We start from the raw sequence: 130,684 nt of genomic DNA, 5'->3' as shown, positions 1-130,684 counted from the left end.
TTGTCGACTGCGTTGCTATATTTGTTGCTTCAAGTATTGTATATTAAGTTTATGTTCTGAATGACTAGCTTCTCTTTAGGTCTTTAAAATACAGTTATAAAAAGTTACACTATACATATTAAATACATAATTTAATACAGTTTAAATAAAATTACATTATCAGACAACCTTGAAATGGTTTTCTTTAGCAGTGGTATTTAATACAGAAACTAATGTAATATCCAGTTTTATGTCATAACTGTTTGCGTAAAATATTTGGTTCATTTACAAGTCAGAATGTTGTAAGTGTTTGGAGTTTTTTTGTGGATTCCTTTAATTTCAAGTGATAAACGTACACAATATCTCTGTTCATAGAGCATTCTTAGAAAGGTTTATAAAGAGCATATTGCTCATTCTTCCTTCCATATGGATATGGAAGGTCCTTCAGAGGAAAAAAAAAAGCATAGGTCTGCTTTGTTCAAAGGAGCAGGAAAAGTGGCAGGATTGAGTCTGAATGTTGAATTTCTCTATTGCAGGAGTTGCATTTGACATCCATCTCCTTAGATTTGAAACTGGTTCCAGTGAATACTCAGGCCTGTGTCTAATATGGTGGCCACTTGCCTTCCTCCATCCACAGGAGGAGCTGGCTTCCCAAGTGGCAGGTATGGAGTGGACTTGTTCCAACGGCCTGGGGGGAAGATCAGTGTTTGTGAAGAGCTAATTTGTGTGCAGTCTGTCTTCTTGGTTGTAGAAACACAGGTAATGGGAATTTTGATGTGCTTTACTTCTGCTTTGCTCTCCCTCAGATTAAATTGATGCCAATTAATTAGTTTTCAAATAATTTATTGCATTTTGAAAGAGATCCACTGGGAGTACATGAGCCTTTTAAAATGCCCTTGAAGGCAGATCCTGCTGTAGATATGCTGGTGCATCTTAGTAAACTTTTACTTGTATGTAAAGTATGATGTTTGTGGTCTGCTATTTTAGATTTTTACAATAAAAGCTTGTCAGTTTAGGAACTGTGGGAGAGCCATTTGCATATGATCAAAAGGCTACAATGGCTATAATTTACAGATTTGTCATTGGTAATTTTGGAAAAAATTCAGTGTACCATGGGCCTGCTTTTTATAGATAAGAGCTAGGGAATTGTGTTGTGCATTCCTAAAGTGAAAGAAATGTTTTACTCTAGGACTTTGTACAGTATTGAGAATGAAGGAAAATGACAGAATTACAGATGAAGGAAATACACAAAATATAAAAACCTAAATATCCAAGTTACAAATATTGCAATTTTTGGTTTGAATTTTACATCTTAGGTTTCATTCAGTAATTTCATATAACATCTGTCAAAATTTTATATATTTTTTCTGGACAGTGTAGAAGTTATATATTTTAATAAAAGTACTGTATGTAAATTGATTGACATGAAAAAATACCTAGAGCACACAGTTAACTCATATTGCACCATTATTTTTTCCAGTTTTTAATTGTAACCATTTTTTTAATCCATTAAAAATTATTTCCAACCAATGGCAAGTGTTTAAGAGGATTAAGAGATTGATCTATACTATTCTATGCAAAGCAGAAATCCACTGGGGCTCATTGAAGTTCTTTCTAGATGTCTTTTCTTGTAGCAGGAACAGTGTCTGAGACACAGAATTACAAAACTACACATGTTTTGGATTTTCCTTCTTCACCACCACCTCCACCACCTGCAGCAGCACTTTCTGTTAAAAAACAAGGAAGGAAAGTAAAATGAGTATTTTCTGTTAATTTTAGCTGCTCTAATTCCTTACTATGGTGTGCTGCTTTTATTTTATGCATATCATGTATGTTTGGCTGTCTGAAATTTCACTTCTTGTCTGGGATATTGGAATAAGAAACAATGACACGTTATATATACATATGTGTATATAGTGTAGGAGTTGATACCAACATCTGTCAAGGGACCAAACACACACTGAACCACTCTTACTGGAAAGTTTCAGTATTTAAATATATGACTGTCCCACACATACAAAACTGAGGTATGCAAGCCATGCAAAAGAAAGAAACTCTTGAATTAATATAATCTGTGAATCTATTTTTGAAGCAGATGATACAAAAACTTTAATTTGACCTAACTGCATAAACCTTTTTCCAACCCTGCATGAATCCCTTTGTAAATACTAATTAAGAGAGAGAGAAAGACACTTCTCATGTTTTTATTTATAGCTACTGATTCTGTTACTCTCTCTCAAATGATGCCACAGATGTTCATTGGTCATAGTTAAGATTCTTTCAATGTAATAAACTGCATTTCCAGATTCACTTAAGGTAAGATACCAATATTAGAATTAAAACTTACATTTGAAAGCTGTGGATCACCATGTTACTAGGTCATTTTCGACCCTTTCCACCTGCATTGAAACATGTCACATGATCAGTGTCCTACTCTCTGTAATTTGTGGATATAATCAACACTAACTATGTAATTGATTTTCTCAGTTTAATACTGTATTTTGCTTTACTTCAGTTCTGAACTTTCCACTGTAGTGGTTCAGCAAACATGTTTATTTTGTGTCTACTGAATGGCTAAGAATAGCCAGGTCAGTGTGTTCTAGAGAAACCACCATGGTTCAGCATGTATCAAATCTTTGTTTGTATGAACTGACTTAACAAACCCATATATTTACATGGCCTTGGTTTGACAGTGTCAGGTCTGTTCTTCACAAATGTCCATGGCCTCATTCCAGTGCATATTTTTAGAGGATGCAGAATAATTCGCTTTTGTTTTGTGTATGATATGCAAAGGCCAGATCTTTAGCTTCTGTAAACCAGTCTGTCCATGCTTGCCTCTGTATGGTTTCCTATTTTCCTATAAGGAAAAAACATTTCTTAATTCAATGACTTAAGTCATTGAATACCAATGATGTAGAATGGTCCTAACTTACAAGCGAGAGTAGAAATAACTGACTCTTCCTAAATTGATAATTTAATTTCTATTTAAGAAGTTTATACTTAGGAGCATTGGATCTGACTTTGGTAACTTTTTTTGGTAGTATTCTTTGCTGAGAAAGCAAGTGTAAGGAGGTCCCAGGTTTTGTTTTGTTTTGCTTTGCTGGTATTTCTGTAAAGTTCAGATGGTTATGTTCCAGTGTAAGGAAAAATTACTTTTTTCATACTGACAACCAGTTAGTTCTCAGCAATAAATGAATCTTAAATAAAATTATATGATTTCAAAGAAATGAAAGTGTAATTGAAAATAAATTTGGGAGCAAGTAGGAGGGTGGAATTTCTGTGAAAATGTGTGTAAGCAGTATCACAGTGTGAACAGACCAAAATATTTGACTCATTCTATTAAATTCTATTAAACCCTTTCAAAAATCTGCATTGATTAAATCATGTAACTCACAGTAGTTCTTAAACCATTTTGCAACAACTTTTTTTTTACATTTACTTTTATTGTAACCTAGTATCAATTTTGTAGGCGCCTATACTATTTCACGCACTGACAGTAACTTGATGGGTGGCCTTGAATAGCTTCTTTTGTGTAAAATGTGAAGAATACTCACCTATTTCCCACAGACACTGATTAACAAATAAATTATTCAGTACTGTTTTATATTTTAAAGATGTGTGAAACACAAAGTAAACTAACTTTTCTTCTTCCAACTAGCTGACCATATATCACTGTTTTAATCACACATAGATTTTTTTCATCTTTGAACCTTTTCAGTCATCTCAATGGACTGGCAGAGCTGTAGACCTGCTGTTCCACAGGTAATAAAAGAATAAAAGTAACTGACTAATTTCACTCCTAAACTTGAGTGACAATTTTCAAGTTTCTATAAAATCAGATTCTCTTCTAGGTTATGCTATGCAGAACCGTGCTTCCAGTTTTAGGACTTGGTCTGTCTTTGGAAGATCAATGTTGAATTTGTTACACGAGAGAGTAACAAGAAACTTCTTTCAGCCAAGAAACTGGTGGTGGGGAACTAGAGCCAAAAGCTTTATCTTAAACTTGGAAGAGAAGTGGGGATTGTCACTGGTTTTTTATGTTCAGAATGCATACTCTGCTTCCTTATGTTTTTCATTTTTAACTGCAAACAAACATTTGGGGCTGATGCCACACAGAATTTTGATACATGTCTTGTATTTCAGATAAGCAAGGGTTTAATTACATTCAGTTTTAAGTTTAGATAGAAGAAATGTAACTTTTGTGGTGGTCGTGTTACTTAATTCCACAGTTCAGAAAATGAGGTCACTGTACTGGATTTGTGTAGTCTTTAAAGGTTACTTCTCTTTCAAGCAAAGATAAACCTAACTTGGCTAATTTAGAACTTGCATACAATTAGCATAAAGTTTAATATTGCACAACTGTACTGCATGTGTGAATTTGAGAGAGAGAGAGTGATTATGTTAGCTGCCATAAAAATATATGTAAATGAAAACCTAAGAAGTTACTTAACCTTTTTGGGCAGCTGCTTCTTCTTCCTTTTTCTTTTGTTCCTCAATAGCTTTCATCTTCTCTTCATATTCATCAGCTCGTGTTTTCCATTCAACCCTATTATTTTGAAGACCATCAAACATAGGTGTAATTTCCTTGTGAAACCTCGAGAATTCCTGTACAATCAAATGAAATTAGTAAATTAGAAATTTGTAAGCACTGATTAATTGTTAAATCTGAAATTGGGGAAGTACTGTTGAGAAAACATTTAATTTTTCTATTACATCTAATTCCAAGGCATATTGTTGGAAATACTGTGCTGGGATAATAATGCCCTATTGTGCACATAGTCTGTTAGGAAAATATTGTAATTATATGCTGCACATTTTAATATCTTCCCTAATCCCACATATGACAGCATGACTCATATAATACAACTGTGATACATTATATTTTATCATATGATTATCAGTATCAGTATACAATTAAAAATCTGGTATCCTGTAATATATTCCAAACAGATGAGGATATTTCTGAAGCTGTTAAAAAATCACCTCACTTTTTTGCCTGGCATTTTTGGATAATATTAAAATCTAGACATGGATTAAGAATGTAGGCATTTCAGTACCTTACAAAAGAAACAGCATATTTACATGCACCAAAAATTGCATATTCATATTCCCTTTGCTGTGTTATTAATTGCTTTCTGTAACTATCCACATTGCTTGCGTATATTAAATGGGACTAGGAAGAATCAAGCTGGACTTTGTAACTCAGTCTTTCCAGGCAATAACAAATCCTCAGCACTCTGAAGTTTCACTGGGGTATTCCTCTTTAATGAATTTGTTTTACATCTCTTGAATTTATTCTATGGGAACAATTCTTTGATGTAACAAAATACTGAAAAATTATGGCGGTTGTGATAGTGGCTCACCCTATGACCAAGAGTACTGCTGCTGTCTAGAATTCTTTACTGCAATGTCTTATCACTAATTGTGCCATCAGAACTGCTGGAACAGGAAAACAAAACCAGTTATTCTTACCTTGTACACAAATGTACACACAAAGTCTATGAAACCAACTTGGAGCTTAGGTAGTTCATCTCCTTTGTTTCTGTCCATCATAGGCTAGAACAAAACAGCAGTAATTTAGAATATGTAGGTATTATGTTTTTTGGTACAGTGATTTCATAAGCATCATTGTTCATTATTTATTCAATGTTTTAATAACAGTTAATATTGCTTAACACAGTGAAATTATTTAATTTTAATTATTGCTCATTATTTAATTTAACCCTAACACTGTGAAATTATTTAGTACTTACAATAGGTTGTTGCTGCAGCACAGTTCGTTCCAGGTCGCCTTGCTCCCAGAATTCATTTGCAACCATGAGGGCAACCTGAAGAGGTACAATTCAGTGGAATTGTCAGCAGAAAATAGTACATTTAAATAAATAAAACAAGGCTTTCCAGAAAACATGAAAAAACATACAGACACTGTCTGCTGTACTTAAGGCTTTTCCCAGCAAATTATCACTAGCAATATTTTGATGCATGCTGGGTAAATAACAGATTATTGCCAACGGAAACAAGGCAGTATTAGCAATATAAGGGTCTTTTAGTACTGGTAAAGTGTATAACTTAGAAGAACAAGTATTTGCAGTTGTATTTTCATTATGCTTTGCTAAAACATATTCCTGTAAGGCTAAGTGATGAGCTTCAGCAGGATGTTCAGTAAATACTGGAGTACTTGAAGTACTTATGTACAACTCTGTATTACAGAATTTTAGTGTGTTTAAGCTGCTTTGCAGTGGCACCAAGATCTTCAGAATAGACACAATTCAAACCATTAACTGTTGTTAAATCTGTGCCTTAAAAATAGCTGGAAAGTAGCAAAAGTTGTCTAGCAAAGAAAAAATTGAGTGATATTTAAGGGTAGCTAGTTTTAGTGGAAGGACAAGTAGAGAAGGGTTGACAACGGTAGAGTGATTGAGACATCATTGACCACCTACACTCACAGTGACAGAAAGGTAGAGGTTCTTTTCTGGAAGCAACAGGTACTTAAATATGCATCAAGTAATAATAAGATTTTTTGGTTTTTTCTTTTTTTTTTTTAATTGATCATGCACCAAATGGGCAATGAAACAGAGAGTAAAGCAGTAGTGTCTACTTCAAAAATACCTACCTTACTCTGTACTTCCCAGGGCTTGGTTATTGCAGACAGGTCACATCCAGTCATCATCATAGCCCTTTGAAAACAAAAACCAAAACAAGAGTATAGTTTTGGGTGTCAGGAAGATGGCACCAGACTCTTTCCAGTGCTGCCCAACAACAAGGTGAGGAGCAATGGCAATAAACTAAACCACAAGAATTTCCACCTCCATGTGAGGAAGAACAAATATCCATTAAGGGTAGAAGAGCACTGGAACAGACTACCCAGGGATGTTGTGGCATCTGTCTGGAGACATTCAAAACTTGCCTGGATCAGTTCCTGTGTAATCTGCTCTAGGTCACCCTGCCTTGAGAGAGCAGTTGGACAGGATGATCTCCAGAGACCCCTACCAACCCTATCAAATAAAAGGTCTATGTTTTAAGGAATTTAAGATGCCAAATTAATTAATATTTTGCACATTTTAAGAAGATTATAGGCATCAGTTTCTAAATTAAAATCATGGTTGTTCTCATCATTGGACAATAGCACTAAGTCCAAATTTGCATGTTAAGGGGCCCAAATTCTTTTAAAATCTAGTCCTAGATAATCGATTGAATAAGGAGTAAAATATTAACCACCTACATGATGACTTCTTTTTTCGTTGGGTCAATAGATATATACTTAATTGCCTGCTCTTCTGTTTCCATTTTTTCAATTGCATCCACAATCTTTTGAAACATAGTTCTTTTCCTGTTAAAACAAACCAATAAAGCACATATTACCGAATGTGAGTTCCTGCATTAAAAATAAAATATAAAATCATATTTATTATATTTGTGCTTTTCTCAAGTGCCATCCTAGTCATAGTAGTATCAAAGTAATACTTTGCTGTTGCATGCAAACTTTTTAGGTAACCTAGACACTTCAGTTTTACTGCATACCACTGGCATGTGAAATAATATGTCAGAGTTCCTGACAAAGAAACAACCAATTTCCTACCTCTTCAGGTTAAACTCTTTGGGGTGACATTCTCATTTTTTAGCATTATATGTTCATTACTTTCTGTAACATACTGAATTGGGAAAAGTGAAGCAAACACTAATAGATGCCCTGCCACTCCCTCCCATCAAGAATCCCAAGAGTTACTAAGACCTGACTGAAAAGAACTATCAAAAACATAAGCCTGTCTTGCTATTGCTTCATAAATCTTCTAGTTTGTGCTTTGAATGAATGAAATAATGGAATTACTCTTCTCTAAATCTTAATAACTGCTATTAGACAATTTCATGAATTTTTACCTGTCTCTGACTTTAAATTGTCTCCATCATAAAACAAAAGTCTCCACATATCTTTAAGGAAAATACCCATTATTAAAACACACTAATTCACTAACTTAAGAACAGAATTGATAGTTTGAAATTTGGAGTCTTTGACATATTTAGCACTGGGATCAGTGGATGTCTGCCAGTTTTTTTTTTTTCATTTTCAGCATGCTCCTGCTTATGCTGAGTATCTGTTGTATGGTATGTTAAATGTCACACATGCATACAACCTTACTTTTAGGCTACTGAATCCACACTTCTGGTATACAGTACTTGCTGTAACTAAAAGTATATTGGAATGACCTACTAAATGTATTGCCCACTAAGTATTATGTACATTCATGCATTCTCTAATTTGTAAGCTTATAGTCAAACTAAGAATGTCTTGGTTTTTTCAAGAATTAGATTCAACAACAATGTTAAATAGAGCTCTGTTGTCTGCATATAAACATCTTGGTATGCTGCAAATAAACAACTAAAAACTACAGTTCTACATTTGATAGGATTGATTTTTTTCAGTAGGAAGTTATACAGAATTTAGTACTTACTTGAAATACAAAGCCAAGTCAGTTGCTATTATTGCAACTTCAAATAAGTGTAGAACGGTTTCATACTGGCGCTTATTTAGGTTCTGGAAGATGTTTAAACTCTGCAAGGTGGAAAGTTTAGGATTTCAATTCCTTTTATAACACTGTCTTTGGTTTGTACTATACAGATTGTCTCACAGAATAGGGTAACAAAATTGGCCAACTACAGTCCTTAAATTAAAATAATGATAAAAATAAAAAATTCACATTCCATTAACCTAATTTTCCTGACTTTTAAGGCTTCCCACTTCCCCTTTTCTTCCTGTTAAACTGGGTTGGCACAACTGCCTGCAGCAGTGTGTGGGACCTGCCATGGTATGTGCAGTGTCCTTTTCCTCAGGCAAAGGGAATGGGACCATCATACAGCCTTTTTTCTAAGTGTCTTGGTTTTATTTCCTTCTTTAACAGAGATACAAGGTCTGCGTGTCATGGCACGGTGGTGCTGCTGGTGAGAGCCTCCAGAGGTCCTGCCAACTGCTGTGCCTGAGAGCAGGAGTCAGTCCCTGGCATCTCACATTTGAAAAAGTACATCACCATCAATAGAAAAAAAGGTTTGTTTGTTTTCATATCATAAACCTTCTAGGTTTTTTATTAACATAGTGCTGCTGCTTAGCGTAAGGATTTATTTCATGGCCTCATGAGGTCAGGCAACAGCATCACCACAGGGATTAGAAGTGGAAAATGAGGGTGAAATGGGTGCCTGCCCTTCTGCTGCAAACAAGGGGTGGAAGGGGTGCATATGTGCACGCCCTGCTGTTAAACCATCCTCCAAACTACACGGCAGAGAGTGTAAATAGTGTGTTTTGCACTAGCCGGGCCAGAGCCTGATGCCGCTGAGGGCAGGGTGGCCGGTGCCCAGGGGAGGAGCAGGGCCCTGAGGGGCAGCTGAGCCTGGGCAAGCGGCGGGAGCTGCTGGGAAGGGCAGCTGGGGACGGCTGCCCCATGCAGGAGCACCCTGTGAACCAGGCAGGGTGTGGGCCGGGTCTTGGCCTCAGGGCGAGGGGCCTTTCCATGTACATCTTCTGTTCCTCAGCTGCCAGAGCCTGCAGCTGAATTCACACCTCATAAACCAGGCACAGCTGCTTAATGACAAGATTTTGTGTGTGTATATATATAACATTTTCTGCTCTGGTTTCAATATCAGCTGTTTAGTGCAAACAGAAAAAACCTGAAGAGTGTGAGCGAGGCCCAGAGGAGAAGCTTTTCTATCTGAGGTGACTCTGTTCCAGACAGAATCACTAATGTTTCTATAAAAGTGGAAAATGCATAAGAATTTGTCTTAAACTTCTGAATTTTAGCATTTCTTATGTGGACCTAGAGATATGCATGAGACCCAGTGACATTTGGAACATTGTAACTTAATTGGATCTTCAGTGTTTATTTGTGTGAGCAGAAGGTCCATGACATACCTCATCTTGCAGCAGGGTTTTACTGTACTCTAGGTGATGCCTTTCCAAAATGGAAGAGCCATGAAGTTTTGCCAGGGGAGCAGCTGATCTGTGGAAAAATAAGCAATTATTTATATATATATATATATATATATATATATATATATATATATATATATATATATATATATGTATAATTTGAAGGCAATAGTTTTTATTCAGCTTTCATATTATTGGTATGATAGCATAATCTGTGTAAATTAGCTATTGATATGATGCAGAGAAAAAAACCCAACTTTTTTCCCTTTGTTTTTGTGACTGACTAATGACGGAACTTGGAGATGCCTCAAAACTCAAAAACTTTGGTATTTAAAATATGGCTTAATTTTGTCCTGCATGTTCAGTTTTGCTGTTTGTTTAATCTATGCTCCTTTTATGTACCTTAAAAGTAGTCTTTATCCATCTTTTAGTGTTTATTCTGTGGCATGGCTTTTGAACTCTTGTACATCTGTAATGACTGGGCTGTGTGCCCTGAGATTCTAGTTAACTGTAACTTAAATCTGAAGTAACAGAATGTGCTGGTTTTGCACCACACAGTATAATGGAATTTAATTCCTCTAATGCTCTTGAGCTACTTCACTCACTCAAAATTACATTTTTATGGACAGCAAAAGTCCTGATAGCTCAGGTTTGTTCTGTTTTACCACAGGTCTTAAAGTGTTCCCCTGACATTGGACTAAGCGTCAAGAAGAGGAAATTCTGTATCAGATTAGGGTTGTGAGATGAAGGGAGAAGCATCCTGCTTACATGGGCTCAAGGTAGTTCTACATGTTTGGAAGTGTATTTTCCTCCTTTTTCCCTTGGTTTACAGCTCTGTTTTGCAGACAGCCCAAGGTGGATTGCTACATGGCACCCGTATTTTCTGATGTGATTAGGACTGTCGTGCTAAAGCCTGAGGAGTTCTATAAATAGCTTTACTGCATATGACCTCATGTAGAGGGCTTTCATCTAGAGAAGACCGCAGTGGGAAGATTTAAACCCAACCCGCTACAACCCTGCTTAAACTTGTTTGGATGAGAGGCAGTCCATTGAATAAGAATCAGCATCTGTCATTCTCTTTCCTACGTCACCTGGAGAATCCCTGGCAATAATCAGAAAATCCCTTTGCGTCACTGCTCTAGCACACAGGCTGAAAAGGCTGAAATGTGAGCAGTGGATTCAGGGTCAGAGGGGTAGGATCAATCACTCTGGAGATATAGCTGGTGGAAACTAGACAGAAAATTGTAATCTTCTGATACACTTGACATTCTGAGAAATGTGTTCTCTGGCTAGCACATGGAAACAAGCCCACACCAATCACATAAAACACTAAATGGCAGGATGTTCACTCCTTAGGGGAAAAGTGGGTCTCACCATGATACATAATGTTTTAATACAAGGGAAAATCTAAATGAATTAATATTGTTTCATAACAAACAAGGTAAAAATCTCAAAGAAATCCTTTAAACTATTTTCTCAGAACATATTACAGCATGAATTGCCAATCATGTACCTCATGATGTGTAACTTCTGGGCCTGTGGACCCAGCAGTGGAATTCAAGCTTATTGACTCAGACTTTTGTATAGCATAGAAGATTACACCTCAGGAAAGGATCTATATCAGGAAACTGAGTGTGGAGAAGAACAACTGAACTAGTCAAATTAGGTAGTGGAAAACAGAGCAAAAAATTCTGTCTCCCTCTAAACTGGCCCTTGTCTACAGCACATCTTGAATCACTTTCCAGAAAAGTGCTTGTGCCCTGACTTAAAAAAGTAATCCAATTATGGATTTTATTTTACTTTACTAATTATTTTGTGTCCTCATGCACATGAGGCTCTGTCGCCTACAATCCAAGCATTGCTAGAGTTTTAAAAAGCTAGAGTCTTAAAAAGGGATTGCAGCTTCAGGAGATCCTTCTAAGAGTCTGCCTTTGCATTCTGTCTTTGTGTTTCAGCTGCCTGAAGTCCTCTGGGGCAGAAATCTTCTGTAGCATAATTATTTATTCATGCCAGATGAGTATGGAATAGATACCTTATGTTCTTACAAGTTTTTTTCTTTTTTCTATTTATTTTCCACTAAAAGGAGTACATTTCCATATATTTGATCACTTATACTTACTTCATTTGATACAAGTTATTGGTCCCTCTGTGATCAATGTCATGGCAGAAAGCAGCAGCAACCATGGCAAAGGCTTCTAAGTCAGTGTAGTATTTCTTTATTTTTCCTGTCTGTAAAAGAAAACAGGTAATTCTGAGCATATGTCTTCCTGAATTTTCCATCTGGAGTTGAAAGAATACTAGTTACTGAATTTGGGGTTAATATTAGCAACATTACCATCAGCAGAGTAAACATTGTTTGTCCCACATTGAATCCATGTCTCCAGTTATGGTAAGTGATATCCCGATAACCTTTCCTGACTGTGTACATCCATCTTGTCAGGACCTATTGGGAACAAAAGGGAACAGACAGCTGTTAATTGAAGCAGAACAAAGGAATTACCATTAAATAACTAGAATAGACTATGAAATTACTTAATTTTGCAAGTTCTTTGAAAACAAACGCTTTTCATTGAATTAAACATGAAAACAGCATTTTTTTTCTTACGTAGATTCATGTGAATTTAATTCCTTACCTATCTTACACAATTGAGGATTGTGTAAGATTAATTTGATGTTTTTCTGACAATTGTGTAAACGTTTCCTTGAGAATGGAAGATTGTTAACCATACCATTAATATTTCAGTATTGTCTACTTCTAGATTAAAGCATGTAAAACCAGCTATTTTTCTTCTATTTAAAAATAAATATAAAGAAGAAAAATAAACCAGACCTCAGCTGGGACTTTGAATTTTTCAACAACATTTATCTCAAAGAACAGTCGTATTCCACAAGTTATCAGGCCATGCTCTGTAACAGGGAAGTCACTGAAGCGGAATTCATACAGTTCTAAATCTTTTGGATCAGGTAATTCTTCTTTCTGTTAGGAAATATCAAAAACAAGGGATTTTCTGTCAAGAACAAAATTGGAAAAGCTTTTTAAATTTTCTTCAGTAGAAATACTGCTCAAGGACAGTATGCTTTCTATGTCTTCAAAGGTGTCAGGTGTCAGTATGAAATAATGTGTATTAAATTATGAAATACAATCATGACACTGCTGTCTTTCTTCTCAAAATTAGTAGATAAAAGCCTTGGGCAATTCCTACTCTGAATTCCAACAAAATGCGTTGTAACCATTTCAACATTTCCTTAGTTTAGAAATATTGGTCCTAGGAAATTCTCTTCCCTGGTATAAAAGCCCATGATTCTTCCACTTTTAGCCTGATCTCAAGGCTACATTCATCTTTTTCTCAACCAAATTAAATTGCCTATTTTGTGTATATAGATCCAGATACAGATTCACACTGAATAGCCTAACTGGTATTAGTGCTATTGGTGAACTGTTGTCTAACACTCTTCATCTCTCTCAAAGCCTAGGGAGAACAGCATCTTATATTAAAGAATGTGTGCCAATCCAAACAAAAATTCTTCAAGGAAGTCTGATGCAACACAATAAATAGCTTCTATTATCACAATTACTCTCTTCCTCCTCAGAAGTTAAAAAGGATCTTCACTTTATAGAGAAAGAAAAAAGAAAACTGAATGTATACATATATTTCAACAAAGAAGGCTGACCATCCCTTTCCTTCTCCCTGGGTTTTTCCTTTATATCTATGCAGATCTGAGATCAAGGACAAAGAAACCTAGACCAGTGTTGTTTTAAGACCCATTACTTGGTGAATCATCAGATCTAGGAACACTTGCTTTATCCTCTTAGTTATCTGGGATTCCAGGTCTTATAATAGGATAAAGCATTTGCATGTAGCCTTGGCAGTGCAGAAGATATTAGACCTTTGAATTTGTGACTCCACAATCTTGAAAGAACAAATTGGTTTTTGTAGATTTAAAAATTCATACCAGTATTATGTTTTTAAATTTAGAGCCTGTATCAGAATAATCAGATTTTGCTCTACCCATGGAGAAATTTTATAATGTCTATTATTTTTTTAAGATTTTCATGCTGCTAAATTAAATTTCCTTTAAAAGGCACGTGAAGCTACACACTGTCTGTTATGTTTTTTTATTTCATCACTTGCAAGCTGTGTGAGCATCTGTTGTTTGGAAGCCAGTAAAACATTAACACCAATGCATTCCAGCATGCACATATACTTAACTAAAAAGAGTTTAATGAGATCTTTTCCCTATGGCTACGTGTACATTGGCAAATGTGGTGTAATAGGAGGAGATATGTGAAGTGGTTAGTACTGGAAGTCAACAGATTTCTGTATATTTTGACCTTTTTTTCTTTAGCCTAGCTCTGTTTTGATCCATTAACAGTGGAAGTTCATCCAGTGTTTTCATTCAGAGCATGTCTTTGCTCTGAATTTGAGGTTTTTTTCAGATAAAGTAGGCCAATTCATGTTCTCCAGGGCTGTTGAAATGCACTAAATGGGCAAAAATAGGAGCTTTCTTCCAAAGACAATGCCTTTCTAGACTGAAATACTAAGGCAGCCAGAGGACTGCAGTACAAACTCATTTTTGTTTTAGTAGTAGCAGAGTAGTAGAGCAGAGAATTCATTAGGTCAAATCTGTTTTGCCACTGTGGAGTCACAGGTCACTTTCTTTAGACTTCTCTGCCTACAGAAATGCAGGAAAAAATAATCTCAAAGTTTTTTCCACTGGACATTCCTACATGTGTTCTCTTACCTACAATGAAAGTGGCCTCACCACAATATCCCTTTCTTTTATATTCAGAATTAAATAAATTAAATTCCATTATAGATATAGCATTTTCCCTATGAATATTGTAAGAAATGTAACACTAAATGTTAATTGATATAAAAATGTCTATGTAACTCTGACTGTCCAAGTGTCTTGATGTACATTTGGGAATGTGGGTAGCAGTGGGGTCTGCATAAAGGAGAGAAGAGGTTGAGGATGTGTTACTAAATCAACTCCACTAGCCTGTGGAACTGATAGCTAACATTGATTGTATTTAATCTGGACTTCACCATACACAACCTTTTCTATGATGAGGACACATTACTCTCTGATATAAATACACCACCTGAATTTTCAGTTTAATGACTTACCAAAATCCTGATGAGATCCTTTTGATCACATTCATCTAAACTTTTTGCATTCAATTTCTCCTTGTATTTCTAAAAATTAAAAAGAGTAAGAAAATTCAGGTTTTGTGTAGTAAGTTTCCTATTTTAATTTTGTGGCTGTGGACAGAAACTTACCAGGATAGATTCAACTTCAGCAGGGGTGGCCTTTGTCTGGTACATGAGCATTTCTTGAGCAATGTCTTTCCTGTTTTCAAGTTTGTTCATTTTGTCATAAGTGTCAGTATTTAAAACAGACCACCCCAGGAACTGTGTGAGAGTCTGCAACAAAATCAAGTAAAGCAGAGATTGTGCCATGACAAGAGAATGAACCTGAAATTTTGAACTTAAAGTTTTCTTAAAGTCCCATTTCTGTTAGTGCCCCTTGAAAAGCAAGGTGCCAGTCTATTGTTAGATGCATTTATCTTCCTTCAGCCAGTTCTGTTAGCACTCACAGCTTCTAAGGACATTTGGCTCATTAAGTAATTAATATTCCCATTTTATATACAGGACTTTGAGGCTTATGAAGTTTAAGTCAGGTGGGTGGACTTGGGTACACTGTGTAGCATCTTATCTTGCCTGAGTGCATATGATTATGAATGCTCTGTGAACTCCCATGGGCACAGGCTTGGCATCTGTTGGCAAACAGCACACCATACCTGCTTACCCACTGCTACTTAGGAGATGCTGACCATCATTAAAAAGTCAAAGGATTAAAAGTAAAATTATAAGCAACTTTTGTTTATCACTGGAATGTAAATGATCACTCAAAAAATTTCAGTTTTATAAAGCGAGATAAAATCTCAGATTCTTAAGAAACTGCGTTGTGAAGAAGATAGACACTTGGCTAGATGTTAATATGGCCTATTTGAAAAATTTTTGACATATAAAAATGACTTTTTACTGCACTATATTTTTTAACATCATGTAGCTCTTCAAACCGTCTAATCCCATTAAGCTTACTTCAGTGATCTGTTCATCGTACTCGTCAAAAGGTTTTCCATCTTTCCTATTGTAAAACGTTGCAACTCCCACAATTTCTTCTTTTTTGTTGACAATAGGCAATGACAAGACATTTTTGATAACCCATCCAGATTCATCCACTGGTCCTTTCTGTAGGGAAACCAAAAACCAGGAACTGTATTTCTTTGGAAGTAATAATACAGCTGTGGACATAAGCAGTGTAACAAATTTTTTTTTGTGCATCACAATCAAATGCAAAATTATTTATACAATCAACTGTATAACCAATTAATGGCAAGAACTAGAATATTCTTCTACAAAATTTATAATTATTAACATTACTGAATTTACCTGAAATGTGAAGTATTCATCTGCTGGTGCATTCATCATGTTACAAATCTGCAGCATAAAGAAAATGACACATTGTTGAAATGGAATATAATGTGCATCAAAACTTAGTCTAATATTTTTAAAGGAATATTTATTTTCTAAGCTAATAATAGTGAGCATCCTAGCTAGCTACAGAAACTAAAACTTTCTCTTAAATTAGATGTGGTTATTCTAACAGACATCATTTTGGAATGTTTGTAGCAAAGTCCCTCAGTGTCTCCCAGTGCAAAAGCATAATGCTTAAGAAAATCACTTCCAGTTCAAAATGGCATGGGGGTTTCCAGAAAGAAATAATTGAGTACTAAGGTGTCTACTAAAAATTCTACAAGGTTACTCATAGCTGTCATGCATGACTTTGAATTATGTATGTCTATGCAAGAAGATATAGGAAATTAAGAAAAATTTAAAACCTTGCATGTGATAATTTTCTTACTTTGACATTTTTGTGACATTTAGCACACCTGGAAAGTGACATCAGGCACACATGTTATTCCTTTGATATCACCACAATCTGAGGGAAATTATCCTGCTGTTTTCATCGTTTGTGCTGAGGCCATCCAAATACTGATTCAAATTATTTCACTGGGAACCAAAGGCACTGGAAGCATCATGGTATTTTTGTAGAGGATTTAGATCATGGGGAGGTTTGGGAGTTTTTTTGTTCAATCAGAACAGCTGCATGATTTAAAATGCTAGTTTTTAGTTTTGCTATGTACTTACAAGACCATTTTCAGCCACATATGTTGGCAATCCACTGACAAGACACCAGTGATCTGCTGGAGGTGACCTTTTGAGAGACAATGAAATTAATTTATTTCTACAATGTAGACATGCTATTCTATCCCAGCAATGTCTAATTACTACACTTTCACCATCTGCTACTGAATACTCACGGAATGACTTTGATTTCTTCTTGTCCATGTAACAGATAGTCAATAATCTTATAAAAGTTGACTTCCTAAATAAAAACATAAAAACATCTAGGTGACTTGTAGAACTTCAATGTCAAACTTAAAATTCTTTAAAAGGAAAATGAATATCCTCACTCGTCCATCAGGTGTCTTGGGGCCTTTGTAAGGCTCTGCCTCCCCCAGCCGGATTGGCCACTCATCATAGAACTCCTGAGAAAATGATACACAGGGAAAAAGGAAAAAACAAATCAGTTCTGTGTTCATAGATAATATTACATCTGTGAATTACAGTTTGATTTTTATTTCTACTTAGTTCACTATGGTCATATTTCAGATAGTATTGAGAAAACATTGGTAATTATATTCCAGACAAGAAATGTTTTCCAGGAAATTGCAGGCTAATCTTATCCCTAAATAGTTGTAGAGCTTAATTGTTCTTTTAGCAGGTAGATATTTCTAAAGCAATAATCAGACCTGCACCTCTACCCTTTCTTACATGGAATTATGAATATGAAAAATTATTTCAAAATTAGCCCTTATGTTTATTTTGGTTGTATCCTTTGCCACATTTACATTTTGCATGTAATTATTGTAACATTGTTAGATTTTAAATAAATTATCCCAAAGAGTTAGAAAGCATGGCAACTTTGTGCCTTGGAGACTTCACATTAGGAGTTTCTAGCAAGTAGGAAAAATAGTTTTTACCTTCTCTTTAGTCATGTCCAGCAGACCAACAGAGTATCTTTCACAATTCAAATACATTCGAATAGTATACAGTGCTTTATGAAACTGTCGTTCTATATCTGTTAGCTCTTCAAATACTTTGTTGGCAGACCACAAAAGCATCTATTTACAACAAAAGAGAAAGAGGATAATGTTCAGAACAATAAGAAAACATAAACATATGAATCCTAGGCATTCCAGAATGAAATCATAAGGTGCATCACTGTTAACAAATTAAAAAATGAATAAATAGATAGTATCCTTACTTCAATAAGATTGCAAAAAATTTAAAATAGTGGGAATGATAATTGTTTGTACATAGAGAGAAAAATTAAGTCTTTTTATTAAAAAATGCTTCTATACCTGGCTTTTTCGTGATTCGATACTGTGGAGATACGACGTATGATTATTTCTTATCATCAAAGATATAAAGTTGAGGTATTTTTTAAATACCTAAAAATGACAAAGATCAAAAATAAAACAAAAGTATTAAATTGATATATAGAGTCAAACTCAAACTACTTGTTGAACTAAAAGCTGTATTATTGTGTGACATTTTACCTCTTCATCCTCTTTTGAGAACTCAGGGGCATTTAATTTGTTGAGTGCCATCACAACGGCAAGCACCTCTTTACCCTGTGTAATTGCAGTTGCCAACATATTGACTGTTTTATAACCAGTTTTTTTGTCCATGAAGTCAGAAAAATGGTTGTTCTGAAAGAAAAGAGGAAAAAATTGTAAGTTAAATGCACAATTACCATGCCAAGAGCAAATGATCATTTTATTTGGTAACTGATGTTTGCAATGCTGTGAGCACTATTTCACAGTGCAGTAGGTTTTATACTTGAAAAAAACCCACTCCCACTACTTAAGTCAATCTTGCAGAGTTATATGTACAAGCTTAACCGAGGTGTTGGTTATGAAGATAGCTTCTGAAACCAAGTTTTGTGCAGGTCTTTATTATAATGTTGAGGAATTAAAAATATGGGAAATATATGATCTTGTGATCATATACCTGGGAATCTAATATATATGGTTTACATTTTAGAGAATTACTTCATAGCTATGTTAATATTTATTATTATTTAATTATTTCAGTAAATTCATTATGCATTTCCCTCATACAATATTTAAAAGTACTTCCTGTCCTGTATAAAATACTTATGGCAGAGAAGCATCCTCAGCAAGTATTCACCTAGCTGACCTGTTTCTCATTCCTTCCCATCTGACACACTCCCATCCCTGTTGGTCCCAGCTCTACAGGCTCTTCTGGTGAAAGGAGAGGTTATAGGTATAGGATATAGGACCAGAGCTGCTTTTGTTGAGTGTGTGATCCTGTAGGAATAAGGCCATGTGACTAATGAATTAGCCACAACTCAATACTCCATATTTACATTTTTACCCTCAAAACCAAATGCTGAGGAGGGTTTAGGAAAAGCTATTATTTTAATTTTTTAATGTAAAAATATTGTGAAGCTAGTTCATGTTTCAAGAATAACTGTTTTATTTCCTCATATCCAAGAAGTTCTTGGTGTTTCCTTCAAAGGCTTTAGTGTTCTCTTTAATTTAATAAAAAAGGGATTTAAACATTTTCAGGGAAATCTGTTTGTCAAGGGTTGTTATGTTATTAAGAAAATACATCTGAATGAGGTGAGTTATGAGTTGGAGATTTGAAATCTGTTGATGCATGCATACTGAGAAGTGCCATGGTTCTACTAAGCAGCTAAAACACCCAGACATCGTCTTCAGAGAGCCTTTTCCATCCCCTCACATTTCACTGCTAACATGTCAGTACTCAAAATTCTTCAGAGATGAGCACTCAGCTCACTTATACTGCCTGTCTATCCCCAGAGGTGGCAGACACTGCTGCTATTCATTACTGCCTTAGCTTAGGCGTCTGACATCTGCATGGTGCATCCCAAGGTGCCTTCCTTGCTGATAGGCTGAAGAATGTTGCCACATAATGGAACTTCAGCTTTCATAGATTATGCATAAAGCTGCTTAAAGAAAACCCCAAACAAATAAGCATTTTCTAGGTTATAAAATCAAGCATGACAATGCTTGGAAATGGCAGAACTAAAATTGTTTGTCTATTTTTTAGATTTTTCCTCTTAATTTCCTTTTGCCCCTCTTCCCTCTAGCAATTGTTTCTAGTATAGGTTGAATTTATAGTGTATACAACTCTGACAAGAAAGACCAAATTTTATTATGTCATCTATTAGAGTGTGGGCTTTTCCCTTGTTTTTCATAGCCTTTAGGCAGTCCATCTTTTATGTTTGCATTTTACATTTCCTTCTAGGGCTGTATTTCAGTGAAACAAGTTAAATGTCTGGAAGTAACTCTTAAATATTGTATTTATGCCCTGGGCTCTCTTGCAGAGAATTGATTCCCTTAAGGACTGTGTCATCCCCATGAATCTCATTCAACGTATCAGGCTCTATTTAGGTCCCTGGAAAATGTAGCCACTTTTGAATGTATTGTCCATGTGAAAATGGGATGCTTTCTCTGTTTCCAACAAACTCCCTGAGTTTTTATTTTCTGTTTTTCTCAGAAAAAGGCACAGGAGCATCTCCTGTAATAGACAGCCAGAGAAAATACCAGGCAATCTATTTCTTCTGTGTGAGAATCAAATACAGTTCTGTAGCCTGCTAAACAAGTATGCTATGACATGGAAATACTCGGTTTTCTGTGGGATGTATTATCTACGGACACAACCATTGTGGACTTGGGTGTGGTTTTGAGCTTCGGGTTTTGCACTTCTGATTGTTTAGCCATTGAAACCCAGTAAATTAAACAGGTAACTTGACCCTGTTTTGTAGTCCCTCTGTGTCACTAAGAGCATCTAGCGTTCCTGGTGAGGCCCAGGTTCCTGGGTTTAGGGTACTGTATTCTGCTGTGAAGGAATAAATAAACATTTCACACACACCTGGATTTCTGAACACTTAAAAGGGTTCTGTAGACACCAAATGAGCTGAATCAGCAGGATTCAGCTGCTGTGTCTTACTTTGTTTAATAACACCAGAATGAAGGTACAAGCAGCGGTGATCAGAAGTGTTCAGAAGAAGCACTTTGGTCATGCAATTTTTGCAAAGGATAAAACATTTTAATACAAGTCTCTGTTAAGAAACAGGAAGTTTAGTAACCACAAGCCATCCTGTGCCTAGATAGTGTGAAGCAGAAAGATAAAAATACTTTCTAATGAATTGGCAGCATTCCTACAGCACATACAAAGACTCCTGTCTCCCATGATTTGCATATACAAGCAAAATATTGTGCTTAGATTTAGACTTTTCATTATTGGATATTTTATAAATTCCTAGGAGTTTTGAACATTTCCAAAAGAGTTGTAAAAACTCTTGGGAGTTTAAGCTCTCTCTTGGGAGCTTAAGCTCCCAAGCTCTCTCTTGGGAGCTTAAGCGCTTTCTTTTTTCCAAAGAAAATCACTTTTCACAATATCTAAGAAATCATGTTCATAGACAAATAAGCAAGAAATGTGGTCTGCAGTACCAGAGCCAGAAGAACATCTTGGTGCTTCCATGACTACATGAATGTGGACATAGTCTACTTGAGCCTGATCTTTTGAATCAAACTATCTTTTAGAACAATGTTTTGAACTTCCAGCTCTCAGTTAAATCACAAAATAGGCTTTAAAAGAGAAATTATGGAAAAGAAATCTGCTGCTAATTCCCAAAACTATAGTACAAGTGCAGACATTTCCTACTAGCTCCATTTAATGTTGAGATTCCAAGCTATTTACTATACAATGATCATTTCTTTAAACAGGCCCTGAGATATGCAACATATCCTGGATTTGCAGGAAGCCAGCACCAGAGCCTAGCTAGCACGACCAGCTAGCACAACCTTTTTGAATGGAGGAATGTTTCCTAATATCCAATCTGAACATCTCCTGGCACAACTTGAGGCCACTTCCTGTTATCCTATTATTTGTTAGTTGGGAGAAGAGGCTGACCCCCACCTTTCAGGGATTTGTAGACATTGGTAAGGCCCCTCTAAGCCTTCTTTTCTCCAGGCTCAACACCCCCAGCTATTTCAGCCACTCCTCATAGGGCTTGTGTTTCAGATTCTTCTTCAGCTTTGTCACCCTGCTCTGGAGATGCTCAATATGTTTCTTATAGTGAGGGGCCCACAACTGGGCACAAGATTTGACATGTAGCCTCACCAGTGCTTGGTAGAGGGCAGCAATCTCTGCCCCAGCCCTGCTGGCCACACCGTTTCTGATCCAAGCCAGGATGCCCTTGGCCTTCTTGCCTACCTGGGCACTGCTGGCTCATGTTTAGCTGCTGTTGGTCAGCACTCCCAGGTCCTTTTCTGCCAGGCAGCTTTCCAGCCACTCCTCCCTGCATTGCTGCCTGCGGTTCAAGTGACCCAACACACAAGGGGTAAGAATTAATCCTGCAGGTGAGGTGATAGGGCCAAGAGAGCAGATGCCTGTTTTCCTCCACCTCTTTCCCCTTGTAAAGCACAGAGGAAGAAGGGGTTACTGTGACCCCTTGCAGTTATGACTATTTTGCTCCTGTTGGAGCAAACAGTTCACGGTTTGGTTCTGTGGAGGTTCTGTGTTGGATAGATGAGCTCAGACTGCACATATTTTTTTACATAATCTCCACATGGTTTCTGGTTTTCTTTCTAGTAGTTCTACAGGATTTTCTTCTCTTCCCGATCCTTTCTTCTTCCACTGATTGTCTTGCATTGGCTCAAGTTTCTCAAAATTTTAACCACTTGATAGATGTTATTAAAGTGCTATAATGCTTCATCTCTTACTTTTACTTAGCCTAATTTCAACTCACATTTTTTTTTTCTTTCATAATGATATAATTAAGTGTGAATAGAAAATAAAAAGCACATACTAACCATCTACCTGCCCCTTTCTTAGGCCACACTCCAAAAATTACATATTGTCAGGGATGTAAATTTCTTTTTAAGATGTAACTTACTAGCATTACAGAACAAATTGACTTTGTTATTGTCAACATGACTAGGGTTCTGAAACTGAATCAAGGAGACGTTAATATATATTTAACAGCACTTGGGGGTTGAATTTTCAATTATGTCACTGAAATGCGTGTTGGCATTTGCCATATATAATGACTATTTTGCAACTTCTTGAAATTTGATTTGTATATTAAGTGTGTTTTCACATGAAAAAAGAAAATTAGATAAAAGGGAGCTTTTAATTTTAATTTTTAATGTACTTTTTTCTTCAGTTTTGGAAACTTTCCTGTTAGAATAGTAAGAAAAAGAAATAATTGGTTGGGGTTTTCTTCTGGAAGGCACAATGAATAGAAATTTGTTCCTGTATTAAAATATTTTCTGGTAAATTGATTAAATCTTTGCCATTATGGAAGATTGGAATGTGTTTCCATTTTTCCAGCTAATATTTGTTGAGTATGAGTTTCTGACAATCTGGTGTTCAATATCAAGATAAGATAAAATGGAGGAGCAGGCATTAACATTTACACTGCATATTTTCCCATGCTAAAAGCTACCTCAGACAGCCTGGAGTCTGGAGACCAGAACATCCACATTAATCTGAAACTCCTGTCAGTTTAGACAGGCCTGGAATTAAAGTCTCTCCCACCCCTAGGTTAAAGTGTAGAGCTGCTGTTCTGAAGCTGGATCAGCTTACAAAGGGATGATACCAATGCTTGCAACTTGAAGCTGTGTTTAAGTTGATTTGTACCATAGGTTTCCAGTGGTTAAATTAGGTGCCACAACAATCACTCTTCTGGCTGCTTAATCTGACTTGGAATCTCCCGTGGTCTCTTGTTTCTTCATTTTACTGGAGGTTGTGAATTCCAGTGCAAGACCTCTAAAAATGAGGGCTAGTTATTTCAGCATCAAAATATTTCAGCCCCTTTATAGATCTAATCCAAAAGCCTTCACTTCTTTTGAAGCATTTTCCCACCATTTTTATAATTTTATATTCTACTAAAACAAATAATATTATTTCTTGAGTTTCCAGTCCTTAATGAAATCCTTGTTTTCAAATACCTTTGAATTGAAAGGACCAGTGCTTTAATTTAAATAGGTTATGGATTAAAGCAATATATAAAGTCTGTATTATTGATTCTTACAAGCTGATAATGTGATATTTTGATTCCCCAAAAAAGACATACGCCTTATAGAAGTATTTTTTAGTTCTTAGTTTTATTTGGAAATAATGCCTTGGGGAAAAATGTAAGGTAATTGTACTCTCCTGTATAATATTGTCTGTGTTATCAGTTACTGTTAAAAGAATATTAATGGACATATCAATTTTTTGTAGCCTATTATTTTACTTTGTCATATTTGAGGCACATAATCTGCTATACCCTGTGAATAATTTGAGACAAATTATTAGGATAATGGTCCTGCCTGGCCTCCTGGTTCTCACAACTATTAAATCCTGGATTAAATACTATTAGCTCTCACAGTCAACAGGTCCATAATCTTGTGGGGAGGAGACTGACTACTAAGTTAATTATCAAAGGTCTGTATCTTTTCCTCGCTTTTCTTTTCTGGAGCATTAGTCAGGATGAGGAGCTTCCTCACGTTTATTGGTACCTTTCCAGTTAGGAGATAATCCCTAAAGAACTGGTTACCAGACACTAAAAATGGAGTAATTTATTTTTCAATTATTTATTGCTGTTGTGATTTTTTATTGCATTTACTTTTGTTATGAAGGGATAATGATTGAAGCATGAAAATGTCACACCATGCGTTTGTCTTAAAAAACACTATGCTGTTTGGATATGGACTGTGTCAACAGTAAAAAGTGGATAGAAATAACATTTTTAAAGTACTATAGCCAACTAGAAATAATCATTGTGCATTTTGTATTCTGACAAGGCACTAGGGGAAAAATTTTTCTCTGACTTAACTCTTCCTGTCATTTTTTGTTCATAATTTGGGTGGCAGACAATCTTGTTTGACTGAAGCGTATATGTCGTGAACTGAAAAATAATTATCCTTTCTAAAATGTGATAAAGACTTCAGTGGCAGCGTATTTCTGCTGCCATGGACTAATTATATGCTTTAAACATTAGTGACTCAAGCTGCAGTTCTGGGTTTGCTATGGAGATAAAGATTCTGGTGACATAATTGAGAGCTCTGCTTGTGTGAAGAATGTGAACTTGGATATCAACTTTTTGTACACAAAGAATGAAAATTCTGACGTTTTTGAGATCTTTAGGGTTGTTTTTAAATATCAAACTTTGATTCCAGAGAAGTCTCTGTGAGTTTTGCAATTATGTAATAAACATCAATATTCCAATGATATTTAATTACCAAATTTAGATTATTGGAATCCTAGTTGAATTGCATTTTTAATGTGCACCTAATGGCATAGACCTCAGTAATCCTAAGAGAGTAAATGGGTTCCTAAGTAAAGATTACCTTAGAATGATTGACGAATAACAGATACTCAGTTGACATAAATCAATTTATGAGCACAAAACCCCTAGCAGGATCAGATGGACAGAAAAGTTCTCTTACTTAAGCATATATAAATAAGGCTTGTCACAAAATTTTGAACAAATCCTATTGCAAACACAGAAATATTTGGTTAGCCCTGCTCTGGGCACCTCTAGCATAATGATATTAAGAAGCAGTGCAGTGTCTGATAGGAGGCACATCTTTCCTGATCCTCCTGATCTTTTCTCATGTAATCAGTCTTATGAACTTGGACAGATTATCCTCCAATCTCCCCATGTGGTGGTAAGAGGCAATAAATCAGACACTTCTTGTCAGAACAGCAGCCACTGAAGAAAGGATATTAGTGGTCAGTTGAAAATGAACTGATGATTTTCTCAAATCAGTCAGTCTTCTGTTTGCCCCTTTGATTCCTGCTTATATCTGAGGCAGTTTACTGTATATTGGAATGTTATTTTCCTATATATAAATATTAATTTGTTTCTGAGCTTTTAAAGTAGTCCTTTATAACTTTTAGCGGGATAAAAGATATTAATTTTTGTTTACCTCCTGCAAAACATAGTTAATTGCTGTGTAAATATTTTGATTATTTACATGGGGCATAGGACACTGTAGTGGTTTCTATCTCTAAAATATGCTGGAAGTTTAAATTGACTGTATAGGAAATACTGAGAATCCAGACTGTCATCTTGATAATTATCTTAGCACCATTTGATTATATTCAGATTTTCAACAGAGGACTAAAAAGAAATGAAGATGCCAGCATTTGCATGATGCAAGGTTAGTTATTTTTCAGGAAATCTTAAAATTCAAAGCATGTTTACATTTCCCCATGTATTTCAGAGCCGTTTCTAAAGCAGACCTCACACATGCGTGTTTCAGTATTGTTAGGTCACTCACCATTTTAATTGTTCGTAATAAATAATAATAAATATTTAAAGAAAATTAATAAATAATATAATAAATAAACTCTTATCACACCTTAAAGAAAGAAGGTGATTCAGCACAGATTCAATAGGAACTTCAAAAATGTCAGAACAGCTCTGACTCAATAATTTTCTTCTACAGATCGTTTTGAACAAAAGCTCTGGATCCAGATATACTCAAAATCAAACCCATTTTAAATCAAACACTGACATAAAGCTGAACATGTATGTTGACATCATCGTCCTCTGTCCTCATTCACTTACTAATAAGGATACATCTTCATTACAAAAGCTGCAAATTTAATGATTCAGAGATGCATTCATGGCAGCATGAAATGATATCAGAGAACACTTGCAAGCCCATACTGGCAAACAGGATACAAGCCTCTCTTGTTCAGCAGAAACTCAGGTATTTAATGGTCTCTATTAATCTAATATTCTCCTCCATTATTATAGTCATTGACATTACAACTACTGCAAGGACACTGAAAACACCTAACTGATGTGGTTCTATTGGATTTTAAGCCATCTCTGCTGATGCTTTTCTCATGTTGTTGGTCTGGATTTCTGTCTCTGACAGTTTTCTGAAGAACAATTTTTACCTCAAACCCTGGGCAGGAAGAAGTGAATGCACAGAACCCCATTCCCCAAGAGAAGTCACTTACCTTTGTCACATCAGGTATATTAAAAAACTTCTTGGTATGAGCAACCCATCCCACTATCCCGATGTCCAGAGGAAAAACAGTCTCATTTTCTGGTTTCACCAAATTCTGCTCATAGTTGGAAGTTGGAGTGATATCAAGAATCCTGGAGGCTACCTCTGGAGTACCATTTCGGGAACGACAAACAAACAGACTACACCGATCAGCTGCCAGCAGCTGTGCCAGCCTCTGCAGGGCCTTGTGCACCATCTTTTCCATAACACATGCCTCATCCTGAATTTCTGTTACCAACTCAAAAATTATGTTACATTCCTCCAGACGGGACATGTCTTTGAAGCTGACTCCTTCCTTCACATCTCCAGGGTTCACGTTAAAGATACTTCCCACCACTTCAGGTCTCATTTTTCGGTCGAAATACTCCTTGGCAAATTGAGGATTGTTCTCCAAGTATTTTTCAACAGCATCTTTATTTACCTCACCCATTTTTGCTGGATTTTTCTTAGGATTTCTTTTAGAGCTGCATCACCATCAAAGCAGGAATGGTAGCAAGAAGTCCTAACCTGTTACTAGTAAGAAAAATGTACTTTGTACATACTGTATAGCTCACAGACATAATACATTCATCTTCCTCTGTGGCTTCCAAGCCTTCTGATTCTCTTGAGATATGACAGAAGGCACTGGCTTAGCATCTTCTTAGTGTGAGATCTTGGAGACCGCTAATTAAAGAGATGTCAGGACACTAAACCCCTGAGCATTCTTAGCTCATAAATCCTCAGGGAGTCATTTTAGCATTTTAAACTAACAAATTAATTTTTATAAAGCTGTCTGATGTGTAGATATGTGTACCTGTATGTTATCTCCTTCATTCACCATATATATACTGTACTGTGCACACAGAAGTTCCTATTAAAACTTCATATGAGAAATTCCACCCAGATCCTCACCCCACATTATACACGTGCACAGATGTACACACGTGTATTTGAGAGAGGCACTTAAGGGCAGGAAAACAGAATGTTATGGAGAAATCTTTCAAATGGTAGAACTTAGCTTTCCTTGAAATAGTCAGGAGATTATAGAAATTGGATTACTAAAAGTAAATAATTTTGAAGCTATACATGAATAAAATGGGTGAAAACCTTAAGACCCTACAGAAGTCTGAGCGTGCTCAAGTGCTCAAGCTTCATAGGTGAAGATGGAATAAAAGAATTAGAATGTGACTTAGCACAGCCAGATATGGCTTACTCTTTTTTTTCCTTCAAAAAGAGAGCCAAAATAAAGAATAAAATCGAAAAATTGATTAAATTCAAACTGAGGAAAGAGTAAAATTTTTATTCTATAAGCATAAATATTCAGTCAGTGTCTACACTTTCTTCAGAAAAAGTTGGAGATATCTGTTCTATTAAATAGCAAAAAAAGGATAATAACTGACAAACATTAGGCAAAGAGGGAATCTTGAGTCTGGTCACAGACATACCATAGATAACCACATATCTGTATAGATACAGATATATGGTTATGCATGTTTAAAGTTTCCTGCCATTAGAAGTTCAACATTACATGCATGAATGGAAAAGGAATGGTGGAAAATGTGTTGAATTTGAGGAGCAAACATTCCAAAGCTACGCAAGTGAGAAGGTTGAATTTAAGTGCCAACTATGACAGTAATGATCTGTGTTCATTGAAAAAAGTCTGAATTCCAGCACAGTAGGAGTAGGTCTGAATTCCAGTAATTAATCTTATTTCTGTTTATGTCATTCACATAGGTCAAAAGCAATGAGAGATTCTTGATGTAACAAAATAAAACATATACCCTTTGGCCATTCTTAATTTGAAAAGAGTATTGCCAAAGTACACCCGTCTGTCAGAAGCCACAGTGTGTCAACATTAGTTTTTATCAACAGATCTTAAAGAATCAACATGGGCAACTTACACAGATACTCTCAAGCACAAGGAACAGGTCACTGATAGATGCTCAATGACACCTAACATTACTTTTCCCTCTGATCATGATATGAAACACTATGTATGACACTAATTTTTTGCCAGACTTAAGATGCTCTACAGATTTTAAAAGGTATATGAAAATCAGCACATTACAAACACAATTTGGCCTGGCTCCTTTTCTCTGACTGAGTTGCTGCCCCCAGCAGCCTGGGGTACAGGCCCCTCCCTGGTGGGTGTGTGAGTTTGCAGCATCTTCTTGACAGGTGATCCAGTGATAGGAACTTGTGGCAACACAGCAGAGTGTTCTCACCATTGTACACACACAGAGTTTACAAGAAAACAGAAGAAAGGCACGTTTATTCTTACTCAAATTCAATATTTGTAGTTTCAATATTTGATCAATACATATAAAAGCAGTAGAGACTTGAAAAGAATTTTATTTGTAACTATATAGAGTTAAATAATTGCTTGTCATCTTCCTAATTTCTAGCTCATTACTTTTCATTCTGTGCTTTAAAAGAAGAGGATGTTGAAGAGCCTCAGTGAAGGAATAGTAACATTTTTTTGCATTATATGTTCAGTCATATTTTTTTTACTGACTTTGGAACATTCCACATAGTAGTTTCTTTGAAGTAGAAGGCACCTATTGAGGATCTGTCTCATGCCCAGCAAAAACATTCTAAAAAATTAACTTCTATGTAAGACTTACACATTCATCTTTATGAAATCATTCATATTTATAAATATTCATATTTATAAATCACATTCATATTTATAAATCAGCACATGTGAGGGGTGATGCAGTGATTTAAACATCAATTCTTTATATTGTGATCACATTAATTCAGAGAAATAGAGTGGCATGTCACTCTCTGGAGGGAGAATAATTGAATACAGGCAAACTGACCAAGTGATATCATTTTCTTTGGGGCCTGGGAGGTTGGGGGTTTACATTTTTGTAAACGAACAAATTTACTATCATTTGATTGTCATTTTTTTCTATGTGCAAGATCACCTAAAATGCTCATCGTGCTTTCACTAAATCTCCCTCATGCTCCTCTCTTTTTACAAAGGATAAAAACTATTTGACACTATTTGTATGTCAAGATAACAAATAAAGATAATTTTTTAATTAGGTACTACTGTAAGGTGATACATTTTCTTTATAATAAAATATTTCAGATGTAGCTGGGCAGTCCCATAATCATTCTTATGTCATAAAGAATTCTTATTTTACTTTCTTTAATTTAGATACACTCTTAAAATTGCACTCTTGTGCTGTCAAGTGTGAAATGAAATGGAAAGAAATATCAGAAACCAACAGAGGTTCTTTTTGAAATGTCATTAATTTTAAATTTTCTCTGCTGGAATATGACATTTTTTTTCTGTTCTCTTTTACTCTCCTTTCTTTTTTCCACAGTACTGAACATTTTCTCTTTATTAAAGCTAATTCACATTTGTATTTAAACTTAATTTAATTTCAGAGACTCTCAGAAGTATCTGTGCTTTGTGATTTTAATACATATGATGTCATTTGCCTTTGACGTTCATAGTACCTACAGAAATCGAACTATTTCTGGAGGAGTTCTTAGTAGTAGACCATTCCTGAGCCCTTGTGATACATGGAAACTCCTAAGAAGGATAACTGACAGACATGGTTATTTAAATAGATTCAAGCAGCACGTAAATGTCAAAGGCATTTATAAGGTTTCCCAGTTCAGCTCAGTGTTTGTATCTGAATGTCTCTGCCCATCCTATAGCAGATAATGTGGTTTATTCAGTTAAGATTTTGTGAAAAAACAGAGATCAAACATGCTTATTTCAATTGCACGACTTTTGATGTGGTTAGTATCTTGGTTGCTGTCTGGACATTGGAGATTCATATGCATAATCCAAGAAATTAATATTCAGAGTTGTTTGGGTTTTTTTCTAGATGGATAGGTTGTGAGAATGGATTCTGTAGGTTTTTACAACACGTACTGTGTGAACCTAACACAGCCAGGTTTTGGCACTAAAATATTTTGGTGTCACTGATTTGGTATTTTCTGGGAACCCTCATAAACATCCATAATTTCATGTTTCTTTTAAAATTATTCACTATCCCTTTTCTTACAAAAATAATCTTAAAAACATAAACACTGAAGATAGTAAGTTAACTGCTTTTTCCGTAGAGATGCAAATGTTTATGTTCTCTTAAAACTACCAATTATTAGCTCTGGGAGATCATGAAATTAGTAATCAACAGAGATTATAGACTCTGGGGGAGATTTCCTGAAGTAAATGGCTGGTCTAGTGTGAAGGGGTGCCAGATGCACTGCAACTTTGACCAAAAGTATGGATTTCTTCATAGCTTGGTATGAATTTTAGTATACAGACTAAAGCAAAATGGCAGCAAATATCAGCCATTCTCCCATTTACTCCCTGGAGATCTCAGGTTACTTGACAAGTTTTTACTATTGAGACTGTTATTCAGCACTGCTGAGAAGGGTCTGACTCTCTTCTTCATGCCCTCCTGTCAGATATGTATGTTGCTAAGATCCCCTCAAACCTTTTTGGGCTGAAGAGCCTCAGCTCGCTCAGCTCTCTCAGCCTCGCAGATTCTCCTATTGCTTTGTGATCTTTGTGGTCCATTGCTGGACTCAGTACATCAGGTCTGTGTCTTCCATCATTTATAATTTAGAGATCTTCTCACCTGGCTGGCCAGCCTGTTGGTGAACTTTAGATCATTGTTTCAAATTGTTTCCATTTTACTACTATGCCCAGAAAAAGTTCCAATTCAGAATCACAGTCCTCAAAAAAACTTGCTAAAGAAAATAGAGGTACCATTTTAAACTAGTTCTGTTAGTAAATACTGTTTGTAAAGAGTTCAGTGTAAATTTACTCCCTAAACAAAATGTTACGTCATTAAATTACAAAAACAGGTAGTACACAGGCTGGCATGGAGCAAAGGGCAATCTCTTCTATTCTGTTCTGTCCTTGACCTCTGTACTCAGACTGCCACCAAGAGGAGCAGTTGTGATGGTGACAGTGTACACTGGTGTCCCTTACAAAGTACACCGAGCTCCTTGGCGCAGCTCGTGCCATTTGTTATTGATATGAGTCTGGTTTCACAGGGCAGTGGCCACACTTGCATCCCCTGCTCTGTGCACACAGTGGTCATTCATTTGTCTGCAAATCTGCCTCTGAGACTTCAGTGGATACCCATGTTTATGAATGGCATTCTATAAATAAACAATGAAGAGAACACAGCAAAAAGTCTTTCCATCTGTGTATAGTCTGGCAGAAATGGATGATCCATTTCCTACTAGCAGTTTTTGAGTCAACTTTCTCCTAAGAGCTTGACTAATTCTTCTGAACAAAAATAAAATTTTAGTTATTTTAATATGTAGAGCTTGAAAGTTGCAGTGTTGAAAACAGTTAAATAGTAATTTGACTAGTTTCTTCTTTTTTTTTTTAAGTCATAAAGATAAAATAATTCTTACAATGAAAGTTTTTTTCCAGCCATTTCCTTCCATATTTTTTCCTTGCTATACCTAATTGAGAATATTGCAGAATTTTACATGCTATTAATGTAGAAAATAATCCAGTCACAGAATCACTGCCAGAAATTAGCCCCTTTTCTGTCCTCTTGGCAAAATGCAAAGGTAGAAGACCTTCTTTACCTTTCGTTAAATATAGTTCCAAAAAATATATAGTGACTTAAGAAAAATTTCTGTAATATTCATAATATGTTGCCAGCTTCATGTATCAGAAATCATGTATGAAATGTATCAATATTTAAATCATTTGTCAAATTTTAATAATTCTCTTAAATATAATTGTCTGAGCTTTACCATAACCTAGAAATCCTTGGATATCAGTGACTTGATCTATGTCCTCTCAGATTCAAAATCCTGGCCCAAGTTCCTTTCCGTTTGCATGAGAAGTATAAATCTGTGAGGTGAATATCTAGGTCTGCATGAGGATCACTTGCTGACATCATTTCTCAAGCACACTCAGAGCCCAATCAATCCAAATGATGTTTAACTGAGGCAAAGTTTACACTGTTTATAAGTTTACACTGTTCTGCTGGCATCTCTTAGGACTGAGGAGGAATTCACCCTTGAATTGCCATAGCGATGCTCGTCTGCCAGAAACCTTCCATTCCTCGCCCAGCACACCCTGACCTAGACTTAACCAACAACGGAGCAACCTTTTTGCCTAAAAACCCTGTCCCACTGAACCAAGGGAGTTCTTCATCTGTAACCCTGAAAGGACTTCATCAATGTAAGCTGTGTCTCTGGTAGGCAGTATTGGAGTAGAGCTAAAGCAGAGGAGGCTGAGAGCCCAACTCCCTGTGCAACCTCCATGTCACTCTGACTTGCCCAGCTTCTCTTCTGCACTTGTCGAAATCTGACTGGGAAATACTGGTGTGATTTCACTGGAGCTGCACTGCCTTCAATTCACAATGATAACACATCAAAAGAAGATTTTCCTTGGACATTGTCTAGAGTTTGTAGAGATCCCAAACTTGAGGACATGAATGAGTGGAAGTTATAATTATTAAATGTGTCAGGCACTTCCACCAGATATAAGTTGCCAAATACTGCAGAGATCAGTAGAGGTACACAATTAAAGAAGTGCTGTGCCATGGCTTATACAAAATTACATGTTTCTGATTCAGATTTATTACATCAGATTAATTTAGGAGACTGTAATATCACTTGCACACATTTAGAACTGATTTTATTAAAACTTATTAACAGAAGTAAATTTTTGTTTCATTGACACCTGGTTTCATTTCCTGTCTGTAAATCTTCTGACAACAGCAGTATGTATAACAGGAACACTGACCTAGATTTTCAGAGGTGGTCAAATCTCAGCATGTTTTGACATATGTTGATGAGTGACTGTGGGCTCCTTTGAAAACTTCATAGACAATTATGTACAGGAATAGATTTGATCCTGCAAGAACCTCTCTGGTTATATAAAGTGATATGCAGATTTTTGAACAGGACAGACTTAGGAGAAATGATAACATTTCACAAATTGGCAGAGACTAAAGAAATAATTGTTTTCTTTGGTATTAAATATATTTGTTCAAAACTTATGAATTAAGCTGTAATCCATCTTATTGCTATCAGTCATGTGAGACACTGAACAAAGAAAATCCATGTTGATTTTGGTCTTGTTTCTATGATGAATTCATATATTAATACCAGTGAGTGTTTTGTAAACGTTTTATAAAAATGTATATGTATCACTGGTATCACCATTGCCAGACTAGAGCAAGATTCTGAAAGTCATCAGAAGAAGAGAGTTTACTTTTTCTTGTCAGTCTTTGTAGAAATAAGCAAATTTGAAAATCTCAGCTTAAAAATGGAAATGCTGACTTATTGCAAAGCTACCATTGAAAGTTTCAGGATAATTAATATTCATAGACCCTTCTAATTTCCTGTGTTAAATATTTTCTTTACTATGAATATAAGCTTAATATTAAATATAGTGGAAGTTTTTTGTGGCTGATGTTATCCAGGAAATCAAAGGCAGACATGGAACAGCTCTTAGCAATAGATGCTTAAGAAAGTGAAAAAACCATATTCACTGCGCAAAAAGCCTCCAACATAAAGCAAAAAAGGAAGATAAAGCAATCAGATTATTTGCATTGTATATGAGAAGAGATTGTAAAGGACAGCAACAGTAAGAAGTCCAAAATTTTTATGAATGTATGAAAAGAATATTAAGTAAACTTCTGTGAAAGGCCATGCTGAATAAATTGGTTAAAGCTGTACATCAGCTACTATTGAGGTATTTTTATACTACATTGGTATCTCCATATTTAAGCTATATTTTACTTGATTTTTAAGTAATGAATACCAGCCTTTCAAATAACAGGTTTCTGCCTTTATTCTTTAAAAAATGGGAGGTGAAAAAAGTAGGTGAATTAGTTCTCTTGGTAACAATCATTCCTATCCTGCTCTGGTTACATGCCTAGAAAATAATTAACAGATTTTCTCTAATGCTTCCTAAAGATGTTGAAACTAGAGAACAAATATTGACTGAGAGGCAGCAAAACTTGCCTGGACAGGAGAAAATACTGGTTTATATAAATGAAAACAGTTTGCCAAAAACAGAACAGAAATTATGGAATATCTGATTTAAAATTAATCAGACGTCTAAATGGCTAGATGTGATGTGTACATGCACTTGGATATTTGCAGGCCACACTTAAGTTCTGCTACCACATAAAAGAGCTCTTTCACCATCCTGAGGATCTGCAGGACCCCCGTTCCTGTTGCTGGGAGCTGCTCAGGAGATGATTAAGTGAAGAGAGCCTTTTCTAAGCAAGAAGGAGCCAGTCATGAGGACCTGAAGAGGTTTTGGCATGATCAGGCTTTCAGAAACATGAGCAGAAACTTACAAGTATTATGTTTGCCACTGTTTATCAGGGTAAAAGAGGAAAGGACTTTGGGGAGGAGGTGGAGGAAACAAGTCTGCACCTTGTAACTGTGTCGAGCATATTGGGTAAGATGGATTTTGGACTGCAGTGTGTGAAATCACAGAGGAGTTGGAGGCAGTTCACTCTCCCCCATGCAAAGGTGGGATGCCTCTCATTGCATTTGTTCTCCCCGCACATGTGCACACCCCTTCCCCCAGGTGTGAGCTCTGCTTTCAGGTTGGGAAAAGCAAAGAGAGGCATTTGTTCCTAGCTCCTGCTTGGCTGCAGATCAGGGTCAAAGACCACCTGAGCCCATGGGTGTTATGCAAGAGGCTGTTATGAAGGGGCCCCAGCGTGCAGCATCCACCAACCCGCCTCCCGCCGCCCTCTCCAATGCTGGCCCTGTGGCTCAGCGGGTTGCGAAAGCCCCAGGAGTACATAAAGCATTCCCTGCCTGGGCACTGCCACCACCATCAACACTTGGGCTCTCAAGAGGCTCCAGGGACCGGCACTGTCTGTAAGGGACCCTGCTGTTGTGGGCTGGGGACAGCCTGGGGCTTTGCCTGCACATGCATCAGGGGAAGCTGCATGACACCCTGGCAACCTATCAGGGCAGCCACTTGTGTGACAGAGCCTGTTTCTGATGCTATTCTCTGTTTGCTGCAGGGACAGGATGGCCCACACAGAGAGAGCTCTGCCCTGGCTGCTGCTGCTGTCACTGGCCTTGATGGGCAGCAGCACTGCAGAGCGGGACTGCCGAGTAAGCAGCTTCAAAGTCAAGGAGAACTTCGACAAGACCAGGGTAAATCTTCTTTACTCTCCTGGATCTGGGATGTCTTGCATAGCTCTTTCCAGGCTACAAAATTTGGCATTCAGTAGCACCGGTGTGGTCACACTTCAAAGTCACAGACTGTGATACTGAGAAACAGCTAAAGTGTGTGATATCCACACCTCCACAGATGCTGGATCCTGATGCACCTGCTAGAGGAATACTGCAGAAACTGAGTTTTAACAGACTGGTCTCAAACTGTAGGGTATAAGCAGAAGGAGTGTATTGACTTGGTTGTTTCTATGAAAAATAAATACTCTGGTGTTTTCAGACATCATTGCAAGAAAAAAATGTACATCGATCTGGCAAGATCTGCCAGTTGTTATTCCTTTTTCTACTAAATTTTGTATCATTGTACTAGACAGCTGCATATATAGGTAAGATTACAAAAAAAAGTCAGTATTTCCACAAATTATGACTGCACTAGGATGTATTGATCGTTTATGCTGTTGAAATAGCTAGATTTGTTTCTTAGGTACACCTTTGAGGCATGCTCTTCCCTCTGTCACCTCCTCTATTCTGTACTGTCTGGCTGTAATGTTTCCATTGTTCTAGGTCTAACTGCAGCCTGTCTTATTTCCTTGCAGTACAGTGGCACCTGGTATGCTATGGCAAAAAAAGATCCCGAGGGGCTGTTTCTGCAGGACAATGTGGTAGCCCAGTTCACCGTAGATGAGAATGGACAAATGACTGCCACTGCAAAGGGCAGAGTCAGACTCTTCAAGTAAGCTGTTTGCCATTCTCCTCGTCTTAGCTTTCACTAAGCTAGTGCTCCAATCCTACCTGCTATCCCTGTGCTAGTCACACCGAACCTGTGCTCTTACACTGGAATGTGGTATTTTCTTTGGCTACAGTAACTGGGATGTCTGTGCTGACATGATTGGCTCTTTCACTGACACAGAGGACCCTGCCAAGTTCAAGATGAAGTACTGGGGTGTCGCCTCTTTTCTGCAGAAAGGAAGTGAGTACTTAACTATAGAAGATGCAGAACTACTTGGAAGACTAGATATGTTTTATGTCCATGCTGGGGAAGGAAAAAGTACTGTTGAATTTCTTAAACACACTTAAAAGACTTAATAGCTATCATACTGCAAAGCTTAATATGAACAAGGTAATCACTACTTTTTATATGGGACAGCTGGTTGGCTTTCTTTAAACAAGTGAAGACCTGGCCTTTGTATATCTTTGTATTTTTTTTGTTTGTTACTCAACAATATAATTGAAGGCCGCTGTTTGGAAAGAAATGAAAGGCAGGTGAAATATTTTAAGACCTGTTTTAGTTCAGAAGTCAGTTACCAGATGCTAGTGTTCTCTCTGAAGCCTGATGTCAGAGTTGGCCAAGCAGGGAAGAGGATTTATAAAATGTTATTTTGTTTGGTCTTGTGTCTGCAAATGTAGAGATTTATCTGTTTTTAGAGACAAATATGATCATATCTATATATTGATATATTTGTAATTTTATGTCATCTCTCACACCCTATGCAAAATCTGTTCCTTGAGTCAAGTAGAGATTTGGACACTTTGTAGCTCAAGACATTTCCTTGGATTGTTTCCAAGAGAAGCAGATAGAGTATGGGATTTATAGGAGCTCCATTCCATCCCAAGACAGTTACAAAGCATGTTTTGGATGCCAATTTGTCTTAAACAGTTCACAGGTCTCCTCACAATATGCTGCTGAATCATGGGTTCTTCAGATTGCTGTCTGACCCCAAACTCTGCCCTTCTGAAAAGTCTGGTGTCCCCACACAGGAGAGAAGGGGAAGACAACAGAGTGTTGCCTTCATCAGTGCAGATGTATTGCAAGGGAGAATTTTTTACTCCAGGAGAGGAAGGTGCAGATATGTCAGGTTTTACTGCAAACACTGAAACAGCCTCACTTCTGTTAGCATAGAGTGTCTGCGTGACCAGGTTTTTGTCAGGTTACAAAACGAAATAGTTTACAATTCTCTGAAGAATTGCGTAACTGTGTTTTAAGGAGAGGGTTTATGGCAGAACTTGTAGCAAATACTTCTAATACACAAGCAAACTGCATTATTATCTTTTTCCTTAAAAATGCAGTCTAAGTAACATCCCTGGTAGGAAAATATACATAGGTTTGAGTCACCTTGAGCAGGCCTAGCATGTCCATCTTTATTTTCTTTTTAAAAATAAACATGGAATTAAATACTGGACACAGGAATAAATGAAAACCCGATCTGCTATAACTTGTACCGATTTTCATCTTAATATTTTCGTTGCAGAGTTATGGCAGCAATCCTTTCTGATTTCCTAGATTTCACTGGTGTCTCTAACACTTTTTCTTCTTTGCTGTGGTTTCTTCCAGATGATGATCACTGGGTAGTGGACACAGATTACGATACATATGCTCTTCATTACTCCTGCCGCCAGCTAAATGCAGATGGCACTTGTGCTGATAGCTACTCCTTTGTGTTCTCCCGCGACCCCAAGGGATTGCCTCCAGATGCACTGAAAATTGTCAGACAAAGGCAGATAGACCTCTGTTTGGACAGAAAATACAGAGTTATCGCTCATAATGGTGAGAACATTTTTTTCTGAAGAATTTTATTTCGGGGTTTAATGACTAAAGTACTGGGATTCTTTTGCTCGTTAGATATCAAATGCATAAAACCTTTTTACTTAGTGGCTGTAACATTGTCTTTTGAAAACTGGAGCTTGTAGTAAGTTATTTCCAACTTTTACTTCCCTTATCTGAAGGAGAGCTGAGGTGCATAGTTTTTCATGCAGTATATCAGGTCAGCTGAAACAGTAATTAGAGGAAGTTGTAAAACAATTAAATCAATGTAGTGTGAGTAAACATAGTAAGGATAAACTTCATAGCTCTGGTAAAAAGTAATTGGGCAGCTTTTATCAGATCGCTTTGCCTTTGTTCAAATACTTTTTTGAGAGATTCTTCAGAAAGGCTTTTAAGAAAAATAGAAGCCTTGCAAAGGATACCTTATAGAAGACCCTTTCTCACAAGTCCTCATGCTAACTGTTTCACAAAGAGCTCTGGAAGAGGGACATAGCCCTCATACTGGGAGCATGACACTATCTTGAGTCATTTAGTCAGGCTGAGCTTACAACACAGGGAATTAGCTCACTTATGCTCAAGTATATTACAAAAGGCCAAATGGTAATAATCTAGAAGAAACCATAATGTTTCTTATGATAAGAATTACACGCAGAGTGGGGAAAGCGTGAAAGAGAAAAATCAAAATATTTAGAACAAGTAAAATAGTAGTACCTCTCCCTACTCCCTCCCCACCCCTCACATCCTGGAAGACATGCTATTTATGAAAGACTTGACTAGTGAATCAGCTGAATGGGAATTTCCCATGTAATGATGTGAGCAAAAGAATTAATATGATTCTTGGATGTGTAAACCAAGACTCACATGAGATTGTTGTGCTTGGCATAGGTCTTATTGCTATGTCACATTTGGTGACAAGCATAACTGGAAAAAGTACTGAGGATGAGTTAGAAGTTTCAAAGAAAAGCAGAGATAATGATTGAAAGTTTGTAAAATGTGTCCTCTCGTGAGTGCTTTAAAGATCATCATCTTTTCCTATTAGAAAGAGGTTAAAGGCTGACCTGAGCAAAGTCTGTCCTTGTCCACACAAGCAATAGGAATTGGATAGAAAAGGACTTGTAAACACAGAAATAATGAATTTAAATGGATGGAACTTTAAACTGGACACATTCAGAGCAGAAATAAACAGCCATTTGTTTAACTCCAAAGGTCATTAACCTTTGGAACAGTTTACCAAGTGCTGTTGTATGTTCTTCATCACTGAAATCTGTAAATCAAGATTAAAGGCTTTTCTCAATGACATGCTAGAACAAACTGGGATTGACTGAAGGAACTTTCGTGTCTTATAAGGAAAGTCAGAACAGATGAGCAAAGTCAGCTGTTGTGGCTCTATTATCTGTTCATCTGATCCATAAACACAGAGTAATACATTGCTGCGTTGTAAAGTAGTATGCTGATAACAGGGTGCCTTGAAGAACAGGGTGTCACCTACTCTGCTGAAGTAGGTGGTGTTTACAGTATTGATCAGTGACCTGGGAAAAGTGCCGGACAACAATGAAAAAAAAATTATCTTGAATGAGAATTTGGAGACAACATAAGTCAGTTGAAACTTAGAACAGTCAAGAATAAGAAACATCATAAATGCAAATAGAATTAACTTCTGTGAATGATTTGTATGAGTGCATAAGTGGTAGGATAGAAAAGAAACAATGTCATTATATAAATTTATGATACTTTTCTGTTTTGAATCCTGCATTCCCTGCTTTTCAAGTAAAGTCCAACAAGAATAAAAATTTCTGAAAATGAGAAAGCCAAATAATCAGATGTTTAGGGCTATTCTATTAAATCTAAGATAATTTAAAAGTTGATCATGCTTCTTCTTGTTTGTTATGGATATCAAATATCTAATCTACCAAGTCACAGTGTTCTTTCTTTGCTACCCTAATTTATACTCAGATGTTAGATGTTGAGTGCAGTATCTGACATGACTGTCTGAGTTCCATAGTTTGCAAATGAAAAATAGGAGCCTGGGTACCTTTTTATTAAGGATTATGCCAGAGTTTATAAGCCCAGCACCAAAGTATAAATTAAACTTAAAGCTAGCAATTTGCATTTTCCCCATTATTGATTGGGACCCTATTATTAGTTGATTCTGAATTCTCCAGTATCATCAAGCCAAAATTCCTGCAAAGCAAGCACATTTGGAACTGAGGGAATGATTGTGAGGTAAACTGAAAAAAAAAAAAATCTTGGAAGCTTCAGATCAGAAATTCTTACAAAATTTGCTTAATTCCTTATGTGTGGATTGGAAGCCTTACTGCTTTCATTTTAACTCTGCTATTAAGAGCTACAGAATTATTACCAAAACAAGCCAACTTCAATCGTCTGCACTGACCTGCATTCCATTGTTACTGTGATAAAATTCTGACTGATGTTTGTAAAGCTGCAAGAATAGGCTGGTATCTGTTGCTAATTGTGCACACTCTGCCTATGTCTTGAAGCTAATCAAGAGGGTGTGTGTGTGTGCATGTGTGTGTGCCTGCTCAACTAATAGACATACAAAACTTACTTGATTAAAAAAAATAATAAAATATCTGTACTGGCTGTTCAAGGCAAAAGAGAAGCCTAAGTTTTTTGTTCTATCTTACACTGCATTCATGATGGGAGCTCCTTCTCAAATATAGTTCAAGCTATGATACACTTAGTCTCTTAGAGTAATAGCTCAAGTAACTTTAAGCTGTGTAATGTCAGTGTCAATATTAAGTGAGAGTACTTGTATATACAGTGTCATGTCAGTAAAGTTGAAAGCTGCATCTGCTGTTAGCATTTGCTAGAAGCAGCAATTGTGAAATAAAGAGTGGTATATTCCTTCTGCTAATTTACTATCGCCATTAAAAGTTTTGGGGATCAGGAGATTCTTACTTTGTTGAAAGACATTCCTAAATTAATTCTTTTTAGGTAAATAACTCGAAGCTTGTTAAAGTATAGACTCTTTAAAATCCAGTATTACTGAAAGATACTCTATCATTGATCTGCCCAGTACGTTTTCTGCAAAAGTGTTAAAATTCTCAGGAGAAGTGTAATGGATTGGATGACTTCCTGTTTTGTTCCAAGTTGAAAATTCCATAGAATTATAAACTGCAGAGTAAGGTAATGGCATTATTATTACAAGTAGCAGACTGCTGGACTCAAGAGCATTTTAAAGAAATTAGATATGTATGGATTTTAAATTTGGTGAAAGTTTGTGTAATTGAATTTTGTCTGGAGTGTTTGACAAACACAACTGTGGTTTTTGTGTGTTTCAGGATTTTGCTCTTAAGGAGATCCAGCCCTATGGAAAGAAACCATGTAACAGCACCACCGACGTAAAGTTAACACATTGATCATGTGTTCTCTGGAAAATGCTTTAAATGGGTCCATTTAGATTTTCAATATATTTATCTGAGCTGTGTAGCTCACCTTGTTAATAAACCAATGAAACATTTTAATAAACTTGGATTACAAGGGATGCAAATTGTATGCAAATCTGTACATATGTACACATTGGTTTCATTACTAGCCTGTTATCTTGGTGCATTGTTTTGAACTAATGACTGGTGATAATTAAGATTTTAATCTTGCTTTTTTTAGTGGTATCAATTTCTGACTAAAAGAGTATTTAACATAAACCTCCAAGTATATGCATTTTCTTTTCAACTAGAACATTATATTTTCCCTACAAAATACTAGAAATCATTTAGAAAAGAGAAAGGAATTTCAGTGACCCTATATATCACTAATGAACTTTATTATATGACTAGTGAAGACATAAAAAATATGCATCTTTTTAAAAGAACTGTTTTACACATGACAATTTATTAACCATTTATTTATTTATTCTTTACTTGTTAATTCACATGTATTAAGTCCGTATTTTTAATTTCAGACAGAACCAAACTGGTCATTTACTTGATGATAACACATGTTCATTACCTGGTTTCAGTTAGTCTGCTCAAACTTAAATTCAGGGAGACAGTTATTGAAGTGTTTAATCAAGTTCCCTTTAAATCCTGGATTAAAAAAAAGCAGATACTTTCTGAGGATGAACATTTTCACTAGAAACTTTAAAGTACTTAATTCAGCGATTTTACATTCACCAAGTTCACTGCCATATTTCTATTTATTTGAGCGTAAGAGGAGACTTCAATCCCTTAAATTAAATTGTCCAAATCTTACTGAGGCAAAGCAATGAAGAGAATTTTACCTGCAGGAATTAAAAATACATATTTAGCTTTTTTCCCCTCCTCCTCTGGCATGCAATTCTATAACATAATGACTTATATGACCTGGGAAAGCACAGACAAAATCCAAGGTGTGGCACAGCTCAGACTTTAAATATTATCTGGTAATGAAGGATAAATGTGGCTGTTCGTGGTTACTTCTTCTTGCAGTGGTGTCTGTACCTGGTCCATGCCTTTCAGGGTTCCCTGTACAACAGAGAAGAATTTCCTGACATTTACGTCTGAAATGGGCAACATTATACAGAATTGGATTGACAGCAGAGTTGGCAAAAGTGAATAATGCTATCCAGAAGAAAACTGATGGCAAAATATTTAAATCTTTTTTGAAGTTCTGAACTAAAATTAAAAAAATAATTACTATTATTGGAGTCCACATAATGAAGAAAGAGATCATCAACAGAAAAAGGGCTCGGAATAGTTTGTAGTCTTGCTGGGAAACACGAATCTGATGATATTCTGGGTAGGCTAAACCAGCATTTAAACTTCTTCTTGAAGCTTTTGTAATCTGCAGTAAAAGAGAAGAAAACAACTTGCACTGAAACACATTTCTACAAGTGAAAACGTAAATCTTGGTACATGATTTTTTCTTTTGAAAAGTGACTACAAAAAAGCACATTTGAGAATTCATTTGTACTTTTTGTCCATGGTTCCATTTCAAATGTTCTCACTTCACTAGCAATTCTCTTTCCTCTCAGCTGTGAATTCATCTCAATATCAGGCAAAGTGGTTGTTCTTTTCATGGCTCTCTACCAGTCATAAATGCTTTTCAGCATAAAACAGTCTTAATTACTCATGAAATCCCATTAAATTCAAATTACGACCTCATTTGTTCTATCTAAAGAAACCCATTGATTTTTTTCACAAATGCAAACTGGAACATAGTTAACAACCCTGTTGATGTGCAAGAAGGAAGGCGATCCAATTCTCTTACAGCCATGCTAATATTATAAGGTAGGTATTAGAAGGAGCATGAATTTATTATAAATTATTTTAATAATTTAATAATTATTTATATAATAAATTATTTTAAATGTGAATGACATTGTGCATTGTTTTGTGTCACACTTAGCTTTTTAGACAGTAATCACAATTGCTTTCTATGAAATCTTACAGATCCTTACAGTCACTATAAAAATCTGTGTCTTGTAAAAGTACTCTCTGATGTAATGAACTAGACTATGGGTAGCTTGGAAACCTACCTTGGATCAAAAAGTGGATGGGTTTTTTCCTAGTCCTGCCTTTCTCTGCTTTCTTACAAATCCCTTATGATGACTTTAGGCTCAAGGAAAGCAAAATCTAGTTTTTAGTTATTTCAAATGCTTGACTCTTTCAGCATTTAGGAGATTGACAGTCTTTAAATATGAACAGCATATAAATGAAGAAGTGTATTTAATACTACACATAAGAAGACAAACCATGTGTTGGGCCTCTGGTAATGTGCTGTTGAACCATGTTCTTAATTGAAATATATAGGCTGTTAAGTGTAGGTTGAAATGCTCCATTTCATATCACATACTTATAATTTATTGAACAAATGTTTGTTCCCTTTACATGTATTTGTATTCAGTGACAATATGCTGATGCCTAGTGTGTTACTGTTTACTTCCCTCTGTTTTACAACAAAATTTAAAGGGAAAACATACCTGTAAGATTTTGGAGTAACTGATGACAATGATGAATCCTGGTATCAGAAAGAAAACAATGGCAAAGGTTGTATCCCAGACTGTTTCTCCTGCAGTGCTGGGCCAATCCAGGGTGCAAATCTGAATGTCCTATTTACAAAAAAATGAAGAGGAAGAGTAATATTGTACCATTATTTTCAGTACAGCATTGTTCTTATCTCCCTCTATGCTTACGGGAAAAAATGGCTAAACCAAGACTAAACCAAGACTGTGAAAACTTAGACAAAGTGGTCAAGTAATATATTACTTGATGGTTTTAAAAGCCCATACAATCACAAATAGATATGTCCACAACTGGAATACTTCCATTAATTTCTTATCAAATGGTAATGGCAACTTTAAAATTGAAACTTACAGACCCTAAACTTAAAAATTTATTCAAGTGTCATGTGGGGTGCACTTTTGTATGCATTTCAAAATATTAGGCAGGAAAATCTGTGTTTGGCCATTTTGTACAGAGGGGGCTGCGGGTGCAGGGCAACTCTCCCAGGATGCTGATCCCTCGGTAAGGGGAAGTGAGCTGAAAAGGAGGTCTCTGAGCCGCACTGAGGAACGCAAAAAGAATCTCAGCCGATGCGCGTTTCCCACCTAACGGGACTGTCCGCCGGGAGAGCGGGCCGGTGGGGGCGGCCGGGAGGAGCTCCGGCCGCTCCTCCGGGCACAGCCTCGCACTGCCCGGCACACAGAGCGCCGCCCGCCCTGCAGGCGAGCTCCTCGCTGGCCGCTGTCCCGCCGTGGCAGAGGCGGACGAGCCTCCACCGCCGTCGGTCCCGGCGCCCCCCGGCCCGGCCCGGCCCGGCTGCCGCGGACGCTTCCGGCGCTCGCCCTCACCTGGCCGGCGGGGTCGGGCAGCCGCACCACGGTGAAGAAGCAGCAGAGCGGGAGGGTGGCGAGGGCGGCGAAGCCCCAGATGAGGAGCAAGGCGGCGGCCAGCACCTTGCGGCGGCGGAAGGTGGCGTGGCGCAGCCGGGCGATGCTGACGACGCGCTCCAGGCTGACGGCCGACAGGGAGAGGAGGATGACGGTGCCGCTCAGGCTCACCACGTAGAAGAGCAGGTGGCAAATGAAGTTGCCCAGCACCCAGGACTCGGTCCAGCGCACGACGGCGATGAAGGGCATGGCGGTGATGAAGAGCAGGTCGGCGCAGAAGAGGTTGAGGACGAGGCAGTTGGCGGCGCAGAGCCGGCGGTGCCGCCTCACCAGCAGGCAGATGCCCCAGATGTTTCCCGCCAACGACAGCAGGAAGATGAAGGCCAGGGCGGATGACTCGCCGATGCGCAGGGCCGTCACATTGCAGCCCCTGAAGTCCGAGAAGAAGGGGAAATAGGTCTTGTTCCCTCCTGGTGTGCCCCTGGACACGGGCATGAGGGTGGCTAGTGGGCATGAGAGACCCACCGTGGATGGCGGCACCAGCCCTAGGGGAAGGGCTGCGCTCCCAACCACCACGGCGGCACCTGGGGTGCCCTCCCAGCACAAAGCCAGGGGATGACCGCCATCCCCCTCCCTCCTCTTCCTCCTGCCCCTGCTACCAAGGGCTCAGCCGTGCCAGCTGGGCGGTTTATGGCCCTCGCACTGGAGTGGAACACGGAAGTGGGAGAGTAAACACGGTGGAGCTCACACAAAGGTGAGGCCGCAGTGCGTGGGGCGGCAGTGAGGGGCTGCCCGACACCTCCCTGGGCAGGGGGTGGGTCAGCACGCTGCCATCTCCATGCCCAGGTGCCCAGACCCAGCCACCTCATCGAGTGCCAGCCCTGGTCTGCTTGGCTCTCCAGGCAGGCCCCTGGGGTGCCAGTGACCCTGGGAGGCCACTCAACCTGCTCCCATCCAATGGGGTATGCATGGCTTAGAAACATGGATGGTTGCCACGCCACTCTGAGAGCCCTCCTCAGGAGCCTAGGATGACCAGAATAATCTAGGGTAGAAAAAAAAAAAAGAGGAATTTACCTACCGCTTCCTGTATTGACAGTGGCATTTGGAAACAGCAGACCTGTGCACTGCTTGTCCCAGCTGTGGAGAAGTGTCACTGATGTAATTTTGAGGATCTCTTTACGAAATTCATCTAGAATCTCGCCTGTGTTATGAGCTCGTGCTGGAGAAGCCTGTTAAAGTAAGACAAACCTAGAAAATACCTTATTTTCTCTGAACTTCAATTACTAGAAGCAGTTGCTCAGATTGTAAATGAAAGTAGGGCTTCCCACTTAGGCTCTTCACTTCAGATGATTTAGAAATGGGCTGGGAACGAAGCACGTAAATTGTCACAGACAGGCGGATAATGTATCATAAAAGAAGATAAAATGCTTTCATAAAGTACGTAAACAGTTGTATAACTTTAGGCTGGGTGAATTCATTTGGCTGAGTGCCAGTGCAGGCACTCAGGGGTTCACTTACAGGCTCAGCGTGTGGACCTACACCATTTGCTGAGGTGAGAGTTATTCCACGTGTGTGGAATACAAAACTGGTGTGCCACGGGGAGCAGGTGATGGGCAGCACTTCTGCAGTACCCTGGGTGTGACCCTGCCATCAACCATTTACGCAACAGCATTAGTGGGGATTCCAGATTAGTGGGGATTCCAGAAACTTGGTCCTTTGAAGGGGCAATCTCCTAATGAGGGATGACAAGAGTGATTTCTTTCCTGGACTGCTTCCCACGTCTTTGCCTGTGCAGAATTTGCATTTATTTCAATTAGCAATTATTTCAATTAGTGGTTCTAACCATCTATGCCATCTCATCAAACAAGGAGTTTGCCTAACAAGGGCAGCCTAAACAGGTGTAAGAAATGCTCCTGCTGGCTCCTGCTGATGGATGACTGTATGAAATGTGGGCACAATTGCTGTTAAGGGGATGGGCTATGAACTCAAGTGAAGACAATAAGAAAACTTGCAAAGATTGGGTCTTTTTTTTCAGCAAGCAACACAAGTGACTGGCAAGTGTCTCAATATTGATACTTTATTCTACATCATTTGACGGGAGAAAAAATCTGCATCCATATTACAAAAAAAATTCAGTAAATTTAATAGATCTACTGATTTTTTTATTAGCATTTATGATCAATGCTTGGCATATCTAGCCACAATTTATGTTGGCTCTGCTATGAACTGATTCTTTAAAATGATTAGTGAATCTCGAAATACAGCAACACCTTCTAGTTGCCACAACCTTACAGGCCTGGGACTTTTTACAAGCTGACAGACTAGCTCCAAAGTTCTGGGCAGCTGGCAGTAGCAGTGGTGTGGTCAGCTTTAAATAATGGCAGGGATTTGGGAAAGAGCTATTGTTAATAGCCTTGTTGTACCTGTGTGAAAACTTGGGAGGCATTAACAGGACAGGGGGAGTGGAGGTGAGGCAGCTGGAAATGGTAGCACAGATAAATGCAAATTTTATTATGAATAAAATCTTTAGCCCCTTTGACACTAGTGGAAAGTTAAATTAGAAACTGGCCCTGTCAGTTTCAGAGTAAAAGTAAACATATTTGAAACAATATAGGGGAAAGGAAACAGGGAGTGAAACATACAAAGCTGCATTACTGAAGAAGTTAAGATACTTTTAGTCAGGGAGGAAAGGAATGCCAGAAGGGAAGGTTTGAAAATGAGATGACATGAGGAAGTGTCTGGGTAGATCTTTGATCTTCTTTAGAAAGGACCACCTTTAGCTTTGGTTCTTAGGTGTGAGTGAGAGCCTTACTTGGCATAAGCCTGTTGTTTGCTCAGGAGAACCAAAGTAAAGTGCTGCTTTTAGTATGCTGTTAGTGAGTGAACTTCACACTGACCTGTGTACAAAATCTGCTGGGGACAGCAGAGCTGTGAAGAAACATGCTGGTTTCCATCAGATTTGATCAAATGAGTGGGGGCTCCTTGCAGGAGCAAAACCAATCTGATTATTCATGGGTCTAATGGATCCATTATCTGAAAGAGTAACTTTCTTTTCCCTCCAATGAGGTACAAAAGTTGTATTTGCTGTTGGATAGGTCTAATCATAGCAACCATCACAATGTGAAATGTGAGGAAGAGAGGAGTCGTCACCCCACAGAGCTACTCTGGCTTTACTGTGATAGGTGGATGCTGCGTGTGGTATGCACACCACGTGCTTATGACAAGGAAGTGATTACCAGAATGCCTGGAAACCTGTTATGATTGCTTAACCTATATAATTTTTTTAACCTATGTTTGCTTTTATGCTCAAACATGGAGTCAGCTCAGATTTCATTGCTCTAAGTTAAATGAAAGCTGCAGAGACCTTTGTGGAGGTGGTTTGCCTAGCCTAACAGGGAAAAATCTTGTTTCTTTTTTTGTGGGTGTTTTCTTCATCCCTAATGAAAGCCCAAGGTTTGGCCTTCTCTGTTTCAGATAAGGGCTGTGTTACCTGATACCATTAGTCAAGCTCTGCTTTTCAGATTGTTCCCCTGGCAACCATGAACTGTCGTGACAGATGGGGATCGATCAGCTTATTTATATCTTGAGCATTAAGAAATATTTCCAGAGAAAGGGACCACTTAGTCGGTGACTCTGGGAGATGGGAGTTCTTGTTCCATTTGGGCATGGTTTAGTAAAAGTTTTTGCCTTATTTATGCATCTTCTTGCATGTAGATTGGTGTTTTAAGCCTTTGGGTGTATTTTTGTGCACCTGTATCACACTAGGTAAATAGCACTGACTTCTGTAACAGTTGTATTGCACATTTAATGTTTGCTAAGTGATGTAAATTCATTTCATTACAAAGGTTGTCTCTTTGTCTTCACAAGAGAGGTTGCAAGCTTGTAGATGACTCATGTGTCTGCACAATAAGATTTTATCATAAATTTCAACCAAGGTTAGCTTTCTATTTTCATTTTTGCTCTTACATATCACACTGCAGCTGTTCTGCTTCTAGATACTATGAATCCTGTGCTTAGAAGATGTTATACCATTGTAAGGTACGTTTCAAATACAAGTCTGTTTTGATTTATTTTGTTTTTGAGGAAGTTTTCTAGCTGCTCACCCATTTTATACTTCCATCAGTGAGCCGAAGCACTAACACCAATGTGTGAGGGACAATTTTAAACTTTTAGTGCAAATATAAATGCATCTGTTTGTTTACATATAGTAGCAAGCTCACACATTCCTGTGTCCACTGAAAATAAATAGATACTTCACTTATCATGTCAAAAACTAATCCCTGTTTCTTCTGGGACATGAGCAAATCACTTTTTCTTCTGGGAAGTCTCATTTTGCTGTGGTCAGTACCCATTAGAAGCTGGCATGCTTCCTGGGGTAAGTGCCAGTGGCGCTGTAGTTTCAAGCTGTAGCAGCAGCATTACTGACCAAGGCCTCAGCCAAAAGCAGAGCTGCCAATACTACTGTCAGATGTGCTTTCTAATAGAAGCTGTGTCAGCTTCTAGTCTTCCAGACCACCAGAAGTTTTGCCAACATCAGCATTGTGGCTTGCAGTGAGGAAGGGATTTCTCTCTGAACAAGTGCAAATTAAGAACATAATCCATGTAACAGACTTCCCTCAAGATGATCATGTTTTCTGTTTTGCTGCATACTAACCAAGCTTCACCAGAGTGACTCAGCTCCAGCTAAACTCTTGTAACTAAATGAGGTTGTTTCTTAACAGTTTTAGAAACTCTATTACACTTACACATCTAGCCCATGGATTTAGGGAGTTTATCAGTGAATACAGAGTATCAGACTGGTTTGTTTGGACCTTACAGGATCCGGTAGAACACTCTTACCAAGGAACTGAGATCCTGCGTGAGTTTTTTGCAGAGTTGGATGTTAAAGTGCCACTGGATCTTTGCTTAACTTTCAGGTGTGCATAAAGTTACTTACATTCCTGCTAATGAGCTTTGATGCAAAGACATCAAAACAAAAGCTGTGGTGAACGTCTGAAGGATTTACAAACTAAACTTGGCACCAGCCTTTCATGCTCAGGAGATGTACTCAGACATTCCCTGAACACATTGGTCTGCTGGGTTGCACACTGCGCAGAGATCACAGACACCATTGTTTCCTCTCATTGTCAAGAACTCAGTGATTAGAGAATGTTCTTATTTGTGAAGTTTAAGGAGAATCGGCCCTTTTCTTTCCCTGATGTCTCATCTTAGAGGAGTAACATGTTGGGAGCAACAGGGGTTCTTCAGCTCCACATTGGGATAGCCACTTTACTTTTAAAAGCCACATATTTCTGAAGGAAGGTCTACAGTGCCTGTCTGCTGCAAAGATTGTCTATATTGTCAGACAATATTGTCTATAGCTTAATGCTAGCTTCTCCTTAGCTAGCATTAAGTTAGGGCTGGAGAAACAGAAAAATCAATCTTGCAAAAGCAATGAAAGTTCAAGTAATGCTTTAAATTCTGCTGTAAACCCTTCTGCCTTCCCTAATGTAATGGTAATCATGGTTATTTCCCACACTGTTTATGGTTTTCATTATCAGTGGCCATTGAGATGACTGATAAGATGTGACTTGGAGCTTCCCATAAACTGAGTCTGGAAAGCATGTATGCCTTAATTAGGCTGTAGAGTTTTCTGTCTAGCTGCATGAGATAACACCGACCCTATCAAGCTTGTTACATGAATAAAACTATCACTTTCACTGGCACAGTGTGCACATTCACCAGTTTTGAATTTATGAGGGAAATTAAACCTGGTTGCACTTCCATCAAGAAGCCAGCTGGATATCATCATTATAAGGTCCCAGGATTCTTTCTTACAGAATATTTTGAAGCACCTTATCTTGGTCTATCTTTTTGGAGCTATTAATTTAGTATAAAATACTGAAAATTTTGGTTGGTCATAGAGACCACCAAATGAGTATCTGTCCCTAAATGCTGGTGGGGAGCTCTGTGCCAGGTCTGAAGGGGGTCTGGGTGTGAGGGGAATCTCACTTCGTGGATACACATCCTATTTGAAGTCTGCTTTTTTTTGCAAGAGACACATTTGACATTGACAATGTTAGAAGAGAATTGTAAATTCTCTTCTAACAGAATTGTAAATTCTGCGACTCTAGAGCAGTTTCTCACTGGCTGGCTTGGCCAGCTCCCATTCAGAACACCAGCTTTCTGAATCTTCTACCTGGATCACATTATGGAGGGGGGCCTAAACACCCCAAATACCAAAGAACCAGACACCATGGTGCACTTTCTTAAAACAATGTGGGAATGATGCACTTCTCAATAATCAGGAATTAAGTGACATCAAGTTGTACCTGTGACATTTGTCTTGTTTTTCAGCAGAATAGTGCTGCATGAGTGCAAGTATTGTTTTGAAGTAGTATTTTATAATCTATGTCTGCTTAGACTAGAAGTTCATATAGACATATTACTGGAATACCAGTAATTTTCCAGTTGAGAAACATGAGATTAAACTGTTTTAATGACTTCTGGTACAGTAGCTACTAATTTAGCATGTAGTGAAATAACACTACATGCTAAAGAAGATGAAGAATCAGTGCAGAACCATTGTGGCTTTTTAACTAAAATCTTATCGTGTCTTTTTTTCTTGCAGGTCTTTATGTGCCATTAAAAACGGGGCTTCAAGGCCCTGTGAGAAATCAGCGGCTGATGTCCCTGAGCCAAGGCAGCCTCACCTGTCAGGGAGGGTTTAGGTAGTTACATAAGTGTCCCCATAAATCTCCAGTGGTGGAGACTTTACAGCCTCTGTAAGCAATATGTTTCACTGCTCATCTACTCCAACGACCAGAAAGATTCTCCTTATCTGTTGCAATTTTGAACATGTTAGTCTTTTCATTGAGCACTGGAAGACTTATTTTTCTTTCCTCTGTATGAAATTGTAATTTTTCATGTTTTTTTCTAGACTGGATAAGCCTGGATCTTCCATGAATTTGATCAGAAATCTGAAAGACTTCTACTACATAGATATTAGTCTGAATTGTTCTTGAAGTACAATACTCAAAATCAACATAAACTTGTGAAAGATTGTTATCAAAACTGAGACTAAAAGCTACACAAGCAAGTAGAGTATTAGAAGTTGATTCATGGATCTAAGTAAAATAACAGAGCCATCTTTCAGTTTTTATTTCACAAGCAGCTCTTCTTACGGAAAAAAAATTGTGGAGTTTTAGCTGTCTTTCCAGCCACCCAACATTGCATCAAAACCATTTAATTTGCTTAAAAAGAACAGTGTGAAAGCTAGACTTTAAAATATGCTACTACTGGTAAACCATTTTATTAGCCCCCAAGCTTCCCTAGATCAACAGCTTCAAATAACGCAGTCTTTCTGGTAGGTGAAATTCAATTACTTGAAAGAGACATAACAGAAAAAGGCTCCTGAAATTGTAAACCCAAAGTGCTTGAAGTAATGAAAACACTGCTGTTGCTTCCTGCCTTACCAAGAACTATACTTACAGCTAATTAATTCTTACCTGTAAGATGAGCATGTTAGGCACAAACTTCTCTTCCCCACATATAACTAAAGAGAGGAGCAGCAGATCGCCTTTGTTAACTTTGAGGGAAAAAAATAATTCTGAAATTTCTTAGCTTCTAAGAAATGGAAAAAAAAGTAGTGATATGATTTGTATAGCTTATGAGGTTGGAGTTTTATAGTTGGTTTTAATTACAGGTTAGTGGTGACCATGGTGTTTGTGGGTCTGCTTTCAAAATAAGCATTTTACTTCACTGAAATGTCATTTTGGCATTTTGCAACATATACCACAATAATAATCTGTAAAAATTTATCAGCAAGGGCTTTTTTTGTGCTTAGGCATAAAATTTATCAGGTAGGACTAAACCCATTGTTAAAGCTCAGAAAAGGTGGAATGAACAAAACTTTTTAAACATTATGAACTTTCTGGGGCTCCCTCTACAGTACCAGTTTCTAATGCAGAAGTGTTTTATGCTAATTTAAGAAAGCCTCAGAACTACTGAAGAATTCTGACCTGTAGTAGGCAGACCTATTTCATTTATAATACATAAAAGATAAGGATTTCCTTTTGCAGAAACTATGCTGAGTATGCAGCTGAGAATAGAATGCTAGCTGATTAAGGTGTTGTTCAAAGACAGACTTAAATTTTTTAAAGTAGTTTAATTAGAGATTAAAATTATTAGGCTGTAATGAAAAGCATAGTTATCATCCTGAACGAAAAGATTTTTAAAAATATATGAAATTAAGATAATTTCCCTCATGGCAAAACCTTGAGATTCTGAAGCACAATTTCTGTTTTACTCATTAGTTTATCATATCTTTGGTCAGAAAAATCTGTTACTAGCGATTGAGCAAATTGTCAAATACAAAGATTAGCCTGAGACATAGTCAGTGAAATTGAAAAGTGGATAATACAATAAATCTGGCAGAGATATTTCAGATATAAAGATAATACCTTTTAGTATTTTCTATCCTATGAGCACTGGATTTAATTGAGAATAACATCACTTAATACTATCAGTTATTTTCAATAACTTGGAAAACACCTTTATATTTAAGAATAAGATTTAACCATCAGGGATTAAGGTGAACATTATGGGTAAAAGTGCAGTTTTGCGGCAAAGCACAATGGAGAAAGCTGACACCAGCTAGCAACCAGAATCAGCAGGCCAGAGAAAGAGACACCTTGGGCACCTGTGTGTCCTCAGCAAACCACAAACTTGTAAAATGCGCAAATTTATTCTTAACTGGTGTATTTTTGTAAAATTTCCCCATTTTAATAATTTCCAAAGTAGTAACTTCTTGTTGGGACTTCACTACATATGCAAGGAACAAAACGCTCACAACACATTCAAGTTTACAGTAAGTGCTAGAGAAAAATAACACTGCAATTGCAAATCCATTAGGGATTTTTTTTTTGCTGGTTTCTAATTTGTTGCCAGAATTTGTCATTAACTCGTGTTTTGTATTAATACCAAAATACAGTGACACTTCAAATACACTGGAGCAATTTGTTAAAAACTGCATTTTGGGACATTTGTCAAATGTAAGGTTGAATAACTGACATTTCCCAACTTTAACCTCTAAAATACAGAAGTAAAACAAATTTCATTCAGTGTAATTCTATATGCAAAATTCAAAAATAGCCTCTGATGTGGTCTGAAATATAAACTTTCTTTAGCACCAAGGAAGTTTTTGTTTGCTAGGAAGTTGGTTTTTCTGAGGTTAAACCTTGGTCAGCATTTTAGTCACCCCTGGTGATGGTTCAGGACAATCAGCTACTTAAGATTGATAGTTTGAACATCTACCTTAAGCAGCAAAGATCTAACATGGCCCTCCTGAGTTTTTATGTATCAAGATGTTGATATATTCCACATATATATGATATATAACACATATATACTATACACACTACACATATATACACGCACCATGTATAAATAAATATATATATAGTGCACCTATGAGGGCCAAAAATCTTTTGCAGCTATTCTTGTCAGTTAAGGTACAAGCACAATCATCAGGATTCAACAACCAAGAACTGGGTATGCCAAAACTACAATATAGTCTGATACAATAATTGTGCTTTTGCTATTCTTACATTTAATAGTGCAAAACAAAAAAAAAAAGTCAGTAGTTTACTATTTTAAATATTCCTAATTCAAAAATATTTCTGTTTGCAACTAGAAAATGCAGTAGCTGTTTTGCAAAAACATGAGGTAAAATACTGAGGCCAAATTATAACATTAATACTGTTTTTGTGGAACTGAATTATAAAATCAGCAGTCCTTTATATAACTAAGAAAAAAGCTTTAAAAGACTTTTGCCAGGCATATTGGCAGCATATATGAAGCAAAGATAGGAAGTCCATTTGGAGCTCAAGCTGTACAGAAGTCAATGTGTGCTAGTAATTCTCTATGCCGGCTCGTTGGATATGGCACTTTACATCTGGGACACTCGAGAAAACTTTCATCAAGGCAGCTGGAATGTTTCAGGGGAGGACTTCTGTCATATGTGGTCAGCTTCTTGTCAAATACAACTTGCAGATCTTCTTGTGATTCTGTATGTCCAGATTCCTGGAGTTTCTGGAAAAGGAGGAGCTTCACTGTAAGACTGGGGCATGCATGCATTCATCAAACACTGTAGGAAAATATATTAAGGCTTGATGGCAGACAAGCCTTGGGTGTGTTACAGCCCTAAGGACTGTGCCCTGTTCACCAGCAGCAAGTCTGAGTGGAAGCACATTGCATCTTTGTCATGGTGCAGCAGACAAAACTGGGTGACACACTGTGATACAGAATACGGAGCATTCCCTGCTCAGCACCCTGACTGCTCTGGAGCTCCTGCTGCAGTGCTCCTGCTCCGTGCTTGCTGGAGAGCAAAGCAGTGCCTGCCTGGCTTGCACAGGGCTCTGCGCCTTGGGGAAACAGACATAAAGGATGGAGGGACACTTACTCAGTGCTTGAAACAAGATCCCAAAGCAAGAAGATGTATGTTTATGCAAAATCCCTGGCTGAATTCACTTGTGAGTTTTTCAGTACATACCAGAGGTTCCAGACGGGTTATTTTCTCCTTGGCCTTGCGCAGCTCCTTGAGAACATGGTTTAACTCATGCTTCAAGTTCTGGCGATCAAGCTTTCCGTTCTCTAAGTCTGTGGTACATATCTGGATCTGGCAGCCCAACAAAGTGAAAAATTAAAGTCAAAGTTAGTATGAATTGGGAGGAACGTTTCCCATTTATATATTTAAAGTCAGTTTTGCTCTGCAATAACATCTTAAAATGGGATTAAAAGGAAAGTTTAAATGAAAAATTAAAAATTGCTGTTGCTTTCATTACAGTGAAATTCACACATGCCCAGTTATTAAAATCTCCCTTAGAAGAGGTACAGTTTGAAGGTATTTTGATTGGAGGGTGTTTCAATTTCAAATAAAGAAAATAGAAAATATGGCAATGCAATTATTTATGTAACTATATTAAAAACATATTACAAACTTTAATTAGGTGACTCGTTTTAGGATGTTTCTTGTGCCTTATCTGAGGCTTTACACCTGTTGAACAAGTGATTGTGGAGAAAACAGCATCAGGTTTGATCATACCCTCTTATCAGTACAAAGTTACAGATTTTCCTCCTGACACATGTCAAAATTTTTGAAAGCATCAAGAGATTATGTACAGTTGAATATTCATGCCTAGCATTACTTTATTTGATATACTAATCATTGTTAAATGTGAAGTTAGTCTAGAAAGACTTTGTGCCTAACACAGATTAAATATCAGCCCTTTAATACATAATTGTGTACCTGTTGTTCCAACAAAGCTATTCTTGTGTGTTCTGCCTCCTGTCTGAGCAATGATTTACGAAGGAGTTGCACCTACAAGGCAGATGAACACTTGTAACAAACAACTTCCATATACAATAGTTAATAAGCTTAAAAAGAATTAATTTATAATGAGATGGAAGCAAACTCTTACATTCCAATGCCAACAGAAAATGTATGTCTGTTATGCAAGAACCAAACTTAGTTCAAATCACTATTTCCCCAAGGAAAACCCTAGTGAAAAATTATTATTGCATCGAGAAGGGGGAATGCAGAATGTTAAAAAAGAAACCAAAAATTGAAGCCTCCTAGGTGATTGCCAGGATGCTGACAAAAATATACTCGCAAAACCTATGTTCGCACTAACATGGTATGATGTTAATAAAAACAAACAATGCAATTTTTTTTAATATAAGAGAACAACTTTAAGGGTGAGAAAGTACTATATTATAATCATTAAGTAAATATATACATTAAAATTTCCTCTGCTTTCATCATGTATCAACTTTTAGGATAATGCTGTTAGTTCAGCTTCAAAAAAAAAAAAAATTCATAATTTAATCATCAATCAACCAGTGAGAACCAGTCTGTCTTTGGAAAACTTAAGTGTTGTTCTGCTTTTGGTGTCTAGTAATTTTATTCTTGTATTTCAAATATCAGTTGTATTTTAGCTGCCAGGTGACAGCTAATATTAGTGGTATTCCATAGTTAGGAGTGCATGATAAAATGAATTTTTAGCTTTCTTGTTCTCAATTACTATTAGTCTTAGTTTCTTGTTCTCATTTACTATTATAGGATATTAGAATCAATTTAATATTTCCTCCCTTCTCTTTTGTGTCCCTTAAGGCTAAGGAAATAAACGAACAAAGACGTTTCTTTAAAACAATTCCGTTTTAAGCACAAGGACATGAGTCTAGATCTATGTGAAGAATAGTTACCAGAGGGAGGATGGTCCATTCTGATTAACTATGAATTTTCATATCTCTTGATTCTTTGCTAATGATCTCAAACCTCCAAATCCATCCACTTACCTGACATAAAAGATCTTCAGACTTTTCTTTTTCTTCTCTGAGCTGTTCTTTGATAGTTTCATTTTCCTGTTTTAGTCTTTGTGCTTTCTCTTTCATTTTATTTTCATTTTCTTGAGTCTTGAGTTCAGCAAGCCGTTGTGATTGCAATAAGGCATTTAAACTCATCATTTCCTCTTGTGTCTCTTCATATGTCTTTTTAAGTTTGTTAAGTTCAGATCTCAGCTGGGTTATAGTGCATCTTTCAGTCTCAGGATCACTCTTAGCAGTTAGTAACAGCTGGTCATAGTACTCTTGCTTTTCCTCTTGTAGATGACCTTAATGAGTCAGAAATAATTGAGTTAGTAATGTGAAAAAAAAACCCCACTTAAAAATCAGAAAACTAAATCTTTAACAGCATTTTAAGGATTATTGATAGAGATTGACATAGTAGGCTATTGCACAGCTCAGATTAGAACCAAACTTTGGTTGAAACAGCTTTCAGTATTTATAATACATTAAGTCTCCTTACCAATATACTTACTGGAAAAAACAGTTCTTCTAAGGCCTCATGCATTATACTGACACATGGGAATCTGACCCAAAGACACTGGATTCCTACTTTTATCTTTAGCCAAGCTGCTGGCATTACTCCCTCCCCAGAGATACCCTTGGGGAGGTGATAGATTCTACTTCAACCTTTTTGACCAAAGCCAGACCTTCCACTGTCTTTTGCAGACCATCTTTTCCAAAGAGTATGCCACAATTTACGTCTAAATAGTAAATAGAAAGGACTAGGACAGTTATTTTGATTAAAAATGCTTTAGGTTAGAAAATTTCTGCTTGTTGACCCAAGAAAAGTTTAATAAGTAGGAAAAAATTAAGAGGCAGACTGCAAAAATTCAGGGACAATACAAAATATATGTAGAAGCAGAATGAAGGATGTGGAATTTCATGGGCTTTCTGATTTTTGGCACTGTAAGTTTTGTGACTTTGATACCTTTTCTATTGAAGACTTACTCTAATTATTCAAAGTGTAATTTACTAGGGAGAGTTTCCTGCTTGAATGTTCTCCCTTCCCTCAGCTATGAATTAAGCCCTATCTTCTCACTAGCACTACTCCTTTACAGGGCAGTGACATCCTCAGAGCCAGACCAAGTTTTTCCCTGGAAAAGTTTTTCATATATATATACTTTCAACTTGTATAGCTAGGTTCTTAGAAACTTGGATTTCTGCTACTTCCTAGCTGAAGAGGAACTTCCTTACACCCTGACTTCAAGTCTCTTGGTTGCTCTTGTGGCAAAGCTTTGACTGCATTAACTCTGCGGAATATTTTCTGGTGAGCTGAGTCTGCCTCCCTCTAAAAATACTGTTCATAGATTTCTGAACAGCAGCAAAACAAGATTATGACAATATTTCACTGTTTTCCAGAAAGATTCAAACAGCAATGCAGAAACCAAGCCACTGCCCATGAATTACTAATGGCAAGCCTGTGGGTATGCTCTTACTCCACATAGTTCTGTTTAGTGAATTTACCTTGCAGGTCAGTTACAGCATGTATGAAATCAAGAATTTGTTAGTAAGAAAAAGCAAGTCAATGCCTTCTGGTTCTTCTGCTTAAAATGATTTTATTAATACTGAGAGGGTGTGCCTTGTTGAGGAACTGCACAGCAAGGAAATGAGCTGGAGATGGCCAGATCCTTATTGTGAAACATTGCTTTGGAGAGGTGCCAAAACCTATCACAGACTTTATTTCCCTGTAACAACTGTTCAGGTGAATAAAGAACATGGCAATCTTGAGTCATTTTTATAATATTTATTTTGAAAAAAGTAAATTTGAAAAAATCTGATCCACACCTAGCTAATAAATCCTTAATGCTTCCATTATGTCTACCGAAAGTGTACCTTGAAGGATGGGAGACATACATCTATTTGCCTCAACACTTTCCACAAACAGAGAGGTTGCTAATAGAGTGTCAAGGCTGTTAAAACCATCTTTGAAGTGGATAAGAACAGGAAGTACTGTTGGTCAAGTAACATAGCTAGATAAGAGGAAGCAGAGGAATATTATTTAGCCAAGCTGTACCATTAAGCAGGCAAAGCATTGAGAACAAAGTCTTGATTTTAAGTGTGCTATAATTTGTTTTCAGAAAATTTATTCTATAGATAATTATGGTTTGGGTCACATGTGGGGGTAAAAATGAAGTTGATACCTTCTGAATTAGATTTAGATTCTTGCTTGCTAACTATTTCTGCCTTCTGTTCCAGTTCAAAAATCCTTCCAAGCAATCCCCTGACATATGCTTCCCGTTGCTGGTCATACAGTAGCCACTGCTGATTTTTCTCAAGAGCCTTCATAAAAAGAAACAGAAGAACGACAAAAAAGTCTCTGGTAATTAATCAGTTTTTAAAAGTCTTTGTCATATGTCTTCAAAATATTAGAAGTTATGTATTAGACAGTTTAAAGAGAAGCTAGTTAAGTCTGCTGCAAATCGTAGTAATCTGTACAATAAACAAATAAATCCATCTTCATTTGGAAAGTTAATTCAGGATGCTGAGCATAAGTTAAAACTGCAGCAATGGGAAAATTACTTAAAAAACAAAGGCTTTCATGAGTCATGCCTAGATTATGAAGAATTAACTTTTCAATCTCAAATATAAAATAAAATATAAAATAACAGACCTTGAAAATGGAATAAAATAAAACTGTATCATTACAATTTAATTTGTAAGAACAAGGACATGGATTTTCCAGCTGCTTGGCTCATAGACTTATTCAGTTTAGAAGGGACTCAAGAGGTTTCTAATCCAACTTCATGCTATCTCAGGCAGTGTCAGGTTCCTAGAGGCTTCTGAGTCGTCAGCAACCACTTAACCACTTTGTTCTGATAGTGTCTTTCAAAGATGATGGAAATCTTAATTTTTTTCTTTTGCAAGTTTTTGGGTTTTTAAATTTAAATTATTGCCTTGTCACAAGATCATTTTAGGGTTTATATTTTAGAGAGAAACATACCCTCTGAGGTCCCATACTACCCCAAAATATACATGATGATAATAGACATTCTTCTGCATCTCAATACAGATGGTATGTGCTTGAAATTTACAGGTAACTTACATCTTTCAATTGTCTTTCAATTTCAGTGCTATTTGTTGCAGCTTCCTGCAGACAAAGAACAACTTATTAGTGTTGTTTAAAACGGATGGCTGAAACAGCAAAGCTATTCCTGTACAGCTATTAATCTTACATGAAGAGCATAAGAATATTTTAAAAATTAAATCAGATACATTTAAAAATTAAAACAGATGTTCCTTTTGTGTTTAAAGATCTTTATATTTGGTTGCTGGGGTTTTTTTTGAAGGATCCAAGTTATGTAGAAAGCCATTTCATATATTTAAAATAGACTCTTCTGCAAAATATGGGACAAAGATTTACATGGAATTTGTTCCGTAAGTCTGCAACTCATAGTTACATTAAAATATTTCCTAAGGAAACCGTACTGTATTTTCTGCTGAACTGCTGTCTTGGAAGTCCCTGAAGGGTGTTCCGCAAAGAGGTTTTGAAAAATGAAGATATTTAAGGGTATTATTTAAGTACACAAGGAGAAGTAAATGTTTTTTTCTATTTCTCTATCCTCATACATTTGACAATGACCCAGAGAAGCTGGGAAGAACCAGAGACCTCGATGCTTCCCTGGGATAACAGGAAGACTAAACATCTGGGAAATCCTGCAGGCCTATCTGCAAGCACAAGGACAAACTGCCTGATTTTCTGAGCCTGAGCCCCAGTACAGCAAGTATGACTTATGCACTCGTATGAGTAGGAGGCTTCTTGAGACCCAGCGAAAACTGGAGAGCAGCTACGCAGTCATGTTTCTCCCACTCTGACATGTACCTTCTCTGCAGGATACAAAGTGGTTATGAAATTGTGTAGATAAAAGTCAGAGGGAACTTCAATGAGTAAAAAAAAAAAAAAAGTAGATTACTACCCAAATCCAAACTACAGTTTTTCCAACATTTTTCTATGGATCTTGGAACATGATTTACAACAGAATTTATAGCTGAAAAATACAGAACTTTAAATATAATTATTAAACTTAACACTTCCTAATGAAAATAGGATTTAGAGACACTGAACTTATTTCTATGAACATCAGAGTCCTGCCTCAGTAAAAACTTTCTCAAAATTGTGTCATAAAACTGTTGTTTCCATTTCAGAGCTAGTATGCCACCTAGCAGTTTCAAGCAGCATTGCTAGACTTGTTCTCAGGTTCTCCAAGACATCCAGTAAAACATCATTGTCCTCCGTTGATAAATCAGTTAAAATTTTAAAAGAAAACTATGGTTTTAAACTAAAACATATTTTCGTGGTTTATTGACAAAAATATAATGAAAACCTGTTGACTTAATAGACATTTTAACACCTCTAATGAAGTTCCAAGTGTCTTAAAATTTAAAATAAATATGTTTCTTTTCAAGTGGTATTTCTCAATAGACTGCATTATTAGAAGTACTACATATACATGTGTTACCATTCAAAAGTAGTAGATGAAGATATTCTGTTATGTATTCGGCTATAGCAGAATTTCTAGAAATTGCTTAACTCCCATGAAGAGTGTAGGGAACCAGCACCATCTGCAGGTCAAAAGCTGGAAAAGAAAGACTTACAGCCACCTAGGTGCCTGTACCTAAACAACTTCCCTGTGCCCCTCATAGAGATACTACTGCATTTTCCAAATTTTCCAATTTTCCAATTTTCCAAAGAACATTTTCCAATTTTCCAAAGAACATTGGAACGGGGCAGGGGTGGAAAAACAACTGCAGAATCCTAAATGGACTTGTAAATACTGCCAAGGATTGGCACCATACCTATTGACCACTTCACATGAGAGGAGAAACTCATCATTCCTGTCCTATCCTGTGCCACATTGAAGAATTTACCATGTGTGATGCCATAGAAAATAAAGACAATTCGTTTTAACAGCTGAGACACAAATGAGGATTCATAAGAGCAGAGAGAAGAAAGATATTCTCATGACTGAAGCTGAATTAGGTGAGGAGCATAGTTTCTTTATTAGTGCCCCATATCTCTTATCACTGCTGCCTTCTCACTCTGTCTAATCACTGAGCACACAAATCTGAGAAGGGCACAGTGCCTGCCTAAGCAACAGCGTATCCCAGTAGTATCACAGGTCACACTACCTGTGTGTGACCTTGAACTCGGGATCTTGCAATACAGCAGGAGAGAATTCCCTCCCCAGCTATGCTGCCTGAAGTGTGCTCTCTAACTGTTCCTTTAGAGTTCAATCTGGATACCATCTCGCTTCATACAAGAATATTTCAGCATGCAACACAGCTTGTAAGAAAATTAAAAAACCATCCTATTTTATAACAGGTATTGGTGCTTAGTGGGCACAAATTCCAATTTGCAATTGCAATATTTCTTCAGTACTTACCTGGGATGCCTGAGAAGTACTACTGGCTCCATTCTCAAGATCAGAGCATTTTGCCATGACTGCAGACAAATTACATTTTAACCTGTTAATTTCTTCTGATAGAGAACAAAGTAACTGTTCTCTCCTTTCTGCTTCCTTTGTTTTTTCCTCTAGTTGATTTTGTAGTAAGGACACTTCATTAATCTTGGTTTTGGACCTAAGCTTGTCTTTCAGGTTTTGGATTTCTCTGTCCTTCTCTTCAAGAAGATGGTTGTATTTTTCTTTTTCTTTCTCAAGCAAAAGTATTTTCTAAATGAAACAGAATAAAGAGTAGGTGATAGTCTATGCATCAAATGCATTAGCAAGTTTACAGTAGTTCGAGATGATCTGAGCAGCAGGGTCTAGTGGAAGGTGTCCTTGCCCATGGCAGGTGGGTTAGAACAAGGTGATCTTTAAGGTCTCTTTCTACCCAACCCATTCTATGACCTTATGATTCTGTAATGCTCACTTTCAAAGTTCTCTCTTAGCCTTTAATTAGCTGAGAAAATTACTTTTAACTCCAAAAAGACAATACTGGAGTGATCATCTGAAATATTTCAAGTGATAGTAAAACCAGTCTGAAATAGATGAAGCAAGGAGAGAATGCAAAGAACCAAGTTTCACAGGCTTGGCAGGTACTCAGCTTTGCATATGAATAAAGATCACTACAGTATATGAGCCTTAAAACAAAAGCAGTACAAGAACTCCAAAACACTTCCAGCAAAGAGGTTGGTGCTACATTTCTTAGTACATTTCTTAGCATAATTGGTAGCTTTTGGGAAGCAGCAGAGCCTTCTTGCAAACTACATGACAGTGGGTTACACAAGAGTTATAATAAAGCATTCAGGAGGAGGATCCTGTTTTTCCATGTTATCTGGCCCTGTAGTTTCAAAATGTGCTTTAGTAGATATTTTCAACATGCACTCTTTTTCCAGTAGGCCTCCAGCACAGGTAATCATTACACACAATTAGTACTGCATTTTAGATGCCATGGGGCTCTGCATGAACCTCAGACATGACAGTATTTAATTCTGCTGAGAAAGGCTGATGTTGAAATCCTGCACGTTGACATCAAGTCATTAGAAAGAGAAACTGAAAGTGAATTTGGGAGAGCCTAAGTTAGGGAGTGGTTGAACACCACTGCTCACTAAAATCAAAATAGTGACAGCAAAGAGTATCTGGTGTATCAAACACGATGGTGATTTTGCATCTATGTTTTCTAGTTCATAGGAAACCAGTATTAAGTAACCAACACCATGCAAACACCAACAGACTCAGCAAATACACTAAGGAATCTAGCCAAAACTGTGCATGAGCTGCCCAGCCATAGCTCATCCTTGGCTTAGGACTTCTCAGCTGGCCTTGTGGCACAGACACATGACACACCCTTTTGTTAAAAAAAGTGGCCTAGAAATATTAGTATGCCTAGTCCACATTAGCTGTATCCTTTTCTAGTGTCCATCTAAAGTTTCCCCATCCTTCTGGGAATCCTGACAGGCTGTACCTAGGTCACCTATTAGCTCTTGAACATCTCTCTCTGCAACCACATGTTTACCTCGAGTGGAACAGTCATATAGACATACAGATGCTTCAATACCTTGCAGTGTCCTAGTTTCTGCTCTTATCTGCAATGGAAGAATAATGTAATGACCCAATTACAGTTTCATTTACCTATAGCTGAGTGGGAGCTTGACAATTCAATTCAAACAAACACTCTGCACTTTTTGGCATGTTCTTAATCAAATGTTTTCAAACGTTAAGTTCTTCGCAGGAAGTGCTTAAAATACTTCTCTGAGATGTGTTTTGTTGGACACATGAGGACAGGTCTTAATGGACTAACTGGCACCTCTGACCTCATGTCTTTGTATTTACCAGCCTTGTCAGATGAGTGTGATTTTATTAGCTCAGCTGTCATTGAAAAATATCTGAGAATGAAAGTGTGAAACGAAAAGTTTGTCTGGACTGTCTAACACTACTAAACCAGTTGTGACATCAAAAGTTTTGAGAGGAAAGGTGGGGCTCCTGCTCCCGCGGCCGAGCGCCGTATCCGTGGGACCCGGCCCGCGCTGGCTCGGGGAGAGCCCGGCTCACCTGTAGGAACTCGCTCCTCTCCGGGTCCGTCATTTTGCCTTTGCCTGTGGCCACTTCCTCCACGGATTTCCGCGGGGCAGCGCCCTCCCTCTTACCCTTCTCGAGCCCACTGTCAGCTCTGGAGTTGCCCGACTTCAGGCCCCCCTTGCCAATAATTCGATCTATGGCGGTCTTGGCGTTCATCGTTAGTCGCCTGCACAAACCGAACGAGGCGCTACGGAACAGCGATCCCTTCTAGCGGGCAGGACAAGGCTTCCGACAGCTGGCGGCGAGCGCAGGCGGCGCGGGCCTTCCCAGATCCCGCGGGGCTCGAAGGGGCCGCGAGTCACGGCGCGGGGGCACGGCCCGGTGCGGGGCACGGCCCGGCGGCGGCTCCGTCCGGCCCGGCCCGTGCCGCTTCCGGGAGTTTGAATGCCGCGGCTCCGGGCCGTCACTTCCGGATGGTCCCCGCGGGGCGGTGGCGGCTGGGGCGGTGTCCCCTCGTGTCGCCGCCCCTCGTGTCGCCGCCCGGCCGGTGCCGTCCCCGCCCTCCGCTGCAGCGGCTCCCAGCCGCGTGGCGGCGGCGGTGCGTGGCCAGCAGCGGGGTGCCGGAGGCGGGAGCGGGCCGCAGTGGTGCTCGGGTCGAGTCTGCAGGGCCCGCTCAGTGCTGTCTGCTCCGTGTCTGTGTCCTCGTTCCTCCCTGAACGCGTGGGGTTTTTCTTCTTCAGAAATCCTCTCCATCTACCCGAAATCTAATAATTTTAGGAATTACAAAGTAAGCTAGGATAGGTCTCATGTGACCGTGTGAAACCTAGGCTGAACTTGTGACTCCTTTTGCTCCCTCTTGCTGGCTTCCCCTCTCCTCTCTCCTTGGGGACGCGGGGACACGTGTGGCAGTGGCAGCCTGAACCTCTCGGGTTTTTACTTCTGCTCACAGCTGAGAGTAAGTGTGAGCGCGGGGGAGCTCAGAGCTCTTGCGCTTCTCATCTTAGTGTTGCCCAGTTCATGTTACCGGAGCGTTTGTGCACGTGTTTAAGACAAAACAGTCATATGTTTCCAAATTAAAAAGAGAGTCTTGTCACTTAAAATTTCTTTTTTGCACGCATTTCCTTAATGCTTTTTAATTTTAGTTGTGGATACATATTTCAATAATTCTACTATAAGTCCACTATATTCAGGATGTTCCATGAGGAAGCTGCAGTGTCGTTCCAGAATGCAACAGGAGGGGGAGGACTTAAACTGTTTTTTGGGATCATCGCCACTTTCTGACTAGGCTGGCACAGAGGCAAACCAAAAGCATTTGCGAACAATGAAGTTCTAAAAATTAGGGGGAAAAAAATACAAGCCATCGTGAAATTTCATACCTTGGTATACCGAGAGGCAGACGTGGTTTAGATCGAGTTCTAGAGTCGTGCTCAATGTTCATGTTGCTTAACGCTTATTCTTGCCTTGGTTTCTGACGAGAAATTTATCACGCAGTTTAAGAATAAAAGCAGCAGCAAGAAACCTGAGTTTTGCAGTGTGCCCCAGGATTTCACTAGCGAGAGCTCTCTCTGTGCAGCAAGACAGAACGTGGTGTCGATTTACAGGACTGTTTTTTTCTTAGAGCTTTGAGCAGCTAGTCCGTCATAGATCCACCCATAGACCTCCTTTGCTGTAAGCCGGTAATTCCCTGCCTCCTCTTCCTGCTAGCAGTTCAGTCCAGAAGTTAAGGACTGTGAAACTGAAGATTTAATTCCTTCGGTAGTAGTCAACATTTAGGCAAGAGGGAAACAATGCTTCGGGTGATTGTGGAATCTGCTACCAATATCCCTAAAACCAAGTTTGGGAAACCAGATCCTATCGTTTCTGTTATTTTTAAAGGTAAGCAAAACTGTCATAAATGTAGCCAGGGAAGAAGTTTTGTAAAAGATAGTGCCCTTTGTAAGTATCTGAAAATCTGGGAAATCGTGTTTTCCTGGAATTGCATTTGATGTAATTTTAGGGAAGACTTTTTAATTAGAGACAGCAGTTACCTGAATGAAGTTTGAACTGGGTGGACCACATTGGTCTGTTCTGAGCAGCTGTTCTTGTGTTTCAGGATCCACATTTTACAAGTTTTTCCAAAGGATTAACCTGTTGCTTTAAAAACAAATCTAATTGTGTAAATGAACCCACTTTTAATTCTGATATTGAAGATTACCTTGTTTTCCATCTGAAAAATCATTCCTGTCTTGATTACTTTGAATAGGCACTGCTTACTGTCACACACATACAATAAAAATGTGATTTATTGTTGTTACAAGTAGTATATTGAAAAACCGTAGTACTGTTTCTGAAGGTGCTTGATTTTGTTTTAGTTTGGTTTGGAGGTTTTTTTTGTTGCTTTTTTGTTTGGGTTTTTTTTCCCCCCCACAAACAGAATTGCATATCAAATTTTGCCTGTTGAGATTATTTAATTACAGGATTTTGGAAGGAAACTGTATTTTTCACTTTCATTGCTTATCAGTTATATATGGGAGAAGACTGTGAAAAATTAGCATTTATATGTTATATATATAAGCTAAGTATGTTTTAGAGTATATTTTACCTGTTGCCAACATTACCTCACTCGGCTAGACTAGAGGAACTTGATTTCTAGTATTGATTTATCTTTAAGGTGCCAAAACCTTTAAACAATTTTGGATCATGTAATACATCAAACCAAACTGTGACAAACAGGCATCTTATCTCCTGGTGACCTGGTTTCCTAACTGTGCACTGAAATCCAAATGGTATTTTAAAGTGTGAAAAGTCCTTGCAGGAATTTGTCACCTTTAGAAACCAAATCTGAAATCATGACAGCTGTAGGCTGAAAAAGGACAAGGCACTGCACATGCAGAATCTTAACTTTCAAAGTAACAAGTTTCCAGATACATTTATTTCAGCATCAGAAAGATGTGAAATCGTTCCATTTCCTTTAGTTTCTTCCTTTTTTTAAAGGTTTGTCTTTTTTTTTTTTTTTTTAACCACCCTGTGTGTTAGAAGTGGCAGAGCCTGTCTCCGTAGCTTTTGGAACTTCATAATTCTTAAAATATGATTTTACTTGCCCTGCAAAAACTGAATGTACTGTCATTTCTCTGGTTTGTTTCACATTCTGCTAGTTCTTAAGTATCCATTTTCTCTTTCCAGTTCCTTGTCTCTCTTTGCTTTCCTGCCAGTTTTGCCTTTCTGTGTTGCCTCTGTTCCTGCAGTTTCAGACTCCAGAGCTGGTTTATGCCTTCCCTTCTTTGTGCTTAAATGTCTGTTTAATCCCTCCTTGTAACCTTTTCTTCCTTCTAATGTGCTCTAATGCAGTTCACTTTTACGTAGTAAATAGAAGTTACAGATTTTTTTTTTCTTCATTGCTTGATTTGTTTTTCAGTCCTTCAGTTATCCAAACACAGGAATTGGACAACAGATGTTAAAGGAATGAATTTATATTTATCCTCTCTGTACTAGAATTGGGATTTTTAAATGTTTCCAAACATGCTTAACCAGTGTCAGCTTCATAATTGTGACAGGTTTTTAGTGACTTCATGGGTCACTGATATTTAATTTCTCATTATCCTGCCACTTCTATTTATGTGATTTCACTACATACCAACAGTCTGATTTTTTGCTTCCCATCCAGAGTGATTCAAGTGGGACAGAAAATACCAGGTTTTTACCAGCTATTAAGCAGCTCTGATTTAATTTGTGAGTGAGTGCCTGGTTACCAAGTGCAAGGACAGAGTCATATCTGAAATATGTTTGACTTCTAGCTGTTTATGTTTATAGATTTTTTTTTATATACACTGCTGGTTCCCCTCTCGCCCTGTTAATGTGTAGAGATAGGAAACCACTCTTATTTTTGGAAGAAAGTGTCAGAGGGCATTCATCTTTAACTTTAGTCCCTACCCAGTGTAAATCCTGGGGGACATAAACACATTTGGGAGTGCATGTTCTAGACTGGGAAGAACTTAAGCATTTGCAGGACTATGGCCATGGTCCTGCGGGACATTTTCATGTTCTTGTTTGACTCTGGAGTATTCTTGGTGAAGTCTTAGTGAACCACACTCGCTTGACAGAAGACTGCTGTGGAAGTTGGCATTTCATTAGAACAGTATTTGGTCAAATTTTAATTTACAGGGCCTTTGCTGATGTCAGGTTCAGTAAATTTAAGCCTCCCATGAAAACAGTCTTTCAGTCTCAGACCTTTACAGCCATGCTGTGAAGAAAAAACTCATGATCCTGCAACTGTTAATATAAAAGGACTGCAAATGTTTTATATGTTAAGACATGTAAGTTAATATGGTTTCATTTATGAATAGAATAGATTTAATCCAATTTTTAAAACTAAGCTGGTTACAGACTAGGCAGTTAATATAATTTAGCTGCATATTAGGAGGGAATAGGCAGCTGTTTCTGTTCTGATATAGCAGAGCAGTTTTGTGCAAGCATTTCCCTTTTTTTTTTAAACACATTTATGTCCAGTCCAATGCGATGGAACTTTTATTTACTTTAAGAAAAGGTCACAGTTCAAAGAGAACTACACCCTGAGTAAATGAATATTGCTATCTGGAATTGGGTGCTGTTCTTGCAGAATTCTGAGTTTGTCACTCAACATGAGACAATTCATTGGTCAGATTAATATAAAAAAACTGTTGCCATTTGCTAAACTGGCACTAGGTGATGATGATTATATAATATAATAATAATAATATAATTTGAAAAAATCATATAATTATATGATCAGTATAATAATTCTGGTTTGTTAGATTCTCGTCTCAGTGTGTAAAAATTGATTCAATTGTTTGTATGTGCAGTCAATGCTAGGATATTTAGTGGTTTGACCATTTGTTTTGGCTGCCTCATTCCACTTTATGCAGTAAAAACTGAGGTGAAATGGCATTTAATTTGATTAATCCAACTTGATTCCATTTGTGCTTAATCAAAGAGCTTTCCTGCAGGCCTGCAGTAGTTCAAAGCTATTTTAGTTTATATTTCAGTGTGTGAAAGAAAATAGTTTTAGAGTGTAATTATTTACTGGATTTAAATTTTCTGTTTTGCAGAGAGTTAAATTATCTAAATTTAATTTCCACGGTTTTGGAGGTCTGCCCATTTGACCCTGCAGTTGCTGCCATCATGCAATCTTAATTCTCCTTTGACAAAAGTTTTATGGGACACTTAGTTAACTGAAATGTGATACTGTCTTAAATCTTAGACTTAGGACTGTTGTAAAAGATAATGTTTGCTTCTGCTATCCCCCACGTGCTCATGTTGATTAAAATGCTAGTTATAATAGAAAAAAAAATTCAGATGGAAACATTAAGTGTTTTGCTCTACGGTGATCTTTTAAATGATCAACAGTTATTGTTTAAACAGCTCATCTTAATTTTTTTTTGGACACTGAGCAATTAAATTCTTATTACAGTCATTTCCACCTGAGAATATTAACCAGCATGTTTTAATATAAGGTAGTGTGGTGCCTCCATCAAGATAAAGCAAATGGTGATTTCTTCTACAGTACCACAGTTACTGTAGTTAGATTTTAAAGAAACCAAGTATAGAGTTTTTTATCTGTATGCTCTATAATTTCTTATTTCATGGTAGGGCCACACAAAAAATGGTGACTGGCCCTATTGCACAGTTTATCCTGGTGTGGTTTAGTCTTGGTTGCTATAGCTGCAATCATTACCAGCACAGGAAAACAGCCTGAGGAGCTGAAACTTTTGTGAGCTCCTGGAATAACTGAGCAGTCCACCTCACCCGGCTTGGCAACAGGGATTTTTGATTGGAAGAAGAAAGAGCTTTGCCAAGAGCTTAAAAACAAATACCTCCACCACCTAGTGCATTAAAATACTGATAAAAGTGTAATAAAAAGGAAGTCAATAAAGAGATGAGAATATATGCAAAGTATTTCCTTGAGGAAGGGAATGTTGTACTCTGACTAAGATTACAACTAAAACCCAAGGTAAGCTGTGCTTCCCAGTGTTTTTTCATCCAGCTTTCACACAGATGTATAACAGAAAATGGTTTTTTTCTCAGTGTAAATTAGAACATGCATATTAGTGGAAACATAAATCTTGCTTTTGTGAAAATGGATAATTCAGAGTGGAAAATTTAGCACCTTGTCAAGAGTTGTTCTGACTGTTGTTCAAGCCAGACTCATCTTAGAGAGTTAGATTTTAGCTTTGGCAGGGATCACAGGACTTTTATCCATTAGTTCCATCAGAATCAAGTCTGTAATTTACTATCCTCTTTACAAACAGCTGTAACTGTTCCTTTTTTTCACTGACAGTGAAAACATCTTTTCATCTCCCATTTTCTAGAGGGACTTGGAGTATCAGTGCCAACCCCAGATATTCTGGGATAGCCAGTTTTGAAAATGATTTGTCTCCTATTAGATAGCATAAAGTTGAATTTCCCTACTAGCTTGGTAATTAGTGCTTTGTTCTGCAAAATGTCAGGCCACAGTATGGTATGTTATGAAAGCTCTTTCTTTGTCCTACAACGTGAGTCAATATCCTGTATGAACTGTAGACAATTCCTGTTACATAAATGGGAGTCAGTTCTTGTAATTTGCAGCATGGGCTGATTTTTTCAGTACATCCCACTCTCATCCAATAAAAAGAGCCACCACAGTCAGTAAGCCTGACTAGTGGGTATATGAACTTGCCCATTTGGCATATCTTTACTCTTCCTTCCGAGGCTAAGTGCAGTCATAACTTCAAATACCAAAAATGCAATTATCTTTACTGCAGTCTTTAAAGATGTGGAGTGTGTCTAAAGCTTGGACTTCTTGTGGTGGCTGAGCACTTTGGAGATCAGCAGCTGCTTTACACCCTGTACTTAAATATGCTTGTTTGTTATCACTAATATATGCAATCTCTGTTTATAGAGTTCTGTGTTTGTCTGTGCTCTTTTGTGCTTCTGAGTGTCAAAAGACTTGTCCTCCATTGGAGCTAGATATTGTAACTGAACAGGAAAAATAATGCCAAACTATGTTTAATTTGCACCACAACCCACATTCTCATGATTTATAGTTTGTCCAAGTGCAAATTTTATCATGAAGTATGGAAAATTTGCAATTTTTGTAATTTTTAGGCTACAGTAAGTTCAGTGAAGTCATATCTACATAACCTCTGGAAACCATTTTTTCAGGAAGGATTGCATTTCCTCTTACATGCATGTGCATTTCTTCTAATATTTGCTCATTTAAACCAGACAGTGCTGACACTGTAAGCGTATCTCATAAGGGTTTTTTTCAATGTGATTTTATTCCAGAGCTAAACATTCAAAAATATTTTGTAACTCAAATATGATAAATATGTAACACATTTTCTCTACTACTTTCAAAAGTAGTGCTTTACTACTATCACTTAGAGGTTACTGTTTGGTTTGAGATCTCCAAGTCTTTTATTCTGTATTTTTTCATCATTATTGAAGGTGAAGCTAAGGGTCATAAAAGGTTGTGAAACCTAAATATTTATTTTGCTTTTTGGAAATACAACTAGCTATGCTTAAACAAAACAATAAAAAGCCTCAACTACTAAAATTGCCCAGGGGACTTCTTGATTGTAAAACCTACAACTTTTGGAAGAGGTAAAAAGAATTGGAATATTTGGTTTAAAGTTTAAGCCTTCTTTAGAAAAGTGAAAGGAAAAGATACTATATTTTTGTAGTGCTTTAGCAGAAACAAATAATCACGCTTTGTTTGTATTTGCAGATGAAAAAAAGAAAACAAAGAAGATTGAAAATGAACTCAATCCTGTTTGGAATGAGGTAATTTTTAAAAAATAAATCCTTGGTCATTTTAAGACAATGCTTGTAAAACCATTAAGTCAGTTTCAACAGCTGAGCATGTTGTTGGAAAGGGGATCTAGTGCTATGTGTTCTTTCAAGGTGTTAGTAAATGCAGGTGAATGGATTCTTCTTGCACCATATATTACAATTTATTAGCAATGTGTTAATGTAAAACTAGATGGATAACTGATGAGTTTGTGGTCTGCTTTTGTTCCCACTTTCTTTTGATCAAAATGATACTCAGCCATGGGAACCTAATGGTATAATTTATTATGAATTAGGAAAAACCATACAGAATTAAAAGAAATTATGTATTGAAAGTCCTCATGGTTTATTTGTAGGCCTAGTCTTATGTTGCATCTTCTGGAATATTTTTCTTGGGGAAAATGTTTTCTTGGCAGTGTTTATTCACGATGATAAATGAAAGTTAAAGATTTTTCTTATATTTTGTAATTAGAATTATAAAGAAAGGGAACACACAACTATTTGTTTAAATTCAATAGCAACTGAGTTCAGCCAATATTGGAGTGGATTAATATCAGATATTATGCATGACATGACAATATGTATGCTAGTGTGAGGAAGTGGAAATGTAAAAGAAATGATGGTTCACTATTAAACAATTTAATCATGCTATTGTTGCTAGTAATTAGCAAATCAAATACATGTTATGAGCATTTTTTACTTTGCTTGTGCAAATGTAAGCTGGATTTGGTCTCTCACTACATGCAAAATTTATTTCTGAATAATTTTGTTGTATCTGCTACTCTGCTGTTAATTTTTACATAACTTGTCATTATAATTTGGGTTTGGTTTATTTTTTTTTTTTTTTCAGATTGTTGAATTTGACTTGAAAGGAATCGCTCTGGATAATTCATCTTCCCTAACAATTATTGTGAAGGATTTTGAAACAATTGGACAAAACAAGTATGTTCCTTCTTTCCCTCTCCCTACCCACTCCCACCCCAGTATTAAACACAACTTTCAATACAGAAGTACAGGGGGAAAATGGAACTGATAGCTGATGTTTGCTGTGCTCTCTCTTTTCTGTCCTTTGCTGTCAATTACTTTTCAGCTACTTCTGCCAAGTAGTGTTGCTATTCTGAAAGGAAGTATGATCGTGTCATCTTTTCTTTTTATTTCATGGTGGATTTCATGTGTCTTAGGCAAACATTCATGTTTACCCATAGTAGCCCAATTCCATTGTTAGCTTTTCTTTACTACTCTCTGCCTCCTCCCAACATATGGATTCTGGTTTTCACAATACTCTAACAGCTCTGTCATAAAATCGCTGTGAGTCAAGACAGTGCCCTCAGGTCTCTCATTCTTGAGATTCCTGCAGGTCAGTTAGGCAGGAATATATTGCATGCCTCTGGCTTTAGGGAGATCTCAAAACTTGAGATAGGAAAGCTTATCAGTAGTCAGAATTTTGTAATGGACTTTATAATGCATCAGAAAATAAAGGAAAGTGATTATCTGAAGCACCTAAAATGTTTCATTCTGTATATGGGTTCAAAGTTAAGTAGTCATGTGGTTGGTTTTCTTCAAATGGTATTTTTAAATATCATCTAGACTCATATTTATAACACTTAACCCCCAGCTTGTGCAAATGCCTGTTTGTTTTGCTTAGGTTTATGCACAGAAAGTTGTTCATACCAAAGGCAGAGTAACACCTTCAAAGTGATGCTCTTTGAAAATAGATCCTCAGTAACATCCTCATATTTGCAATGTGTGATGTGTTTGGAAGGGATATTGGCAGGGAAACAGGAGAAGGGGGTGAGAAGTGAGAAACACATGAGCAGGCATTCTGATTTTAACATGGTAATAGGAAATAGCATCTTGTAGTTCTTTTAAGGACACAAAGCACTGTAACAACAAGAGATTTGATATTTATGAACATTCACACTTAGGTGAAAGGAGGGAATGTGGAATAAATTTCTCACCTACCAATTGCATGTATGCATAACCTGTATTTCTGTACAGTTACTGATTCTATTTCCTGAGTTGGGAGAGATTTAGGATTACCATATCATAGATTTGCTACTTTTTCATGGTATCTCTTCTAATATGTAAGAAAAAGTCTATAGCTAGATACATGTCTGAAGTGCTGCAGCATTTCAAAACAGTGCTCAGTGGAAGAGTGTGCAAATAACACTCCCATGGTTTGTCTGCATGCTAGTTCAGGATTGGAAAGGTGGAGCACAATGCCTATCTAAGGTCCTTACTACAGAGAGCTATTCTAATGACAGTTTAAGAAACCCAGTGTTTGCTTCTGACATTCACAAGTAGACCCATTAACTTGGGAGGTGTATTAGGTGTCTAAGCTAAGTGGGATTTGAGTTGAAATCAACAGTCTTCCCTTTAGAGATGCATGGTTTTATATATTTTATTTTAAAATCTAGATTTAATTTGGATTTAGTTTTTGAGTATAAAGAGCACGTCTAGGGGCCTCTGTTGCCTAAGAATGAGGAATGAGAAGAAGCTGCACCATGTCTTTGGCTCTGTTTTCTTTCTTCTGGGGGAAAATAAGCAGTGGGGGTTGCTGTTGTTACATTCAAGGTAGTGACAACTTTTGCTCAGATGTTCTGCTACTGTCTGTCTGTAGGCCAGAAGCAGAGCCCTGTGCTTTTCAGGCCAGCCTCCCTCTCTGGCTGCTCACTCACAGAGCTCCTGGCCAGCACACACTCTGCTGGTCCGTGCACTCTTAGTCCTGACTAGTTGCAGACACCTGGTCTGTCGCTATGCCCAAGAGGTGACTACAGAACCAACAGAGCAGAAGATTGCTATATAAGACATTATTTGTTCCTGTTCCTAAAAACTGTTCATCCAGTCTGTTTTTAAACATGCTGGAGGAGGAGTACAGTGGATGTTATTCTGCTCTTGCACTGTGCCAAGGGACTGAACTCATTGCTTTGGCATGTTTCTGTAAATTAAGCCTGAAAGAGCACTTGGATATTTTTCCATTTCTTTGTTTTCCAAGAGAGGAAATTTACTGCTTCATTTACAGGATCACTAAACTTTTGCAGATAGGTTAATGAGTGCTCTTCATGGAGAAAAGTCACAATCATTGGAAAAGATAAATAAAGCAAACCACTGTATACAGACAGAACATCATAGGAATAAAGCGGAGGACTCATATGATTCATGCTTAGTTGGATTTTCTGGCGTAAAGATGTTTGAAAAGAGAACACATCTGTTATCTATTACATCTAATACTGTTAGTAGAAAGATTTCAAATTCTCAGAACACAAATCTTTCTGCAGTTAAAAAGTCCCAAAAACCTCACAATTATGTCAGTTTTCCCTGTGAAAGTTAAGAGAATGAGCTGCGATTATGTGTTTCCCCATGTCCTTTGTGTAGTTAGTAACCTAGTGAGACAGGAAAAACAGATTGGGCACACCCTTTGCTCTAACAGAAAAATGCAGCTACAAATGAGCAGTGCAGCAAGTTATTTAATCATTACTAAGGATTTCTCGTCGTTAAATAATTTCCGGATTGTTTAAATCCTCCTACAGCTGTACCCTTTTGTGTGGATTCTTTTCCACATCAGTGTGACTGTACATAGTTGCAGGATTGTCTTGCATCCATTGTATGGAAGATCTAGACAGCTTAAGACTCAGTTTTGGGCTTTTCTTCCTTGTTCAAAACAGTGTCCATGTTTTGTTTCTTTTTTAAAGTTTGTTCTTGCAAAAAGTATTATCAAATAAGTAAAGATAAAATAGAGGTTTTTCTCAATAAAAATATTTAACCATAGCAGGAATAACAGAAGGTGGGTGTTGGGTCTTGTAGCATACTCTATAATGAAATACAGACACTGAGAAAGAAAGGTTGAGTTTAGTAATTGTAACTGCAGTGTAGAATCAAGTTGCTGATAAGAATAATAAATATAAACCTCTGCCAAAATATACCCTTAAAAATAGATGAAAATAATTTAAATGCTTGACTCTTCAGTAATTTAAGCCTTGGGGCTTCTAGTAGAAGTAGCGTGTAAGCAGCTGGAGGACATGATAGGCTAAAGAATTTACTATACATGGCTACCTTCAAACCAAGAGGGATAATAAAATGGTTGGAACTGTGAGTTAGCACTTCCTGATCCAGACATGGGTGTGAAGTTTCACTTCACTTGGTTATTTAGGCAGCTAACAGGAAGTGCTAACCACAGCACTAACGGATTAATTAGCTTTGGCACAAATGCAACTCAGTGTTTAGTGGTTGGTCATCAGTAGTTCATTGATTTCATGCTTATAAACTAGATGTTTTCTTTTCATCAGCGTGGGGAATCTGTTGTAGGCCTGGTAAGGTTCAAAATCAGCTTCTGATTAGGGATTTTGCATTTATTTTTGGTGTCGTCTCCAGTGGTAGACCAGAATGTTTAAACTGCTTGCAGAACAGAGTTTTTGCTTTACTCCTGCAAAGCTGGAAAAGTTTGAGACCAGACTGATTGGGCATTATACCTGTGGAAGTCTTAGGAATAGCCAAAAGGTACTTAAACATTTAAGAAACAATACTAATTTGCTTTGGTCTTCTACTAAAACAGCTGATGAACGAAAGGTCAGAGGATGCATTAAGCTATTCTAGTAGCAGAAGCTGTCACACTTGGTGGTGTCAAGAGATTACTGTGACCTGGAATTAAATGGGCACATGTTGATCTGCTCAGGCAAGAGGGAGAAAGCTGGAATAGGTCCAGCAAAGAACAGTGTCCTTTGACAATGTACAGGTGGTACAAAGTCTTTACAGCTGTGCTGGAAGGAAAGGATTCCTTGTCATCTTGTAAGTCATGGCTTCAGATGGAGGTCACATACAATCCTGCCTGAAGGTAAAAAGTCTTCAGAGTTCAGAGGAACCCAGCAATTTCACAGTAGCCATGCAGAAAAGTGGGGTCTAGTTACGTGTCAGAGGGAAGTATAGGAGCAGACCTTGCAGCACAGCACTGAACATCAATGAACTGATGATGGACATAATCTCCCAACAGCTCCTGAGATCTGATGTAGCTGACTTAGCCCAAAGATTAGAGACCTGAGAGAAGCATGTCAGAAAAAAGTCTTTCTCTAAGACTTGTACAAAAGTGACAAAGATGAGACCTAAGGATGACTTTGAGGCATTCCTTGTTACTTTGGAATGTATTACTTCAGTTGTTGAGTAGCTGTATGATCAAAACCAGACTGGACATAGTCATGGGTAACCTGTTCTATATGACTAACCTTGAGCAGAGGCACTGGACTAGATGATCATGAGTGATTCCTTCCAACCTCATCAGTCCTGTGCTTCTGATAAGGGAGGGGTGAAACATCCCAAATTCAGGGAGCAGGACAACTTTTGGAAAGGTAGAATAGTGTCCAAAGCTTAAAATTTGGCTAAAGTCTAGAGGTGGACTAAGAGAGTTTACAGATTGAATATTAAATTTCTCAGTCTTGTTAGAGTGGAAAAAGACTGGAGACTGTTGTTGCCCAACCTGCTAAAGGGGGGGAAATAAAGGCATGTAGATAGAGAGGCAGTGTTTAGAGGCAGCTGGTTGAAAGCAAGAAGTCTGTGTAACTGATTCCCTCTTCAGTCTGCTGAAGGTGATCACTGTTTTAAAAATGTCTACTGTGCATTCAAATGTGTGCAGTTATCATTTGTACAGGGCAGATGAGGATGTAGAAATGGAAATGTACAGTGGAAAATTTGAAAAGCACTACAGGTGGATGGCAATTCTTAAGTTAATGTCACCAGATAGGAGGGTGTGGTTACTCAAACATTCATCCTGCTGATTTGAGATTACTTTGGGTGGCTTCTGAATTGTTTTGAAGTCACTTCATAAGCTCCAGTAAGCTTATATCAAATCAGAAGGTCAAGTCTATATAAATGTGCATAGGAAAGTATTTTCTTTCTCTTTTTTTCCCTTCTATGGCATCTCAAAACATATAAGTTTCTGCAACTGAACAGAAGTTGTGATGTGTAATACCTGGAAGGTGTATTTGGAGGAAATTGATGTTTTATACTTAGGTATCCTAATGTACTTTGCAAAAAATTAATTTATGTTCTCGTAACACAGTATGCAAGAGTAGCTATAATAGTGCTCTTGCTCCATGTGAAAAGATACCCTTGCATCCTTAGCTGCTCCATGAATAAGCTCTGTAACTTCAGGGGACCTCAGATTCTTTGTGTACAGGTCTTTTTTCCGCTTTGGCAGCAGAGCTGGTATTTTATTTGTGATACATGATCTTTGAAATTCTTACAGGCTAAAATCATCTTGGTTTTTTTCATTGAAAAAAATCACAGTTATTCCAGTAATCCACTTCAGTATGGGAGTAAACTGCTGCTACATACCATGGGAATGAAATACAGTGCCAGGTATCATGAGACCAGTACCACACTAAGAAATTTTGCCTAAAAGTAATGTCTTGGGCTAAAAGTACATGCAATTTTCATCTGTCTGGGAGAGGGTGGGACTGACAGATGCAGTCCCAAAGCGGGCAGAAGTAGCTCAGAACAGTCTATCACATGTCTGATCCCTCTGAAACCTTCCTTTGGTAGACTGCTCTAGAACCATAAGAAACATTCTGAGAATTTAGAAGGGAGAAGATGAACCTGTTCCAAAATGCAGAATATGAGCAAGAAGAATAATTTTTTGATTCTCTAGTAAGCACATTGATTGCATATGTTCTGTATCACTGTTTTCATTACAAAGATGTGGATTTGTCTGGTTTTGTGTCTCTTTCTGTGTAGTACAACAGCTGTTGTACCTAGTTCACCACTTCTCACCTGAGAGTTTGCAAATCTGTAGGGAAAGAAATTTTTATATTCTTTAGTTTACCAATGAGAATTCAGTGGTGGAAATAAGTGACATTGCTATTGAAAGTTATACACACCGGATTATTTTCAAAAATACATGAAAAATAATTTCATTTTTTAACCACTTTTAAGTTAAAGCTGTGGCTGCCATAAACAACACCAACACATTTGAGTGTAATGAAACAGAAATCAAAAATTAGCAGTATGCAATCATTACATGGTGTTTGCAATGGTCTTTTGTTGTACTTTGAGTTTTCAAGTCATGGCTGGAGTTACTTGGTTGACTAACAGATGGTAGCAAAAGAAAAATGGGAACCTCTGTTAGATGTATATCTGCATTCTAATAATGATTTTTATTTAATTTCAGATTAATTGGCAGTGCATCCGTAGCACTTAAAGATCTTGTAGGTAACCAAAGCAGATCTTTTCCCTTCAAACTCATACCTCTACTGAATGACAGGGGACAAGAAACTGGAGTGAGTGACTTACATTTTCTTCTTTTACTGTATTCTTGATCAAAATGCTACAGCAATATCAGTTTAATTCTTGGAAATGTCTAGCAAAAGCTCCAGACAGAGGAAATTTATAACCAGAGATAATAAAGTCTATACAATTTTGTTTTCTCTGTATATATTATGTATTTGTATATTTGTGTAATAAATATTATGGACCACAGAGTATGCATGGAAATCAGCCTGATGTTGAAAAAGTGCATTTTCCAAGTACCAGATGGAGTTCTCACATGCACCTTTTTGCCATATGCTTTGTACCAGCTACCTGTGTCATTTCCTGACTCTGGAAAGCACATGATCATGTACATGTTCACTGCCAGCTCCCTTCAGAAAGTTACACAAGAACTTGCTTAACTTGATTTAGCACATGTTTAGATTTAAATGGTTATTAACTTAGTTATTAATTAAGTAGGTTTTGGAACTGGGACCTTACTGTGTTTGTGCAGTGTAGCTTTTAAGGCACTTCATGCTGCATTCTAGTACACTCAGTCATGAGAGACTCTAAGTGTAATTTCAGTCTCTCAGCAGCTGCAGTTTAATATCATGATTAGTTGGTCACAGGGTTGGGCTTTTTTTGCTGACTCCTCATGTTACTCTGGCAACTAGTAATAATAATGGTTTGTTCAATAATCCAAAAGCACAGTCAAGCACAAAAAAGACAATTCTATAATTAGAATGGAAAATGACGTATTGTTTTTCTTCCAGGATGGAGATATGAACAAGCAATTAGAGAAGCCAGATAGGAAATTTTACTTACAGTTCAGACTTGTTAAGTTGTTGATGAGATAGTGTTGTTTCTGTATTGCCTTTGTTTTCTGTCTGCAAATTTAGGATGTCACCTTGTCAGCCATGAATATTGTGGAACTAAAACAAACATCTGTAGAACATCTTACATGCTTGTATTGTGACAGATTTTTCTAAATATAAACACAGCTACTCCATTTCTTAGATATTATTTTAGAACCTCGTCCATTAGCTGAAAATTGTGCAATCTGTATTGTTTGTATATATATATATAGCTTAATAATAGTTTATTAATTTACTAGTAGCTGAAACATTACAAAACTGCTGTGCTCATGAATAGTTAACTGTTCATGCACAGTGTTAGAACAACTTACTGCTTTAAATCAACTGTTGTGAGTGAATACTGTAGGCTACATAAAAAACGTTTTCTTTATAGGCAACAATTGATTTGGTAGTAGGATATGAGCCACCAGCTGGACCTGCAAATCCAACTGACCCAGGAGGGACCAGTGCACAGGAAGGTATTTCATCCTTTTCTCAGAACGTTTTTGTTAAAAGCTCTAGGAGCTGTTTAAGGTAAGGCAAGAGGGTGATTCAGCAGCACTGTTCACCAGAAGCAAGCATGTCAAGACTGCCAGATAGTTATTTCAAAGGAATTAAGGATGATTCAGAAGCTAAGAAAAAAATTGGCATTTCCTGACATAAAATGGATTTTAGCATAATTTTCTCTGTTTGTTTAAAAACGTTTCAAAATTACTTTTGTTTAGAAAAGAAAGATTTTTGAATGCTCAAGGAAGCAGCAATTATCTGCTGCAATTCTAGGGTTAAGCAAAAAAAGCAGAGACATTCCATCTATTACTTGCAATGTCAGGGAGGTTGGTGAAAAAATTTTCTTGATGAATTAAACCTCTTTTCCCTTGTAGAACAATTAAGTTTTGGAAGACACTGTTTTATATTAGCTTGATATTTGAATGGCAATGAAATACTATGATCAGTAGGGAATATTCTTTAGTCTCTCTGTATATCATATTAAGCAGGCTTTCGCTAGAGTATTTTTGAGATCTGGTTTTCCAGACTTTTAAAAGAACTGTGAAATAACAAGCTTTTGCAGTTGATTGGAAAATAATAAGCCTAATATCAAGGCTGTGTTTGTGAAGAAAGAAGGAAGTTTAATAAATGTTTTGTGTTTGAGGAGAAGTAAATCAGTTTGACCATTATTTGGTGATAGATAGTAACATAAGAAGGAAAAAATTGAAATCAGGAGTCTTCTGGAGGGAAATTTGGATTACACTGACTTCTCTCACAGGTGTTCTTGGAGAGTGAAAGGATAAGTAATATAAACACAAAAGCTGTGTGTTAAACTACTGCATTTCAAAGTAATTTTATAGAAATGTGCACTTGAAGGCTAAAAATGCAAATTCACTTTTATGAGATTTTTTTTTCAATTATAACATACAGATAAAATTTTTAAATGGCAGTTTTTTAGCTAGCACCCAGAAACTGCATGAAAATTATTTCAGTGTGAATTAGCAAACACACTTTAGTTAGTTATGGTAAATACCTATTTCCCATGAAATGAAATCCCTTTCCCAGAGACAGCTACAGCTCAATTTCAGGAATTAAAAATTAACTGCTAGGGTATGTAATCAGTTAGCTGCATGGATCCATTCAGGCAATGCATTTTGAGAGATGTTAGAGATGTGGGTGGCGTTTTCTGCCTATAAAATACATAGTATGTCAGTCTCTCTGGTTTTAAACATCTCTTACAAGGACCATGACAGACTTTGTATAACAAAGTGATCATTGGCCTGTAATTTATGAAGTTGGAATACTTTCTGTTAATGCCAACCACCAGAGACACAGCTCATTCTCCTTCTAAATTTTACCATAGTCACCGTCCAGTTAAGGAAAGCTGGAAACACAAGGAAGTGACCACTTTTGTGGTCTAGATATTTATGGATCCTATTTTGCAATACTGGAATCTCAGAGTATGATTCAGTATTACAGTGTCATGTGGTTGTAGAACTGTCTTCCACAGAGGTATGCTGATTTCAGAACTGTCAAAGAGCCTTACTGAAAAACTTATTCCACACTTAAATGTTGTGGAGAAGGATTCAGTTTTATTTTGGATGGCAGACCCTAAATGTATTTGTGTATGCAAGGTTTTGAACTAAAAACCAAATCTGTGATGTAGTCTAGTCTTGCTGATGGGAAACAGCAAGATTCATTCAGCAGCAATGTTTATTCAGCTGGAATAAAATGAATCCCTTGTGGTGAGTTGTGAACTAGTTGGAGAATGATTACAGCTCAACTTTGCTTGAATTGGTTGATTAAAAAAGTGTATGGGAATTGTATTAGACACTCTGCATCCAGAAGAGAGACTGATCTTGAGTACGTTTGATTAGGATATAAGTTGTTCTTAAGCAGGCTAAAATGACTAGCTTTCAAAAGGAGTTGGAAGAATGTAGTTGGCAAAAACATTGTTGATGTGAGCTAATAATAGAATTTTAGTGGAACTCTTGGATATCACACTCTTACTCCTGTAACTTCAACAGCAAGTTCTGCTATTTATTTATTAATTGCACTGTTTTTTTGCTGTATGAGATGGAGAAGAAGATGGAGATTATGAGGATGGGTTGGATGGTCCAGTTGGTGGTATCACACCAACAGTTCCAAGTGGCACAAAGGAAGCCCAGCTAGCTAAACGCATCACCAGAGGAAAGAAAACACGGCGAATCCTCTCTAACAAACCACAAGATTTTCAGGTACTAGATTTATTAAATATTGCATGTTCCCTTTTTCTGCTGAGCGTAACACTCCTCCTTTTACACAGCCTGAGCATAATTTAATGTCAGCTTATCTAATGCACCACAGAGATACTTAGCCTCTTCATTTGAAAGCCAGTATTTCAGAATTATTCCTCAAATGTTCCTGTTACTGAGCTGTCTGATTTTGTACAGTTCTGACTGAAATAGGGATGAATCTTATTTACTTTATAGTTGTACAAATTTCAAACTACTCTAGCAGCTCTAAAAATAAATGGTAAAGGCAAGTGAAAAAACTCCAGTGAAATAATTAACTCTCACTTGTCTTGTAAAATTAGTTACTGTCATAATTAAGCTTGCAAAGTCTAGTTCCTATCTGTCAGTTACTTCAGGTGTTGGCTAACATTTTTGGTAGTAAAATAAGGAATTGTTGTGATCAGGATCACAGATAATATAGAGAATTAATTTGTAGAAATATTTGATTTTTTTTTTCAGATTCGTGTTAGAATTATTGAAGGTCGTCAGTTGTCTGGAAATAACATAAAACCAGTTGTCAAAGTTCATGTTTGTGGTCAGACACACCGGACAAGAATCAAAAGGGGAAATAACCCATTTTTTGATGAAGTAAGTGGTGTAAGAACACTCCAGCTGAAGTGTTGAGGCTATCAAATGTTGAGAAGTAGCTAATACAGCTTTCATTATGAGCAATTAATAAGAATTTACTAATATTTATGGGTAATTATGGCTAACATGCATTATGTCATTCCCAGTCCCTTTCTTTATGTATTCACATCACTAAACACATCTCCATCACTGACAGTCTTAGCAGATAAAATTGACTAGAAGGAAGTCAAACTTTATATGAGACACACGGAATATTTTCTTTGGTGCAGTTGGCCATGTGACAGAATCACTTTGAATAGTTGTGTTCAGGTTATAAAAATCACAGAAAATTAATTAGAAATCACTGTAGACATCTGTGATGTGTGCAGACAAGTGCTCAGTGCTATGCCATAGACTGCCACAGAATCTGGAAATGTCACTGCCTTGCTACCCATGATTTGTAAAAGCACAACTAGATTCCTCTGTCCAGAGAGGGGCTCTGTGCATCAAACACACTGAAATACAGGAGAGAATTCAAAGCCACCTAAGGGACACTAGAATGATCCCACGTCTGAAAGACTAATGTTGCAAAACTGAAGTGTAATAGAGAAAATGCTGAGGATAACTCATTATCTGGGCATGTGTGAAAAATTCAGAAGATTTTGGAATTGCATGGCAAGTATGTTTAATGCAGACAGGCAAGACCAAGGAATTTATAAAAATTTGAAACTTGAACTAAGCTGTAGGTAGCAGCCAAGATTTCTGAAGCCATGGAAAAAATAGGGAGGGCAGAAAGCCGGTTGCACCTTATATTGAAAAAATTCCTTGGCAGTCTCAATATCCATAGTAGTCTAAAAATGGAATAGGAATCACTTTCACCACTAACCCTAAACAAGGCCTCTTTAACAGCTACAACAGAGATGGTTAGGACAGGATTTAATATTTTGGCAAATGAACTTTATTGTTTCTGAAGTTGTTCCCCTGAGAAAAATATGAAGTGCAGAGCAAGGAACAAAGGGCAGTGCTGGATGTTTGCAGCACAGTTATGCTGCCAGTGTTTGTTCAAGTGGAGGTTGTGGCTGTCCTGTCTGTGTTGTACTGAGTCAATTTACTAAATTCAGTTTTTCATTCTGCACTGTTACCACATAATATATCCAGCAAGGAGGTGAGGCAAAAGTGCTGTATCAGGCATGCTTCACATGCCTCTTAAAATAATGCTTTTGCATTTCATGTTCAAGTAATTATGTGTCTATCATTTTAAGACAGGTTTTTTGTTTGTTTTTACCTTGACAGATTTTTTTCTACAATGTCCACATGACTCCTTTAGAGCTGCTTGATGAAACCATTAGCATTCGGGTAAGAAAAAGCAGTGCATAGTCACAAGGCTGCTGGATACCTGTAGCATCCTCTGGCCATTTCACCAGGTTGTTTAGGAACATTCCTGTTTCATGCTCCTCTGTCTTTTTAGGTGTATGATTCTCACTCTCTTCGAGCAGACTGTCTAATGGGTGAATTTAAGGTGGGTATGAAGAAAGCTCCATATCAGGACTAAATTAAATAAAATGGGAGAAAAATTTTAAGTACTGGTTTTAAATGTTTAGATTTCTACTTCTTTTTCATGGGGTCATGATGATGTCTTGCTTCTCAAGCTAGAGACCATTTGCTCAAAGCACTAGTAAGCAGGTTTTTGTATTTGAGTAGAAGAGTATTGTTTAAAAAAATTGTGTGGTTTATATAGCAAGTTCTCTAATTTGCATCCAGGTAACTTTTTTTTCTTTTGTGGTCAGGTGATTATTTGGTATGAGGTAGGGTTTGAAGAGATAATTTTATTAGGTAGCTAATAGGCAGAATAGTGGTATGTATGGTGGCATAACGCATTCTCAAATATGTGGAGAGGTCTTCCTTTGGTCAGAAGTTAAGTAAAAACAATGGTGAAAAATTCAAGTAGTTTCTGTGGGGCTGATGATATCAGTGAGATGGTCTTTATTTGGATTTGTTATGGTCAACTCTGGGAAGCAGACAAGATTTACCATGGCAATTGTAATGGCTATTGGGGTCCACTGTTACAACACTTCCAGTATCAGTACTGGCTGTCTTTTCTGCTTGCTTATTTGGTAATGCATAAATTCAATAGGTCTTTAGACCAGCTTTTTACAAAAATATGCAGAGAGGGAAGAATGCTCTTTTCTAAATGAAACACTTGCTGCCACAAAGCTGATTGCTTTTTGCTTCTCACTGCTTATTTTCTTTGTGATTTCTAGTGATTCAGTCAGTGGTGTATTGCTGTGTGGAAGACTGATTATTCACTAAGCAGGTGACAGCACGTCACTCAGCTACTTTCTGTTCCTGCAGGCACACATTCCAACAGGAAACCACAAGGGTAATTCTGTCTAGAAAGACTTCACCTGCAAGGAATACTGGCCCCAACTGCCATGAGCAAACATACTTACATTCCTGAACGTGTTTAAAATCTGATACAGTGAATGAAGCAATCTTGTCCAGATTTGACACAGTGGGGAAAGAAATGGTCATAATTCTTAATAAATAAAAGGAAATTATTCATTTTTTAAAAACCAAATTTCATTTCTGAAACTGGAGGATGAAATGTTGAGCAGGAAGAAGGAACAAAAGTACTCTGAAAAGCCTATCTGAACATAAAATAATGAATCAGCTTAGGGAATTCAAAAAGCAGTAAGCCAGCCCCATTTTGTGTCTCTGGTAAATTAAAAAGTTGGAGATCCAAGAGAAGAAGAAAATAACTACATTTGTTAGTTCTAATCATATTTTCTTGCATTTTCTTCTTGGCTGCTCTATCCCTTTGAAATCCCTCATTTTTCAATGTAAGGCATTTTCTCTTTTTCCTCCTAGTAATGTTCTATGTAAACTGCCTTCTGTTTGTGACAAGAGAACAATGTAGTACTGCCCATGAAAAAATGGGGGGAGTTGCTCAACCATTTTTCTGTTTTGATATTTCTTCGGAGGTAATGCCTTTGATCTTTATTTCAGATTGACATTGGCTATGTTTATGATGAGCCTGGTAAGTAATGGTTACTTCAGAACTTCTTTCCTTGAAACTACAAGTTGAAATGTTTCCTTAAATTTCTCAAGTAAAAGAAGAAACTATACATTAAGTTATTTAAGTTTGTGGCTTTAAGTATTATCTTCAAAAAATCCAACAATATATAATCTTTTCAGTGAATTCACAACAAGCTCCTTTTAGACCTAAAATTTGAAAAACAATGCAAAAATACTTGATAACTATGTTCCTGAATTAGTATACCAAAATAGTTTAACACCAGATTTCTTGTTTTGGATGGCACTATTGAGACCTGTCTAGGACAGGATTATTTTGTTAAATAATTAGGGTGATTTAGGATAAAGCATATTTTGAAATAGCTCACTGCTTGTATGATGTCTGCCATTTTGTAATGGACATTACTGGGGCCAGTGGTGATGTTTGTTTTATTTTAGGCCATGCAGTCATGAGAAAATGGCTCTTGCTGAGTGATCCTGAAGATACAAATTCAGGAGCCAAAGGCTATATGAAAGTCAGCATGTTTGTCCTGGGAACTGGAGATGAGCCACCAGTAAGTTTAATTTAAATGTTTTTCTTGCCCTCTCCATCCCATGGATACTTATTTGTATCCCCCCAACATTGTTTTAATACTGTATAATTTGCTCTATGAGCAGTATTTATAAGCAAAACAGAATTTACTAGTGGTTTCATCCTGTACTAAGTGGCTAACTCAAAGCTTGTTTTGTTATTCTGCTCAGTTAAGCAACCTCTACCATTTGTGGATGCTCCTTCACATACTGGAAGCAGAGATGTGTTAGCCTGGTTTTGCATGCAAGCTAATATGTAACTCTCCTTAGCATAGCTAAGCAGGCAGAGTAGCACTGATACCAGTTCCAGGACTAGGTCAGGAATGTCTCCACTTCTACAAAACATAGACAAGCCCATAGAGAAACCAGAGTACCACCAAATTTTTCCTGGTGAAGATTAGACCCCTCAATAATTACAAGTCAGGCACAAGTAATTTGATGCAGATGAAAGCAGCAGGAAGTTTAAACAATCCAATCCTTCACTGTCTGCTGTTCTGTCAAGGTGAATACAGGTGATCTTTTCTTGTAATGCTTTTTGTACCAGACCATTGCCTGTAGTTTTGCTTTTCTTCCTGTCTGATATTTTTGCATCCTATTCTCCTTAGTTAAATATAATGTGGTTTTGTACTAACTGTTCCTCTCTGCTATCCTCATGATTCTTGAAATCACAAGGATATATCTAGTTATTTGTGGTGTGTTTATTTTGAAATGAGGAAGCATATCAGACTTGTAAGCCTTTTCTACTTGTAGTCAATGCCTTCTCATGAGGCGAGTATGAAATTTGCATGAAGTTGGCATTGTATATGTGCCAAAATCATCATTGTTTGATGATGATGATTTTAACAGTGTGATTATAATGGGCTCCTGCAATTTAGTACTTTAGAGATAAAACTGAAAATAAAATAGTTTAGCTAGAATTAAATTTTTGTGGCTTGATAATTTGATACATTATAATTTGATACATGATCATTTGATGCATCATTCTTCATCATGAAACTGACACCAGTCTTTAGCTAATCAACAGTTTAGCTAATCACCTTAATTCTAATTCTGTACATTGCCTTGTCTTTTTTGTCTACAACTGTATCCCCCAACAGGTTGAAAAGAGGGAGAGAGATAATGAAAGTGATGATGTGGAGAGCAATCTTTTATTACCTGCTGGGATTGCACTTCGATGGGTCACTTTCCTTCTCAAAATCTACAGAGCTGAGGACATTCCACAAAGTAAGTAGCTTCTCCCTCCTTGTCCATTGGTGTTTGAATACTGTTAGAAATAGTTATTTGTGTTAGCTGTTCAGAACAGAATATAAATTACTTTTTATCCCTTACTAGCATATTTTCTCACCTATATCTATGCCAAATAGCAATGTCTTCAAATACATGTATAATGTTTTTCAAATACAGTGATGCCTTTAAATTCATCAGCACTTCTTATGATGTTTGAAAAATCTATATTCTTAAAATTGCTCCTAGATCTGTGAGCTAGTTGATTTTGGTAGATTGCAATGGGTAATTTATTATTTAGGAATAGTAATAGTAGTAGTAGTAGTAGTAGTAGTAGTAGTAGTAGTAGTAGTAGTAATAATAATAATAATAATAATAATAATAATAATAATAATAAACTACCTTAATCTAATCTTTGACACCTCTCCAGTGGATGATGCTTTTGCACAAACTGTCAAGGAGATATTTGGAGGAGAAGCAGACAAGAAAAACCTGGTAGATCCATTTGTAGAAGTTTCTTTTGCTGGGAAAAAGGTAATTTAGTAAACATCTGTACCTTTGTATTCTAATTGTAGTCCTGATAACAGATTTCATAAACCAACATGAATTTTTAAGTTTACTGGAACTATGGAAATAAAAAAATGAAAAAAGAAAGTTAACTTTGTAACATGACAAACTTCAAGGTGCAGGAGAAAGGGTGTAAAACTGATGACTAATGAAAGGAATGTATGACTAAAGGCTAGAACTGACGTATGCGAGATTGCTTGCCTACCAGTTGTTCCTGATTGCTTTTAGTAATTGGTGATACAGATCTTTCCGGACAGATTAAATGCATTTGTACATTTAAATAATAATGTGTTCCTTAGAATGCCAAACTTGATCTGGAGCACAATTGCATAACTTACATTCATTACTAGTCAATATTTTGTCAGTCATTTAATGTGCTATATAGTCAGGTTACCACACCCAGTAGTGTAGAAGATCTTTAGAAGACATGACCAGCAAATAATGCAGCCTCTCCCCTACCATTCATTCTTCATCTACCCTAAAATCTGCATAAAGAAAGCTGGAATCAAGTAATTCCTTCATCTCATTTCTCTGCAATGATAAAAGCAGGTTAAATTGTGGCTTGTGGAAATAACAAGCTTTAATAATTTCATTTAGTTGTAGTTAGTGAAAAAAAAAAACAACAGGATAACCCAAATCTCATATTTAAACACTGTTTCAATATTTGCTTTTTCTCTAAAAGTCATTAATGCTGCATATACAGATTACTCTAACAGTGGTTATCAGTGGAAGACTCATTGAGCATCAATGGCTCAATGCAGCATTAATCCAGGATTCATTGACTACTATCCCTAATTTTTCCAATCAGATGATGATGTGCCCTAAATCAGAGCTAGTAAATACATTTTTTTTCTGTTTTATCTTTGATGTTCTGTTGTATATTTGATTTCATTTTTGGCAGGTTTGCACAAATATAATTGAGAAAAATGCTAATCCAGAATGGAATCAAATTATTTACCTTCAAATCAAGGTCAGTTTTTTTACCCTTGTTTCCATAGTAAGCAGCCTTTTTTTTTTGGAACTCAGGGCATTAACATTACAAAGGTGAAAAATGTTATTTTACTTTCATTGCTTTTTTTTTTAGTTTCCTTCGATGTGTGAGAAAATAAAACTTTCAGTTGTTGACTGGTGAGTTATGACTTTTAATCAAATTACATAAGAATCTAAATGATAATAAGCAGAGAAAAGTCTGGTTCTATAGATGTCAGGTATTTTTACAGTGCATGAGAGTACTAAAGCAAGTGTTTAAGTGTTTATGGTTTCTTTACAGGGGATCTGATTAGTGTAACATGAGATTATTTTTAATTGTGTGCAGTGAAAACTGAGTCCCGTAACTGATTAATGATAGTGTAAAAGTCAGGTGACTTATTCATGGTCTACAGCCCACTCTTGGAACTTAATATTGAAGCATTTCAGATCATAGAAAATGTGTGTACTGGTAGCTTGCCACTGTGCGTGATGACCAGCATTATATTTAAATAAAATCTTGCTTTTTTTCTTTTTTGTAGGGATCGACTTACAAAAAATGATGTAGTTGGAACAACATATTTAAGTCTCTCAAAAATTGCTTCTTCAGGAGGAGAGATTGAAGGTAATTGCTTGAGCAGTGTGTAACACACTATCTTCTCTTGTGTTACACAGAATGGCAAAGACCAATGTTCTAAGTATATATTTATCTATAGTTTCTCAATTCCCTGGCAACAGGATTGTCTTTTCCTTTTATAATTTTCAAAACAATGCTCCTAGAAAATATTCCATGGGACTTTTAAACATCGTGGTGGAAATAGCAGTAATTCAAGATTTAGTTTTCTGTTACATATATATATATATATACATATTAATAAACCAAGTAAATTTATGAGTACTTTCCCAAATTCAGAAAATGATGTGATATCACAATCTACTATATGCAAATTTACTTAGATGCTTAATAAGATATTTAATTTCAAGACAATCTGCAGTCACTGCTTCAGAATCATTTCTTCTTTGGACACTGGTAAAAAAGACTCCCTCCTTTTCCTACCTTATAAGAGTATCTGTTATATTTCTGAGAAGAGAACCTAAAAGCTGTTGGATGTTCCTGAGTAGGTAGCCTAAAGGAACTCTAGAACTGCATTTCCTGGACACCACTGGGCTGCTTGCAGATGCTGGGGAACTTGGGACAATCTCTGCTCTGATCAGCAGCTGAGTAGAAGCAGGCACTGCATCTCATTGCACAAGTGCTCTGTATTCCTATTTTGTAACTCTGATTTTGATTGCACTGCTATGATTGCAGACAATTGATTTATATGCTTCAATCAGTAGAGATGGCTGGATATGTAATTTCTTACAGCTAAAACCCAAAACTGATTAACTACAAGCAAACAAGTTAGGCAAGATATGAGGTGTCTAACATACTGTTCCCATTGGAAAATAGCTTTTTAGTAAAACTCTTATTTAAAATATTATAAGAAATACTTTTTCTGCCAATATTTTGGAGCATATTAGAAAAAATCCAGTTACATTTATATTATAATATAATCTTGTGATTATTGATAATTTCTTTGTGATCTATATCTGTAATCAGCTCTTTTTATAGCAAGATCTTTCATACAGTTGGGCCAGCTCCCACACTAGGATTCTGTGTTAACTTGCCAGAAAAATAGTTTTATCTTTTTAGTGAACATGCTTGGCATGTTAGTTATCCAAGCAGCATTGTAAAGCTCAAGGTTAAACAGGCTTAACATGTATTTATCTGTCTACAATAGTTTGAAGGACACTGTCTCAAAATCATTTTCACCATTGTCACAATAAGAATCTAAATTACTATATTTTTCTGTTGTGTTTATAAAATCTATATGATATGTACTTGTCTGAGACAGACCAGTTTGTCCTTAGGTTGGTGGCTATATCAGGTGTTTAAAAACAAAGTTAGTGGCTCCAATCCTATACTGACTTGAGTAAGGAGGCAAGAATTGGATAGAATTGTATTTTCAGTCACATAAAAGCTTATAAAGTAGTCCTCTTAGAAGGACTGCTGTTGAAGTAAGACTTCATGCAAACATTCTTTTTATGTGTCCTGTGCACAGCCAGAAGCAAAAGGAAGAGGCAATGGGAAAGCCAAGACAGAGGGGTTGGGCTGCTGGGGAGAATTCAGCTCTGGAGAGATCACTTGTACTCCCCTATGACTGTGTATCTTGAACTGCAGCTGAGTCACAGAGCATTTACACTTCAAACCCAGGCACTCAGCAACTGGGGAGATCAGTTTGGTTTCTCTCTCTGCTGAGGTACTGGCATTGGAATAGCCATTTCAATTATCTTCTCTTTAGTGCTCTGCCTGAAGCCTATTCTGGCTTCTAAAGGATTGGGAAACTGCACTAGTCTATAGTCCTCAGTAAATGTAAATGCAGATAGTCTAAGGGGCCCTGAAATGTAGTGGGGTTTTAAAATGTCCTTAAGATTTTAAAAGTAGTTTTAAAAATAAATCTGTATTTTGTGTGGAGGAGAATTGTACAAAGCTGAAAAATAAGCACTAAAACAAGATATTTTGTCAGATATATGCTGTTTTTTTCCCCTTTAGAATTTGTACAGGAAGAGTAATACTTTCATATATTAACCAGAAGCAAAATGCTAGCCCATATGAAATTTGTTTTGTTTCAGGTTTTCAACTTTATTTTTAAAGGAGATTGCTTTGTGGTGTGTGTGGGTTTTTTTTTAATGCTATGTCACTGTCATATAACTACTTCTCTTTTCATAATATAGATTTTTCATCTTCGGGAACAGGGGCTTCATCATATGAAGGTTTATCTCTTCACCTGTTACTGATTTTGTGTTCCATTGCCCAAACTGAAGAGTATTGCCTAAGATACTCCATCAGCTTAAAAATATTTTTAATAATTCTTGTTGTCTAAAAGATTTCACCATTGTGATTACAGAGTATCAAACATAACTAACTCTATAAACCAGTTTTGGCATTGGAATTGGTTTGAAAATATTTCTGTTTGGCTGGTGCTTCGAGCTGTGTGTTAGAGATGAGCATGCAGTTGCTTCAATTACAGAGTGCTTAGTCTAACCATGGCTTGAAATTTTTAACTTAGCTATGAGATCACAGGTATATTTGCAACTGCAGAGCCTTGCAGAAGTAAATAACTGCCTAAAATAATTATTGGCTGTTTTGCTTATGCTTTGCAAGCTACATAAACAAAATCTGGATAAAAAAAAATCTGATTCTGTTACTACCTGGGGAGGTGACTTTTTCCAGGTTGACATTCAGTTTTGAAAGACTTTCTGGTAAATATTTAAGTAGTGAGAAAGAAATACAAGTGGAGTGCAGTTGAAAGGTAATTAACATTCATCCACATGGTACTTCATTTACTGTCCTTCTTTCTTAATAAAGTAATATTAAGTTAAAGGCTGAAATAATTTCTCAGAGTCACTTTCTATTATAGATGATCATTAGCCTTCTAAAAGTAAACAACTGAATTTTAAATTTAAAAAATAGAAAATAAATTCTTTTTATTCCAGTTTTGGGAGGGTTTTTTTGTTGTCTATATGTTTCTAAATTTATACTCTGTGTAATTTATTGGTATCAGTAAGTAGTGAATGTGTTAATTTAACACATATCTGTATCTTAAACCTAGTCACACTGAGGTATGATGTGAGCAGTTCAGTCTTAGAATTTTTTTTTAATTGAGCATTATTCAAATGATTTTTTTTTCATTCAATTTTTGAACTGTTTCTGATTCAGAGGTAAGGGTGTGAAAGTAGCCAATTGCAAAATAAAGAACTGCAAATCTTTATTTTATATTGTGCAGGTTATAGGTGACTTTTTGTTGAGAGGAAATTACATCAAGACATCACATTCACTTTTACAGTTCACTCATGTCACTCAGTAGTGGCATAGCCACACAAGGCATAACCCTTTACTGCCCCTGTCTTACCTCAGCCTTCTTTTCCCCTGAGAAAGAAGTGCATCCCTCTCTGTGCTCCAGATCACTCCAGGAAATTTTGGTTGCAACGTTGACATGTTTCTCATCTCTTTTTCTGCTAGAGAGTGCATCTTTTCTGTGGCTGTTTAGTTTGATCTGCCTGTGCATTTAAGTGATTGCAAATGTTGTTTTACTCAGTTTCATTTTTTCTAGAAAACATATTTTCTGTTAGCATAAGAGCATATTACCCTTGTACATCAATTAAAGCCATATATTTAGAGTGGGACATAAATTCTTCTCATTCTGTGGGATTTTTGCTGCATGAAGTGTTGTGTTGCATGAAGTGCTTTACTGCGTTTAGTGTAAGTGTTGTACAGTGAAGAAAGAAGTTAGGTACGAGTACAGTCAGTGGTATAATTACTTTAAATTCATGTAGTATATCCAGAGAATAAAGTGCTCTTATATTACTAATACCTAACTAATATCTAACATTTCTTCTAACGGATTTGATAGTAATGTTATTTGTTTCTTTCTGGCTTAATATGGTAATTAACAAAGATATAATGGCCATGTCTTCTGTTAGTAAACTCTGGAGAAACTGAAGTTGGCTTTTTACCGACATTTGGGCCTTGCTACCTAAACTTTTATGGAAGTCCAAGAGAATACACTGGCTTCCCAGACCCATATGATGAATTAAACTTTGGAAAGGTAAGTTTCTTTATTAATTGTTTTTCATAAAATAATTAATGCAATTCTTTTTAATCAAATAATTAATTCATTTTAATTGGGTTTTTTCACACTACACACCTCTTGCTCTTTATTTTTGAATAATATTTTATATTTAAGATTAATAAGGAAGTACGATTGTATTTTCCATTCCTATCTGGTTTTGTTTTAAAGGTATTTTTGAAGGAGTAGCAATGATTTTGACGGTTTTCACTAACTGCATCTTTGCATGCGTTTTTATTTCTTCTTTCCTTGTTTGCATAAATATGTTTTTCACTTCTAGCATTAAGCCAACTGCTTTATTTCACTCGTTCCAATATATACATCCATGCCTCAGCAGGAGTTTTGAGAACACTTCAGTGAAGCCAGAATCATGTACAGCTAAAAAAAAATACGCTTCTTTCGGGTAAATATATAAAATCTGATTTGATATGTGTTCGTGTTACAGGGAGAAGGAGTTGCGTATAGAGGGAGAATTCTGGTTGAACTGTCTACATTATCTGAAAGCAAGCCTGTTAATAAAAAATTAGAAATGATTCCTAATGATGACTTACTGGTTGTCGAGGTAAATTCTTGTTTTATTGTCACTGTTGGTAGTGGAGATGTGCCTTGGCTGGTTGTTTTTAGAGAGTGATCTAACTCACTAAAATCAGTATAATAGAGTTCAATCTCCAAGTTAAGAGAGGCCTTTACTGGTGGCTGAGGATTAGTGGCTACAAAAATGTTGTGCCCTTGTAGCAAGAACTGTTAATCTGAAATATTTTATAATATCAAATACAGTAATTTATTATACACATTATATTTTTTGGTTTCTTCTCAGAAAACAGTACAAATATTGAAGTTATTATTTCCATGTAGATATTGCTATTGTTTTTTTTATGATTGTGGATCCTGGTTTGAAATACAACTGAAAAGGTTGTTTTGGTAGAAATACCAGCGCAGACGGAAGTTCTGCTTGGCTGCTGTGTTTCATTCTGCCACAATGCTGCAAGACACGGGAGAGCCCATCCAGTTCGAAGTGAGCATCGGCAACTACGGCAACAAGTTTGACACCACCTGCAAACCTTTGGCATCAACGACCCAGTACAGCCGCGCCGTTTTTGATGGTGAGGATGCTCTGGTTTGGGGATGAAATAAGCTAAAATTGTCTTTTGGAAGTGCTATTTATAGCTTTGGGAATGTCAACCCAAACTGCACTGAACACTTCCTGAAGATACGACAGGAAGTGTGTGGCTGAAGATATGGACACTTCCTGAAGGTATGACAGAGTGTGTGGCTCTTCACAGCTTTTGAGATGAAGTTGCATTTATGCTGCAAGGCTGCAAGGCCCTACTGAGGTTATTAGTGAAATTTTGGCAGAATTCAGTGAAATCTTTTGACCGTGTAGTAGATATTCACAAGCTTTGCCAGGAGAAGAAATCACGTTATTTTAGAGGTATCTAGAGTTAAATAGGGAAAACACACTTTTAATATTCTGACTTAGAATAAAATAATAACTTGTTTTTAAACCATACATCTCTCAGCCTAGAAGAAAAACAAATTAGTTAGATCACAGGAAAATAAATTTTGCCTATAATATTTTTTATTAACTGCCAAGAGTAGTTTTGGGGTTTTTTTCCTGTGTATGAAATGAAATAATCAGATTTACTCTAGAAAATTATTATTTGAATATTTTACTTCAAAGATAAAGCTATATTAATGTGCCATCTACATCAGTATATTATGGGAAACAATATGTTAACATGATAACATAATTAATTTATTTTTTAAAATCTATTGTATTTTGGAACAATTTGAGACGATTTGAAGTGAATGTTTACCATTCAACAGATGCTATAGTGGCTTGAAAATACAAATCCTTTTGTGAATTTGGAGTAGCTTATATGTTCTTGATGATTTGTAGATAAATGATATGAATGTAGCAACAGTGTACAGTATGTATTCCTGCCATGAATTCTAAATCTTACATACAAATGTTTCACACCAGGTAATTATTATTACTACTTGCCATGGGCAAACACAAAGCCAGTTGTAACGCTGACATCTTTTTGGGAGGACATAAGTCATAGATTAGACCCTGTGAATGTAATCCTAAACATGGCTGAAAGACTGGTAAGACATTTAAAATCTTTCTTTTTCTGATAGGCTTTTCATTTTTACTCTTTTTCATTTAGAGGTATAATCAAAAAGTGGCATTTTGAGCACATTATGGGCATTTTGTGATATTTTCTCTCCTTTTTTCTTAGTTAAAAGTTGCTTGGTGTAACAAATGGCACTGTTAATCATAGGCCTGTATTTTAGCAAGGCTCAATACACTCCTGCTTGAAGCCACAGGGGATTCCCATGGGAAGGAAGAGTCCTCAGTGTTGGTTAGGAGCATGTTAAGTCTGTGGGACTGTTATTTGCATGTTTTGTTAAATACACTGGGGGAGAATATCAGAATAGTCCTGTTAAATACAAATTAATTTCAAACATGAGTCCTTTTTTGGTTTGGCCTTTACACAGATGAATAAATAAGGTCAAAATCTTGAAACTCCTATTGACTGTAAGCCACACGAGAAGTTTATAAGTGCAAATTCTTTTCTTTTAAATTCTTCAGCAATCCAACTTAGCCACCTTAAAATCAGGAATGCAGGCTAAAGTGTCTGAAAACAGATTAGCTGAGATGTGGTTGAAGCTGATTGATGAACTTACAGAAGATATAAGGTAAAAGAACGTTTTTTATCATTCCATTGTTATCATTCCAGGCCTGCTCAGAATCTTCGTTATTGCCTCTGCTAAGTCAGAAAACAAATTCTGAGGACTGTAAAACTGACTAATCCCATGAATTGACCTAAGAACTGAAATTCCAAAAGTGTCTGGAAGTAGCAAAACATCATGGATATTACCAATCAAACAATGCATCTAGCTGTGTAATTCTCATTATCTCAGGATAGTTTTATTACTGACAGTGATAAGACAAAACAGCATCTCTTGAGAAAAATCTGAGGGAGGACTGTTCTGAAAATGGATATTAGGTCTCTCTGCTGCCTTTCTTGCATCCACCCTTCTTTAGAATTCCTCATGTACCTTTGGTTGACCTGTGTTTCAATGTTATTTCTGAAAATGAAGAGGGAAGGAAGTCTAGTACTTCACTGGTAAGCCCAAAGTAAAAAAATCAAAAGGTATGCAGGGATTATGAGCCATAAAGGTCGTATTTTTGAATAAGCTTTTAGTCAATGTGTCTGTATGTATGGGGGTGTTCAGAGAAGGCAACAGGAGTCAGCATTTAGAGTTTTGAAAGAGAATAAATTCTAAATAGAGAGGAAGGAATTTTATGAGAAAGTGACATTAAAAAAGGAGATATTGAGATGAGGAGAGTAAAGAAGTGGGTGATAAAACAGCACAGGAAAAGTAAAGGGAAAATGACAGAACAGTTATTATCTGTAAGAGGAAATAACAAAGAACATGAAATGAGAGAACAAATTCATCATGTTGTAAAGCCAATATAAAAATAAGCAGAGGGGAAAAAAACCACTGGAGATCTGTATGTACTAGGAAAGAATTACATGATAGAAAGCTTACACAAAAATATAAACCGATAACTTCATAGAACGCTGTGATCTGAAAGAAACAGAGAGAAAGGACCGACAAACTCCAGGAAAGTAAAATGTGAAGGGCAAACTGTTGTAACATGGAGCCATCTAGTCAGTGTGGAAACTTCAGGTTGTTTCCTCATCCTGACACATATTTGCACTGTTATTAATTCAGACCATTATTTTATAAAATATCACTCAACAATTATGGAGCAACAGCACTTAGATATAGCACCAAATGAACTTCATTTTGCTCATGGGATACAATGCTCTTTTGGGGTTTTTTTTCAGCAAACTCAAAAAACCTCTGTCAAAGACATAGCTCCCTGTGTTGAATTCATAGAAGATTTTTCCTTGCTGTGCTAAGGTTTAAATGAGTTAGGAGTTTGAGAGAGTTTTCAGTGCACTACTTAAACCTAAAATGATTTGACTGTCTGAAGGTTCTGGTCTGGAACATGTGATTCATGTCAAAGTAGCTCCCAGGGCAGAGAGCCCTTGCATTCAGATTAGTAGAACTGACTGTAGTGGAAGGCACAATAGTCAGTATCAAGGTTTTACAGAATCAAAACCCTTAGAAGTTCATAGCATGTCATTAAATGTAGGTCAAAGAAGAGAAACTAGGCAGTGTCTTTGGAAATTTTTAAACTGTTTGTAAAATATCATATTAAAGGCATTTTAATGAACTCTGCTTAAGGGATACAGTCACTGGTCTTTGAAAAGCGGCCTTTTCCTGAAACCTCGTCTCATTTTTCTGACAGAATCGGACAGCACAGTCAGACACATGTTGTGATTTTTTGGGGGTGTTGTTGTGCAGAGGCAGGGCTCAATGATCCTTGAGAGTCCCTTCTAACTCAGGATTCTACGGCTTCTGGGTTCCGTTGAATAGTTACTCTGCCCTCTGCTGACTCGAAAGTTCTGTGTCACAGATTTCTTCTAGAGTTCTTTGATGTTTTCTTGCCAGAGGGTTAGATAAATCTTGTCATAACCATAAAACATATTTGTATATTGAGTTTCTGAGAATGTACAGTTTCCAGTGAAGAAAGGAACCTAATCTTGGTCTAAAGGCACTGGTTTCAGTTTTGAGATGTACATTTTGAGAGGATAATTTTTTACTGTGAGTATATAGAGAAATGGATTTTCCGTGGTTTGATTGGCAGCAATTACATTAAAGCAAACACCTCAGGGTGTTCTACCTTGGTGCTTGTTATGTAAGTACAGCCTTTATCTTGTTTACTATAAATATCTTGTGGGGTGAAAAATCTCTGCAGAAACAGATGCAGTAGCACTGTTCCAATGGTTTTCAATCACAGGAAATGATAGCACTCAATCCATTGCCACTCTTTGCATGTCTGCATTTAGAGTGTAACTAAATAAAAGCCACTTAGATTATTAACCATAACAAATACTCTCTTTTCAGTAAACCATTTCCCCTCATTGAAGGCAAATCTAATATTACAGTCCTTGACACTCAGATAGAAAAACTGCGCCTCAAGTCTCTCAAACAGATTGGAGAAGCAGCAGCAAGGATGAGAAGTGAAGCTACTGAGGTGAAAGCCACTCTGACAGAAATTGAGGATTGGTTGGATAGATTACTGCAACTGAGTGAAGAGGTTAGTGCTTCACAGTACTGGTGTTTGGTTTAGCAATAGTGGTTAGTTTAGCAATACCTGTCTAACACAAATGGGTGTAAAGTTCAGTGCTGATCAAGCAATATCCACTCTCTGTAAAATAGTAATTTTAGATGCCATGAAAGTAAACATGTTCCCCTCTGTAACTGCAATTTACTTAAACAAAACTCATTTGTTAGCTGTTCTCACTGGGAATGTGTGTTGGGTAATGATCACTCTGTGATTGGTAGAATAGACCCTATTCTGTTTAAGTGACTATTCTGCCCTCTCCTTTCTTCCAGACTTGTAAGTCACTTTTCTGGTTCAGGGACTGCAGGGCATATGTTGGATTTCCACAGCTTGTAGTCATAGTAATCAACTTCTAACAGTGTTTAATCTGTTTCTGTGGATTTTTGTTTTTAATTTTCAACAAGTGTTTTCTGTTTTCATCTTGGCCATTTAATAACTGGTTTTCAAAACATTTTAGAAATGGTTTTATTTTTAATTTGTTGCTTCTGCTCTGTAGAGCTACTGATTAAAAAAAAAAAAAAAAAAAAAGGAGCAATTATTTGGCCAGATTTGCAGCTAGCTCACAAAGGTGGGCACAGAACTCCAAAAAGGTAATGGGTGGTTTCTGTCTTCTGATAAAAGTCTTACCACTACATACCCTTAATGTAGAAGCATCACAAGCACTTTAATGTGTGGCAGGTCAGTCCAAAGCACCAGAATATGGCATCCAGTCACTATCACCACCATAAGGGAATCGAGATACAAAATGTCTCTAGAAATATTTATAAAAGATTTAAGGATTTTTTTTAAATAAAACTTACTTTGCTTTCCAAAAATCTCAATGGTATTTTTTATGATTCTTTCAGAACTATATATTGGTTTTCTTGCAAACCAAAGCAATTCCCTCTATTTATCATAAGTTTGTGTGATTTATGATTCTAAATGATAAATCCTTTGACATAAGCCCTTATTTATGTTTCTCTTTTCTCAGCTCTAGATTAGTTTATTGTTCAATTAATTAGTCTTCTTAACTCTCCTTTCCCCACAAATAATCCTCAGCCACAAAACAGTATGCCTGATGTAATCATATGGATGATCCGAGGGGAGAAAAGACTGGCCTATGCTCGTGTTCCTGCACACCAAGTGCTTTACTCCACAACAAGCCCCGAATCGTCTGGTAAATATTGTGGAAAGACCCAAACAATCTTCTTAAAGGTACTATTTTTTTTTTCCTTAAGAAATAACTAACTCCCTGAATTGACATGCCATCTGACATGAGTATGAAACATGCAAACAAACTATGAACAATGAGGTGTCAAACTCGGGACAGAGTTTGCATATAATTTCTTCAAAATATCACAGAATTTTTACGTTTATCATAAGCCAGTTAGAACCAGTATTGGCCCCTGTCTCTGAGAATTTTCTAAGAGTTCAAAATTGTGATAGAACTTTTAAAGTGCTACTGGAGTTGATATTTAGGGCTTGGATGTGAATGGAAACTTTCAGAGGGAATGATAACTGTAAGTCAGAGAAGTTTTGTATGGTTTTCTGTAAGCAATAGAGCATGTTTATACCCAGAAGCTGTCTCTCTGAATTGAGTCTTACTCTTGAATGGGAATGCCTTTCTCCATCTAAGCTGATATTGTATTCAATTGAAATAAACTTAACCAGAAAAATGGCAAACTGACAGTAAAACAAGAGCACTTATAGAGTTTGTCATTTTACTAGTAGTTATATTCATGAATGCCTCACTGCAGACAAGCCTGTATTTTCATGGTTTTATTCAAACCTCATTGATTGTGCTTTTATTAAACCATCCCTGCTAATCTCTGCATTTCCAGAGTGCCCCAACAAGAAACTCAAATATCAACATTGAAGTTTTAAGTTATTGTCAAAACTAAAAACTCATTGCTGAATGAAACTTGGGAGAGAATATACAGTAACAGGGATGATACTGCCATTAATGTGTTTGGTTTTTACATGCCCTAGCCAGGTATTATTTAAAGAATGTTTTCCTCCTGTACTGCTTATTACTGGCTTTTGAGAAAAAGCAGAACAGGAAGAGATAAATAAATATATATTGTTACTCATATCTCTTTGTTAATATACATCTTTTACTGAAAGGTATGATACCTCCATAACATAGCAAAGAATAACATTTTTGTTTGTGTGCCAGTACCCACAGGACAAGACGAAAGATGTCAAAATGCCTGCAGAGCTGCGAATTAACATTTGGCTGGGGCTCAGTGCAGTTGAAAAGAAGTTTAACAGCTTTGCAGAGGGAACATTCAGTGTTTTTGCAGAAATGGTATGTCCATCATTGCTTTCTTACTTTAAACTTGGATGTGAGTGTTGGGAATTCAATGCAGCTGGAGCTCTTTTGAATTTCTTTGCATGCTGGACAGAAAGAGAGAGTAGTGTTTATTATAAGGAAACAAGTAGAACCCATTCAAGGCAATTAATGATCAAGTCCATTGTGCCTACCAGATGAACTTCAGCAGACCAGATTCTGAACTGGTTAGTCAGCTACAAATCTGGTTAACTCCAGTGATTTCAGTTTATTTTAGATTTTTATTCCGTTTATTTTAGATTTTTATCAGTGTAATTAAGATTGAGATCTAAACTATTATGTTTTGGCATATGAATAATCCTTTTTTTTAATTGCTACTTCACTTCTACAAATGATACTTGCATACAAGTGGTTTTGCTTAATAATGGTTGTTTTGTAGTAGCAGAAAATTTAGGGTTGCTGACAAAATGCTGTAATACAATCACATTTTATTGAGAAGAGTTAAATTCAGAATTCTAATGCTTGAAATAGTCTACCCTTTGGATGGTAGTAGCAGGTGTGTTTTATATGCCACATCACCTAATGGTGCATATAATGCAGTAGCAGTAAAATAGCTAATAAAAAGACATTTTTACAGTGATGTCACTGTTGCACCTATGCTTAAATATTTAGTAATGGTGTACTAAGTCACTTAAAGCAATGGGTGTTCAAAGCCATTATTTAAGTGCACGGTTTAAGAGGCTATTGAATGTCTCTGTTGGTCTTCAACAATCCAACAATTTTACAAGAATAAGGGCAGAAAGCTCAAGACCATCATAAACTACAAATAATCCCAGAAGAGGAAATAGACTGGGCTGACATCAGAATTATGCCCCTGGTAGCTACTATGATTAGATTTGGATTTAGTTCTACATGTTACAAAAGAAAAGATTATAAATAGGAGGAGATTTGAGATGGAAATGAATGACAGAATCATGCATTTAGGGAACAGAAGGAACTTCTTTGAATAATGTAGCATAATTTTATTTAACAGAGCTTTAACTTAGATAAATATTTACTGTAGTTGAGAAGATTATTTACCAGGCAACACAAAAGAACATGAAAGAAAGAAATTGATGGTGACATTTCAGAGTAATGTAGGAGGGGAGTACTTAATTTCAGAGGAAGTAAATTGATAGTAAAGTGTTTCAGTTATAATAGTTACATAAATATATCATTTTTTCCTCCTAAAAGCTGTTTATTATTCCTAAATAATAATTGGATTTTTGCATTCTTCCCACACAGTACGAAAATCAGGCTCTCCTTTTTGGAAAGTGGGGTACCTCAGGACTTGTTGGTCGCCACAAGTTTTCTGATGTTACAGGAAAAATCAAACTGAAAAGAGAGTACTTTCTACCCCCAAAGGGTTGGGACTGGGAAGGAGAATGGATGGTTGATCCTGAAAGAAGGTCAGATTTTAAAAATTTTATTCAGTTAGGAATAAAGGCATCTGTGGTGTTGAGTAAAAGCTCCTCTCTGTTTTCTTGGACGAGAAAGGGATTTTAAGCTGAATGTTCCAGGACAGCAAAAGTTAGTCAAAGCTAGATAATAGTGCCAACATTAACATTACCCTTTTGAAAAAATAAAACAAAACAGGCTAGAAACTAAATGCAAGACAGTATCAATTTCTAAGAACTAGCTTATGGTTTTGCAGTCTCTATGTTATGATGGCTATATTGCTTATATTCTATGGGGCTCAGTGCTTCATCTTTTAAAAAGGGATAATAATAGTATTTCATGCCTAGGAAGCTACTAGGAGGCTTACATATGTCTGTGTGAGATTCACAGATCCTGCTGTGATGGTTTCAGAGCAGACCCTTGGATTGGTGGATCTTCCCTGGATAGAAACTTAACCCTGGCATCCAGTATAAATCTGCAGTTCATGCTCTAGCAACACCATTACAGCATTTGCATGGGCATTCACGAACACTGGATGGATTTTTATGTTTATTTCATTAAATGCTGAAAAGTTCCATTGCCATCACAAAACAACTGACACAGGTTATTTCTCAAACTGACTCAAGGCAGACATTGATTTCATGAAGTGTCAGTCCTTCCTCAGCTCTAACAGGTTCAGTCATGTTCTGCCAAAGGCTTTCAGCTCTGGAGCTGTGCCAGTCCGACTGTGTTGCCACACTTTAAACCAGACTGGGAACTTTATTTGTTTCATAATCAAAAACCAGCATGAGAAAGAGACCGTTTTCTTTCTTCCTAAAAGAAAATATTTGACCAATTTTAAATTCTTGTGTTCTGATGGTGAAAAATATATAGAACTGTTGCTATAGAAAAACTGTGTGGGAAAAATATGTACTATTTAAAAATTTTATCAGTTATAGGCACGAATGGATGGGTTTCGTTTTTATGAATAAGATATGAAGAAATTGCATCAAATCCTCTTGAAATGCATATTTTTGCCATGCAGCTGCTTCCACTGGGAGATGATCTGTGACTCGATTTGGCCAGCAAATGGCAGTGTGGAGCACACTTTGGTGCCTTCTGAACCACAGTGAACCACTGTGCCTGATAGCCACAGCCTTTTATCTGATTTCATGTTCCCCCGTTTCTTCTACTTGCAAATTAGAAAAATATTAGCCAATTGCTTGCCTTGTCAACAGCATAAATGGAAACAAAATTAAATACATTGCCAAATTTTAGTATATACGTAGATGAGTGTGCTTTAGAGATGCATATAATTCATACACAGTCCTTGTCTCCTACACTTAAATTTATTATGTTTTTTCTTTTTCCAAGAGGATGTATTCAAAGTAAATCCTGAATAAAACAGCAATTAAACATTCCTGCTAGTCACTCGTATTTATGAGTAATGTTCCTCCTACTGCTTACTACTACTGGAGTTTCTTCAGTGTTTTTTTCTAAGTTTCCTTTGTATAGCTGGACAATGCAGAATACCCCTATGTGTGCACATTCTGTACTAGGTTTCCATATGTTTTCTGTAGTGAACTAAAATGAGTTTTATTTATTATTGTATTTTTTTTGGATGTGCAGTCTGTTGACTGAAGCTGATGCTGGTCATACTGAGTTTACTGATGAAGTATATGAAAATGAGAGTCGCTATCCTGGAGGGGAATGGAAAGCATCTGAGGAGAGTTTCACAGATGTGGTGAGAGTTAAATTTTTCACTGGATAAGTAAAGGTTTAAGAGAAGGACTACTATGTTTTGCTACACAGTGTATTTACCCTACTAATGCAGAAAACTGTTCTATTTCCCTTACATAAAAGAATGGAGAAAAAGCCCCGCCCCCACGTGAATTCACATGTCCTTTTGGATGGGTGTGGGATGATGATGCTTGGAAATCTGATTTAAATCGAGCAGTGGATGAACATGGTAAGATTTACTGTTTATCTGCTGATATTGGGACAACCTGCTGTAGTTCATAATGAAGGAGGACACATGTCAAAACTGTAGGAATATTCTGGGCATGATATTGGTTGCCCTATGGAAAAATACCAAGGAAATATTTGGATAAAGTTGCTTAAGGAATGAGATAATATGATACTGAGAAAGTGTTCACTGTCTGCATCTATTTCTATTTCCATTTTAATGGATTAGTAGCTGCAATTGAAGGGTTTTTAGAGAAGTCAGAAGGTTGAGACCTGAAACCTCTGTAATTGCACCAAGAATATGTGGCAAAGCCAGGTTTGGATCTGTCTGATAATTTACCTGTGAGCCTTTAGCCATGGGATGAGTCACCAAATAATGCTATGAAAAGAATCAGGAAGTCTGGGCACTAAAGGAAGTGGAGAACCAGTTTGTGTTGGTCACACACCACACAAGTGTAGGAAGGATTCCTGTTTTGCTGAGAGTAGAATTAATAGCACTGAATTTGTGGGAGAGGAGCCATGAAGGACTGATCAGGATGAAATATTGGTTATTAGGCAATTCTGAAATGAAAAAAAAACCTTCAAAATCTTCCTGTGAAGAGTCAGGTGCTGCTAGACAGAGATTTTTAGATTATATATTACTAATATGATCAGGTTAGAAAATCCTAATATGCTTAATACTTTCAATAAATTAAGACTGTTGTCATCACTGGAAGTTGTAAACAAGCTCACTAGACCATAAGTTGAATTCTACAGGAACAGGAAAAATAGTCAGTGTCTCATAGCAAAGTACAGGGCATTAGTTTGATGGTTTGAAAACAAAATAAATAATTTTTACAAAAAGGGAAGATCATGGCAGATAATAAAAAACACAACATTTTGCAAAACTATTTTTGCTCTAAACCAAATGAAACCTCTCAAATAGTTACTGCTTCTAAATAAAAAATAGCTAGCTATTAGAGTAGAAAAAAAAATGTATCTAGAGTACCTGGTAGGAATCTGCAGTACGTTTTTAATGAGATTAATTTAAATTAAAATCTGAGTCTTGGATGCTTGGCAACTGAATTATACATTGACCAAAAATACAGTAACAAGCTTACCAGTTCTTAAAGTTTTATGATCAGAGTTCATGTGTTTGGTGTTCCTTTAAATGAAAAGCTGCTGGAGTCACAAGAGTGCACAGAACATTTTACTCATATTTAAAATTAAGAGTTAGATTTTCCTGCAGTGAAGCGTGAAAATGTGATATCAACATCTGAGAAAACAAAAATGCAAAGAAAAGAACTTGAAATTTATTGTATCTGTTTTAATGTTGAGATTTTTATTGTCACATATCTTACAACACAGCATCATTATAAAATGTGGCCCCCTGGCTATTAGGCTGTAAGGGTCTGCAATGCTGAATAGTCTTGTGTGTTAAAGCTTCATCCTCTGTAGGTACAGTCACTCTACTACCGTGCTTTTCTTCTTTGTATCTCACTTGTGTTTCTGAAAATATACCAACTAATCAATTCTGCTTCAGGGTGGGAATATGGAATTACTATTCCTCCAGACACTAAACCCAAGTCGTGGGTTGCTGCAGAGAAAATGTACCACACACATCGACGACGACGGCTGGTGCGGAAACGTAGGAGGGAACAGTCTGAAGGAATGACAGCAGGAAGGGTGAGAAAGAGAGATCCAGTCAGGGACTTGTACATTGCAACGGTTTGAGGTTTTTGGTTTGTTTGTTTGTTTTTAAATCTGCATGAGATTACTCATTACCTGAGTGAAGAAAAATTTTAATAGCAAGCACAAAAAAATCTAGAATAACCTTTTGCATTTTCATTATATTCCATTTCTTTATCTTTTTATATCTTTATCTTTGTGTATCTTTTTTAAACTTTTGATGTTTCTTGCTTTGGTTTATGAGAGGGTTTTTAGGCCTGCCAGAGGAAACGCTGCTTTTTTTCACTTCAGTTACATAACACTGTGGATAACAAGAATTTATATCTTCAAGGGAAGGTCATCATATGAAGATCAAGAAGGATGGGAATATGCTTCCTTGATTGGCTGGAAATTTCACTGGGAACAACGCAGTTCTGATACTTTCCGTCGAAGACGATGGAGAAGAAAAATGGCTCCCTCAGAGACACATGGTGCTGCAGCTATCTTTAAACTTGAAGGTGCTTTGGTAAGAGACAGAGTGTCAAACGCATCTTTCAAAGGTCAACCTGTTAATTTGCAGTAAATAAATATTTTGGACATTTTAGCCGCTGAATTGTTAAACAAGTGTATAACTGGGAAGTTAACACAGTGTATATTGTTTAAATTATTTAGTCAGAATGGGATCATTAAAGTTGGGGTAGAGATTCTTGTATTATTACTTATTTTTTATATTTTTATTACATTTACAATGTTATGCAATAACATTATATATAATTTATGGTTTATATCTTTTTAATCTTACTTTATTTTTTAAATTATTTTTATTTTTGCATTATGTGAGATTTAGCTCAAAAGCTTTACTTGTAAGTAAAGTGAAAAGATAGCTCAAGCTTTTCATGCATGTAATTTAGATGTTTTAACATCTGCACAAGAGTCAACAGGCTTGGAAAAAATTGCCCCTGATAAACATGTGCTTGTATAAAAAACCAAGCAGAAGAAAAGATAGCCAAAAAAAAAAAAAAAAAGCTCACAAGAAAAGAAAATACTGTGTTGGAGAAGCCAGAATTTCATATGACACAGACAGATGAGCAGAATGCAGTTATTCCTCAAGTTTTGAGGTTAACACAGCTTCACAAATAACCTCTATTTACCAGAATAAAAATTGTAGCAAATAATATGAGAAGGCTCCTTTGTTTTTATAAAATATATAATAATTATGAGTGTATAGCATTAACAAAACTTCACATTTTTTCTTGGTTTGTTTCTCTTTTTCACATCAAATGTTGACCAAGGATTCACTGATAGCATTTTCTTTCTCCAGTTAATTTGGCTGCTCTGAGTAATAATTCTTATTTCAGTTTTGCTTACAGCTATAGTTCCTGGGCTAGTATCTGGGATAAAGCCAGAGCAGTTCTCTGCCACAGCACAGTGCAGAAGACCTGTGAGCTTTCCTCCACTATGAACTGATAGGTAGCTAGTACATATCCAGAAATAAAACATTCTGGAAGTAAGATGAAATGACTGCCTATGATTTCTGCAGAGCTTCAGCTGGCAACAGGAAATGACCTCTGGACATGAGTAAACGTGTTGTAAAGTACATCAGCTCACAGAAGGAAATTTCTTCTTGTGCTGGAAGAGAGATGGAAACCCATACATTCCCCCACATAGTACATTTCTATCAAGTTCCTTGTATGTTTGTAAATGTTCAATAAGTTTTCTCTATATGTAATTTCAGGGAGCAGACAATAGTGCTGATGATGGAGAAGGGAAGAGTTCAGACAAAGCCAGGGAATCAGCTACAACAGTGTTTGGTGCCAATACACCAATGGTTTCCTGCTATTTTGACAGTAGGTTCTTTAACAATTCCTTTCTCAAAAATGTTGTCTGTTTCATTTTGGTCTCAAACAGAATCATAAATCTTTGTGGTTTACCTCTAGCTTTATGTGCCTTCTGTAGTAATTACTGTCAGATCCTTGACTGGATCCGGTTTAAGTTATTAAAGAAAAATTACAGTTAGTCTTTTTGATATTTCAGTCTGCTGTCTGACAGGTATTTTTAAAACCTGTATTGTTCAGGAATTTTGATGCTAAATTTAACTTTTTTGTGGATTCAGGTCACTTAATCAGCTCAGTACAGGATCGGACAAAGCCTGGCCCAGAGGAAGCAGTACCATGTAGTTGAGTTGGCAAAGTGAACAAAACTGTAACTTTGCCAACCTGGATGGGTTTTTAAGTCTTTGTAATCACTGTAATGTGAATCACAAAAGCAGGGGTGTTGAGATGGGAGCCACCAGTGTTAGTTAACAGGAATAGAGGCCAATCCTGGGACTTAACATCCTTTTTGAGGAGCTCTGATTGGAACACTCATCTTTATTTGAACTCTGCCGAAATTGGATGTCTAAATCTTAAATATTTCAGAACCTGGGGAATATTGTTTTAATAATGACCATAGCTGGTGGAAGATTGCACTTTTTCTTGCCAGAGGTCAGAGGTTTCAGCCCAATGAGGCTATATAGTGGCTCAGATTTTTTTCAAGGGCTAAAAGTGTTACACCTGACATCTTTTAAAGAAAAGCTGTAGTAACTTAGCCCCACACAGTCCTGGGTTGGGGCCACTCACATCTTCTTTTTAAGCTATTCCACCTAACATAAGTGGTTTATTTTTTAAACTCTTTTAATCAAAAAGACAGAGTTGCAATTGAAATAACTTCTAGGCTAAGAGCTAAAAATGTGAAAGAGCCAGGATCTTGAATGTGCTGTAGTGAATACTTAAATTAAGTATTAATTAACTGAATGCCCAGTTCTTGATTCTCTTTGGGTGAGCTAGATTATCACACTGTTTCAAACAGCAATTTTTGAATATAAGGGTTTTTTAAATGATTGTATGGTGAAAAAAACCCAGATAGCATTAGTGATTTTTTTTCGTTTTTGCTTTGTGTTGGAACAAATGTTTTCAGGTGCTAGCTCATTGGTATTAATACCCTCATCATGTGAAAAGCAAAAATGTTACTACAGTGCTTGTGTTAAAATGTGTAAGGCATTTGTATAAACTAAAAATATCTTCCTCACATAAAAGAAGCCTGTATAATGCAGTTGAACTGGTTTTATTTATTTGATACAGGAGTATATACTTACCACCTTCGCTGTTACATCTACCAGGCAAGAAACCTCATGGCTTTAGATAAAGACAGTTTTTCAGGTATGGAAAAATCCTTCTAAAGGTGCAGAAAGCCCACATTTGCCATGAACTCGTAGCTTGATTTATTTGCTTGTGGAATATCTTAACTCCTTAAGGTCTGTGTGTAGGTCCCAGCTACTGAAACTATGCCATAAAGAAAGTCTGAGCTTTATTACATATGATCCGAATTTGGTTACTATTGCCCCAGAGGCTGCTGCAAACAAAGTGCTCTGTATGGCCTGTACCAGTTGCTGCCAGTGAATTCTCAGGGAAGGAATTGGATTTCAGATGAGGTCTGAATGTCCCATGACCAGGCCCTTCCTTTTGCCTTGGATTCTCCTTCTAACCAAAGCCTACATGCAGTCTTGTCCTGCAGGAGGCTTGCACAAAAGCAAGGATGAAGAAAGCTGGATGGTTTCTTCATTAGTTGTGTCACCAACTGCCTCTCAGTGTTCATTGTTTTATATTAATTCATTATGGGAATGAACTTGCAGAAAACTACACTGTGCCTTACTGATAAGCATGTCTTTTATTTGTTCATACAGGTTTCTTTCTAACTCTTAGGTATTCCAACAGTGTTGTGTCTGTCTGGCATCCTTGTAGTCAGGCTAATACGCAGTTTTCAAGTTTTGCTAATTCAGATCAAAATTCCACTGGAAAGCCATAGAGCAAATTGAATTTAGATTCTGTAAGAATATGACTTCACACTTTCTTTAAGGAAGTTCAGCAAAAGACAAAGTTGAAATGAATTTTCTTTCTCCATTACCCTCCATTTGCATCCTTCTTTTTCCACCTATAATTGAGTAAGTGTCATGCCCCTGTCACAGAAGGTACAGTGCTTTAGAAGTTTTAGTGATATTTTCTAAAATGAAGAGGGTTTTGTACAGCTGCCTGTGTGAATTTGGTCTTATTTCAATATACAGCATTTAAAAGCAATGCAAAGAAACAATTACAACTGCCTCTAAATTGTATTTGGATGATTCAGGACAGGCATCTCAGATGCAGTCATACATAAACTAGCTCATCTACATTTTATTTTCCTCTAAGATTAGTTTGAAGAATTAGCCAAATTTTGTAAAACTCTGTGTACCTTGTCAGAATCTATTGAAAGTGACCTAAAGATAACCTTTAAAATTGCCTTTTAGTCCTTAGTGATTGCAATTTGTACAGGAAACATTAACGACCATCATCAGATACCTTCTACAGAGCTCTTGATGATTTAAAGGCCTGCCAAATACTGGGCCTAGACCACTTGAATCATTCAGCTGTTTCACAAAAAGAGGTTGCTATGAATGAGCACGTTTGAAATCTAACCATGATCTGAGCAATATAGCCTGGGACAATTTGTTGTTTGGCAACTAGTCAGACCTTGAATTATTTCTTTCTATTATTTATGAGGTTGTACAGTTGTATATCAATGGAGAGAACAAAAAAGAGTTTCTATGGACAAGATTTAAGACAAGATTAGTATAAACAGTGCTTCATTTTAGTTTTCTGGTTCTCTTTCTGCTTTGCAAGGTATTTTATCATTATCATTTATTGCTCTGTTAATCAAGCCTTGTATAAAGGAAGTTATTTAGTCATCAAATGGAAATTGCTCTATTAAATGTAAATTATGTACATGTGTTCATTTTTGTTTTACATAGAATCGCTTATAGAACTGGTAACAACAATAGAAAAATAACATTATATTTGAGAAAATACGTGCTTGTGTGTCTTATGGCTTGATGTGGTTTTGTTTGTCTGTAACTCTGTGCTTTCAATCTCTGTATGATATTTCAGATCCATACGCTCATGTTTCTTTCCTCCATCAAAGCAAAACAACTGAGATCATTCATTCAACTCTAAATCCTACATGGGACCAAACTCTCATATTTAATGAAATTGAGATCTATGGGGACCCACAGTCAATAGCCCAAAACCCACCTAATGTTGTTATTGAACTTTTTGACAGTGACCAAGTGGTAGGTGAAATCTTTTTACCCTGATTGCTTTTTTATTTGTATTAGTTGACAGTACATTTATGGTTATTTTTGCTATTTTTGGTTGCAGGGTAAGGATGAATTCCTTGGAAGAAGTGTTTGTTCCCCCATGGTCAAGTTAATCCCAGAAGATGATATCACACCAAAACTGCTCTGGTATCCTGTAACAAATAATGGCAAAGCCAGTGGAGACATTCTTTTTGCTGCAGAACTTATTTTGAGAGACAAGGTATATATTTCTTTTTTTGTATGTATGTGTAATGTAATAAAATACAGCATATATTCTTACCCAGTGAGACATTATGGGAAGAATTGTCTTAGTATTTGCAGGGTATGTAATCTAAGATGAGAGAAACTAATACTCATGTTTGTGTCTTAACAGGGTGGTACCAACCTTCCAATTCTGCCATCACAAAGGGCACCAAAGCTTTACATGGTCCCTCAAGGAATCAGACCAGTAGTTCAACTCACTGCAGTTGAGGTATGGTTACTCTTAAACTAACTGAATACAAGTGCAGTCTTCTCATCCTCTAGACAGAAGGTTTGTGCATTTACTTACAGAAAACAAAACAAAACAAAAAAAAACATAGTGAGAAATACTCTTCTCTCTAAGCATTTGTGGATTTCACCATTTCCGTAGAACTAGAACCTTGAAATATTTTGCCAGATACATATTATTATTGAAAAGATTTCATTTATTCTTTCCTACTTTTTGAGTATTATATTAAACATATTGACATCCCTTCCCACTTTTGCTTATATTGGATTTTATTTTACAGATTCTGGCCTGGGGGTTGCGAAACATGAAAAACTACCAACTGGCACCTGTTATGTCTCCAAGTCTAATTGTGGAATGTGGAGGTGAAATGGTGGAATCTGTGGTGATCAAAAACCTCAAAAAGACACCGAATTTTCCATCTTCTGTTCTCTTCATGAAAGTTGTACGTTACAAAAACCTATAAGCCAGCTATCTATAGCAAAAGAAGTTCCTCCATAGTTTTAAAGATCAAGGATTTGTTCTGAGTAGGACTCACGCATCCTTTTTTGATTTACCATAAGCAATTTATGAGCCTGAAAACTGTAATAAAGATCATGTAAACATGTCTGTACAGTCACTGGTAGGTTGCACAATTTTATACTCACAATCCAGTGCAGTATATATATATTTTTTTTTGAAAAGGCATCAATTTACCTATAGATGTTTGGCTACTGTCCTATTGCTAGGATGGGTGCTGTGCAAGAGTCAAGAAAATTCAAGATTTGGGGCAATTGTTCTTACTGATTTTTATTGACTGATAAATTTAGACGTTTTCATTCACCATAAAGCCATAGAACATAGTAGTTCAATATTAAATAAATGAAGTAACAGCTCTAATTTAGGGGGGAAATCTTTATTCTTTTTCTTCTGTTTGCATTGTAAAAAAACCTCTACCTTTCTATTTTTAGCTGTTACCAAAAGAGGAGTTATACAGTCCATCTCTTGTTATTAAAGTAATAGACCACAGGCCATTTGGACGGAAGCCCATCGTGGGACAATGCACTATTGATTTACTGGAAAGCTTTCGCTGTGACCCTTACACTACTAAACAGGACATTGCACCACAGCTGAAAGGTAGAAAGCTGGAAAATGAAAAGTTCTACTTTCTTGTGAGGTGCTAGAATTACCTGCTTGTTTACTCTGCATGCTGTACTGATGAATAGCCATCTTGTGTTGTGTACGTAGGTGGAGATAACATTATCTGAAAGGAAAAACATCTAACAGAGAGTATTAATTAGAGTAACATTCTAAAGCATAAGAGGGCAAAATGCAAAGGCAAGTCCATTCTTGGACTTGTGCTCATTCCCTGAAGTTCCTCTTTAGTATCAACTTGGAAGTTAACTACCTGCAGAACACCTCAGCACTAGTGCCAAAGAAATGATGCAGTATTCCAGCAAATATGGCCTGAATACAATGGTGACATTTCCTCTACATTTTTTCAAGTTTTACTCTTACTTTTAGTTTTAATTCTCTATATTTGAGAAATGTTTGCATATCCTGCACCGAAGTATTTTGTCTGTTTTTAGCAAAAAAGTGGCAATTAATTGCTTTCTTTAGAGGATCAAACATACAGCCAGTGAATTATTTTACATCGTCAGTAACTGTCTGGATTTAAATCTGATGAAACTGTTTAGTACGATATTTTTCCTACACCATATTGCCTTAATAAAACCTTTGGCTTACAGTTAGTCTGCTCTCTGCTGCACCTTGCCAGGATACAGTAATTGATATGGAAGACACACAGCCACTGCTAACAGCTCAGGTAATCTTTGAAATTTGATGCTTGACTTTGTTCTTAAGATCTCTGATTTCTGAGGAACTATCTAGACAGCAAAATTGTCAGAAACATATGCAACCCTCTGGAAGGCCAGATGGGAGAAAGTTACTTGGTGACAGGAAAGCGAAGGAAATTTGGTATAATTTTAATCTTTGTTTTCATATAGTGAACACTAAACTATAGCATTTTGTCCGTGGTCAAATTCACCACTAGCTTAAGAATGAAGTCACTTGTTCAATAGCTACTGAAAGTATGTGACAGAACATCACCCAGTTCCCACTGATGGTGGTGAGGGACACCTGATTTTGCAGAGACTGAGCAGTTTTAGATAAAGGAGCTAGAAGTTTAGGGGTATGCTCTGGTCCTTCAGCCCTTCCTTTTATCACAGTCACAGCTTGCCCTCTCTTACCTTGAAGCCATCCAAACCCAATAACACTGAAACAATTTTTTCTGCACTAACACTTCTTTTCCTTCTCTGTTTTGCCTTGTCTCTTTACTGCTCTGATTCTTTTGGGACCACCACAATACAGTTTTACTTTCCAGGTAAAAAATAATTCTACTTACAGAATTTTACTCTTGAGTTGAAACATGACTGAAGACAGATTCAAGCAGTACATTTTTAAGGAAAAAATATTAATTCTTTTAGGACTGTAAAATGTTTCCCTTACCTAGACGGTGTTTTCATAGATGGCCTGTTTCATTAAAGGAAGAAGATAAATTATGCTCTTTAATGCACAGCAATTTTGCAGGCTCTTAATCCACTGTTTTGACTTTTGAAAATGCAATATATTTTACGTTGTTATAGCAGTCCAAAAGTAAATAATCCTGAATTTAAGCTTTTGGACTCTTACTGCTATTTGAGTATTTTAATGATTGCCTTGTTCTTCCTTTATCTCTTCTTCTTATTGTCATCATATTCAGACTCTAATTTAAGTACATAGATAGACCATGATCTTGTGATTACTGTCATCATACATGTAAATTGTCACTAATATTTAATTTACAAGTCTCTAACTTTTTTCTGAAATAGGTTTTCTCTTCTAATATAAGTAGTATATATTCTAATACAAGCTGGAACAGAGAACTATTATTTTCTTTAAAAATTATAAGGAAAAATATTTAGAAAATAAAGAAGATTTAGCACTTCAAAGTCACCAGTAATATTGATTATACTTGTGTAGTTTATTTCAACTAAAAAGGGAAAACTTAAAATGCTACATAAGCAGAAACACAATTTTCTTTTAGTTTGACATCACCCAAGCCAAATATAGCATTAGATACAGTGAAAGCATCCAATCTGAATTGAAATAAGTAAAACTGTGGAAAGTGTAAGTGCTATGCAGACAACACCCTGAGGACACAAAATGCCAAAATTTCATCAATTACATTCCGATTTCCAGTGTTTAAGCAGTATGTCAGCAGCACTCAGCAAAATGGCTTCTCCAACAACAGTGCATGTATGTACCAAACCGATGCATGCAGGTGACCAGGATGGGCTGGATGGAGAGGAATGTTAACCTCTGGGGCCTTGAGGGGTACTTCCCTGGGCAGCTCTGCCAGAGAGAGATTTTGGAGGAGATGATGCTCACAAGTCCTGTAGGATTAGTTATATTGAGGTACCTTTGTTCTGAAAATCTTACTATGCTTATACAATATGTATGGACTACTGAAAACTTCTTTGTGTGCCAATGTACTTAAAATCTCTGTGATAAAAGCAAAAAATAAACAGGAATTATTTCACTGTGCTATTAATATTTAAACTTTTTTAAGAAGTCTACTTTCTGGAAAATAAAATTACAATTTAAAAAATTCTTACTCTGACTTTTCTAGGGATCCACTGCATCTCTTAGATTTTTTTCCCTAATTCCAGATTTTTCAAAAATATAATAGTTAAATGTTACTGTCTTGACAACTTCATGTATAACAATGTACACTGAAGTTACTGGGTACATTTTAAAAAGGACAGTAAGATTACATTGTTTTTACCATGTGAGTATTTCACTCCAAAATCTCTAATTTATCATATGGCATTTTATTCTGTGTTTTGGCATTCTGTGAGCACATCCTGATTACAACTTTTAGTAACAATAATATTGGAATATTGAAGACTATTATTTGCTCTGGAAATTTTTGAAGAAGATCGTAAAGTTTTGATTTTTCTTCTTACTACTTCTTCTCAAAAATACCAAGTGCATTATTTGAAGAGACATTTGGAAGTATATCAAGGGAAAAAAAAATACAAATCCAAAACATAACCCCTGACTTGAACTCTGCCAACATTACGCTTTGATGAAAGATTCAGAGTTCTACAAAGTGCATTTTGTGAAAAGGTTTCAAATTTGCTCTTTAAATTATGATTGAGTAATTATGCAAGCTAACCTTTGCATTGTCAACATTACAAACCAGTATTTAAACAAAATGAAATTTAAATATAGCAAACTATTGAAAATTACCTCATGAATTCTGCCAGTAAGTTTTGCAAATCACTAATGATGTTGTTTCAAAAAAAAAATACACTCCAACTGTCTTTAGAAAATGACAGTCCCATGCTAATCTGATAAGAATATGCTGTATTTATGATTTGAAGATAGAGAAGACTAGTAAAATATGATAGACCTGAACATCCCAACGAAATAATTACTTAAGAGAACAGAAATGGGAGTAAATAAGAATGATGTATCAGAATGATGTCCTGACCTATTGATGCATTTGGCTTGTATTCATAAAATGTTCTGCATATTTCTTCTGCTTTGCATAAAAATTCATTGCTAATGCTTTTAAATGAAAACACGAGGTGTAATGTATAAAAAGTAGCAGAAATGACACTTGCTAATCATGGCTTCCAGATGGGATGCATGATGCTTGCTCTTAATGGACTAGCGGGTCATAATTACGGTATCTGTGATTTAACAGGTGAAGAATTTTGGATTGTGCACATTGTTTTTGAACATATGGATAAATCTATAGACAATTTTTTTGGTTATGTGAAGAACAAAGCACAGGGTAATAATGTCTTACAGTCCTTTCTAAAATGTGTGTGTATATAAATATGCATGCTTCAGTTAAATATCTAGAATATTCTGCTTTTCTGACAGCACCAAAAAAAAATCAAGTTAAACACATGGTATCTGAGTATTCTTCAAAAATATTTCTAAATGTTTGTAACTAACTTTGCACACTTACTATATACAAACTCCTAAACATTTAAAGCCTATTTAACAGTATAAAATTCTACAAATCATATCCTCACCATTGCTTTTATTTTGCTCTTTTTTTATGCCTTGATCCTCATGAGCAGCTCACAGAAAAGGTAATGTATGCTACTTCAAAAAAATCTACACATTGCTTTCACCAGTTGAAAACCAGTATATCAATACTGCCTAAAAATAGCATTTTAAGCATATGGATGAGAACAGTAATCTCTGAAAGTGTTTGATATAAAACCTACAGTGAACTTGTAACATGGTAAATTTAGGAAAAATATGCAAGACTGAAATAGGAAGCCATATATATATATATATATATATATATATATATATATAACCCCAAGAAATCCAAAATAACCCCAACAAACCCTCACTTTTAAGGATCTGCATAGTACTTTAAGATTCTGTTTAAGTCCAGTCTTAAAAAAAAAATCAGATTTACACAGTGGATGAATGCTATTAATTCCATTCATTCATAGACAATGAATGCTATTTATTACCATTGGAAGTTTGTTTTCAGGGGCAGACAATTATATTATGCAAACCCTGTGAATACAGAAAATAGCACTTTCTTAAACAGTGATTATCAGACTTAAATAAATAAAAATACAAAAACCCCACAGAAATACTGTATTAGTAGAATGTATAGATTGCTAGTATCTAGGTGACATGAGGCTTATTGAAGTACTATTTTTAAGGGGCCAGACTCAGCTACTTTTCGACTGCATTTGGTTAACAGTGAGATGGATCTGCAACTGCCTTAATTATTCTAATTTTCTTTCAGATAAATCTTTAATATTACCTAACTGATAATAGGTTTTAGAGTATATTATTTGTTACTATGCTTGATTGTTCATTATTTCTGCTGTACAGTATGATAGGAGAGAGGCTTTATCTCCCAATAAAAGCTTTTTTTATTTGCTTTTCTTTTAAGGAGGAAGAAATTGTTGATTGGTGGAGCAAATTTTATGCTTCAATAGGAGAATATGAAAAATGTGGACAGTACATTAAAAAAGGATATGACACTTTAAAGGTATTGCTCAGGATAAAATAAGTTAACATATTTCAGAGCTAATAGGCCCAAGACCTGATCAAAACTGTCCCTTTTTTTCTTTAAATGCTATTCAAAATTTAACTATACATGATTTTCTATGAAAGTTCTTTCCTAATTCATATGATTAAATGAAAATTTTAAGAAGATATCTTAGTTTCTCTTCTACTTACCTACACTTACTAAGAGATGTATTAATAATTTAATCTCGCCTTCAGTCAAAGGGAATTTTACTCTTGACATCTTTGGGCACGAGGCAGATCCTAAATTTGTTGGCTAAAATTTGAAGTGAGACTACTTTCATTTCTTACCTAATATAGCTAACAAAGAAAGTAAAGATAAGCTTATGACATACTACTTACTATGATTTTAACCAAGCATAAATGAAGCTTTATCACATGTTCTCCAAAACATTGCATTTGTTCCCACTTCGATATAAAAATAATTCCAAAAACTTTGGTTCCCTAAAATATTCCATCAAACACAAAATACCTTGCAGTGTTGCTATGGTGGATCTGATATATATGATAATTTCTAAACTTTCCTTTTTTCATTTTTTAAGGTGTATGACTGTGAATTGGAAAAAGTACCTGAATTCAAGAACTTAACAGACTTCTGTGATACATTTAAACTATACAGAGGCAAATCTGAGGAGAGTGATGATCCATCAGTGGTCGGGGAATTCAAGGTAAATTTCAAATGATGGGCAACAAACAAATGCTAGTTGCGGTCTTTTGAATGTGAGTGGTTATTTGAGTAGATCTACATGCAAGCATTTCAGCTTAAATATGGGTGTGTACATTAGAAGGGGCAACAGATATTCGTAGCTACTTAGCTACAGGCCCATCTTTTTCAAGGAAAGTACAGCTACACATTGCTCACACTAGATGTGCTACATGTTAATTGAAAGTAAATATAATTCCTGCTAATGTAACCTTCCCTAGTAACCATGGGACAGAACCTTCCCAGATAGTCTCTCAAACAGGATTAAAATTCCAAAAAGCACATTTTTAGAATGATTTTGGAAAAGGTATTTTGTACTATTTCAGTGTTTCTGTGACTTTTATAGATTAAAATAATGCTAATGTAGATAAAACCAACCAACCAGTCATAAAACCTCCAAACCTTAAATGATGTTTTTGGAGAGAGAAACAAAGTATTTGTTACATATTCTTAGCTGGAGCAAAACTGAGCAGTTGTGTTGACATCAAAACAGCTGAATTGAATTAAATTGGCAAAGGATATAACCTTGTCTTTTTAGTCTTAGCATCCAAAACCCACTAAAATAAAACAAAAGACTTCTAGGTCACTGTGGATCAGGCTACAATTTTGCTATTCCTATATAAAACAGTGTGTGTATGTGTAGGATAAATAAGAAAAAACAGACTTAGCAGAGTGCCTTTTCTACATTCCTCTTGACAAGTCTTCACACTGTTTTTCAGGGCTCGTTCAAGATCTACGCCCTGCCGGACGATCCCGCCGTGCCAGCCCCTCCTCGGCAGTTCCGGGAGCTGCCGGACAGCGGCCCCCAGGAGTGCATCGTGAGAATCTACATCGTGCGAGCCCTGCAGCTCCAGCCCCAGGACAACAACGGGCTGGTGAGGCTGTGTGCTTTCCTCTGGCACCTAACTGCTCTCCTGTACTTCAGATGAAGTTGGACTTGATAACTATTTCTTAACAATGTTCTTTTTTTCTTATTTTCAATAGTGTGATCCTTATATAAAAATATCTCTAAGTAAAAAAGTAATTGAAGACAGAGATCATTATGTGCCTAATACCCTCAACCCAATCTTTGGCAGGTAACGTACTGTTTTGTATTTTGAATTTCCTATATTTTCCAATGTTTTAATATTTTTTAAGGTAAACCATTACTTGAAATATTCAGTGCTCTATTCATAGTTATATACTGACAGTTAATTGTGAGTAAAATTGCATAAGGTGACTTCCTTTGAAATCATTGGAAAACACAGATGTTTGACTAATCCATAGATTTTCTTTGTCATGTGGGTAAATTGCACAAAGTAAAACAATGTATATATCTTAAAACCAGCCTGTCTTAGGCTTGTAAGAAAAACAAAATATGCTTATGGAATATGGAAGAAGTTTTAACTCTGAAAACTAGATGGCTCTCACAAGTAATCAGCTTAGCATGTGTTCCCAGTACACTGGTCTTTCCATCAAAGGTTAATGACACTATTGAAATATATTAATAAAAAATACTAGTTAGGAATGAAAAGTTACATCATCTGCATAATTACTATGAAATTCTAGGTCTGGTTTAGAGTTGGAGGAGGATTTTGATAACTTAGAAGTTAGGAGGACTAGAGAGGAGGACTAGAAGGATTATAAAGGGTTTGAAAAGCATAATTTGCAATGATGCTCTACAGGTTTTCAATTGTTCAGATTATGCAAAGAAATAGACAGCAGATACTTGATTACAGACACAAAGTAAGTTCCTTCCTCAGTCCCAATTCAATCTGATGCACAGAAAACATCTAAGTTATAAATTGTGCAAAAGGAAGGAGGTAATATCCAGAGGAGTAAAAATGAAATTATTTATAAGTGCAAATAGAAATTGGAGCATGAAAGATAACTGCTGCTAGATTTATCAGTACTGGAAGCATCCTTTTAATACCTTCTAAAGGCTGTTGCTCAAAAATTAACTAGTAAGTGCTTTTTTCAATTTGTATTTTTAAGTTTAAAAATAAGAAGCATTTCTCAAAAGAGCAATAGCCTTAATGGGCAATTTTTGTGTTTAGAATGTATGAACTCAGCTGCTTCTTGCCTCAAGAAAAGGATCTGAAAATTTCAGTCTATGATTACGACGCATTGACTCGTGATGAAAAAGTGGGTGAAACCATAATTGATCTGGAAAACAGATTCCTTTCTCGTTATGGATCTCACTGTGGCATCCCCCAGCAGTACTGGATGTAAGTAATTTTTTCTGTTGAAAATTTTAATCTGTAAGACCTAGTACACAATCTAAAAAAACCTTCATTCTATGGTTAAAAAACAATGCTGTGGCTTCTCAGAGGTATTTCTTATGCTTGTTCTATCATCTAAATTTCAAGTGAAGCTGTAAATCTTCAGAACAGCTTTCACTGAAAACCATGGCATCAAATATTTTAATATTTTCTTAATCTAGTAATGTATGTCATTTCTGTCCAGAGAACTCACACTTAGCAGCATTTTCTGACCTATTGTTGCAAGTAAATATGAAAGCATCTGAGAGTGTGAATTATTTTGATAAAGAAAAAACACTCTGTCTTGGAAGGTAATTGAGCTGATACAAAATTATGTCACTGTATCAAACTCCAGAGCCCTTAATCTAGGCAGTTACACTGCTGCCCTTTCTGGGCTAGTTTAATAAATACATTTTACATGATGTGTAAATGCCCTGAATGGTGAATAGTTTTAGGATATGTTTCTTTTGCTTTCATAAAAGTTCAGGTGTGAATACCTGGCGTGATCAACTAAAACCCACCCAGTTATTGCAAAATGTAGCCAGGTTTAAAGGCTATGCTCCTCCTGTCCTCTCTGAGAATGGCAGAAAGATTAACTACGGGGGTCAAGACTATACTTTGGAGGATGCTGGTGAGTTGGTTCACTTATTTTACATGTACGTCTTAAATTCACATTGATAAAATAGAAAACTTTACAGTTATTTATGGAATACTAGAAAAATATATTTGATTTTTCTCCAAGTTGAACACACTTTTATGCTCAATTTTAAATATCTGGTTTTAATTTTTCTGAAGGTCAAATGCATATTCTAGTTCATAAGCCCCTGTTTTTTTCCCATTTGTTTCAGAAGCTAACAAAATCTTGCATCAGCATCTTGGTCCAGGTGAAGAGCGGTTAGCCCTTCATATCCTCAGAACCCAGGGCTTGGTACCTGAGCATGTGGAAACAAGAACCTTATATAGCACTTTCCAGCCCAACATCTCCCAGGTACTGTGAACTGGCTTGGGTATGGTATCTTGAAAGCAGAAATGGAGCATTCCAGAATTTATATCATGTTGCTAATGGTGTGGTAACTCTCAGGGGGAAGAGGGCTACAATTGCTTGACTTAAAATGTAAAGCAGGTTAGTCTAGAAACATAATAAAACACAGCTTTTTAAAGAAAGTTTCTGTAGAAATGAGAAAACTAACCTGAAAAATTAAGGGGGCATGACAAACGTATATGCAACAAACAATCCCTCATCCATCTTCTTCACTGCTACAGGGAAAGCTGCAGATGTGGGTGGATGTTTTCCCCAAAAGCTTAGGACCACCAGGCCCTCCGTTCAACATCACTCCCCGAAAAGCCAAGAAGTGAGTATCCCCACATACTACACACCCTCTGGCAGCCTTGACAAAGCAATCCACATCTCTCACCCCAAACATCTCTGTTAGGTACATCCTGCGTGTGATCATCTGGAACACCAAGGATGTCCTTCTGGATGAAAAGAGCATCACAGGAGAAGAAATGAGTGACATTTATGTGAAGGGGTAAGAGCATTCTGTCATGTAACACTTAAAATGTATAACATTCAGAATGTCCTGGGAATACCTTGACAGGGATTTCATATATTACTTCGTTCAGCCAAGTCAAATGCTAACCTCAGAGAAGTACAGAACTGTTATGAGATAAAGCATGACCAGTTAATGTGTGGTGAAAGATCCCAGAATTTCATCTCTTGAGTCAAACAGCAGCTGAAAAGGCAGAGAGTTAGCCTTGGTGCTGCATAACTTGGATTCTTAATTTTTACATTCCCTCGTCTTAATATAAAAAAGCAATAGAAATAAGATAAATATACTACCAGGCATATCTAATTTCTCACTAAAAAAAGAACTCAGCAACTCACCACTGAGTTCTAAGACCACAGCACTGGTCTTAGATCAGAAATTCAGTTCAGATGTTCCTATTTACAGTACTAGATTGGAACCAAATTGCAGAGGGGCTTGAAAAACTCCCCAGCCCTCTGTGAGCAATTCTTACAGCTGGTCTGCAACCCCTTAATGACACAGTTCCAGTACAAACAGGCACCAGTGTAATCCCACTGCAAACACCAGACACATCTCTCCATATTTTCAGATGGATGCCTGGTAATGAAGAAAATAAGCAGAAAACTGATGTTCACTACCGATCATTAGATGGCGAAGGGAACTTTAACTGGAGATTTGTTTTTCCTTTTGACTATCTTCCAGCTGAGCAACTCTGTTTAGTTTCCAAAAAGGTAAGTAATCCTAAAGATTTCAATTCTTAGAATACAGATTCTAGTTAACCTGATAATTTGTACCTACATATTGAAAGAGACAATTTGGCTCAGTTCCATATACTTTCTCACAATGCTGTTGTGAACAGATTAATTTTGCCTTTGGGCTAGAAACAACACACTGGCAACAACAGCACTCTGCTTTTAACAGAGCAAGATTAGATCTCTTGATACTTCCACCAACCCCAGAATTCACAAGTACTACCTGACTCCAGCTTTGAATTTCCATAAGTAATTTTTAAAGGTGTTTGGTATTTGTTCTTTAAAATTTTAGGAACATTTTTGGAGTCTTGACAAGACAGAATTCAGAATCCCACCCAAACTGATCATTCAAATATGGGATAATGACAAGTTCTCCTTGGATGACTATCTGGGTAAGATTTTGAATGAAAATAGTTACTGTTCTCTCAAAGCAGGATATCAAAGTGAACAATTTTAAATTATCACATAAGGATTGCATTTACAGTGAGACACTGAGCATGGAAATATATTCCAGCTTTCCTTCTCAGTACAGGTTCACTGAATGAATAAGTATTCACTCAGTAAAGGCAGGTAAACCAAGATACTTTTCACTCATGTAAACCCTCTCACAAGGCATATGAAATAATAATATGCATGAAAATTTACTTTGCTTCTTTCTTTAAGTAAAACTGCTTAGACAAGGGCACTTCAGTTCTAAATAAGAGTATTGACAGTAGCACATAATTTAGGTTTAAGCAGTCTGTTTCACACTGTTATTATTCCCCACTATTTCTAGAGATAGTGCTCTGCACGGGATCTCTGCCCTGTATTAAGACTGCTCGAAAGTCTTTAGCTTACATACAAACTATACAAAATCTGAAAACAAGTGATTGATTTATAACCATCAATAATGTTTGCTAAATTATGCACTTAACTGTCAGAAATTGCTTATTGCATTGCTGTGTTTGGGTATCTTCCATTGAGATGTGTGGGGAAAAAAAAAACCTCTATTAAAAAATCAAACAATCTTGCATTAAAGAAGGGGAGTCAAGCTTGCTAAATCAGATTTATCAATACCAGCAAGAGGGGTTTAAACACAACGTGTCCCACTTACCTTCCTCACAACATCTTTAGACAAACAAGAATATAATGTGTCTGTTGATTGCCTTTCCTGTATTTCCTGTGTGTTTCGAGATAGCAGGGTTGATGTTGAGCTGCTGTGCTGTATGGTTGGTTGTGTTATGCAGTGTTTGTTTTTGTATCCACCTTCTAGGCTTTGTGGAACTTGATTTACATAAAACAATCATTCCAGCAAAAGTTCCTGAGAAGTGCAATATAGACATGATTCCAGAATACAAGGCAGACAGTTCTCAGAAGGCTCCCAGGACTGCCTCTCTCTTTGAACAGAAATCCATGAAGGGATGGTGGCCATGTTATGTTGAAAAGGATGGCTCACGTATTTTAGCGGTAAGGTTATTGCTTTTTTTAAAAGTACTTCAGACATGCTCACCTTTCTTTTGAAATTACAAAGAAAGGCTGTAAAGAGTTTCCCACTTAGCTGTTAGCTTTCAGTGGATGGACAGAGGAGGGGTAAATAGGACATTCCATGCACAAGTTCAGGAATTTGGTCCAGCAACAACTTTTTGTTTTAAAATGTGAGTTTAATGCTCCATTTATGTAGTTTGCTGCTAACTTCCTTTAACCTGAAAGACTGTGGTGCCAGTTGAGTCATGCTATCTTGCCAAAGCAGCTGATAGAGTCATGTGAATGAATGCATAGCCTCAAGCTGTGCCAGGGGAGATTTGGCTTAGACATCAAGAAAAATTTCTTCACAGAAAGGGATGTTAAGCACTGGAATGGCTGCACAGGGATGTGGTGGAATCACTGTCCCTGGAGGTGTTCATGAAAAGGACTAGATGTGGCACTTAGTGCCATAGCCTGGTTGACAAGGTGGACTTGGTGGTCTTAGAAGTCTTTTCAACCTAAATAATTGTGTAATTCATTAATTTATCACATTATTGCTCAGAAGAACATCAGAGACATCCCAAATGCATTAAAGATGAAAGGAAAATGTTTAAATCCAAAGGATTTTTGTACAGAGCAAACAAAATCTCTGTATTGAGAATCCAGACTAGCTTTGTGATTATGTATGCCATCAGAAGACCCAATTCTAACTTGTTCTACAGAGAATATAAATGTATATTTATAATTTGCAGAATATGAAGCCTTTCAAAGTTGTCTTCTTGTTCTTCTTGTTCTTCTAACTTTATTACTGGAATTTAATAAATGAGGAAAAATATTCAGAAACATTTACAAGCCACAGCAATATGAAAAATTAGATGCATGGTCATTTGGAAAATACGCAGTCCTCGGGCTTCTCTTGAAAGAAGAGAAGAATGTTTTTTTTTTGCTAAATTGGAAAAAAAAATGTTATGGCTTAGAACTAGAGATGAATTAGCAGAACAATTTTATGCCCAGTGATTTGATTTTTCCTGTGTCTTTTCCTGATACTGTTGTGACACTGTCATAGTACAGAAATCAGTGTATTTTGAGGAGGAAATCAGAAACACAGGTGTACACCATGAGCTGATCCCAGCTATTCTGTATAAGTACCAAGGAAGTCCTACTAGTGCAATTTCAATAAGACGCTGTCTCGTGCCACTTTTTTCTGAAGGGTAAAGTTGAAATGACTTTGGAAGTTGTCAATGAAAAAGAAGCTGAGGAGAGGCCAGCTGGTAAAGGAAGAGATGAGCCCAACATGAACCCCAAACTAGATCTACCAAAGTAAGATATTTTTATCCCACTAGCTTTAGAAATACCCAGTATCTAGCTTCTCTGATGCATGCACTAATATATTAGTCATCAGTTATCCTTTGCAATATAAAAGCCAATCTTGTTTCCTCCTGCAAGCATTAGGATACAATGCAAGATTGTTTCAGTACTAATGGCACATGTTTACTGCAGCTACTATCTTGCATTTCAAAACGGTTTTCTTCAACCTCCATGTTTTAAAGCATGTTTTAAAGTGTTATAATCTCATGCTTAAGGTTTAGAGTATAAATAATACTTACTTCTTTCAAAATGCAGCCGGCCAGATACTTCCTTCCTTTGGTTTACAAATCCCTGCAAGACCATGAAATTTATTGTGTGGCGCAGGTTTAAGTGGCTCTTCATTGGCCTCATCATCTTGCTGATTCTCCTCCTGTTTGTAGCAGTGCTCCTCTATTCCCTGCCGGTAAGAATTTTTGAATGTTACTGTTCCTCAGCTGTGGGATGAGCTTAGACAGGAGTCATCAACAGGATACACTCTTGACTCAGACAGTCTCTTTCACCTCTGTTTTAGCAGGAGATAGGGATTATAGCCTTATAGCTATAGAAAAATTCAACTGATTTTTATTGAGAAACAATTAAAATTTAGGTTAAAACTAACCTATTAACTAAAGATGGAACAAGAAACTGCTTTAGAGGAGTTAATGACCTACATAATTAAAATAGCTAATAGTTGGCCTAGAGTCTACGTTAGTCTGAAAAAAAATTACCTATTTTCACTGTATTTTAACTCAAATTACCACACCCTAAATGCATTTTGATCCATTTTAATATTTAGAATGTCTTTTACAAAACTAAACTGCAGTATTTTGTGTACATCATTTTACCTCTCTTGTTTCTTCCTCCTCCCCCAACAGAATTATTTGTCAATGAAGATCGTGAAACCAATTTAAAGAAGAATTTTTTACCTCATCTTTTTAAATAGTGCTGAAATTTCACCCCAGGCTGTGGACCAAAATCAGCAAGGCTCTCCATCCTTTGTATCTGCTTGTATTTAGAACGGTAAAATAGATAATTGAGACTTTCAATAAGGTTAGCCAAGGTTCAAGAGGTCATGGAAGGGTTTTTTTAAAAACAAGGAATAACCCACAACCCCGATTTTTTTTTTTTACTTCCGTGGTATCTATACATGGTAAAGTTCTGACTTTGCTTTTAAAGTGGATTTTTTGTAAAAATCACTTAGAGGAGCTGCCTGCTATTGCTGTCTCTGGTTTTTAATAGATACTTTCTTTTGAGAATCCTTTTCATTAAGCACACATTGAAACTCTGCATTTTAAAGAAAAGGAAAACAATTACTATTTACAATTATGTCTACCAAAAAAAAATCACAGTTCAGCCAAAGGGTCACATGTTGTTTCTAGTTCCAAAGTTTTCATCATCATGCTGCTTAAAATTCTTATTTGCCATGCTGTAGACTTGACAACACTATACACGTATCCTGACAAGTTCATAAACACAGAAATGAATTATACATTGTTTTTTTAGTATCGTTACAAAATTCTAAATAAACTTATCCACAAGTAAAACACAAGTTTCCAGTTTTCTTCAACTATTACAAAACTAGAATGTATCAGGACTTGTGTAGTATCAGAAGATATAATGTCACAGACCTGGGATTTAAGGTATTCTACTGTTGTCTGCACAGTGAAGAATAAGGAAATACTTCAGCACAAAGTTCTCATTCATTTATTCATTAGTTAGGAAATTAATAAAGAAATCTGTTGACTAGTTTCACTATACTACTTGTATTTAGAGATGATCATAAATCAAAACACAGGAGAATACATGACCTAGAATCAATCCTTGTTTGTAATCTGATCTGCACATGGGAAGTATCTCATTTTGCCTCAATCTCTTCTCCCAAAGCAGAGTAAAATATAATCTGCACTAAAAATCAGGTTATTGTCTGTGATTCTATCTCACTTTTACGGAGGGCTGGTGCAAAAGCACCTCTGAACATCCTCTGGTCCTTGAAAGGAAAATCTGCAGCAGAACCTGAAATCAGCATTTGGTGTGATTGTCACATTTTTTTGACTGGATAAAGACTTCAGCTGTCTTTAAAAAGATGTCAAAAATAACTACAAAAATTAGTCTTTAAAAACTTCGGTAATTGTATTTAATGACATACTTAACACTTTCTTATAACATAGTACTGTAAAATAATAAGCATGTAGTTGCTGGGCAAAATAAGTAACCTTATTCTGTTAGAGGAATTAGGGTAAAGGTCTAATATTAAATAGTTTCCATCATGTGAAGTCCCAGTGGCTAGAGTGGAGCAAGCAGCAGTCACTCTGTCGAAAACATAACACCACCCTTCGTTTTTTGTTGTCAAGAAACTCAAGCATCTTGACCCTTGAATGAGAGCTTAGAGCTGGAACTAATCACTATCCAGATGGATTGTCCCTCCACTAATGATGAAATAGCACTCCAGAAATAACCAGCAATTTGCATGAGCTGATGTTTGATCATCCACTATTAAAATCTGTCTCAATCAATGCCATAAATCTGACAAACGGTAAAAATCACAGCAAACTTATTTTCATTCAAGACAAGAAAGTGTGTTGCTTCTAAGGGTTGTAATTAGAAAGCATTTAACTTCAAAGGGTGTGGAGCAGAGATCCAAGCAAGCCTGTTCACAGAGCATTTGAAGACTGGCAGGTACTGCCCTTCTGAGTGGAGTTCACCCTCTTCCAGATGCCTTTTTGTTCAAGCATGCATAGGCTTGATCGTTT

General features: G+C 36.7%; 5 protein-coding genes across 8 annotated transcripts; 2 read left to right on the top strand and 3 right to left on the bottom strand.

The window, feature by feature from the left end:
• Positions 1-1,351: 1,351 nt before the first annotated feature.
• On the bottom strand, positions 1,352-27,528 carry PDE6C (phosphodiesterase 6C). Of its 2 annotated transcripts, none has more exons than XM_053949774.1 (22): positions 27,049-27,528; positions 18,588-18,740; positions 18,390-18,479; positions 18,009-18,149; positions 17,439-17,513; positions 17,286-17,350; positions 17,113-17,179; positions 16,354-16,401; positions 16,003-16,152; positions 15,178-15,321; positions 15,025-15,093; positions 12,726-12,872; positions 12,231-12,338; positions 12,015-12,124; positions 9,878-9,965; positions 8,430-8,530; positions 7,202-7,309; positions 6,593-6,656; positions 5,733-5,807; positions 5,452-5,535; positions 4,431-4,584; positions 1,352-1,706 (listed from the first exon to the last, which is right to left on the bottom strand). In XM_053949774.1, the coding sequence occupies exons 1-22, from the start codon at positions 27,526-27,528 to the stop codon at positions 1,639-1,641; spliced, it is 2,589 nt and encodes an 862-aa protein (XP_053805749.1). In that variant the 3' UTR covers positions 1,352-1,638. The 2 variants fall into 2 exon arrangements, with proteins under 2 accessions (XP_053805749.1, XP_053805750.1); XM_053949775.1 differs by having other exon boundaries at positions 1,352-1,682.
• An 8,275-nt stretch (positions 27,529-35,803) lies between these two features.
• On the top strand, positions 35,804-42,277 carry RBP4 (retinol binding protein 4). The gene is made up of 6 exons (XM_053949565.1): positions 35,804-35,961; positions 36,074-36,212; positions 36,827-36,963; positions 37,094-37,200; positions 38,563-38,775; positions 42,075-42,277. The coding sequence occupies exons 1-6, from the start codon at positions 35,804-35,806 to the stop codon at positions 42,086-42,088; spliced, it is 768 nt and encodes a 255-aa protein (XP_053805540.1). The 3' UTR covers positions 42,089-42,277.
• A 91-nt stretch (positions 42,278-42,368) lies between these two features.
• FFAR4 (free fatty acid receptor 4) lies at positions 42,369-46,096 on the bottom strand. Its single transcript, XM_053949564.1, has 3 exons — positions 45,563-46,096; positions 44,693-44,821; positions 42,369-43,578 (listed from the first exon to the last, which is right to left on the bottom strand). The coding sequence occupies exons 1-3, from the start codon at positions 46,094-46,096 to the stop codon at positions 43,147-43,149; spliced, it is 1,095 nt and encodes a 364-aa protein (XP_053805539.1). The 3' UTR covers positions 42,369-43,146.
• A 6,616-nt stretch (positions 46,097-52,712) lies between these two features.
• CEP55 (centrosomal protein 55) lies at positions 52,713-66,004 on the bottom strand. Of its 2 annotated transcripts, none has more exons than XM_053949696.1 (8): positions 65,476-65,996; positions 63,367-63,654; positions 61,029-61,073; positions 60,127-60,265; positions 57,938-58,251; positions 56,889-56,960; positions 56,133-56,258; positions 52,713-55,672 (listed from the first exon to the last, which is right to left on the bottom strand). In XM_053949696.1, exons 1-8 carry the CDS (start codon positions 65,656-65,658, stop codon positions 55,466-55,468), a joined length of 1,374 nt encoding a protein of 457 aa, XP_053805671.1. In that variant the 5' UTR covers positions 65,659-65,996; the 3' UTR covers positions 52,713-55,465. The 2 variants fall into 2 exon arrangements, with proteins under 2 accessions (XP_053805671.1, XP_053805672.1); XM_053949697.1 differs by lacking the exon at positions 52,713-55,672 and adding an exon at positions 55,682-56,004 and having other exon boundaries at positions 65,476-66,004.
• Positions 66,005-67,185: 1,181 nt separating this feature from the next.
• On the top strand, positions 67,186-129,640 carry MYOF (myoferlin). Of its 2 annotated transcripts, XM_053948967.1 has the most exons (55): positions 67,186-67,317; positions 73,163-73,218; positions 74,075-74,166; positions 80,381-80,489; positions 81,706-81,790; positions 83,874-84,034; positions 84,530-84,658; positions 85,931-85,993; positions 86,106-86,156; positions 87,644-87,674; positions 88,109-88,224; positions 89,338-89,464; positions 89,895-89,998; positions 90,933-91,001; positions 91,116-91,159; positions 91,540-91,622; positions 93,773-93,811; positions 95,522-95,646; positions 96,113-96,229; positions 96,593-96,770; positions 97,652-97,776; positions 98,264-98,370; positions 100,657-100,849; positions 101,915-102,070; positions 103,032-103,163; positions 104,430-104,593; positions 106,191-106,305; positions 106,425-106,530; positions 108,049-108,191; positions 108,526-108,699; positions 109,909-110,020; positions 111,293-111,370; positions 113,132-113,313; positions 113,402-113,560; positions 113,714-113,812; positions 114,111-114,272; positions 114,778-114,943; positions 115,555-115,631; positions 117,047-117,103; positions 118,945-118,956; positions 119,787-119,885; positions 120,466-120,591; positions 121,346-121,501; positions 121,611-121,702; positions 122,663-122,833; positions 123,349-123,497; positions 123,715-123,854; positions 124,130-124,218; positions 124,300-124,395; positions 124,982-125,123; positions 125,437-125,536; positions 126,397-126,590; positions 127,798-127,907; positions 128,211-128,358; positions 128,810-129,640. In XM_053948967.1, exons 1-55 carry the CDS (start codon positions 67,230-67,232, stop codon positions 128,843-128,845), a joined length of 6,234 nt encoding a protein of 2,077 aa, XP_053804942.1. In that variant the 5' UTR covers positions 67,186-67,229; the 3' UTR covers positions 128,846-129,640. The 2 variants fall into 2 exon arrangements, with proteins under 2 accessions (XP_053804942.1, XP_053804943.1); XM_053948968.1 differs by lacking the exons at positions 93,773-93,811; positions 117,047-117,103.
• Positions 129,641-130,684: the final 1,044 nt, after the last annotated feature.

Source organism: Vidua chalybeata, chromosome 8 (genome assembly GCF_026979565.1).
Source record: "Vidua chalybeata isolate OUT-0048 chromosome 8, bVidCha1 merged haplotype, whole genome shotgun sequence".
Classification (NCBI taxonomy): Eukaryota; Metazoa; Chordata; class Aves; order Passeriformes; family Viduidae; genus Vidua; species Vidua chalybeata.
This window is presented reverse-complemented; position numbering and strand designations above follow the sequence as displayed.

What these genes read in the sequence shown, in the direction of transcription:
- PDE6C (XM_053949774.1), bottom strand. Translation starts at nt 27,528, where the DNA reads ATGGGTGAGGTAAATAAAGATGCTGTTGAAAAATACTTGGAGAACAAT. An exon ending in ATGAATACTTCACATTTCAG is followed by an intron (nt 16,153 to 16,353) that starts GTAAATTCAGTA and finishes GTTTCCCTACAG; the next exon opens with AAAGGACCAGTGGATGAATC. An exon ending in AATTCAAAGTCCCAGCTGAG is followed by an intron (nt 12,339 to 12,725) that starts GTCTGGTTTATT and finishes TGTTCCCAATAG; the next exon opens with GTCCTGACAAGATGGATGTA.
- RBP4 (XM_053949565.1), top strand. Translation starts at nt 35,804, where the DNA reads ATGCTGGCCCTGTGGCTCAGCGGGTTGCGAAAGCCCCAGGAGTACATA. An exon ending in TGTTGTGGGCTGGGGACAGC is followed by an intron (nt 35,962 to 36,073) that starts CTGGGGCTTTGC and finishes CTCTGTTTGCTG; the next exon opens with CAGGGACAGGATGGCCCACA. An exon ending in CTCTTTTCTGCAGAAAGGAA is followed by an intron (nt 37,201 to 38,562) that starts GTGAGTACTTAA and finishes GGTTTCTTCCAG; the next exon opens with ATGATGATCACTGGGTAGTG.
- FFAR4 (XM_053949564.1), bottom strand. Translation starts at nt 46,096, where the DNA reads ATGCCCGTGTCCAGGGGCACACCAGGAGGGAACAAGACCTATTTCCCC. An exon ending in TGCCCGACCCCGCCGGCCAG is followed by an intron (nt 44,822 to 45,562) that starts GTGAGGGCGAGC and finishes TTTTGTAAATAG; the next exon opens with GACATTCAGATTTGCACCCT. An exon ending in GTTACTCCAAAATCTTACAG is followed by an intron (nt 43,579 to 44,692) that starts GTATGTTTTCCC and finishes TTTCAGTGCAAG; the next exon opens with TTGTTTTCTTCTCTTTTACT.
- CEP55 (XM_053949696.1), bottom strand. Translation starts at nt 65,658, where the DNA reads ATGAACGCCAAGACCGCCATAGATCGAATTATTGGCAAGGGGGGCCTG. An exon ending in GTACTTCTCAGGCATCCCAG is followed by an intron (nt 61,074 to 63,366) that starts GTAAGTACTGAA and finishes CTTTGTCTGCAG; the next exon opens with GAAGCTGCAACAAATAGCAC. An exon ending in TTGAAAGACAATTGAAAGAT is followed by an intron (nt 60,266 to 61,028) that starts GTAAGTTACCTG and finishes CTTTTTATGAAG; the next exon opens with GCTCTTGAGAAAAATCAGCA.
- MYOF (XM_053948967.1), top strand. Translation starts at nt 67,230, where the DNA reads ATGCTTCGGGTGATTGTGGAATCTGCTACCAATATCCCTAAAACCAAG. An exon ending in TAAACATGGCTGAAAGACTG is followed by an intron (nt 97,777 to 98,263) that starts GTAAGACATTTA and finishes TAAATTCTTCAG; the next exon opens with CAATCCAACTTAGCCACCTT. An exon ending in AGATAAAGACAGTTTTTCAG is followed by an intron (nt 111,371 to 113,131) that starts GTATGGAAAAAT and finishes ATGATATTTCAG; the next exon opens with ATCCATACGCTCATGTTTCT.